A 144179-nucleotide genomic window follows, 5' to 3' on the forward strand; every position below is an offset into this window, starting at 1 on the left:
ATATCACAAGCGTTGGTCACACCATTGGTTGGATGGTGCTGTGTCAGATAAGGTCGTCCAGGCTTAACACCTCCCAGTCCCCATGCTGACGATATCAGTCTAAAAACTAAAGTATGCCCACCTAATGCTGAACGCTTTTTTTGCATCTGGGCCTTGGGGTTGAGTTGAGCTTGAAATGATGGGAGGAAACCCTCGTCCATCTGTCCTTTCCTAAAATAATTCTAGTGGTTGCCCCAGTGTCACCCATCGAAAAACAAACAAAGAACTTAACCACAAAACCAAAGGGAATTTAATAAATCAAATAATAACGTTATCGCCATTATCCACCATGCACTCCAATCCCTGCGGAGGCCACCGGTCACAAAAGGGACTCGTCTTTCTGATTGCTTTGAGTGTCAAAAGAAATGATCCTGGAACAATTTCCAGTCAATCCAGTGGCAAGTGTTGCTGGTCCAGACCTGGCCTGAATTTAGTAACTAATTGATACCAAATTGGCAATCTGCCTTCGATGGCTTATCAACAGTTTTTTTTTCTTTTAGGCCCCCTTTTATAAGAAGCGGGGGAGGGTCAGGGTGTAACTTCATTTTTAGAAAACAAATCAGAACCAAATAAACAAAGTCAGATAATAATTTCATTTTCCTGATCCAGGATGCTCTCCAGTCCCTGCGTGGCCCACCGGTCGCGGAAAGCCTCGAGCGGACTGGCAGACACCACGCGCTCCTTCTCCAGGGCCACCCCCGGTGAGGAGAATGCCGCGGGCAGTCAGGCCACGGGCCACAGGTGGGGGGATAGTCTGCCCTATCAAACCCGTTCATTGTCTTAAAGGCCTCTATCGGGTCACCCCTCAGCTTTCTCTTTTCTCGAGAAAAGAGCCTCCGCCTGCTCAGCCTTTCCTGATAATTATATCCTCTCAGTTCTGGTATCATCCTCGTGAATCTTTTTTTTTGCACCCTCACCAATGCCTCTATATCCTTTCTATAATATGGAGACCAGAACTGTGCGCAGTACTCCAAGTGTAATCTAACCAAGGTACGAGATAACTTCTCTGCTTTTCAATTCCATCCCTCTGGAAACTTGATTTGCCTTTTTTTACGGTCTTATTGACCTGTGTCGCTACTTTTAGTGTTCGGACTTGTCCAAATCCAGTTTTTTGACTATTTTGATAGCACAGGCCTCTCAAGCACAACGGTTCAGCAAATTCAAGGTATCTTGGTCTACAAGTTGCCACGGACAACCTGTTGCATCTTGGGTAACCTACCATCATTACCAGGCCGTTCTGGGACTACTTTGAAGAGAAGAGGATGAGAAAGATCCAGGTAAGTTGGCTCTCCTAATTCCCCAATGAATCAACACCTCTCGGGGCTATTGATTATATGGTTTTGCGATTTTGTTTTCATCTGAGTGCTCCATAAGCTGGTGTTAGGAATGTGCTTTTGATTCCGTATATAGACAGAGGCTGCAGTCCTGTGCCTGTATTAATAATGAGTTCAATGTCAGAAACGCTTGCAGGTTTATTAAAGATTAGATGTCACAAATGCTCACAGCCAAGACCGAGGTTGTGGATAGGATGGCGCCGTAGAGGAATAGCCCGTTACAGACAGCTGAGCTCAGCTTAGACATTCTGATTTCCTCCCCCAACTCCCGTGGTCACGATCTCACTTCAGTTATACTGTTTCCGAGCTGTGCTAATCGAAAGCCTTTGCATCCATAGTACAAAGAGCTAGTTGGTTAGCTCTTTCAAAGAGCTGGCACGGGCACGATGGGCCGAACGGCCTCCTTCTGCGCTGCAAGATTCTGTGATTCTATGATTCCAGCCCTTCACCCACTTTCGGTACTAGCCCTGTATCAAGACCTCCTCGGCCTGCGAGGTATTATGTTCCAAAAGTTGCACAAAAAGCATTGATGTTTGGGTTAACAAGACCTAAAAAGAACTGAGTCCCCAGTTGGGGGGGGGGGGTGATAAAGTGAATCTAAATGTAAACATATGTCAGCTGTAGTCAACCTTTGTACAGCTACACTGTCAGCCTTTCAGCAGGCTTTGTTTTAACTACAGAAAGAATCTAAAAATGGAATATAATAAGAATATAAATAACTATTTAGTGTAAAATAGTTTCCCTTACTATTTCTCAGTCTTAATCTCCGACATGAGGATTTGAAGCCCAAATAAGTTATGCACAAGTTCTGTCTTATCATGTATCAGTACTTACTAGTGGATCTCCCATGGCATTGCCCATGGATAGTCAAGGCAAAGTGACATTCCCTCCGTGCATTAGTGATGCTGTGGGTATCGATATGGGGATCTGCAGCTTTGGGAGTCTATGGCAGAAGGATGCAGTCACAGGCATGACAATGCGTCACACAGTGATGATGACCAAATAAGCAGTGAGTGGCATAAAGGAACAGGAGGAGGCCATTCAGCCCCTTGAGCCTGTTCCGCCATTCAATTAGATCATGGCTGATCTGTATCTTAACTCCATCTACCTGCCTTGGTTCTGTAACCCTTAATACCCTTACCTAACAAAAATTTATCAATCTCAGTTTTGAAATTTTCAATTGACCCCCAGCCTCAACAGCATTTTGAGGGAGAGAGTTCCAGATTTCCACTCCCCTTTGTGTGAAGAAGTGCTTCCTGACATCACCCCTGAACAGCCTGGCTCTAATTTTAAGGTTATGCCCCCTTGTTCTGGACTCTCCCCACCAGAGGAAATAGTTTCTCTCCAATCCACCCTATCAAAACCTTCAATCATCTTAAACACCTCAATTAGATCACTCCTCAATCTTCTATACTTGAGGGAACACAAACCCAGTCTACGCAATCAGTCCTCATAATTTAATCCTTTTAGCCCTGATGACAAATTTAATATATTATCGATTTATCTATCAACATTGCGATAGGCCGGGCCTGCAATATTCAAACAGCGATCATCTGGTTGCTAGGTGATGTGTTGACAACAGGGCCTGCGCTGTACACACACAACAGCACATAACTCGGGGCTGGGTATCGGATACACCGCAGACTGGCATGACTGGGAGCAACTCCTGATTCTGCGTCCTGGGCACTTGTATCCAGGCAACAGCAGCAACAACAACTTGCATTTATATAGCACCTTTAACGTAGATAACCACGCCAAGGCGCTTCACAGAAAATGGATGCTGAGCCAAAGATGGAGATATTCGGATGGGTGACCAAATGCTTGGGCAAAGAGGTGGATTTTAAGCAGGGTCGTGAAGAAGAAGAGAGAGGTGGAGAGGCGGAGAGGCTGAGGGAGGGAATTCCCAGAGCCTGGGGCCTAGGTGGCTGAAGGCACGGCCGCCAATGGTGGAGAGAAGGGAGGAGGAATGCACAAGGAGCCAGGATCGGAATCATGAGCGTTTGGGGGGCGCTGGAGGAGGTTACAGAAATGGGGAAGGGGAGAAGCCATGAAAAGATTAAATTTGAGGAGATGGCAGACTGGGAGCGATGATGGGAATCAGGAATTCAGTGCAAGTGCACAGAAAGGAATAAGTGTCATTATCGAGACCAAATCCAAAACGGCGACATTCCTACAGTATGAACGCCATGGTGCCCCTGTTCAAACTGGGTTACTGACCAGGTGCATGAATGTTATGGGCTTTGCCTATCACAATATCGACATGTACAAGTTCATGACAAGAGCAAACCTTCATTTAATTTTTTTTGCAGTGCAGTACAAATGCTGTATGCAGTGTGCTAAGGATAGTACACAGAATAAATCAAACCCCAAAGCCCTGTAAATCGTGAGAGACATCAGGAATCTGGAAGAAATCGCTATATTCCAGACCATGAGTGGGGTTTTATTGTTATTTGCCTAATGGGGAGAGAGGAGTCGACTCCATGATTTAAAGGGGCAGTGTCTCTGAAAAAGGACAAATCCTGAGGGGGGGAATAGAGCTACATGTGATCTTTGTAACGATGCTGGCACGTACAAGTCATTTCATTGCGTGCTTGCTGATGAATTCCCTCTTGTTGACGGTTGCACTCTTTCACCATGATTGGAAGAACCTAAAACAGGGAACAAAACGATGTCTCGGCATTTCATGGAATGGATCCCATTGGCCACACTGGCAATCCTGCTGTTCTCCTGAGGAGGGCAGCATAAGCCTCTTTTCTCAGAATTGCTCCCAGTTATAAAGCTGGTGCCTTTGGACATCTTGCTTGTGGGACGCATTGTGAACCTTCCGTAGTTGCAGGACGAGCTTTCACTCGCTGACGGAAAGTTAATCTCACTATCTCACGACATGTTTACTCAAATGGCCACCTTATTAACAGTTTGAAGGCATTTGCACGTACTGTCTGGCCTATTGAGTGAATGAGCTTTGCTCCAAAATCCTTTTGCCATCAATCAGGAATTTACTGACAAGAAATCACTCTAAATATCAGGGATTCTTCTTGGTCAACAATTTAATTTTCTCTGTACTTTATTGTGCAATGTTTAAAGCAAGCCTCGAGAAAAATTGTAAGAGCCCTTTTCATTTTCTTTCAATGCTTCTGTTTATTAGTTATAAAAAATATTCAAGATGGTGGGGGGCGCGGAGGGGGAAGGCTGTTTGACTGACAGTCAAGAAGCATCCAATCGGGTAATGGAGAGTCCCTGTTTGCTTTCCAATTGGCCGTGGGAAGGCATTGTGCTGTGATTGTGGACGTGACGGGCGACCAATGGCAGGAGAGTTGGGCGGGGTGGTAGGAGGATCATGTGACGATACCTCCAGGAATCCATCCAAACAGAGTTGGCCATCCGACTCGCCATTGATGTTGGATGCTTGACATGAACTACAAGCTTGCAAGCCTCAATTCAGGTAGGATAGCCTCTTTAACAGACAGTCGTTTAATCCATACCCACATGAAAGTGTCACCAATTCGGGATTGGGCTTTCTCTTGATATTGGTAAGACACTAAGAAAAGGGGCTTGGTACAAAGCCTTGCTCCTGCAGATAGATAACAGTCACACTTTGAGATAATTTGGCCGCACTGCCCTGCAGGGAGCTATCACTCGAAGCAGCATTGAATGTTTAAGGGAAGGATCAAGGGCATGAATGACTAAGCCCTTTCTTCTGTTCTTTTAAGTCATCCAAATCAAGTATTTTTCCATTCGTCCTGCTCTTTAAATGATTGTGTCTGTTGGGTTGCGTTGCGTTGTGTGATGATTTGTGCCATTGGCCCTCTTCACCCAGCTTCTAGTTGTTAGAAAGACTTGCATTTCTACAGCTTCTCATCACATCTCCAGGACACCCCACCCCACTCTCCCTAAAGTACCTCACCGCCAGTGCATTACACTTGAAGTCTGGTGACTGTTACAATGTGGGCTAATTTGTGCACAGCAAGACCTCACAAACACCGACTGAGATGAATAACCAAATAATCTGTTTGTGCTGGTGTTGGTTGGTTCAGGGATGAATTTTGACCAGGACAACTCCTCACTCCCCTTTAATTCGTGCCATGAGACCTTTCACGTTCACCTAGTTTAACACCGCATCCAAAATACAGCCCCTTTCGACAGTGCGGCACTCCCTCAGTACCGCACTGAAGTTGATTTATCTCGGAGTGGGGCTTGAACCCATGATTTTCTGAACCAGAAGCTAGAGTGGTGCCAACTGAGCCAAACTGACACATGTCCGAGATTGCCCATCCATGATAGAAACTTCCCGATTTTCCTTCAGGATTACTGCCCATATGGTGAAGACGTAAATTTACTCCAAAGTACACCTAACTCCAATGAGGAGTTCATATTAGACGCTTTAAATTTTCACCTCAGTTGAGTAAATGCACCATGGGATATGGTCCTGAGTCTTGCAGAGCAGAAGATGCTAAGTTACATATAGTCTGCAGCACAGAAACAGGCCATTCGGCCCAACTGGTCTATGCCGGTGTTTATGCTTCACATGCGCCTCCCCTCTTCATCTAACCCTATCAGCATATATGCTTACTTGTGTTCCATAGAATTACATGAGGCCCCTCCCACCCTATTTCATCAAACTCTTTCAGCATATCCTTCTATTCCTTTCTCCCTCATGTGCTTATCTAACGTCCCCTTAAATGCATCTATGCTATTCACCTCAACTACTCCTTATGGTAGCAAGTTCCACATTCTAACAACTCTCTGGGCAAAGACGTTCCTCCTGAATTCCCTATTGGATTTATTAGTGACTATCTTATATTGATGGCCCTAGTTTTGGTCGCCCCGTAAGTGGAAACATTTTCTCTATGTCTACCCTATCAAACCCTTTCATAATCTCAAGGACCTCTATCAGGTCACCCCTCAGCCTTCTCTTTTCTAGAGGAAAGAACCCCAGCCTGTTCAGCCTTTCCTGATAAGTAGGGTTCAGTCCCTCGTCTGTTTTGAGTTAGGCGGATCGCAACTGGGCTATCAGTGGAGCCTGTACAATTGGCCGGAGTGTTCCCACACTAAGGGGATGGTCCATTTGCTCTCCTGGACTGGTTTCGGTCGCCTCCTGGGGGGCCGGAGAGTTGCTGTAAGTGCGTTTGTGTGGAAGATGGGTGAGAACAGGATTGTGCCCAGCTGTGTTCCCTCGACATAGAATCATAGAGAGCACAGCACAGAAGGAGGCCATTCGGTCCATCGAGTCTGCACCGGCTCATGCAAGAGCAATCCAGCTAGTCCCACTCCCCATCCCCATTGCCCTGCAAATTTTTTCCTTTCAAGTACTTATCCAGTTCCCTTTTGAAGGCCATGATTGAATCTGCCTCCACTATCCCCTCGGGCAGTGCATTCCAGATCCTAGCCGCTCGCTGTGTAAAGAAGTTTTTCCTTACGTCACCTTTGGTTCTTTTGCCAATCACCTTAAATCTGTGTCCTCTGGTTCTTGACCCTTCCGCCAATGGGAACAGTTTCTCTCTATCTACTCTGTCTAGACCCTTCATGATTTTGAATACCTCTATCAAATCTCCTCGCAATCAATTGGCTGCCAACATTCACTGTCTCAGCTCTTGCATGAAGAATGACTGAGGTACTTTTTCTGTTAGGCGACGGTATTAAGGATTACGGAACCAAGACGGGTAGATGGAGTCGAGATACAGATCAGCCATGATCTAGTTGAATGGCGGGACAGGTTTGAGGGGCTGAATGGCCTACCCCTGTTCCTGTGTTCCCATGGTTCTATACTGGGTGGTAGTCACCTGTGGAGCACTGGTCAGGAGAGAAGGGAAGAAAATCGGGAATAGAATCAATGTTGGCCCTCAGCTCAAAATGGCGGACTCTGCATATTCTTTCCTGTTTGCACAGACTCCACCAGTAACCAATAATCCCACAGGAACCCTATTATTGTGTGACTCCAAATAGAAGACTTTCTGTTTGACTATTTTCTTTGGGCTTGAGGAAGTTGTTGCGATGACAAAGCAGTAACTGTTGACAGCTTTGGCCTGCTGATGCCAGTGGTGTAACGGCCCTTGGCGTTGGACCCTCCCTCCAGGTGGCTCGGGCTCCTAGGGAACCGGCCTTTGTCAGTTTAACATTCAGTGCACTCTGCACAACGTTTAACCGCTTCAGCTGCCTGCCGGCCTGGAGAGTTGGGGCCTACGGGGAACTCGCTCCAGAAAGGCACAGGTTCCTAGAGCCCCTTTTGGAATGAAAGCTGGAGCGAGATGTGGTCTGAAAACCATTCCTGGCGATTGATGGTCCGTGGACTGGTTTTGATCGCCCCCCTGGGGGCCGAAGAGGAATTTTCCAGAGTATTCTTTCCCTTATCGCCCCTGGGTTTTCTCCTCCGGTTTTGTGCCTCTCCCAGGAGATTACATGACTGCAGGAGTGGGTGGGCGGGAGGTGAGGGGGAGGGAAGAGCTGTTTTAGTCATGATGTTCCGCCCATCGTGGTATGGTGGGGGGCAGGCTTGATGGACCAACTGGTCTTTTCCTGCCCCTCAATTTTGTACGATTGTAAAATCGCAAGAGTAACGAGGAGGAACAAGTCCTGTAGCTGCGTCTCCTTTAAGACGCTCCTTAAAACCTACCTCTTTGACCAAGCTTTTGGTCACCTGTCCTAATATCTCCTTATGGGGCTCGGTGTCAAATTTTGTCTGATAACCGCTCCTGTGAAGCGCCTTGGGACGTTTTACTACGTATGTGAATGCAGATTATTGTTGGAATGGGTAGTGACAGTGTAAGCATGCTCCTGCTACTGTCTCCTGCTCTGTGTTTCCAATGAAATCATAAGCATGAGAAATATGGGAAAAAAAGTAACGAGTTATGAACACATTATTGATGTCGCTACACAAAGGACTCTCACTCCATTATGGTTTATTCTGGGAGGTTTCGGCCGCCCTGCAAGGTGAAGGATCGAGGAGCGAGGGTTTACTTCCAAGATCTACGTTGGATGCACAAACATGAGATTTTTAAAAGACAGGTCCATTTTCTCCACTTGCTACTGTGTTTAGCACTAATTATCGATCTTTATCGTTCATTTTCATTGACAAAGACAATATTAAAACTCACTCCCGCCCCCCCGCCCCATCCATTGTTCAATTTTGAAGTTAAAAGATAAAGGGGAGGGGTCGTTTACCGATGGGGGGGAGGGGAGAGCTTGGGGTGGGGATCGGGGGAAGGGGGGATGGTGAACGATGGCCAGGGCCGATCGATAGCCTGGGGGGAGGGGGCCAGAGGCCAGCAGGATCAGGATCAGAGTCTAGGTCAAGGGTCGGGAGATCGGGGTGGTGGGAGGGTGTATGGAGGTTAGCTGGGGGCAGCCAGGAGCAGCGGTGAATGGGACGGTGGTTAATTGTAGAGCTGGGAGCTCCCAGCGCTGCATTCAGGTAAGTAACTTGCCTTCATTGTCATAGGAATATAGGAACAGCCCCTCGTGCCTGCTCCGCCATTTGATAAGATCATGGCTGATCTGTGATCTAACTCCATATACCCACCTTTGGCCCATATCCCTTAATACCTTTGGTTGCCAAAAAGCTATCTATCTCAGATTTAAATTTAGCAAGTATCAATTGCCGTTTGCGGAAGAGAGTTCCAAACTTCTACCACCCTTTGTGTGTAGAAATGGTTTCCCCGAGTGCAGCCTCCGATGACCTCAAGCAGGCATTCGGCCCCTCATTTGCATTTGCAAAAAAAAAAACCACCGGACCTTGAATTCTGCTCCTCCTGGCTCCGTAGGATGGGTTTTCTTAACAAAAAAGTAATGTTTTCAACTTGCCTGGAGTTGGAGGCCGCGGTGGGGGCGAGGCCGTTGAAGAAGCCTAACGGAGCAGGCCCGACAGCTACCCCCGGCTCAAGGCCGGCTAATTTCTCGATCGGGTCCTTCAACAGGCATTGGGGGAACTATTGCATGACGTGGAGAAACGAACCCCTTCGAATTTAGCAGCGGGACTAACGACTGTGCAAATTGGTCTGGTTTAACGTCCGGAAAATGGGTGCAGTGCGAACCAATTATGAAGCTGAAAACCCTGTCTGATTTTCTCAGCCAGGCGAAGAAACGAGTGACAACTAAGTCCAGCTGACCGACAAACATGTTTGGTAATAATTCATCAACCATTATCAATAAGGTGAGTGATAAATTAAAACAATTTTCTGAATAATTTACAAGGATGATACCAGGACTGAGAGATTATACCTAAAAGGACAGGCTGGGGCTTTGAAGGCTGAGGGGCGACCTGACAGACGCCTTTAAAATTATGAAGGGGTTTGATAGGGCAGCCGGAGAAAACATGTTTCCACTTGTGGGGGAATCGAAAACCGGGGTCCATAAATATAATCGCTAATAAATCCAATAAGGAATTCAGGAGAAACTTCTTTACTCAGAATGTGGAACTCGCTACCACATGGAGTGGTTGAGGCGAATAACATAGATGCATTTAAGGGGAAGCTGGACAAGCACGAGGGAGAAAGGAATAGAAGGTTATGCTGATTAGGGTTGAGACGAAGAAGGGAGAAGGCTCCTGTGGAGCATAAACGCCGGCATAGACCGGATGGGCCAAATGGCCTGTTTCTGTGCTGTAAAATTCGATGTAATTCTGCGTCACGGATATTATCCATGCCTCGCACAAGCACTGATGGGTAACCTTCTGTGAATGGACACCCGACTTCTGCATTCTGATATCCTCTGTCATTTCACTACATCTAAGTAAGACGAGGGGGTGGGGGGAAGCAAGGGAGCATTAAACAGAGTCCTTTTATTTTTATTTTTCTTGAGAAAAAGGAAGTGCTCAGCAGAATCGACGGCAACTGGGCAAGATATAAAACCCGGAGCTTGCACCGGGGCTGTGGATTGTCACCGAATCGCTTCATTTTGTTTTTTTGTGCAGTCTGGGCATTTCAAATAAACTTCTTATTTTCCCCCCACACACTCTCAATCCAATTTTCTCCCCCTCTCCTCTCCCTCTAGCTGGGGTCAGCAGCCCTCCAGCACCTCCTCCCCACCCCGGTTGCAATCCTTTTCCCGCATGAGTCTAGGCGGCGAAGGTTGGCGGGCTGTTCGACTATGGGAGGAATCGCGAGGAAGCCCGATCCTTTCTCTCCCCGCCCAAACGAGCGTTCTCCAGCAGAGGTCACTGGACTGCGACCGGGAGTGGGAACCCTGCCTAGAGTTTGTTTGTTTGTTTATTTTTTTGCTTCCCCTTCCTGAACTAGGAGCATTGAGGCAAATTCCACCATCCCCTGCAGCTGTCCGAGTCAGCACAGAGCAGGGAGTCAGGAGTGGAACCTACCTGGTCTGCAGGGCTCCATATTACACCTGGCACTGGAGGAACTAATGTACCAGGATCTAGAAATCACTGTTGTTTGTAACAGTGCAAGAACATTCAAAGGGTTTGTGTGACGTATCTTGCTGTGCATTTGGGAAACAATCCAACATAATAAGACTCGAGTGTTTAAACCCTACTATCGCACACAGTAATTCCAGCACTGTATGTTGTTTAAATGTTGTTGGTTAAAAAGAAAGACTTGCATTTATATAGCACCTTTCACAACCTCAGGATGTCTCAAAGCATTTTACAGCCAATGAAGTACTTTTGGAGTGTAGTCACTGTTGTAATGTAGGAAACGTGGCAGCCAATTTATGATCCCACAAACAGCAATGTGACAATGACCAGATCATCTGTTTATTTTACCTGAGTCAGAAGCCCCAGTCTCCGGAGACTTGAGCACATAATCCAGGCTGACACTCCCAGCGCAGTACTGAGGGAGTGCTGCGCTGTCAGAGGAGCAGTCCTGCGGATGAGACATTAAACCGAGGCCCCGTCTGCCCTTTCAGTTGGACCTAAAAGATCCTAAGGTACTATTTTGAAGATGAGCAGGGGAGTTCTCCCCGGTGTCCTGGCCAATATTTATCCCTCAACCAACGTCACTAAAACAGATGATCTGGTCATTATCACATTGCTGTTTGTGGGATCTTGTTGTGCATAAATTGGCTGCCATGTTTCCTACATTACAACAGTGACTACACTCCAAAAGTACTTAATTGGGTGTAAAACGCTTTGGGACGTCCTGAGGTTGTGAAAGGCACTATATAAATTCAAATTTCTTCTTTGCCCAGAACCAATTTGGAATTTTTATAGAGGCTGAAATGATATTTGTTCCCACGGACAGCCACTTTTTTTTTTGAGATAGGCACAACTCTTCAAATTGGACAGTTAGCCAGATTCTCCACATGCCCCATTAGGCTAATTTCTGGCACGAGGCCAGAACTCTGCTGGGAATTTATGCTAATTACTGAAATTACGTGACCCTGCAATATTGGGCAGTCAGCTCAGTGTGTCGTCGGCTAAAGAAAGAACTTGCATTTGTGTACGATTTTTCACATCCTCCGGACATTCTAAACCACTTCACAGCCAATGAATTCATTTTGAATTGTCGTCCCTGTTGATTTTAGACAAGTGAAGCAGCCAATCTGTGGTCCAGTAAAGAGCAAATAGGAACAGGAGTAGGCCATTCAGGCCCTCGAGCCTGTTCTGCCAATCAATTAGATCATGGCCGATCTGTTATCCTATCTCCATTTACTTGCTTTGGTCCCATATCCCTAACAAAATCTATCGATCTCAGTTTTTGAAATTTTCAATTGATCCCCCTCCTTAACAACTTTTTGGGGCACAGGGTACCAGATTCCATTACTGATCAGATAAATAACCAGTTAGCCTGTTTTTGGGGGGCGTTAGTTTCGGGATAAATGTTGTCCAGGACTCCAAGAGGACTCTTCTTCAAATAATGCAAGGGGATATTTTACATCCATCTGAGATCGCAGAAACGCCCTCTGTTTAACTTCTCATCCGAAAGTTGGCACCTGTGACAGTGCAGCACTCCCCCGTTACTGCACATGATTGTCTTATGTGCTCAAATCCTGGAGGGCGGCTTGAACCCATGACTTTCTGACTCCAAGAAGGCTACCACTGGGTCAAGGTTGACACTCTCGCTTGGCCCTTTGGCAAGCGGCCATTACCAAGAGTGCAGAATTGGGACTTTAGCTTATTGCTATTGTTCTCCCCTTCCTTTGTTCTGGTCAGTTCTATAAAGGTTCTCTTCTCCTGTCCATTCCGGTTCTGACGAATGTCCCATTGAAATGTTAACTGCAGTCTCGGGAGTGGCTGGTTCACACAGTGACTTGTCCAGCGGTAGGCTCAGTACAACTATTCAGAAGGAAGCTACTCACTCAAGTATTAAAACAACAATTTGTAATCTATTCTTTTTGTTCTACTTTTTCCTGTTTAAGAATTTATTAAATCCAAAGTAAGAATTAGTGACTGGCCTGCTAGCCAATCAGCTACAATTAAGAATGAATGCTCTGGTTCCGTCTCTCAACGCCTCGATTTTAAATTCTCATCCTCATCTTCAAATCCCTCCATGGCCTCGCCCCTCCTTATCTCTGTAGCCTCCTCCAGCCCTACAACCCTCCGAGATGTCTGCGTAACTCCAGCTCTGGCCTCTTGTGCATCGCCTACTCCATTCGTCCCACCATTGGCAGCTGTGCCTTCAGCTATCTAGGCCTTAAGCTCTGGAATTCCCTCCCTAAACCCTCTCCTTCTCTCCTTCTTTAAGATGTTCCTAAAAACCTACCTAGCTTTTAGTCACTCCTCCCAATATCTCTTTCTTTGGCGCTGTGTCATTTTTTGTCCTGTGAAGTGCCTTGGGTCGTTTTACGACATTAAAGGTGCTGTATAAGTGCAAGTTGTTGTTTAATTGCAGAGGAACTTGGTGGCAGTTTTGAAACATCTGTATTTATTTTACAGTGTTTCTAACTCTTTATCGCAGCTCCTACAGCCAAAATTTTATGAACAATGTGATTACTTTGAAGTACAATGACTGTTGTTCTGAAAGCAAACATGGCAGCCATTTGGTGCACAGCAAGATCACACTAACAGTAATGAGATGAAATGACCAGTTGATCTGTTTTTTGCTGGTGTTCCCTGACAGAGGAATGTTGACCAGGACACGGGGAGAACTCCCTGCTCTTTTTCACATGCTGCCACAGCAATATCCACCTGAACCACCAGAACAGACAGACAAGACGTTAAATTTAACATCTCATCTAAGAACACTTACTGCAGTTATACAGGGCCTTCGTGAGACCACATCTGGAGTATTGTGTGCAGTTTTGGTCTCCTTACCTAAGAAAGGATATACTTGCCATTGAGGGAGTGCAGCGAAGGTTCACCAGACTGATTCCTGGGATGGCAGGACTGTCGTATGACTGTCGACTCGGCCTGTATTCACTCGAGTTTAGAAGAATGAGAGGGGATCTCATTGAAACATATAAAATTCTGACAGGGCTAGACAGACTGGATGCAGGGAGGATGTTTCCCCTGGCTGGGGGGGGCCCTAGAATGAGGGGTCACAGTCTCAGGATACGGGGTAGAACATTTAGGACTGAGATGAGGAGAAATTTCTTCACTCAGAGGGTGGTGAACCTGTGGAATTCTCTACCACAGGAGGCTGTGGAGACCAAGTCACTGAATATATTTAAGAAAGAGATAAATAGATTTCTAGACACAAAAGGCATCAAGGGGTATGGGGAGAGAGCGGGAATATGGTATTGAGATAGAGGATCAGCAATGATCATATTGAATGGCGGAACAGGCTCGAAGGGCCGAATGGCCCACTCCGGCTCCTATTTTCTATGTAACAGCACCTGCAACAATGCAGCACCCCTTTGGTGTGACACTAGATTATGTGCTCAAGCCCTCGATTTGGGTTTGAAGCCTCGGCCTTCGGGTCGGAGTGGAGAAAGCTGACCTCTGAACTTGCTTCGTGCTATAGTTGAGGCCGACATGTCCTGATTGGCCGGCTGGGTATCAACAAGTGGGCAAATGGCTCCACCCCCTCAGCACTTCCAGGCTCAATCTATGGCTGAGACCTTGGGAGGAAAGTGATAGTGGCAAAAATAAACACAAGAAAGGTTGCAATGGTGAAAGAGGTTGGAGGCTGGAGGTGACAGAAGGATTACCAGATGACCAGCATTTCCTTGTATCTTGTAAAGGAGTGAGTGAATCATAAAGTTGTTCTTTAGAAATGTGATATGCAACTTATTCAGCAACTTTATATGAAGATTTTATCTACACGTTTTTAAATAGCGTGAGGTTTTCTTTTGTTATCGTGGAGAATCCTAGATAAAGAACTGAGGACGTCATGTAAGAGTAAGAGAAAAGATGAGGTGAATCAAGACTTTGTGACATCAAAGTAGGGTTTAAAAGCCTTTGGGGGATGGGAAGAGTGAGGGAAATAAGGAAAAAAACGAGGTAAACAGGAGACACTCTGATTTAGTCTTCACCTCAACCCAGTGAGGATGCTGAGAGGAGAAAGAGCAAACTACTTAGGAAAAACCACTCCAGAGACCTGAGTGCAAAACCTAGGCTAGGCTGACGCTCCAGTGCAGTACTGAGGGAGTGCTGCCCTGTCGGAGGTGCCATCTTTCAGATGAGACTTTAAACTGAGGCCCTGTCTGCCATCTCAGGTGGATGTAAAAGATCCCATGGCACTATTCGAAGAAGAGCAGGGGAGTTCTCCCCGGTGTCCTGGCCAATATTTATCCCTCAACCAACATCACTAAAAAACAGATTATCTGGTCATTATCACATTGCTGTTTGTGGGATCTTGCTGTGCGCAAATTGACTGCCACGTTTCCTACATTACAGCAGTGACTGCAATTCAAAAGTACGTCATTGGCTCTAAAGTGCTTTGGGACGTCCTGAGGTCATGAAAAATGTTCTATAAAGGCAAGTCTTTTTGTCTTTTACTTCTCATCCTCCACTCATCTATTCTCTGGATAACTGTTGGGAGGTGCAGCAGAGAGCAGACCTGCCACTGTGTAATTCTTTCCCCATTCCTTTTTCTTTTGCTCCCTGCCTCCTTGAGGGGGAAGTAAGTTCTTGATCTCCAGCTGGTGTCTCCCTACAAGACTAGGGCTGTGGTTAGTCGCTCATTGTGCATGGGGAGCCATGGAAAAGGCTGGAGCTCTCATTGCAAGGCCACCTCTCAAAATTACATATAGAATTTTTAACTATTATTCTGATATTTTGGTACGGAGAATAAGGCAGCCACATACTGCTTGGATAATAGTCTAAATGAGGTAGAGGAGCAGAGGGATCTGGGGTTCAGATACACAAATCACTAGAAGTTGTGACGCAGGTTAATAAGGCCTTTTTAAAAAAAAGGCAAGCCAAGCACTGGGGTTCATTTCTAGAGGGATAGAATTGAAAAGCAGAGAAGTTATGTTAAACTTGTATTGAACTTTGGTTAGACCACACTTGAAGTACTGTGCACAATTTTGGTCTCCATATTATAAAAAGGATTATAGAGGCATTGGAGAAGGTGCAAAAAAGATTCACAAGGATGATGCCAGAATTGAGAGGATATAATTATCAGGAAAGGCTGAACAGGCTGGGGCTCTTTTCTCTAGAAAAGAGAAGGCTGAAGGGTGACCTGATGGAGGTCTTTAAAATTATGAAGGGGTTTGATAGGGTAGACATAGAGAAGATGTTTCCACTTGTGGGGGAGACCAAAACTAGGGGCCATCAATATAAGATACTCACCATTAAATCGAATAGGTAATTCAGGAGAAACTTCCTTACCCAAAGAGTGGTAATAATGTGGAACTCGCTACCGCAATGAATAGTTAAGGCAAATAGCAAAGATGCAATTAAGGGGAAGCTAGATAAACACATGAGGGAGGAAGGAATCGAAGGATATGCTGATAGGGTGAGATGCAAAGGGGTGGGAGGAGGCTCGTGTGGACCATAAACGCTGGCATAGACCAGTTGGGCCGAATGGCCTGTTTCTGTGCTGTAGATTCTATGTAATGATATTGTAACACTTTGACTCATAATTTAGAAAACAAGTGAGAACCACCAGCATTTCGAATAGCTTGTTTTTATTTTTAAAACACTTCACACATATAATAAATAGAACAGGAGGTGATGACAAGTGTGATATTGATTACAATATATATTATGTACATCCGCGGAGAGAGGAAGGTTCTAGAATTCGTTCGTAGCTTGGCAGATACAAGACTGTAGACCGTGGGATACACAATATGTGATGCCATTTTTATGAATAATTCTTTCTATTTCATGGAAATTAAATCAAATTGGGACTTCTTTTTTCCTTAGAAAATGTTGTTTGATGAGAATGTTTGCCAACCCATACCTCAGATGAAGAATCAACACTGCAGCTACGCTATGACCAAACTATGATGGAATGCAGCATTCCAATAAACCCAGCTGTTGCTTGCCTCTTTCCTCTGTTTGTTTTTACCTGCTACTCTTGTCAACATTTGTAAACAATTTTACAACACCAAGTTATAGTCCAGCAATTTTATTTTAAATTCACAAGCTTTCGGAGGCTTCCTCCTTCCTCAGGTAAATGAGGAAGGAGGAAGCCTCCGAAAGCTTGTGAATTTAAAATAAAATTGCTGGACTATAACTTGGTGTTGTAAAATTGTTTACAATTGTCAACCCCAGTCCATCACCGGCATCTCCACATCTTGTCAACATTGGTAGTGTCTTTTACCTTGGTGAATCTTTATTAGGTCATTTTTTAGCAAGTGCTAGAAACGGAATACATCCCAAAGAACCTTGAGGTATGGTTTGTGGCCCATTTATGGTCATGTCCATAACTCATGAGTTGTCCTCTCGAAGACGTCTTCCTTCCTCACAAACGAGGAAGGCCTTGTAACAGATAATTCACTAGAGCAACAACAACAATAAAACTGAGGAAGGGGGAAGCCTCCGAAAGCTTGTGAATTTAAAATAAAATTGCTGGACTATAACTTGGTGTTGTAAAATTGTTAACAATAAAACTTGCATTTATATAGTGCCTTTAACGTAGTAAAATATCCCAAGGTGCTTCACAGGAGCGATTTTCAAACAAAATTTGACACCGAGACACATAAAGAGATATTAGGACAGGTAGATTTTGAGGAGCGTCTTAAAGGAGGAGAGAGAGGTAGAGAGGCAGGGAGGGAATTTCAATGGTGGAGCGAATCGGGGATGCATAAGAGGCCAGAATTGGAGGAGCGCAGAGATCTCGGAGGGTTGTAGGGCTGGAGGAGGTTACAGAGATAGAGAGAGGGCGAGGCCATGGAGGGATTTGAAAACAAGGATGAGAATTTTAAAATCTAGGCATTGCTGGACTGGGTGCCAATGTCGGTCAGCGAGCACAGGGGCGACGGGTGAACGGAACTTGGTGCGAGTTAGGATACGAGCAGCAGAGTTTTGGATGAGCTTAAGTTTATGGAAGGTGGGAGGCCGGCCAGGAGAGCATTGGAATAGTTGAGTCTGGAGGTAACAAAGGCATGGATGAGGATTTCAGCAGCAGTGCAATGATGAGGCCTTACACATAAATGAAATACAGTGAATCTTTTTTGTTATTGTGGCAATGAGGGATGGGCTAGGGTTCATAGTTCAAAGTTGAGGGCACCATCAAACTAAAACGAGCAAAAGAAAAGGAGGTGACACTGCAGTCTTAAAAAGTGTAGAAAGAGTGAGGGAAAATAGAGTTTTGAAGCCTAGATAAGATTGTGTTGGAATAAGGAAACACCGTGAATTAGTCTTCATTTCATTCCAGCAAGGATGTAGAGAGGAGAGAGAGCAATTAGGATGGTATATTTGAATCTTGGAAGGGAAATGACAGTAATGGTAAAAATAAAGCCAAGAAAGATTGTGATGCAGAAAGAGGTTGAAGGCTAGAAGTGAGAGAAGGACGACAAGCTTTCCCTCGTATCTTTAAAGGAGTGAGTGAGTTGTAAAAGATGTTCTTTCTCAACTTGCTCAACAACTTCATCCCCAAATTTTAGTTACACACGTGCTACTTTTGGATGGTATAGTTAAACTTAAAAAAAAATAATTGCGGTCATCAAGGTGAGGGATGTTTTTGTTGGAAAATGGAACACTTTTCCATTTCAGGTACCCGGTGTTTGTATCAATCACTCCCAGGTGAGGTATAGGACAGATAGGTGAAGAGTAACGCTCCCTCTGGGCAACAATGGTCCTAACCGTAGATAAACACTAAATACTGCACAGTGCGGCATTTCTGCTTCTACTCCTGTGGTCTTTCAGAGCTGATGGCCAATTTAGTCGTGTGGGCCCATGCCCAGTAGGAATTGGGTTGAGACTGCCCAGACAGATTTTATGTAGGACCCTTATCGCCAACAGACGAAGGCGAATCATCTCATCGTTCTGGGCAGAATTTCAACCCACAGTTCAGAGGTAAAAGGTCAGAGTGAACGACCAGTGTGCCAGCCCACTTATCTCCTGAAATCCCCAATAGAAAAGAAAATGAGCAAAGTGAAGTTACATTCTGGGGGAGGTGGGGAGGGGGTTCCCTTTCGCATGTTATGAACCAGCAACTCTCAAGTTGACAAGGTGCTGTCATTCCCAAATCTTGTCACATGGTCAGTTGCAGTTGGCCGAAGAGGATAGACTCTGTGTACGGGCAACAGTGTGTAAGATGTGACTTTAGTGAACAGGGCCTCTTTGGTTCAGGCGATGCATATCTGAATCTTTTATGGGGCAGCTGTAAGGTGCTAATGTGTCACGTTTACACTGTAGATGCTCCTGAATGGAAGAAACCTCAGTGCCGGCTTGTGAGATGGACGCCAATTCGTTAAATTCCTTCAAGCGAGGGCTGGACCTGTTTCTATCTGGGGCGGAGCTCACCTCTTACAATAGGTAGGTACTGCATAGCATTATCAGGGCCAGAGTGATCTCCTGATCGCCCGGGGGGGGGGTCGGAGAGGAATTTCCCAGATTTTTCTCCCCCCAAATTGGCCTGGGTTTTTAAATGTTTCTTTTTTGTCTCTCCCAGGAGATCACACGGCTTTTGGGTGAGGTGGAGAGTGTATATATTGTGATGTATTAGGCATCCCGTGTGTGGGACAGGCGAGATGGACCAAGAGGGTCTTTTCCTGTCTGTCAATGTGCTTATATGTCACGCTCAGAATAAGCAACCAATGGTTTAATTACCGTGATGGCTTAAGGGGAGAGTGTCTCCATTCACTGGATGTGAGGCACATAAGGCAAGTTGTACAAAACGTGTGTCCCAATTAATTTTCTAGCACCTGTATCACAAGTAAAAGCCTCTTACGTTTTTTTAAAGAGTAGGTTTTAAAATTGACTTTTTTATTTGAATCGAAACACTGTCTCGCTGCTTCAGAATACTCGTGGAGATCTGCGTCTAATGGATTTTCAGCCTTGGCTCAAAAGTAGAAATAAATGCTGTACCCTATTGGTTCCTGCGATGCTCTGTTTATAATATTTGAGGTTTTTGAGACGATTACTGTTGACCTTTGTATCCCTGGATTAGGGAGGGGGAAATCAGCCTGGGTTCTCAATCCATTTGGACAGTTACATGGGTAAGATGGGTATAGAGGGATATGGGCCAAGTGCAGGAAATTGGGACTAGCTTAGTGGTATAAACTGGGCGACATGGACATGTTGGGCCGAAGGGCCTGTTTCCATGTTGTAACTTCTATGATTCTATGATGGTAAGCAAACCCTGTTGGAAATTATGTATGTATGGACAGTGATGACCCACATGGACAGCCAGCCCGCTGACACCCACTCGCCAGGCTCTAACATGAAGATTAGGCAGTTGCACGAGGTATCAGTAGGTGACTGGTGGCTATGGAACCATCTTCTGATCCTGGGGCAGGGTATTCTCGGAATGAAATCCTAAACCCATTTATGAAGAACGAGTGTATGATTTTGTTTTTTGAGGTGTGCAGAGGAATTCTTCCCACCTAACGACTTCAGGGGGGAGGGGGAGACAAAATTCGGCCAAAACCAATCTGCAAGTTTGCCAACAGCAAACCTTCAAGTAAGCAGGACTCCTCACACAATCGCACATTTGTGGTCTGTAATACGATATCACACTTGCGTTGACCTGTTATCCTCTGAAGGTTACTAATAACAGGGCTGTTCATATAACACCAAATGCCTCTCTGTTCAGATGAACTGGAACATCATATTATTTGGTCAAGCTATCGTTAGAATGGTTTCACCTTCACAGAAGAGACCTACAGTTGACAAAACGCACAGCATATTCTAGATTGTTCACCTTCAAATATCCCCCTTTTCCCACCCCCGCCCTCTCGGTCTGTGTAATGCGTGGGTAAGACCTGTACTAGTTCACTTTACCCGCTCTATAAAAGAACGAGGCCTGGATTTACAAGGATAGGCTCTGTACACACTGATGCGCCACCTGTTTCATAAGGGCAGGAATAAACGCTATCCTTGAGTTAGCTAGATTGAGTTTAATCGTTCAATTTTTGAATCCAACACAAGTAGAGTAGACCAATGGCGGGAGAATCTCTTAAGTTTATATTCACTTTCGTTCTCATTGTTCTCCGGCTCACCCTGACTGTTCATCATCGGTGATCTGCAGTCACCGTAGAAACTAAGGTCACTTCCCGTGTTTCTGGCTCTGTTTTTATTAAGTGCTCCTGTTCCTCCTCTTCAGTGTTTGGACTTCCTCCGTCACCGTAGCAACTGGACGATGGCGATGTTGTTGTGGTCACGGAAGACAGTTGCCTTCTCATGGCCACTGCCTGCATTTCCATTAAACCCAGCTTTTGCGGAATGGTTAAAGGTTCTGGAGTTGGCGCTGCCTCGATCCCCGTGCCCCGTGACGGTGCTTCCGCTGGCGTTTCCGCAGCGACAGAGCTGCACAGCCCGTTTCTCTTGATGGCCGCGCACAGTTTCTCATCCGGTTCCTGCTGCACAGACTGGTCGTTGAGCAGCTTCACTAAAAAGTTGATGTATTTCATGGCCAGGCGCAGGATCTCGTTCTTGCTGAGCTTCTTGTCGGGGGGGTGGGTCGGGATGAGTTTGCGAAGGTCCGAGAAGGCCCCGTTAACGTTCTGCTGCCTCCAGCGCTCCCGGCTGTTGGTGAACATCCGCCGTACGATCTTCTGAGGAGGGCCTGGAGAAACACAGACAACCCCTTCAGTCAGAAGACAAAAAAAAACCCCACGCCTCTCCAGACTGATCTCCTCCGCACCCGCTGACGCATCGCCCAAAGACCCAGCCAGAAGGCTTCGGATCTAAGTCGCTGGAGTACACGTATGTGCTTCCGGTGGGCAAAGCTCCATTCAGGGAGTGCAAATTCACAACAATTCCCCTGTATATCGCTGGCAATCGGCACTGGCTGGAGGTGAAATTGGACACTGCTGGTGCGAACTGGGCCTGAACAGGTAGGCCTGAGGCGCACTGGATATTGAGCCTCGGGCCTCATTTAAATTGAGCTGCACGTCCTCAGGCGGGTGGAAAGCGGAGAGAGGCGATTGGACGGGGAACCCCGCAATGGCCTTCTGGACCGCGGTGGAGTCGGGAGGAGCTCTCCTGGAACTCCACGTTCAGATATTTTTCAGGGCAGCCCAATTTTGGGAAGGGGTCCTAAAGCAGGCATTAGGCCCCTTATTTGCATGTGTCAAGGACCGAATGCCTGTTTCGGTGGCGGGGCCTGGACGCTTATACCAATGTGGCGGGAGGCGTACCTCCAGCATGGAATGTGTGCACACCGCCCGCCATATTGGACGCTTAGGTGCCCGTCTTCCGCCTGTAAAACGGGCACGGTGTCAACAAATTTCTAGGCCACTGGCTTTTATTCAGAACCTGAGAGTCAAAGCACCTTGGTGGAATTGCTGCACGATATTGGTCTCGCGAATACATTATAAACTCAACGTATGACCATATCTGTGGTTACATGTAGATATACAATCTTCACCTACCCTCATGCACCTCCATTTCGTAATGGCTTGAAGGCCTTCTCTTGATCCTGTTATTTGGGAACATGCTGAATGTACTTGTTGCTCCAATATATGCACTAGAATAGGAACAGAATACATTATGAATCTTTGGTAACCATGGATCTTCAAACTGGCCAAGTTAACGTGACTTCTTTGAGAGGCATTTATTTGAACGGGCTTCCCATGTCCAAAAGGGAAAAAAAGAACTTGCATTTATATAGCGCCTTTCATGTCCTCAAGACATCCTAAAATGCTTCACAGCCATTAAATTACTTTTGAAGTGCAGTCACTACTGTTATGCAGGCAAACACAATTTATACAGAGAGGTCCCATGAAAAGCAAAATGATCAGGTAATCTATTTATATTGAGATCGGTCGGGGGAACCAAAACAGTAGGAGAACTTCCTACTCTTCTTCGACTGGCATCATCAGATCTTTAATGTTGGGGCCTTGACTCAACGTCTCATCCAACAGACGGCACTTCCCATAATGAAGCACTCCCTCGGTCCTGCATTGAAATTCCAGCCAAGGTTATGCCCTCAAGACCTGGAATGGGCCTTGAACTCTCAACCTTCTGACTTGGGGGTGTCTCCCAAGTCATTGGGTCACCCTCCTGACCCTGAAGACACGACATCTGACCTTGTGTGACCTCTGGTCAAGAGGATCATGTGACATTTTATACAAAACTACTTGAAGAATGTTTGAAATCTAGAAAGGACATAAAGAAACATCGAACCATGACAAAGAACCACGGAAACACAGATGTTTCCAAACTTTTCTCCATTGGTGACCTCCTGGCGGACTCCAGAGTCTAAGTCCTATCTTCTGAGAGATAGTGCCAGCAATCCAAAGGAAAACAGTGCAATCATTGCATAAAATGTTTATTCGTAAACAGCAACGGAAGTATTGGCCTGGACTTCAGAGCCCACCCGTTTCTTCACCTGATTGGTGAGTTGGGTTGCCAACCCTCCAGGATTGTCCTGGAGTTTCCAGGAATTAAAGATTATTCTCCAAACACCGGGAGAAAAATCACAGGGGCATTAAAATAAATTGTGCTTTTATTCATTTTCTTTGTACTTTTGTTTAATTTAGTCATAAAAATATTGGAGATTGGGGATAAGAGGCTGTTTAACTGACAGCCAAGAATCATCCAATTGGGTAACAAAGCGTCTGTTTGCTCTCCGATTTGCTGTAGGGAGATGGTGCACTGTGAGGATGGGTGTGTCGGGTGACCAAAGGTGGGAGTGTGGGGGTGTAACATACCTCACGGTGACAAGGGCTCATCAATTTAAAATTGTCACTAAGAGGGTTTAGGGGAAATCTCTTGACACAGAGGGTTGCTGGAGCATGAAACTCTTTGCCACAGGGAAGGATGAGGCAGAGACCACTGCACCTTTTTAAGGTAAAAGTGGATAAATATTTGAAGCAGAGGAAGATACAGGGCTAGGGGGAGAGTGCGGGGCAGTGGGATTAGTATTTTGGGATCGTTCTAGGAAAGAGCCAGCATAGACACGGTGGGCTGAATGGCCTCCCTCTGTGCTGCGAACTCCCATGATTTTTGTGGAATGAACAGAATCTCGGGCTCCAGCAGGTTAACCGATAGTTGAATAAATCCAACAAGCCTTCATGGTGTTACTTTAGCAACTAAAGGGAAATACAGACTGTTTTCTTCTTCTTAAATTGGGGTTATTTTCAGAGAGATGTCATTTAAGAAATCTCTAGATTTTCCCCACACTACACTCCATGCGTTAAACAGACTCTGCCCAGGCTCCTACCAATGCCACACCTGGGGACAGAACTCCAACTCTTGATGTCCGCACTCTGGTTGTGGTTCAGTACCACAACAACAGTTTGCATTTATATAGCGCCTTTAATGTAGTAATGGAGTGTAATCAGACAAAAATTGACACTGAGCCAAAGAAGGAGACATTAGGACAGGTGACCAAAAGCTTGGTCAAAGAAGTAGGTTTGAAGGAGCATCTTAAAGGAGGAGAGAGAGAGATGGTGAGGTTTAGGGAGGGAATTCCAGAGCTTAGGGTCCAGATGGTTATGATGGTATCTCCTCCCAATCATACTGCACAGGGAGTCCAAGCAGTGCAAAAATCACTGCCGAGCACCCATCTCCTTGCATTTCTCACTATGCAGAAAACAACCCTCATCGTGCCATCTCCTCTCCTACCCCTTCTTTCCCAGGAAACTGGAGCCCTTTCTCTGCCTCCGTCTCTCCTTCCTCCTACAATTGATGGGTTTTTGTTTTAAAAAAAAAACAATCTTGAACACTCATCGATCTCGAGTGCCCTTGTCTTTGCTTTATCTCTTGTCACCCTTGATCTACGGGCATTTTCTCAATCAAACAAGGTCCCCGTACATCGTACCCCTTGAAATGGCCGCAGCGCGGATTAGCTGGGATGGCTTTGGACGTTACTGTACCAAAATCCCCCCTCCCCCTCTCTTTTCCACCCCCCCCCCCCCCCGCAATCAGAGACCAGGGACAGAGTGTACAGATGTTAATACATTTTTCAATTATATTTCACTTTAAGTTCAATGAATAAGATACAGATTCAAAGTAATTACCATTCTAAATTATATTAGTGCCTTTTTTATTACAGTGTTCTATTTGAGCTCCCTGACAAACATGGGATTACATGTCAGTAACGATTGTAATTTACATCCTAATTCATATCACTTAAGATTACAGCGCTGAGATTGGGAAGATGCTCAAAATTAACATCTTAAGGGGGCAATTCTGAGGTCCTGCTCTCCCTGTGGAAAGACGGGGAGCAGGTCGAAGGATGCAAGATCCCGACCTCCGACTGGTGCTCCCTGTGGGTGTGACTCCCCACTGGGAGTGCAAGATCACGGAAATACCCCTTCAATAAGTGAAATGATTACGAGTCATTTTGATTTTCTTTTTTGTTGAAATTTCTTCGATCATGACCTGCTTTCAGTTTGATAAATCCACCGGAGGTCATTGCATCGCAGAGCGTGTATGTGAAATTTACAGCAAAGCAAATTCTGCGGCCGCCTAATTGGAATTGGAATTTAATCCTCTCACTCGCCTTTCTTGAAGGGACAATCCCATTTTTTTTTTTAGAAGAGTATTGTCACTCTTTTATTTTTCCTCCTCCACTCTCAATTTTTCCTCATCTCCCTGAAATACACTTCAATTCTGGCCAAAATGGTCAGTGGGCCCCCTGCTGCTCCCAGGCACTGCTTTTCCTGGGGGCCCCCCTGCTTTTCCTGGCCCCCCCCCCACCGCTGCTCCCGGGGCCCCCTGCTACTCCCGGGGGGCTTCCCGCTACTCCCGGGGCCCTGCCAGTGTGGCTCTGAGTCGGCCACTGCAAGCTTCCGATTTTTCCTCTCCCACCCTTCCCACCCCTCCATCTCCACTATAAGAGCACGCCCTCTGCTCGGGGCTTTCCCAAGGCTACACGGCTAAGCTGAGGAAACCAGCAGTGTGCGGCAACCGGGCACAAACCCGCACCTCATCAGCATGCCGTGCCACCTGAACGCCCTCCCAAATTCCCATTCTCAACCTCCTTCCGTAAATCAATTTTGCACCTGCAATTTATTGATGAGCGAGAAAAAGATTCTTGAAGATTGAAGACAGAGTCCATGAAAGGAAAATATCTGTGGAGGGAGGAGGTTTGATGGGCCAACTGGCCTTTTCTCCTTTCACATTACTTTACATTCCCACTCTTCCTATAGTTGCTGCTGTGGTCTTGTAGGATGAACATTTATAGAGTTTGCTGACATCTATGTTATGCGTCAAGTTGTGTAAGTAATTTAGAGATCTCCCTTTCATGATAAGCCTCTGATAATGCAAAATAAAAAGAACATCTATAGATATGTAGACCTTTCATGACCTTAGGACATCTCAAACACTTCACAGGCAATGAAGTACACTTGAAGTGCAGTCACTGTTGCAATGTAGGGAAAGTTTTGCAGAGCAAGTTCCCACAAACAGCAATGAGATAAATGACCACATAATTTTGTCTTAGTGATGCTGAATGAGGGATAAATATTGGCCCAGGACACCAAGAGAACTTTCCTGCTCTTCTTTGAATGGTGCCTTGGTATCTTTTTTTGAGAGGGCAGACGGGGCCTCAGTTTAACATCTCATCTGAAAGGCGGCAACTCCGACAGTGCAGCACTCCCGCAGTACTGCACTGTAGCGTTAGCCGAGATTATATGCTCAAGTCTCTGGGGCTTGAACCCATAATCTTATGACCTAGAGGCAAGAGTGCTACCTCTGAGCAAAGGCTGACACCTTAATCTATCAACCAGGCAATTGGTTTGAGGCGGACTAAATGCCTGAAGACGGAGTTTTGTCAGCAGAGACTGAAAGAGTCCTATAATGTTTTAAAGTTTAATAAAGATAATCATTATTCATTCAATCTTCGATTGTAAGGAACCTAAACCAAGTTTAAATGAAGAACATTACTGCGATTTTCAACCCTGGAGTAAGTTTATCGTGGGGGCGGGGAATGGGGTGGCAGGACGGGGGGGGGGAAGATACAAATTCAAAGAGCCATTTTCCGTGCGATTCCATGGATCAGATAGTGTGATCTCTCAATACATTTGAGGGGTGGATGAGAATGTATTTTTCATAGAACGGGATTAATATTTTATAGGCTTGGGAGGTTCACTTGCATACGAGCAAATGTTTTTATTTTCATTTCAAAACCATTAAATTGGAATATTTCTTGAATTATTTGCATCAAATAAACTGTCTGGTGCCTTGGTGGGTAAAGGTGTCCCAAGTGTGAGTTGAATTGATTTTGGCAGGTCCCAATATTCTATCTCAGTTCTTCAATTGGAGGGTTACCATTGGCCTCAACCTTAGCTAAGAAGGGGAGACAACTTCAGCTGGGGTTTCTGCTCCTGTGGCCCAAACCGGAAAGTACGGACGCTGACGTTATACAGCACAGAAGGAGGCCATTCGGCCCATCGTGCCTGTGCCGGCTCTCTGAAAGAGCTATCCATTTAGTAACGCACCCCTGCTCTCCTCCCCCCATCGTCCTCCAAATTTTTTCCTTTTCAAGTATTTATCCAATTCGCTTTTGAAAGTTACTATTGAATCTGCTTCCACCACCCTTTCAGGCAGCGCATTCCAGATCATCACAACTCGCTGCGTAAAAACAAATTCTCCTCATCTCCCCCCTCTGGTTCTTTTGCTGGGTGTTGGGTGAGAACAGGGTAGGTCTCGGCTTCGAAGGTCTCCCACTGTCGACACTCGCTGTTTAGGCTCGCCTGTGAGCAATGGCCACTTGGCCAAGGTACCTGAGGGATACAATTTCCCAGAAGCCGTTCCCCAGCATGAGTCAGTGCCTTCAGCAGAGGAGCGGAGAAAACTAGCAGAACAAAGTAGACGTCTTGAGTATAATTTTTTCTCTGAGGTCCGCATGCAGCCTGTCAGTGAAAATAAGATGCTGATTTTCACCCAAGTCTAGATTGATGCTAAATTCAATTTGACTTGCTTCCTGCTGTTAATATAATAAACCATGCCATACCATGTGTTTGAAACAATTAATAGCATCAAAAAATATCTACTCAGTCCTCTCAATACCACGTTTAATTCAAATCCAAATTACACCCATTACTCCATCAGAAAAAGGCATTGTATGATTCTCCTGAATTTACGTTAGGGCTCAATTTAAAACAGCAACCGTTTTTATTTTAGATTAAATATTCCTTCCTTTATCTTACCAGTTTACATCCTTTTTCTCTCTTCTCCATTTATCTGTTCTTTACTCCTTCTGTTTCTAATTCTTTATCTTTAACCCTTCATTCTTTCATCTCCCTCCCTCTTTTCTTTTTCTCTTCAACTCCCGATCTTATCTGTCTTTCTCCCTCACCTGTCTGCCCCTCAGTCTATCTTTATTTCTTTCTCATTCCTTCATTTCTCTTATCTGCATGTTCTTTCTCAACTATGTGTCTCTATCCCTCATTCTTTCCTCTCCTATATTTTTCTCTCTTGCTTCCTTGTATTTATTTCCTCTTTGTTGCTCTCTTCTCTCACCCTTTTCTATCTCTCTCCTTCATCTCTTTCCTTCCCTCTAACTTATATAAACATATCTCTGTCTCTGCCCTCTCTCACTCCTCTATCTCCCTTCCCTCTGTCAAACTGCCTCTTTTTCCTTATCGATATTCCTGCCAGTTTTCTCCTCAGTCTCTCTGCAGTCTGTTGCCATCATTGCTTCTCCCTTTTGCTTCCTCTCTTCCCCTCCAGCCTGCTTCTATTCTGTGTTCTGGCTCGTGTCTCCTCATCTATCATTCCCCTCTTCTCAGCTGTCCATCGCTCTCGCCAACCGACAGCTGAAAAACAAAATTAAAAAAACACAAAAAAAAACAGGAGTTGTGTTCAGCAGATGCGCTCTGTGTATTGATTCCAGCCTGGCATCTTGCGATCCCGTGCCTAACAGATGTCCTCAGATAGCTGTGGTACCATCAGCACCTCTCTGCCATCTTCTGATGAGAGAGGAAACAACAAGGACTGTTCCTCGCAGGTCTTGACTGCTGGTGAAGCAGCTTGTTTACTCAGTAGTAGGAGAGCAGTAGGTTGCTCGAGTCCATTGAGGTCTTCCAGTAAACAGCATTCTATCTCGGAATGTAAATTCAGAACGAGTAACTCCATTCCTACTTTTATTAATCATTTCAAACCAGATAAATGTTGGCCAAAGATATATTTTCAAATTTAAAACCTCCTCTGGAGCTGTAACCATATTTTCCCACATCCTTCTCTGTTGTAGTTTCTACGTTACTGATTACCATCTGCACACCTCTATATGGTAGCTGAGGTGCCCCTGTAATTGCCTGAAAAATATGATTTCTATATTTATGTTGAAAATATAATGCGCTGTCCACACCATGAAGGATATTACAATCAATCCAAGAAAGAACACTACTTAAAGCAGGTGATTAAATTGTGGTTGAGAAAAATACCTCAGTGAGGATCTTTGTAAGTGATAATTTATGTTGCCATGGTGACTGCGCATCTCCATTAGTTCAGGGCACAGAAGAGACTTTCTAATACATAACCCTCATTAAATCCCTTCATGAACGCAAACTTTTTATAGAGAGCTGAGCAAAATACTAAGGTAGAATCATAGAATCCTGCGGCACAGAAGGGGGCCATTCGGCCCGTCTTGCCTGTGCCGGCTCTTTGAAAGAGCTGTCCAATTTAGTCCCACTCCCCAGCTTTTTCCCCATAACCCTGTAAGTTAGTCCTCTTCAAGTACATGTCCAATTGCTTTTTGAAAGTTCCTATGGAATCTGATTCCACCACCCTTTCAGATAGTGCGTTCCAGATCTTAACAACCCTCTGTGAGAAAATATCTCCTCATTTCCCCTCTAGTTCTTTTGCCAATTATTTTAAACCTATGAACCTCTGGTTACCGACCCACTTGCCAGAGGAAACCGTTTCTCCCGACTTGCTCTATCAAAACGCCTCAGAATTTTGAATACCTCTATCAGGTCTCCCCTTAACCTTTTCTGCTGAAGGAAGAACAACCCCAGCTTCTCCGATCTCTCCACATAACTGAAGTCCCTCATCCCTGGTATCATCCTGCTAAACCACCTCTGTACCCTCTCCAAAGCTTTGACATCCTTCCTAAAGAGTGGTGCCCAGAATTATACACAATACTCTAGCTGAGACCGAACCAGTGATTTGTAAAGGTTTAGCATGGCTTCCTTGTTTTTGTATTCAATGCCCCGATTTACAAAACCAAGTATCCCATATGCTTTCTTAACCACCTTATCAACTTGCCCTGCCACCTTTGAAGATTTGTGAATGTGTACCCCCAGGGTCCCTCTGCTCTTGATAATTCTCGATATTGCTATATATTTATGATTTTATTTGAGAGAGGCCTCATTGCAGCTTTAGATAAATTCAGCACTCCCAGTGGGACTTGTGCTCATAAAGGGGTGAGTTAGAGGTGGGGCTCTAGTGTTGTACCCTGTGGCGTACCCCACCTCCCCATCCTCATTTTCGACCCATGCTTCCTTCAAGCGTGGCTTCCCTTCGGGGAGGGTGGGATTGAGGAACATGCCCTCATATTCCATCCCTGTCTGAGACGGCAGGCCACGTCTTCCAACTCGCCCTCACTTTGGAACAGTCATCTACATTATTATTTATTATATATAATATGGCTGTCCAGAGTGACACCACAAGTCCTGGCCAGAATTGGGTAATTCCCCTGGCAATCACCCCTGGAGACCGCACTACTGTAAGTGACTGGGATTGAGTTTATGCACATCACTTGTATTATGTAACTATCCTCCACTCACTGCATTTTGCTGGAGAAATAATCCTGCTTTTATCGGGAGACTTTGCTGTAGTTTCAGTCTTGACTTCTATTTGCTGTAGTTCGTAGAAACTCTTTTAAAATAGATTGTTTGCTGTCGTGCGAGTTTAAATAGACTGTGTTTGTTGAGTAAATAGACTTTGCTGCAAAATAGACTGTTTGCTGTGAGTCCTGCAGTAAGTCCAGCCCCGCCTCCACTCATTGGCTGACACAGTGGTGTCAATACTCACATACATACATACATACATACATACATACATACATATACACACACACATACACACACACACACATACATACATATATACACACACATACATTTACCTCGTTGCTTAGTTTACTGGTATGTTTTCTATCTAACAGAATAAATGAAGGGTTTGTGACAATTCAAAAGATTCTGGGGGCCTGAAGCAGTCCCTGAATCACTGGTTACAAAACAGTCCTGAGCTTCATGGACCAGTTTCCACCCTCAGAAAATGTTTCTTGGGTTAGAACACAGTTGGCCTCTTTTATCGCTCCTGTGATTTTTGCTGGGTTAGGGTATCAAGGGATATGGAGTTGAGGTGAGGATCAGCCATGATCTCATTGAATGGCGGAGCAAGCTCGAGGGGCTGAATGGCCTACTCCTGTTCCCCAATGTTCCTATGTCTTATCTTCTTTCCTATTCTTTCCAACTTTGATGGTTTCCTACACTATGAGCCTTTATCTCTGTTTCAGTAAAGAAAAGAAAAGACACCTTAATACTGTCACAGCTCAGATTAGTTAAGTTTCCCTTCGCTGTTGCTATGGATACGAGTAAATCTCCTCCACTGGGAGCCAAGAATAAAGAGATGAAGACATTTTCAATTATGTTTTAAGTTCTCTGAACATAAAAGCATTTTATGAGTTAGCTACAGCCCTAGATTAGATTACAATCTTCTACCACTCCCTGTTCTAATTTGTCTTATAAACTGTATGTGTGCCAATGTGTTGGATGGGCTTGTACCAATGGTGTAAGTTAGCTTTGATACCAACTGGCTCTATGCTGTCAATACGTCCACCTTGAAGGATCGATGATTTTGGCGTCATTGCAATAAATTTCTTGAGAAACAATCTGTGGTAATTAAGGAAATTCTAGATCTGGTATTGCAATCAGATTACTGTGAAAAAATATACCCCTGTATAATATATACTGACTGTACTACTTCCCAAGAGAGCTGACGTCCATACTGTCAGCACAAAACTCAAAACTGAACACCTCCTCATAATACTGACAGTATATATAATATAGATACAGATACACAGCATTGATTTCAAGGTAACAACACGTAAATGACCTCAGGGTTCACATGGTGGTTGTAAATCCATTGAGTAAGCTCCCCTGTTGGCTCCCTGGGTATATACACTGCCCACTGATCCATACAGACAGGCTGCAGAAAGATACCTGGGCTAAAAGGGTTAAATTACGAGGACAGGTTGCATTGACTAGGCTCGTATTCCCTTGAGTATAGAAGATTATGGGGGTGATCTAATTGAGGTGTTTAAGATGATTAAAGGATTTGATAGGGTAGATAGAGAGAAACTATTTCCACTGGTGAGGGAGTCCAGAACAAGGGGGCATAACCTTAAAATTAGAGCTAGGCCGTTCAGGGGTGATGTCAGGAAGCACTTCTTCACATAAAGGGGAGTGGAAATCTGGAACTTACCCCCCCAAAAAGCTGTTGAGGCTGGGGGTCAATTGAAAATTTCAAAACTGAAATTGATACATTTTTGTTAGGCAAGGTTATTGAGGGCTATGGAACCAAGGCGGGTCGATGGATTTAAGATACAGATCAGCCATTATCTAATTGAATGGCAGAACAGGCTCGAGGGGCTGAAGGGCCCCAGCTCGTTCCCTATTCTCTGTCATTAGTCAGTTGATGGCTGGTTAGGTAAAACTGGCCTCTTGGTGCCTCTGGTCAAGGCTTCGGAAAAATTAGCCAGGTCCCGATCCCTTTCTAGTGCCTCTACTGGAAAACGAGCATGAGTAAACGATGGAGGTCAGGATTGGTTTTGACCGAGAAGCCCCTTCTCTCCAGGATAGATAGTTTGCTGATACATGTCACTTGGTCAATTTGGTGTGGTAGTGCAGTGATTGTGGTACTGGACTAGTAACCCAGTAGTAGAGAGTTCAAATCCTAAATGGCTAAAGCTGAAAGTGAATTCAGTAAATTTTGTACCGGGGGGAAAATGACCATGTTGTAAAAACCAAACTGATAACCTGCCACCCTACCTGGTCAGTCCTGTATGTAACCACACCTCCACGCTACATGGCAGACTTTTAATGCCCTCCAGAGAGCCAGTTGTAAAAACAATTGGCCACAACCACCTTCTCAGGGAAATTGAGGATGGGCAGCATTTTCAGAGACACAACAAATCGTCTTTTTTTTAAATGGATAAAGTTTCAGAGCTTCAGGAGAGAAAACTCAGAGTGGGGAGGTGAAGAAATTCCTGCAACTTTGATCTCATCTGGCTGCCCAGGTTCCTGCACTGAAATCACTCCCAGGTAGCCAATACCACTGATGCATCAATTAACAATTACATTCGCCTACAGGAGACTTAAAACACCTAGCATGCCGACTGATAAGGATAGAGAATTACACTGATTGCGACCAAAAGGGCAGCCAGCACTAGAAGGGTTAAACAAACGATTGTTCCCCCCCCCCCAAACAAATAGAAGCATAAGACAAACCACTGACCTGTTGATGAGGGGGTGAGGGTGGTACTGGGAGGCTAGGAGCGGGCTCTGAATTGGCAGCAATGTAACAGGGTGGTTGGAGAGCTGCACCATCCTGCTGTCTGAGCACTGGATGAGAGACGGGATGGGGTGCAGGGCTGTCAGCTCGGTCGTCTGAATGGTTCTGCCCCCTCCGTTGATCTGATGGCTGTCAGTCACTGCGTGGAGCTTGCTGTGTCCCAGGCTTATCAACTGCACGTCCAAAGGCAGCTTCTCCGAAGAACTCAAAGGGGTTTCTATGGAAACCGGTTCAGATGTGTCTTGTTTGCTTGACTGAGTGGCATCCCTGGGGGTAGAGTCGGGAGTTCGGGTCGTGATTTCCGCACTGTCTCCCTCGTTAGTGGGGGACTCACTAATTTGCGCTGGCTCAGTCTTCACAGGGCTGAGAGTCTCTCCAGTGCTGGGGGAGGAATGGGAATCGACTTTCTCCATCATTTTTCATTGACGAGATGTGCACCGTCCGGGCAGTCTAATGCTCTGACAATCCACTGTGGTTTAGCTGCAGTGAAGAGAGACAGGTATGAAATTCGACTGTAAAAAGAGGGGAAAATAACACAGAAGAAAATACTTTAACTGTTTGAAGACCGTGCTTGTTTTATTGCTCGAGACTGGATCACAGAACATGGGAACAGGAGTAGGCCATTCAGCCCCTTGAGCCTGCTCCGCCATTCAATGAGATCATGGCTGATCTGCACCTCAACCCCATTTACCCACCTTAGCTCCATATCCCTTGATACCCTTACCCAACAAAAATCTATTGATCTCAGTCTTGAAAGCCCCAATTGACCCCCAGCATCCAAAGCCTTTAGGGGCAGAAAATTCCAGATTTCTACTACCCTTTGTGTGGAAAAAATGTTTCCTGATTTCCCTCCTAAATGGCCTAGCTCTTAATTTTGATTGTTTTCTTTTGAACTTGCATTTATATAGCAACTTTCACGACCACAGGACGTTCCAAAGCACTTTACAGTCAATGAGGTTATTTTTGAAGTCAAGTCGCTGTTGTAAAGTAGGAAACACGGCAGCCAATTTGCACACAGCAAGGTCTCACAAATAGCAAAGTGATAATGACCAGATATTCTGTTTTTTTTTTAGTGATGTTGGTTGAGGGATAAACATTGGCCCTGGACACCAGCAGAACTCCCATGCTCTTCTTCAAGTAGTGTCGTGGGATCTTTTGCGTCCACCTGAAAGGGCTGACGGGTTTTAACGTCTCAGCTGAAAGGTGGCACCTCTGACAGTGCAGCACTCCCTCAGTACTGCACTAAGCTTCCCACATTACAACAGTGACTATGCTTCAAAAGTACTTAATTGGCCATAAAGTGCTGAGGTCATGAAAAGAGCTATATTCATGCAAGTTCTTTCTTTCGTGATTGGTACAGCAATAGAAACAATAAAAGAGCAGGCCAAAGGCTTGTCCATGAGGCAAATGGAACCACCCTGGCTGAGTTAGGAATATGAGGGATATTTTCCGATCGGGAACCCCCAATTTTTGCTTTCAAGTGGAGGGGAGACGTGCCTGCCTCAGACAGACAGGAACTTTTATTTAAATTTAAATTCACCCCTCTATTCTCTCGCATGGCTGATCCTGTCAGGAGCTGAGAAAACTCGCAGCCAGGAGATTGGGAGATCTCCACCTTACAAGTCGAGTCAGCCTAACTCGAATTGTCTCTTTGCCCCCTCGAGCTGTTAGTCAGGTACTTTATTCATCTAACAGAAGAATCTCTGATACGTTTTGCTGTGAACTCATCATCAACTTCCAACCTTGAGGCAGGACTTGCTGGGAGCACGCACCAGAATTCCCAATTCGGGCTGTGATGCGGGAGGCACCTCGATGGAAGCACCACTTTGTAAAATAATCCTGCTCACAGGAATTTACATCCTTGATGTAAAATAATTCTTGCCGATTTTGCTGGAAATACTCAACAGAGGCAATCTTCACCAACACAAGATCGATGTCTCTGCAAACAGTGACCAGAGGAATTCTTACCCCCATCCCTTGTTGCTATAGTTACCATGGGATATATTTTCCGCCATTCCCCAAATTTCAGTGGAAGAAAAAAATTGGAGCCCGGACTCAACTTGGGCTGACACTTTTTCACTAACATTAGTGAGCTGAGGAAAATAAGCCCAGTATAGATATTGTTTCCACTGGCAGGAGGGTCAGTAACCAGAGGACACAGATTTAAGGTAATTGGCAAAAGAACCAGAGGGGAGACGAGGAGAATTGTTTTTTTATGCAGCGAGTTGTTATGATCTGGAATGCACTGCCTGAAAGGGCGGTGGATGCAGATTCAATAGTAACTTTCAAAAGGGAACTGGATAAATACTTGAAGGGGAAAAATTTTCAGGGCTATGGGGAAAGAGCAGGGGAGTGGGAATAATCTTTCAAAGAGCTGGCGCAGTCTTGATGGGCCAAATGGCCTCCTTCTGTACTGTATCATTCTATGATTAGTCTCATTGTTATTCGTGTGATTGTGTTCATAAAACAATCGTTTTTATTTTTATTTTGACGAGGTGCCATTCCCTGGTTTTCACGAGTCTCGTTATTTTCTGAGAACATTTGCTTGAAAAAGTTAACTGCTGACTTGCCCTTGAAAGTAAGAATGCGTAACGAGACGTGCGAGAGGAGTACGGTAGGGATATCTGTGTGTGTGTGTGTGTGTGTGTGTGTGTGTGTGTGTGAGGCATTGTCTATCGAGCCCCACAGTGCAGCTGACACCTTGGTGGCTTTTCACCACAACAGTGTGAAAAGCCACCATTCCTCACCAAAGGTTTCTCTCTGATACTGGGGCAGATATCTTAACCCTGATGACACGATAATACTGTACAAATAACACTGAGGTACTTGACAGTCTATATTCCAGAATGTGGAGATGCCGGTGATGGACTGGGGTTGACAATTGTAAACAATTTTACAACACCAAGTTATAGTCCAGCAATTTTATTTTAAATTCACAAGCTTTCGGAGGCTTCCTCCTTCCTCAGGTGAAGGAGGTAGCCTCCATTTCCACATCGTTCACCTGAGGAAGGAGGTAGCCTCCGAAAGCTTGTGAATTTAAAATAAAATTGCTGGACTATAACTTGGTGTTGTAAAATTGTTTACAACTATATTCCAGAAGGCCTTGAACCACATGAATGAAGACTGGGTAACTTAAAGATGTCTTAGGCACATTGCAATTAAAGTGCTGCTTTAGGTAGCAGCACAGGCCAGAAGGTTTGAGGTTGGATTCCTGACCTGAGTTGGGGTTGCCAACCCTCCAGGATTGTCCTGGAGTCTCCAGGAATTAAAGATTAATCTCCTGGAGACAAGCTGGAAGAAAAAAATCATAGGGGGCATTAAAAATGAAATGTTTTTTTTTCTTTGAAAACTTTCATTTATTAGTTTTTAAAAAAAAGTATTGGAGATGGGAAAAGTAGCTGTTTGACTGGGCGGGGCAGTTGGAGGCAGGCGGTCACGTGGTGAAACCTCCAGGAATATGTCCAAGCAGAGTTGGCAACCCTGAAGCTGAGGCAGTTCAGGAAGGAAAAGGGAATTAACTTGGTACGTAATTAAACTTAACCGTATTAGATTATAATTAATTGACTGTCGTCTTGTCCATTAGGACAATTGCGGCCAAATTTTTCTTTTGAATTCATTCTTGGGATATGGGCGTCCTTAGCAAGGCCAGCATTTATTGCCCATCCTTGGCTGCCCTTGAGAAGGTGGTGGTGGGCCTTCTTCTTGAACCGCTGCAGTCCATGTGGTGAAGGTGCTCCCACAGTGGTGTTAGGTAGGGCGATGAATATATGGCCATTATATGTCCAAATCCAATTCCCAGATTCATTTTTGAAGTTCGAAAATAATACCAGATGGCGTGTGAGGGCACGATCCTCGAGTTCTGTATTCCTGAGTTCAGCAAGGAGGCTGACTAAAAAAGAATTGATATTTTCACAATCCTGTCTGGCCTCTCCATCGGACTGAACCTGTATGGATGTGTGCAACCTTGGTGTCCTCCTGACTTGACCTTCGAACTCCACATCAGATCCATTGCCCCCCTTCTATGCATCCACCTCGCCTCCACCACTGTTGAAAGCTTTAGTCATTGGCGTCTTCATTTCAAGCCTTCATTTCTCTAATGGTTTCCTCACCTGCCTCCCCACTTCCACCGTCACAAATTCCCAAAATCATCCAGGGCTCTGTGGCTCAGGATGCATCTACTCATCATCACTGACCGACAATGGTTCCCTCTCCCCAGCATATCAAAATCGAATTCCTTGTTCTCGCCTTGATATCCCTCTGTGGCCTTGCTCCACCCTCTCCCTTCAATCTGCTCCTGCGCTTTTATGTCCCACCGCACACCTTCGAACTCTGACCTCCGCTGCACCTTCCCTCCACTCCAGCACTCGTGGCACAGTCTTCAGGCACTACACCCCCCGCACAATGGAAATAAAAATCGGGAGAGACTCGCTCTCATCTGTTTCGCACAAAGTCAAGATCTAATCCCATTGTGTATGATGCCATGGAATTGTATATTAAAGTATGTACCAATAATATTACAATGGAGACCCATTCAGCATCTTCAAAACTTCGTTTCTGTGTCGTACAATATCTTACTCTCATTTCCGACTCTCTCCGATACTATACCGTAGGGCTGATTTTTTGAATTGCTTGTAATTTGTTTAGTATGATCATGTGTTCAGACTAAACAAAATCCCAGTTGATTTTGAGTTACACTAGCCCAGATGTTTAATTCTGGATTCTAGCTATCGGCTGTACCTTTTGGGAGATGGCCTGCGCTTTGCCATCCTTGATGGCAGTGTGCCTGCGATTTCCCAATTCCCGGCAGTAGGCAGGGCTCATTGTTGGTGCATGTTGGTCCAATTGGCCCTTATGTGTGTGTGGTTCTACTATAGCTGACCACCTGAGACCCCTGTCTGATGGACTGGAGGTTTACTCTAAAGTAACTCCGAGATCTTTGCGCTCCTCCAATTCCGGCCTCTTGCAAAGTGACAAAGCAAGTGCCTGCACGTCTCGAACATTAAAAATCAGCTGCATCCATGCAGACAGCTCCATTGTTGCTGCATCTCAGCAGGGGGGGGTCAAACAACAACAACTTGCATTTATATAGCGCCTTTAATGTAGTAAAACAATCGCAGGAGCGTAATCAGACAAAATTTGACACTGAGCCACATGAGATATTAGGACAAGTGACCAAAAGCTTGGCCAAAGAGGTAGGTTTTAAGGAGTGTCTTAAAGGAGGAGAGAGAGAGGCAGAGAGATTTAGGGAGGGAATTCCGGAGCTTAGGGCCTAGGCAGCTGAAGGCACGGCCGCCAATGGTGGAGCAATGAAAATTGGGGGATGCACAAGAGGCCAGAATTGGTGGAGCAGAGCGATCTCGGAGGGTTGTAGGGCTGGAGGAGGTTACGGAGATAGGGAGGGACAAGGCCATGGAGGGATTTGAAAAGATATATGCTGTTCAGAAAATATTAAGAAAAATGACTACTGTAACTGATTTGGTTTTGCTCTCTGTACTTTGAGTTCTCCCTTCATCACATCCCCACAGCTGGAAGCATCTGTTTGCATTTCACACTACCAACATTTCATTATTACTGATCTAATCTCAAAACAATTTATTGGAGTATTCATTTCAGAAAGCCTTGGCTATTATAAGTACTAATAATAATAATTACTAATGAGTAAAGATATTTTAATGTCAGCTTTTATTGATTATTTAAATCCCAGAGTTTTTGGGGTATTTTTCAGTTTTTTATTTTTAGCATCAAAAACATCAGGGGGGAAAAATGAGGCCAAAAAAAACCAGGGTAAATTCACAGAAAATGAGTTTTTATTTTGAACGTCACTAAAACCAGAACAAAATAAGGGAGGGACTAACAAGGCAGAGTAAAGCTAACTGAGAACCTACAATAATTTACACAGTTTACAGTTGCCTCTTTTTCCAGGCCTCAATAGCAGTTCCAAAAGTAATAGAAGTTTCCATGAACTCAAAATACTGTCGGCCTATTTTCGCAGTAAAACGCCTTTGTAGTATTTGTAAATGGATTGTGCACAGCCAAATGTCACCCAGTAAAATTAATGTTTAAAGTAGCAGATCATCACCACTGTATTGTGAAACACCAATATTTTTTAAAGTCTGACAGAAATATGAAATAGTTGACGCTAAAGTTTAATGTTGCAGTGTCTGCTATGAATGGTCAATGTGATTGTTGAATGCACATTAACCATTCATAGCAGACTCTTTACCAATTACACAACGGTAGTCAGTATCTAGACTTTTCAATGTGTACCTGACATTGCGGGTGTCATGCCCGTGATCTCTAGACCAGATATTTGGTAAGAAAATAACAGGGCATTTCAGGGCTTTTTCTCCACATCAGGAGGAAATCAACTTCTCCTGAAACAAATCCAGGAATTGATTGGTGGAAATCAGATACAAAAACTGACTTTACGGGTCCCTACTGATAAGACATGCCTCAAATGTGACCTGATGATAGAGTTGTATTTATGATGGGATTGCTGGTGTATTTGGCCAGTTTTCTGCAGTAAACTGAGGATTACTGGGCAGATCATTGGGTGTGGTCGCTGGGTGTGTTTTGGGTGCGGTCGCTGGGTGTGTTTGTGGGTGCGGTCGCTGGGTGTGTTTTGGGTGCGGTCGCTGGGTGTGTTTGTGGGTGCGGTCGCTGGGTGTGTTTTGGGTGCGGTCGCTGGGTGTGTTTTGGGTGCGGTCGCTGGGTGTGTTTTGGGTGCGGTCGCTGGGTGTGTTTGTGGGTGCGGTCGCTGGGTGTGTTTTGGGTGCGGTCGCTGGGTGTGTTTTGGGTGCGGTCGCTGGGTGTGTTTGTGGGTGCGGTCGCTGGGTGTGTTTGTGGGTGCGGTCGCTGGGTGTGTTTGTGGGTGCGGTCGCTGGGTGTGTTTGTGGGTGCGGTCGCTGGGTGTGTTTTGGGTGCGGTCGCTGGGTGTGTTTGTGGGTGCGGTCGCTGGGTGTGTTTGTGGGTGCGGTCGCTGGGTGTGTTTGTGGGTGAGGTCGCTGGGTGTGTTTGTGGGTGCGGTCGCTGGGTGTGTTTTGAGTGCGGTCGCTGGGTGTGTTTTGGGTGCGGTCGCTGGGTGTGTTTGTGGGTGCGGTCGCTGGGTGTGTTTTGGGTGCGGTCGCTGGGTGTGTTTGTGGGTGCGGTCGCTGGGTGTGTTTTGGGTGCGGTCGCTGGGTGTGTTTTGGGTGCGGTCGCTGGGTGTGTTTTGGGTGCGGTCGCTGGGTGTGTTTTGGGTGCGGTCGCTGGGTGTGTTTTGGGTGCGGTCGCTGGGTGTGTTTGTGGGTTTGCCAAATAAGTATTATAGATTTAAAATATACTGAATAAGGAAGATATTATCTATCGCTTATTAGCTTATGTACACAATGCCTTGTGTGAAATAATATTCTGGTTAATTTTAGTACGGCCATTCATCCATTCATTTTAATAATTTCTGACCTAAACACCACCTCTATAACGAGGGAACTGATTGGATTTCACACTCACAAATTACTTCTTTATCGAAAGTGCTTTTCTTAATGCCTGTTGGGTAAGATACAATTTTAAAATATCACATTAGCACTCTGGGGCCCCCCCGCCCAAACTTGCGACTGAACTCGTCTACTCTAAATAAAACACGAGTTTAAAGCAGGACAACTCGGTACTAAAACGAGACAACCGCAGAGTTTGTTTTATCCCTGGGATTTCAGATCGGCTCGTTTGGAAACATATTCGTTTGAGTTCTTTTGTAAAATGCAATGTGTTAAAGTTGCAACATGCTGCAGAAAGCATGTTACAATCACCGTCGTGTTTGTGCAAAAACTCCCAATTCCTCTTTTGAAACAGCCACTCTGTGTATCACTTTACCGGGGTATTATTTAAAAAAACAAACCAATTAAAGTGACAAATTTTCTCTCCCTCAGTCTTAGGAACAGAGTAACGGTGAATTCCATCTTCGGATTCCCCTCCTGGCTTTAAAATAAACTCTATTTGAAGGCTGTAATCCTCTATCCGCCCCCCTAAAATAATTCTACTTTAAAAAAAAAATTAACAAAAGCAAGTCATCTTTAAAAAAAAATCTAAAAAGAAATTGATCACCAAATCTACACACAATTTATTCAACTATTCGCTGCAATGTCGTTCTAAATATTATTCTAAGGAATATATAAACAATTAGCTGCAGAATTACCATCACAAATTCTTCAGACAAACCTGAGAACTTGATCCAATTTGGTTTAGACATATTTAACAGGATTTCGTTTCAAATAATGCAGTCTCCAATCCGCGAAAGTGACCACTGAGATTCTGATTTCGACGGAAGCACATTATATATAATTAGACCCGTGATATATTTTATCTTTCTTAAAATAACAGGTCGTTATGCACCGTTAGATTCTGTTTGTCACTAATATAAAATCGTCCCATTAAAACAATCGCCTCGGGTTTTCAAAACAAAAATGCAGAACAATATGTAATTAACAAAATGATAAATATGTATTTATTAATGTAATTTATTAGTCTGCAATTAATGAACATGTCTATGTAACAAATTGGCACGTGTAAAAAGAGTTTCCGAACTAACACACATCTCGAATTTACTATTTACAAAATTATAAATATTTTGTGCTGCAAATATATTGCAATATTATTTCTTTAAATTGTGTGGTTTATTACCATATTCTGTGGTTTACTACAAACTGTTTAGTCGTAGACTATGTTTCTCATAACATTTAATTCAAAATTATTTGCAAACAAGGTTTCAGGAGAGAGGATATTAGTTTTAAACAGTCCTGCATACATTTAACGTTAGTCTGTCATATAAAAAAATACAACTCTATATTTTGTTTTTTTAATAAAGTGTAATTCTCTTTTATTTATTTTAATCTGAGTTGGTAGATTTTAGTTGTACGACTCTAGTCAATACCAACCCTTGCCTGCAGCCCAAAGGGGACTCTTTAAATTGTGTTTTTTAAAAAAACCTCACTGGGTATGAAAGGTAAAATCGAGCTTACCCTCTCTGTGTTGAGGGGATCTGGACGGAGCCATTTTCTTCAACCTCCATTTGTGGCTGTTGTGCTTTTAAGTTTTTTTTTTGTTGGAGAGCCTGGTCTGTGCAGATTTCCTATTTAAGACGAGGAGAGGATGTACTCCCGCAAGGTGCAGCTCCGGATAAGAACTTGGAGCGGCCTGTGGAGCCCAGATAAGGAAGCCACACGTTCAGCCCCAGCCAACCCTGCCTATTTGGCCATTCTATTGAACATAAGAGGAAACGATTACATAGGAATAGCTTTGCAGCCCAAAGCTATTTTTTTTGCGCTCTCTCTCTTTAAAAATCCATTTGAGGCATGGGATCTGCACATTCTGTGGCCCAAGTTTCCATTTTCTAACATTTATAGACTGTTATTGTTTAATAATGGGAGCTTAATCGACATTGAAACTGGGAAAGTGAAAACCCTTTTGTTAAAATGAATTTAGATAAATGTCTAATTTTAATCTCCATCAATTGCAAAATGTTTATTTCTATAACAATAGTTACACGTTTTGATAACTTCACATTGTTTATTGAATCGTTTCAAATATTTGTTATGTATTTTTTTGTGCTCAATTTGCAAAATGACACAGCTAGCATTCTACATTTTATCTTAATTATTGTTCCATTTCCCGCGGTGTTGCTCACGGTGAGTCAGACCCTATACTCCGAGAAGCAAGAGGTGGCCAACGAAGTCGCTGAAAGAATTTTAGAGCGTAGTTTGAAAGAGATTTGTATCGAAGTATGTGTTAAAAGTATTTGCCTCAAATTTGAGTTGTGACATTTTGTGACGGGACACACATCAGATGCAACAATAATTAAGAAAACATTCCTAATGCTGGCTGTGTCATTTGCAAATTGAGCACAGAAATAAAACAGAACAATTATTTGAAATTGTTCAATAAATACACAATGTGAAGTTATCAAAATGTATATGTGGTAGCAGGTCTCTTTTGTGATTTTGCTCACGGGGAGTCAGAGGTTCCTCTGTTGCAAAAGGGAAGATTCTGAAGAGTGGATGTGAAGGAGGGTCACACATCTCCAGTAAAAGAATCTGGAGAGAAATTTGTAAGAAAGAACCGACTTGCATTTATATAGCGCCTTTCACGACCTCAGGACATTCCAAAGCGCTTTACAACGAATGAACTTTTGAAGTGTAGTCACTGTTGTAATGTAGGAAACATGACAGCCAATGGTCCCACAAACAGCAATGAGATAATGACCTGTTTCAGTGGTGTTGGTTGAGGGATAAATATTGGCCAGAACACTGGGGAGAGCTCCCTTACTCTTCTTCGAAATAGTGCCGTGGAATCTTTTACGTCCACCTGAGAGGGCAGACGGGGCCTCGGTTTAGCGTCTCATCCAAAAAGCAGCACCTCTGACAGTGCAGGACTCCCTCAGTACTGCATTGAAGTGTCAGCCTGGATTATGTGCTCAAGTCTCTGGAGTGGGACTTGAACCCACAAACCTTCTGACAACAGAGCTACACACTGAGCCATCAATGACACTGAAGTCAGTGTTTTTTAATTAGCTGGTAGAAAACATATAAACACTAGTTCCTCACGCACAGCCGTTCGATAAATGCATATGTTTAGTCCCTCACATAACAAACTTGCAAAAATAATTCTCTATGTAATATGGGGCAGCATCTCTTTACCACTGTGTTCATTGGTTTAGAGTGTGATTTTATTTTTCTGTACACACCAATACATGTATAAAACTTAGGAAAAGTTTTACCAAATATCTCTGAGACAGTACATGGAGTTCCCAAAAGAATTCAGGACTTTTATTCAGAACCTCTCTCCAAACTTGAACAGTATTTCCATAAGTTGCCACTGTTTAAATAAACCATGGTTGTTATTGAGCCCCGATTATAAATAATATAACTAGCATAACTAGAATACATATTTCATAATTTAAGACCTGCTTCAAGTCATTGTGACCTCAGCCTTTCCCTAATTCCTAGAGTTCTCTTAAGCTGTACATGTGTTTGGCTTTCTTACAATACTTAGCAAATGCAGTGATCAGCAAGTATACAGTACAAATCATTTCACTTTCAAAGTTACTGCAGAAAAAAAATCATACTTTACATTGGATGTGTTGGACAACAAAACAAATTCTAGTAAATTCTGATTGTTTTCATCCTCAGTAATTTTTCCAGTGGAGGGAGTGGGGCTTGCAAACAGCAAGTCCTGCCATACTCTGTGAAGAGCCAGTTTTGCTGTTAATCATAAACATCCATAGAAGTTGTAGGCACCAGTGCATGCTGGAAGCTGTATCCTGCTACTTTGTTCCATCTCTTCAACTGATTGCAATGTGTCTTGGAATTTGTTTGCGCTCAAGGATAAGACTTCACATATTGGTGCAGGTCTTTAAGTGTAGCGGAATGTTTAATAACTTTCTTGTAAATTTTGCATTTTATTATTTCTTTATTATGTTACAAACTTCACTTCCAGTAAATAAGTGTTCAACGTATTGGAGAAGTGAGGATAGTGGCTGAAAGCATTTGGAGTGATTTGATTAGTTTTCCTTTTATGGGTAGATTTAGTTGATTGCTCGTGCTTGCTTTGTTGTTTTCGATGCCATGTACAGTATAGATCGTTCATGGTCACTCAGGTGTTGAGCTATTTTACAACATTATGCCATTAAACGACAATGTATTAATCTGTTGTCTAATTCCAATGTTGGCCCTTTGAGGCCGTAGAGTCTAATTACTGTTAAGTGAACTCTAGTTGAGCTTAGAATTTAATTGCTTTTCATGTTGCTGTTCAACATTCAGGATTTCGCTTTTTTTCAAGTGTGATTGCTAAGATTAATCAGGTGTTTCAGATATTCTGGCTCCTGTGTCAATTAAAGTCATTTCAATTGCTGTCGAACTTTGTACATGAGAATTCTGAGACTAATTGCAGGTTGATTGCTGTTGATGATGGGAGTTTGTGGATTGGCGGAGGCTTATAAAATTTCTAGTTCCAGATCAGGATAAACCAGCGCGATACGACAACCTCGCTCTCTTTTCCTTCTGATACTTTTGATGTTTTGAGGTGTGATGCTTGAAGTGCAACAGATGGTCTCAAAACGTTCTGCACCTGTAATATCATAAAAATAGTTTGTGTGCGTGAATTTCATGCCACCATTGCCATCTTAGACATCTCTGTTGCACTTAATTATAGGCAAATTTATTCCACTTCTCTGTCATATTTAATTATAAGCAAATTTATTCTAAGCAAAGCTCTTTCAGTTGATTAGGTCATATGAAATTTCGTCCGACAATCTTGAGAAAGAAAGCCAGTCATTTCATCCTTGAATCTAACCTAAAGCTTGAAGATTAATTAAACTCTTCCTTACTGACATTGGCTCCCGGTCCAGCAATGCCTCAATTTTAAAGTTCTCATCCTTGTTTTCAAATCCCTCCATGGCCTCGCCCCCTCCCTATCTCTGTGACCTCTTCCAGCCCTACAACCCCCCGGAGATCTCTGCGCTCCTCCAAATCTGGCCTCTTGCACACCCCTGATATTCATCGCTCCACCATTGGCGGCCGTGCCTTCAGCTGTCTAGGCCCTAAGCTCTGGAATTCCCTCCCTAAACCTCTCCGCCTCTGTCTCCTCCTTTTTAAGATGCTCCTTAAAACCTATCTCTTGGACCAAGATTTTTGGATCACCTGCGCTAATATCTCCTTATGTGGCTCGGTGTCAATTTTTGTCTGATTACGCTCCTGTAAAGAGCCTTGGGAGGTTTCACTACTTTAAAGGTGTTGTATAAAAGCAAGTTGTTGTTGTTATAGGACTCAATATCTCCTCAGTAATTACACACAAAAAGGACTGATAAACCCTGTGCATTTGCCCTGGATTGAATGGAAATTAATTTTGCTTGTTGGTAGTCGATTAGGCTACCTACTCTTTAGAGTCGTTAGCTGACTGACAATGTTAGGAGTCCAAGACCTATACTCCTGAGCAAAGAATTGCAAGCCTTTATTTTATCCTTCAATCAAAACAAAACCTAGCCTGTTAATATTTGTTTTTAATTATGCGGAAACTCGTGTAGCATTAGACGTCTTTGCTGGTCCCCGCATGGAGCTATTGCATCAAAGGCTTCCTCATGTCAAAAAAAATAACAAGAGGAAGACAAAGAGGCTTCTGATCTCCTAAATTCAGTAGCCTGACTGATAGCTTTGTAGCCCTTGGTCTTCTATCTCTGACTCAGAATAGGTGTCAATTCTGTTTCTTGGACACAGAAAGCTAGAGCTCCTCGTAGTCTGGTGGATCAAGGCATTTCCCCACCGTGACGCTAAGGCATCCAGACCAGAGTGTCCCTAGATCAGTCTCTAGTTTCAGTTGCATCTGGACTATGGGGAGGTCATTAGACCCCTGGTAATTAGCCAGGGATCTCTTTGCTGGAAAGCGGATGTGTTGGATGAAGCCAGTATTGGGTATGGATGTGATGGTTGGACACTCACAGTATAGGTTCACACTTGAAGAACAGTCACTTCAGTGAAGCATTGGGGGATCAACTGAGACATAACTCAGCGAATGTTACCACCTTCAAGAAAGAAGAAAAAAAAGAAACTTACATTTATATAGTGCCTTTCACGACCTCAGGATGTCCCAAAGCACTTTACAGCCAATGAAGTACTTTTTAAGTGTTGCATTGTAGGAAACGTGGCAGTCAATTTGAGCACAGCAAGGTCCCACAAACAGCAAAGTGATAATGACCAGATAATCTCTTTCAGTGATGTTGGCTGAGGGATAAATTAAGGGCCAGCACAGTGGGAAGAACTCCCCTGCTCTTCGAATAGTGTCCTGGGATATTTTACGTCCACCTGAGAGGGCAGACCGGGCCTCGGTTTAACGTCTCATCCAAAAGACGGAAGAAGCGGGAACATTGGGGGAGGGGGAAACTATAAGAAAGTGGAAGACAGAGAAGGTCGCTGAACCCATCTTTAGTTCCATGTGAGGACTCATCGTCCTGGTTACAGCTCTTTGTAACTTCCTGCTTTCTGTTGCAGCTTTTATGTCATTCACAAATTTAGATGTTCCCTTGTGTTGTAGTCAGTTGATGAAGTAATATTTCTAAGGATAATTTATCTTCTTCAGAGAATTACATAAGTTCAAAGCCTTGTGTAATATTTTCTATATATATATATATATCACAGCTGCAGCATGAAAATTAGAATGTTCTTAAGCAACTCACTAATTATACAACCCCATCCCACTCTAAAAGTTATTTTCCTGCCTTTAAGTTCCTCCCCCCCACTCCCCACACAGTCCAAGCGCCATTTTCCAGTGGCGAGAATGCTACCTGCTCCCTTGTCTGTTGATGCAACTCTATAACTGGGCTCTGTAAGATGCTTGAGGGGCATGACTTCCCGTCCATGCTGATTCTCTCTCGCTTGCGGGGAAACACCTCCTGGTTGACTGGCCAAGAATGGGAACTTGCAATTTGGAGAACTGTTGGCATTTTCTACTCACCCAATACTTCTATTTTTGTTACTTTCTTCCTCTGCCAGCTGCCCGTCACTGCAAATCCTGCCTTCTCCTCCCAAGACAGCTGGAATCCCCATGCAGGATTATTCTACTGAAGGGAGGGGGATTGGGGGGCAGGGGATGGGGGCAGAGGATTTCTAGTCTCACTTGAGATTTGTTTATTTTAAACCTTTGACTGGATGTGTGGGAAGAGGACAATCAGTTTGCCTACATCTAAATCATTCACTTTTCTCAGCCATCATAGAGTAGAATCGTAGAATTTTTACAGCACAGAAGGGGGCCATTCAGCCCATTGCACCTGTGCTGGCTTTCTGAAGGAGCTGTTCACTCAGTCCTAATTCCCTGCCCTATCCCCTTACCTTATTTAAAATTGTTCTTTTTCAAATATTTGTCCACTTTCTTTCATTTTTATTGTGGATTCTGCTTCCACCATTGTTTTAGGTCAGGCTTCCCATGACCTAACAGCCCGCTGTCATTATATATTAAAAAAACCTTCTAACCTCTCCCTTCGTTATTTTGGCCATTATCTTAAATTTATGACCTCTTTTATCCACTCACCAACCAGTAGAAATGGTTTATCTTTGAATGACTCTATCACATCTCCTTGTAGCTTTGCTGCTGTATTTTCATGTAGTCCACTGTCTTGGTGCTGGGTTCTCAATCAGAGTCACTGTCTCGAATTCCCTTACTACTACAAGTTCCTATACAAGTTATCCCCTTAATCAAGAGACTCCCCTTAAGTGACATCCAGTCCACCCAACTGCTAATTGGGTAACATCGTCGCTGGGAGGTCAACAGGAGTCCTGACCAAAGAGACTGGCCCCTTCTATAAGAATTGTACACGGGTGATCCTGGGAATTGGGCAATGAAGGGGAGATGTGTCATCACTCCCTCCTGCCTTTGATTAAGGCTTAGCTGCACATAACTTTGCATACAAGTACATTTTTTGTGAAGCCATTGCTCATTATAATTGGGGGTGTCTTGTGTTAGAAATATTATCTGTGCTTATGTATTTCCAACGGGAGATTAAATGAATTGAATCAATGCAAATTGGCCCATTGGAAGGATGGGTTTGATACAACCAGCTCTTTGATTCCATACTTTCTCATGTTTATGGGGTATCCATCTCAGTAGGACAGCAGAGACTGAAAGACTGAGGTTGCTAATACTGTACATGTAGAAATCCCAGCTGAGGACAGGACTTGGATCTGGGACCACAGGGGTATGAAGCTAGACTCATATCCACAGGCTGCCTTTAATTTGGATTCGAAAAGGATTGAACCTTATTCTAATAATTTGTCCCTCCTTATCTTTTTCACACATGCAATTTCCTATCAAGAAAAGCACTTCAGAATTGCTCGTCCAGATAACAAAAGTACCTGAATGGGTCTGAGCCACCACAAATATTGGCAGTAGAGAATGGACGTCATTACAAGCAGGAGTTCAAGGGGTCAAACAAATACAGAATGATAGATTTATGGAAGAAAGGTATAAGGCTGTAATGGAAGGCTTAGGCAACATCATAAACCCAGTACCGGAGGGAAGGTTTTAAAAGTACTTCTTACGTGTTGAGCAGAATTAAAAGCATGTTTATTTTCCCTGACAGTAACGGTCAACTGGTTAGTCTGGTAAAGGGGGGGGCGTGACGACTCTCCATCCGATCCTGGGAGTGACAGAGTTCAGTGTGTTTCCGATGTCCCTGGCACTACAATGCAGGAACATGCTTGTGTTTCCAGGCTATTTATGGAGATTTGCTGGCCATAGCAATGGCCTCTTCCAATTCAGCGTTACAGATTTCCAAATTTTGAATCTCAAAGTCAAACCCTTGAAGGGATCATTTTCTCCTGATGGAGAAAGTCCTGCAAACTGCAGCACACAAGTGAGAGCCCGGATTGAAATTGTATTCAATTTTTTTTAGTTTTGTGCTGCTAATTTTCTCCCCTCTCCAGTTGTCTCTTGTCTCCTTGCTGGGTTCCATGGCATCAGTACCCCCTCAGACCTGTTATACTTCCATCAGAAGCATCACAGCTGACCTCGCCCGACATCCACATGCTTTCAGTTCCAGCAGGGGTTATTGGATATTAATTGGGAGTGGGAACCATGGGCAATTTGTCCTCCTCCCCAAATCAGGGATGCTGAGGCCAATTGCTTTGCCTTTCCATCGCACCAAGTCTCGTCCACCCCTCACTCCTGTGCTCGCTGACCTACATTGGCTCCCAGTCCAGCAACGCATCGAATTTAAGATGCTCACCCTTGTGTTCAAATCCTTCCATGGCTTCGCCCCCCCCCCCCACCCTCCCCCAATACATGTAACCTCCTCCAGCCCTCCAACTCTCAGAGATCTCTGCGTTCCTCCAATTCTGGCCTCTTGCTTTTCCCGATTTCCATCGCCCCACCATTGGCAGTCGTGCCTTCAGCTGCCCAGGTCCTAAGCTCTGGAATTCCCTCCCGAAATCTCTTCTTCTCCTCTCTACCTCTCTCTCCACCTTTCAGATGCTCCTTAAAAACCTACCTCTTTGACCAAGCTTTTGGTCACCTGTCCTAATATCTCCTTACATGGCTCGGTGTCAAATTTTGTCTGATGATGTGTCTGTGAAGCACCTTGAGATGTTTTAAACGTTAAAGACGCTATATAAATGCAAGTTGTTGTTGATGCTGATAATCCAGATAATGTAGCACAGACTGGGGTTCATACCTGACACCTTCCCAGTCTACATTACTCAGCTACTCACTGGACAAACTTGCTGAACCATTGAGAGAGATCAATTTATTTGTTTAAAATACTTTTTCAAGAGAACCTAAGGATAAGTTTCAGAGGATGTATCAGGAATGCCACAAACAGGTCCTGCAGTGTTGTGCTCCTTTCCACAACTATTTTCCTCCATATTGTACCTTTAACGGAGAAGATGTCCCAAGATACTATGCAGAAGGGAAAAAAGTAAAAAAGGAACAGATGTCAACCCATGATGAGAGAGTGGGGTTGAAAAGTGGGATTGTAAGAAGACGGTTGGAAAAAGTAGAGAGGCAGAGGGCTTTAAGTTGTACAGACAGTAGGGTCAAGGCAGCTGAAGGCTCTGCCATCAATTGTGGGGCAATGGGAGGGGGGATGTACAGAAGGCTGGAGTAAGAGGATTGAAGGCATGCAAGGCTAAAGGGAGTTGCAGATTTGGTGGAGGGATTTGGAAATGATCATAGGTCTGATTACACTCCTGTGAAGCGCCTTGGGACATTTTACTACATTAAAGGCACTATATAAGTGCAAGTTGTTGTAGGTTCCATATAACATTTTAATATTATATCACCAATGCAGGATCAATGAGACAGACAAGCTATGTAATAAAAGAACATCGCAATATGACTTTTTTCATTCATTCATGGGATGTGGGCGTCGCTGGCAAGGCCAGCATTTATTGCCCAACCCTAATTGCCCTTGAGAAGATGGTGGTGAGCCGCCTTCTTGATCCGCTGCAGTCCGTGTGGTAATGAGATGGAGAAGGCCATCATGAGGAGATCTCGGGGATAGAGCAGGATACTGGGAGATGGCAAGGATAGAGCCAGGAATTGGAGCAGGGATCTAACTAACGGGAGTGCAAGAAGTTCGAAAGGGAGACCCAGTGGGGAGATAGAGGAGGAGAGTATTGTGAGTTTGCTGGGATTGTTCTGAGGAAGTTTGCAGGCAAATGGTGGGCCATCAGAGATGTTTCTTGTACTGTGTTTGACGCTGGCCCCATTTGGTCTTCTTTAAAATTGAAAGTTGGAGCTGAGCCAAGTTTTTGTCTCGAATAAGCAAATCGAAACTTTACCAGTTTAAGTTTGACGAGGAGTTGCTTTGGTTTTGATAGTGAGTCAATTGTCCTGTTCTGCATTTAAATACTTTATGTAAATTCTGACTTATAAAGGGAGGGGAGAACTCATGCATGACACTGACTCTCGCACAGTGAGTCAACTGAGAGGACTGTCCATTAACGTACATCCTCAAGGATAGATGACTTTGAGCAGGAGGAAGACTGCAATCACTGTTAACCAACAACCTCAGCCTCTCTTCGCCACTCCTGGACATACTCCAAAATCCGAAGACACTTTCAGCTCGATTCTCAAGACATTTTCCTTTCGAAGTTTTTTTTCAGTGGAGAATATCTGTGTCTTGGTGCTGTCTGTTTTCAAACGAATGTGTTTTTTTTAAAATCAATTTTCTCCGCTCTTGTGAAGGTGTTGACTCATGCAAGGGTTGGCTCTGAAGGCGGTAGCAATGTAATTGTAGATCTTATTCTTCCAAACTTTGGTTATGTCGGTGGAGAGCATTTTGAGCTGAATAACACCATGGTAAAATAGTAGTGGTTCTGTGCCTGGTAGTTGTGGGGCCAGTTTGAGGTGATGAATTTAAGAGTATTACACAAGAAGTGAATCTGCACAACATTAAATTGTATTGGCTTTATTGGTACTTATGTATTAAATATTCCCGGTGACAACATTGATGAGTATGTACGATTAATAAGAGTTAGTAGGTATTCAATAATCCAGTTAGGATATATCACACAACAACAGTCTACATTTATCACACAGTAACGTGATATACATAACATAGTATATATTACACAGTCAGTACATATAAATATTGTATACTCGTTGGATACCAACAGTCAGTGCAGACGTTATATATTAGTCCATCTCCCATGGCTTTAAGCACAGGGAGTCGAGACCAATGTAGTCTTGGCGAATTGGGGTTAGAAGGTGGGGGGGAGTTGGACCAGCGCACAGATGTATTTCAGTTGCCATTTTAAAGTCATGCATTCTGCCCTTTTTTTATGTATATTTCTATTATAAATTCCTATATCAACGTTTAAAATGGGAACTGCCCAGTAAACTTGTCAGACTGTAATTACAACCTCCCACCAGTGATGGCACTGCAGCACCTCCACTGGCAGGAAGTTGTAATTGCAACGTGACAAGTTTACATGGGTAATTTCCATTATAAATGTGGACATAGGAATTTTTAATGGAAACAAATTGACAGGAAGTGCCAGCAGATGTAATATAGATAGATAATAGCAGTTGGTATATTAGATAACAAGTCAGAATTTGTATGTATTATTTAATAATATGGGGGGAAGATTCCCTCTGTGCACTTTGTATAATGAAATTGTTAACCTATTTGTAAAAAGTACATGTTTATTTACTTAGAGCAGAGAAGAGAGCTCCCCCAGAGTTGATATATAACTCGGTGAGCATATATCATATAATATATTCAGTATATATTTTATAAATCAATCCCTGGCACCTCTCTCGGATGTCCATTTCCTTAGTGTCTGGCAGAAAGTGAACAATCAGACAGGAAACTATAAAGTAGCAGTGCTGAGGCTGGTTCTGATAGAGGGATATAGTTAATGTGCTCCAATACAACAAGGCACCATTTCCTTTAGAAAACTCCCAAGTATTCCTCTTCTCTCCCATCGGATCCTTTGTCTCCTTTGATCTGTTCTTGGGCTCGAACCTGAATCAACAACATGAAAATGTTAATGACCTTGATCAGTCCCCTCGCTGATTAACTTAACACCCAACTGCCGGGTTTAAAGTTGTGACATTCCTGCTCTGAGGCCAAAGTTTAAAAGGATATCACCTCTTCTGGCAACAAGGAGTGAATATGGGGATATAAATTGTCTCGATCCTGAATGACTTTGCAGGTATTTATGATGTTTAAATAGTTATTGACATTGGCTGAGCATTTTAAGAACATTCATAATTATGTGATTGATGTTAATGTCGCACTTTATGTCAGTGTGGCTCACTGGTAGGATTTTGGGGTCGAGCCCTATTTGAGGACTTTTGCATCTATTCTGGACTGACTCTTCAGTGCAGTACTGAGAGAGTACTGCATTGCCCAAGCTACCATAGAATCATACAGCAGAAAAGGAGGCCACTCGGCCCATTGTGCCTGTGCCAGCTCTCTGAAAGAGCTATCCAATCAGTCCCGCTCCCCTGTTCTTTCCCCACAGCCCTGCAAATTTTTCCTTTTTAAGTCAAGATACAATTCCCTTTTGAAAGTTATTATTGAATCTCCTTCCATCACCGTTTCAGGAAGTGCATTCCAGATCATAACAACTCACTGAGTGCAAAAAAATTCTCCTCCTCTCCCCCTGGCTTTTTTGCCAATTATTTTAAATCCGTGTCCTTTGGTTACCAACCCTCCTGCCAGTGGAAACGGTTTCTCCTTATTTACTCTATCAAAACCCCATATAATTTTGAACATCTCTATTAAATCTCTCCTTCACCTTATCTGCTCTAAGGAGAACAATCCCAGCTTCTCCAGTCTCTCCAGATACCTGAAACACCCCCATTCCTTAGGATCAGATGTTCTAGTGGTTCGAGGGTTGTTAAGGATCCCTCGGCATTATTTGAAGGTAGAACAGGGCGAGCGTATCTCCCTCAACCAAAAAACAGATTGACTGGCCATTGAACGTAATTCAGTTTGTGGGATCTTGCTATGTGCAAATGTGGCTGCTACATTTACCCACATAACTGCACAATGTAATTCAGTCCGTGGGTCGCACTTTGAGACATGTGAGAGATGGCGAGGTGCTATACAAAGGCTAGTTCTTCACTGACTCTGTTTACTGAGCCTCCTTTTGTTCCTCTTGCCTGCGTTTCTCCTATCCTGGAACATGGTTTCCCCCAGCTCCATTTTTCAGTGGACGTTGGCAGGGTACTGAAGCCCCCTCCTGTTCCCCCATAGAAACCCCCCCCCCCACATACGCAGAATCAGGAGAGGGCGTCCAAGCAACCACCCCTCCCACCGCCCCAAGACTGATATAATCTGTATGGCTCAGTTTCACACTGGGCTATAAATGTATGAATTCTGTTCATGCCACTGTCTGAATCCCTTGATTTGATTCCACCATAATAATCATACTCTGGTTAAAATTATTTTAATCATGCTGTATTAATGGGGTTCCCAACTATTGCCTAGTGCAGAACTGGACTGCTTAATTAGTGCTGGGGAAGTGGATGGTGTAATGGCTTGGAGGCAGAGTGCAGGATAACTGCTTGAAATGTGGTCAGGGGCAGAGAGTGGAATTATCTCTTGGGATCGGGCCAGGATTAGTGAGTGAGCTAACAACTTGAGGTAGGGCCAGGAGCTCGGAGTGGGATAATGGCACGGGATGGACTGGGAGATGAGTGTGGGGTAACGGCATGGGATAGGGTTACAGCCAGGGAAGAGGTGGGCTACCGGCTTGAGATGGGGCCGAAAGTTGGAGGTGGGATAATGGCTTGGGATCGACTGGGGTGGGAGCGTGAGATAGGGCTATGGCAAGGGGCAAGAGGTGGGCTAACAGTTTGGGATTAGGCCAGGAGCTGGGGGTGGAATAAGTCAGCAGTTGGACTAACTGCTTGGGATAGGGCCTGGTCAGGGGTTAGAGTAACAACTTTGACATCAGATGCTTGCTTTGCTGTTGCTGAAAATGCTTCATAAACGTTCATTATAAATACTTCATGATGAGGCACAGAATTAAGGGTCAAATGAATTTCTGACGAGTAGATTATATTTAAGAAATTTCTGTTCTGTACATCCCACGAGAGACCAGGCACCTAGTAACTCAATGATAACTCTGATATGAAGGCATTTGATTGGCTAAATGCCTGTTTGGAAATGACCAATGGGATTAACATACTCTTTATATTATATAGCTCAATATTTATATCCCAAACTAAACACACTGCCCGTGATTACATAAAATTACATAGAAGGTACAGCACAGAAACAGGCCATTCGGCCCAACTGGTCTATACCGGTGTTTATGCTCCACACGAGCCTCCTCCCACCCCTCTTCATCCAACCCGATCAGCATATCCTTCTATTCCTTTCTCCCTCATGTGTTTATCTGGCTTCCCCTTAAATGCATCTTTGCTATTTGCCTCAACTACTCCTTGTGGTAGCGAGTTCCACATTCTCACCACTCTCTGGGTAAAGAAGTTTCTCCTGAATTCTCTATTGGATTTATTAGTGACTCTCTCATATTTATGGCCCCTGGTTTTGGACTTCCCCACAAGTGGAAATATCTTCTCTATGTCTATCCTATCAAACTCCTTTCATAATTTTAAAGACCTCTGATAGGTCACCCCTCAGTCCATCTCTTTTCCAGAGAAAAGAGCTCCAGGCAATTCAGACTTTCCTGATAAGTATAACCTCTCAGACTGCCTGAAGAACCCCCATTACTTGTTCAGTCGAGTCATTCTGCTGCAGACAGGGGGCTTTGGTTTACAGTGAACGATCTCCATGGACAACTCACACAAGTCGTTGCCACCTGGTGTTACTGGGTGCAGGTGGCCTGCCTAAAATGGGCAAAACTGCTTCCTGTTTTTAAGTTAAGTTTAGCTCAAGGGTGAAATAAAACAAATGCTGACTATAATTTATAAACTGCAGACCTTTAGGTCGACCTTTGAGAATAGAAGTTAGTGCACTGAGCCCTCAGCTTCAGCCATTTTGTTTCCTTGCTTTTATTTCCTAGAGTAGGGTTGCCAACTGTCCAGGAATTAAAGATCAATCTCCCGGGCGAGCAAAACCCCGGAGAAAAATCATCGGGGCATTTTTAAAAATAGTGCACTTTTTAAAAAATTTTCTTTCAACACTTTCATTCATTAGGTTATAAAAATATTGGAGACTGGGGTAAAAAATGCTGTTCGACCGGGTGGGGCGGGAGGTCATGTGATGAAACCTCCAGGAATACATCCAACCAGAGTTGGCAACCCTATCCTCGAGTCGCTAACTGTTGCTGGGATGCAAAGGTGAATTCACCGGAGAATCTTGCATTTATATAGCGCCTTTCACGACCTCAGGACATCCCAAAGCGCTTTACAGCCAGTGAAGTACTTTTGAAGTGTAGTCACTGTTGTAATGTAGGAAATGCAGCAGCCAATTTGCGCACAGCAAGATCCCACAATCAGCAATGTGCTTATGACCAGATAATCTGCTCTTAGTGATGTTGGTTGATAGATAGATATTAGCCAGGACACCACAGAGATCTCCCCTGCTCTTTGAAATAGTACCACGGAGTCTTATACGTCCACCTGAGAGGGCAGACGGGGCCTCAGTTTAATGTCTCATCTGAAAGACGGCGCCTCTGACTGTGCAGCACTCCCCCAGTACTGGTACTGGGAATGTCAGCCTAGATTTTCGTGCCTTTGGAGTGGGTCTCGAACTCCAAAGCTGGAGTGCTACCCACTGAGCCACGGCTGACAGGAGAGGATGGGGCTGTGCTGTCCTCTCGAATCTTACTGACACCCGCTGTTTGAGTTCACACATGAAGAACAGCCGGTATGTGTGAGGTAGCATGTGCCCGTGGAACTGTTCGAGAAAGGATAGTGCCTTCAGGAGAGGAAAGAACTGAGTGAAAATTATTCAAAGAGTTGGCCCTTGACCCTTAACTAGTAAATGATTCACTATTCTGAGGTTAATAAATCCAATTAGCAGGCCTTCCTTGCTTTTTCAAATTAAATGCTAAATGTCAATTTGATTCAATTTTCACCACTTCAGCTGTAATCAAGATGAGCAAACAGAGATGAAAGTCATGGCTACCATAATACCCGGTGTAGAAGTTCCCCCAACCATTCTACAGTTGAAACTTTAGAAAAAACATATCTTTCTTTCCCCTTTGTTAAAAAATGATACAAATGGATTAATGCCTCTGTAAATTAGTGGAAGGATGAATCTAATATGAACCTACCCAGTACCTGTACCATAACATCACTGGCAGTAATTGTATACCGGGAAATGCATGTGTGTGGACACCAGGTGAGGACAGAATTAGGCCCATCTGCGATGCCCCATACAGTTGAATAGCCTTCCGATGCTCACTGTCTGGGCTGCATTGGCGAGGTAGCAGGGGGCTGATGAACTTGTGGATCTGCTGCCTCAGCATGAATTTGCACATTTAGGAGAGGAGGGAAGAGAATTGGAAGGGTCTGGGGGGGTTGGGCAGTGCTGAAATTAAAGAGTAGCCTCTGGCTGAGACCTCTGGTGTAAAAGTGAGAGTCTCTTTCTGACTTCCTCCAATTTGAAAGCTGTAAACAGGAGCTGATGCATTCATCTATTGTCATTAGGCAATATCCTGGAAAAGAAACGGCTACGGTTTGAAATGTAACTGCGTATTCTGTTTGATATCAAGGGATTCATTTACACTCTGCCCAGTGAACTTGAGAGCGAGTCACTCTCCTCCTGTGTATAATATCTAAGGAATTAATTTAATTTACGCACTGTGACCTGAAAGCAACTCTCACTCCTCTTGTGTATATATCCAGGGGTTCTTTTACACTGTACAGTGAACTGAGACGTAGTCACTCTCTTGCGTATTTTTATAAATTCATCCTCAGGATGTGGGCGTCTCTGGCAAGGCCAGCATTTACTGCCCATCCGTCATTGCCCTGAGGTGGTGATGGTGGGTCTTCTTCCTGAGCCACTGGTAGAAAGAAAGAAAAGAAAGACTTGCATTTATATAGCGTCTTTCACAACACTTTATAGCCCATATAGTACATTTTGAAGTGTAGTCACTGTTGTAATGTAGGAAACGCAGCAGCCAATTTGCGCACAGCAAGATCCCAACAGCAATGAGTTAATGACCAGATAATCTGTTGTTTGGTTGAGGGATAAATATTGGGAGAACTCCCCCGCTCTTCTTCAAAATAATGCCATGGGATCTTTTATGTCCACCTGAGAGGGTAGATGGGGCCTCATCTGAAAGACGACAGCTCCTTCAGTACTGCATTGGAGTGTTGGCCGACATTTTGTGTTCAAGTTTCTGGAGTGTGGACTTGAACCTACAACCCTCTGACTTAGAGGCAAGAGTGCTATGGCTTGGTACAACCGGGTTGGCTTGACATACAGGCCAGACTGGGTAAGGAAGGCAGGTTTCCTTCCCTAAAGAGCATTAGTGAACCAGTTGAGTTTTTACGACAATCTGATAGCTTCACTTGGTCACTTTTTATTTCCATATTTTTGAAAACTGAATTCAAAATTCTCAAACTGCTACAATGGGGATTTGAACTCCTGGATTACTAGTCCAGTAACATAACCACTCTACTACAGTGAACTGGGAGGGAGTGGGGCTCACCTTAATTGCAGCTTTGGGGATTAATAGTCCGGGTTTTGGAATCTCCAGCTGCCGGGAGTTTCTCTTTCAAGTTGCCAGTGTGATGGGGAGGTTTTGTATTTCAGCCCAAACTTTAGCATTGCTGTGAAGCGGAGAAGCAAAGCTTGATTGTGCAAAAACGCAGCCCGCTGTGTCACAGATGGGTGCTCGTCGTGAGGGTGCGAGGAGCCGACAAGAGGAAATGCTGATCTGCCTTTTCGGGCATGACCAGCGTACCATGGAAAGCCTGAGCTGGAGATCGGAAATCACGCCAGCTGATGAGAAACGTCACCCATGGGCAACACTCATGTCCCATCGAGCAAACTATATTCACGATTCCAATAGTTTTGTGCTGTGATCTGTGCTCTTTTATTACATGCTGAATGTGAAATCAATGTTCAATTCCCCCCCATTATAGACGTGGAGCAGTGGTTGACTCATTGTTTTCAATGCCTGGATAATATGGTGATACAATTACAAAAACCAGTAGAATGGAGGGATATGGAGCCAGAAGAAACAATGTAAGTCACACATTGTTTGCTAAGACTTTGTGGTGCATTATATTTAAAGTAGTGTGTAACCGACTGGTACTGGTCTAGCAAGTGAGTGGTCATGAGTTCAAATCCCACCATGAATTGAATTCAGTCGGTCTGATTATTTATAAAATGACTATGGAAGCAGTTGGAAAAACCCAACTGTTTCACTAATAGCCTTTTGGCATAAATATAAGATAGTCACTAATAAATCCAATAAGGAATTCAGGAGAAACGTCTTTACTCAGAGAGTGGTGAGAATGTGGAACTTGCTACCACGTGGAGTGGTTGAGGCGAATAGTACAGATGCATTTAAGGAGAAACTAGATAAGTACATGAGGGAGAAAGGAATAGAAGGATGTGCTGATAGGATGAGATGAAGTATATAGAGTGGGAGGAGGCTCGTGTGGAGCATGAACACCGAATGGCCTGTTTCTGTGCTGTAAATTCTATGTAATGTACTGGGGAGGAGCACTAAGACTAAGCTACGAGGGAAGATTAGAGAACTTTAATCTCTAAAGTCTAGAAAATGGGGACAACTGCGGTTTGCACAATATTACTTCAAAATGAAATAGGAATAAATTTAAATTAATGAGAAGTAGTTACAAAATAGATAACAGGAAGAATACTAGAGTATATTTTCCGATTTGGTGCGCATAATCTATGTTCCTCTGTGCACTATTTTTAGGTAGCTATTGACCAATTTATTTTGGAGTAGTAATGCCTGCTTTAAAATTAGCATGTGGGTGAATGTCGTACAAGTGTTCATCCCTGAACTTTGCTAATTGGGAAATATACCCCAAAGGGCAATAAATGTGTGGAATAGTCTGCCAGGGTGGCAGAGGAAATACGATTAGGGATGTTCAAACTGCGGTTGGTTGCTATGATGGACGAGTTAGAGTACTCGAGGGATGGGCTGAACGGTCAGTGCCCACCTTTGACTTTCCTTGCAAAGAAAATGATTGAACATGCTTTGAAGGTTTGCCAACACTCACCGTCCATGCTCACACGTGAAACTTGGACGATGCACAGGATGGCTACTGATTCCCATGGAGATGCATCTCGGCATAAGTCACCACCTTCCAAGAGACAAAAGGAAAGAACAGCCTGCTAACTCCTCGGCATTCTGGCTGCCATTTTGGAATCAGGTCTCCAAGCAACTTGGATATCCCATCATGCATTGGGAACAGGACGTCCATTTTGGAATCGAGCCTCTGAGCGACTGGGACATCTCGTCAAACATTTGATGCAGTAACCTATCCATTTTTTTCTTCAAGAAAAAGAAAACTATGACTTGTAAAGTTGCTGAAATAAATGGATCTTCTGTTGGCAACTGCTAAAGGTAAAAATACCGATCGATACTTTCAGACATAAAAGTCATGCGTTGCATTTAGCAGTCTTTAAATAGCAAGTATTTAAAGTAACAGCATGGCCCAAATTTACATTGCATTTCTAGCTGGATAGTTCGAAGTGACGCAATTGTGAATTCAAACAGGACTGTTGAACAATGCCCACGGTTATCAGCACAGAACACATTCAGAGTCCACTTTTCAGGAGTTTACTCCTCCATAGTGTTGGATATAAAAAAAAAGTAATTTAAAAAAAAAAATCAGCATAAATAGATTTAAAGGTCAAGTGGCATTCTTTTGTACACCAGTAGGTAATCAGTGAGTGTCCCCACCTCTTCTGGTTGAAGGGTCATTGTTGCCATACCGCTCCAGGTTTGGGCACGTCTAATCCTTCACTTGCCAGCAGCCAAAGACCAAACACATTGGGGCTAATTTTGACTTTGTGCGATGGCGTAAAACGAGTGAGAGCGAGTCGGCAGCCCGTTTTTCACCTCTCCCCGTTTTTTTTAAAATTTCCTTTTGACTTCAAAAATCAGGTGCCGATTTGCTACCACCCATTTTGCACAAAGTCAAAATTACCCCCTTTGCTTCTCCCAGCTTCTTCCCATATTCTCTCTCTCATCCCTCTTATTATTTTAACTGATTTCATCTTGTTCCCAAGTCAGATTGGCAACTTACATTTTTATGGCACCTTTAAATAGTGAGCTGTCCCAAGGCAATTTGCACAGTGGTCCCAGTCATTGTGGCCGGAGTTTACTGGACGGCTAAGGGAGCTGATCGAAACCATGTTCGAAGAGATGGATTTGGAGGAGGCTTTTTAAAGCGAGGAGAGATCGGGCTACTGTAAGGGAAGTTGTACATTGCAAAGGGGTGTGATAACTGAAGGTTCGGTGAGAGGGAACACATCGAGGCCAAGAAGTGAAATGGGGAGGGTGTGAGCTGGGACCTCGAGCTAGGGGAAGTTGTAGGGATCAGAGGGCAAAGGTCATGGAGAGCTACATAGACAGGGACGAAGGTTTTGCAATGAATGAGCTGTGGGATGGGTAGCTAGTCGGAGGTTGGTGATTGCAGTGAGTAAGAATTAGTATGGGATAGGATGTGGGGAGTGGAGTTCAGCATGAGTTGGATCTTGCGTAAAGAATACACTGTAACTTAAAATCAAAAAGCACAGGAGGAGGCCATTCGGCCCATTGTGCCTATGCTGGATCTTTGAAAGAGCTATCCAATTAGTCCCACTCCCTTGCCCATTAGCCCTGCAAATTTTTCCCCTTCAAATATTTATCTAATTCCCTTTTGAAAGTTACTATTGAATCTGCTTTTCAGGCAGTGCATTCCGGATCATAACAACTCGCCGCGTAAAAACAAATTCTCCTCATCTTCCCTCTGGTTCTCTTGCCAATTACCTTAAATCTGTGTCCTCTGGTTACCGACCCACCTGCCAGTGGAAACAGTTTCTCCTTATTTACTCTATCAAAGCCCCTCATGATTTTGAATACCTCGATCAAATCTCCCTGTAACCTTCTCTGCTCCAAGGAGAACAATCCCAGCTTCTCCAGTCTGTCCACATAACTGAAGTCCCTCATCCCCACTACCATTCTAGTAAATCTCTTCTAGTAAAACGACTCTTTAATCTGCCTCACTACATCCTTTTCTGTTCTTTCCTTAGCTTCCTTCTTTCAGTCTCCAGTGTTTGACCATCCTTGTTGGAGGTGGGACCTACATTGTTCAAAATTGAACTCTAATAGGCTAAAAATCTGATTCAGAGGCTGTTTTATCAGCCAAATAAAGCTCAGGACTTACCATAGTGGTCCCAAGAGTTGGGTTGGGCTCTGATGAGACAACTCATTGTTGGCACGCCAAGACCAGGAACAGGCTGCCTTGAACAAATACGAACATACGAATGAAGAGCAGGAGTAGGCCATTCGGCCCCTCGAGCCTGCTCTGCCATTTGATAAGATCATGGCTGATCTGATTGTGACCTCAACCCTACTTTGACTTTCTTGTTAATCAGGAATCTATCTAACTCAGCCTTAAAAATATTCAAAGGCCCTGCCTCCACCACTCTCTGGGAAAGGGAGTTCCATGACTCATGACCCTCTGAGAGAAAAAATGTCTCCTCATCTCTGTCTTAAATGAGAGACCCCTTATTTTTAAACTGTGTTCCCTAGTTCTAATCTCTCCCACAAGGGGAAACATCCTCTCAGTGGTCCACCAAGACGAGGCTTGGAGAAAGCTCGTGATACAGCAGATTCTAAAGCTTTGTCTGTTCCAAATTCAAGCTGTTTCTAGCTGTGCTAGGCTTACAGATGTTCATTTATGTAATCAAATACATTGCTTCATGTAAAATATCAGCTCATCTAGCAGCTTTGTAATGGTTCATCAACAAGACCTCTTGCATCAGTAACACTGGCTTCTCCATCGTGAAGTACGGTGTCCCCTTTGGCCTCTGGACCTTCTGGCTCTCAAACAATCCGTCTTCCATCAATTCAGTGCCCCCGTCTCTTAGACACTGGCTTCCCCCATCACAAGCACTATGGGGCAGAACTCACTCGGGTCGGGACGATGTTCCTCAGTTGCATCCTCTCTCTCCACCGGCGAGTCACTGAAGCAAGTTCACGAATGCGCACTAAAACCCGGAAGATGTGAACTACTCCCATTGGTCCGCCAGCGGTTTGACAGCTGTGAATTAAAGGGGCATGCTAGGCTACAATTATGAAAATCACTGAAAAATCGTAAACTTACCCATCTGCCCAGCTGGAACGAAAATACTTGACGCCACCAAAAGGTACGCTGAAAAAATGCCAGGTTTACACAACTTTTTTAAAACGCGATGACTAATAATGACTGCGAAACAACTACAAATTAAATTTTGAAAATGTAGACTGTCATATTACTTATTGTAATATTTTTTGATCATTTCATGAAAAAAAAATTTAAATTAAAAAGTTAAAATTTTTTTTTAACTTATTGGAAATAGGAGCAGGAGTAGGCCACATGGCCCCTCGAGCCTGCTCCACCATTCAATCAGATCATGGCTGATCTTCGACCTCAACTCCACTTTCCTGCCCGATCCCCATATCCCTTGATTCCCCCAGAGTCCAGAAATCGATCGATCTCAGCCTTGAATATATTCAATGACTGAGCATCCACAGCCCTCTGGGGTAGAGAATTCCAAAGATTCACAACCCTCTGAGTGAAGAAATTCCTCCTCATCTCCGTCTTAAATGGCTGACCCCTTATCCTGAGACTATGCCCCCCTAGTTCTAGTCTCTCCAGCCAAGGGAAACAAACTCTCAGCATCTGCCCTGTCAAGCCCCCTCATTATCTCACATGTTTCAATGAGATCACCTCTCATTCTTCTAAACTCCGGAGAGTATAGGCCTATTCTACTCAACCTCTTCTCATAGGACAACCCTCTCATCCCAGGAATTAATCTAGTGAAGCTTTGCTGCACCGCCTCTAAGGCAAGTATATCCTTCCTTAGATAAGGAGGCCAAAACTGTACAAAGTACTCCAGGTGAGGTCTCACCAAAGCCCTGTACAATTGTAGTAAGACTTCCTTACTTTTGTACTCCAACCCCCTTGCAATAAAGGCCAACATTCCATTTGCTTTCCTAATTGCTTGCTGTATCTGCATGCTAACTTTTTGTGTTTCTTGTACGAGGACACCCAAGTCTCTGAACACCATTTAAGAAATATATTTTTTTCTATTCTTCCTACCAAAGCGAATAACCTCACATTTCCCCACATTATACTCCATCTGCCACCTTCTTGCCCACTTACTTAACCTGCCTATATCCCTTTGCAGACTCTTTGTGTCTACCTCACAGCTTAGTTTCCCACCTAGCTTTGTATTGTCAGCAAACTTGGATACATTACACTCGGTCCCTTCATCCAAGTCATTAATGTAGATTGTAAATAGCTGAGGCCCAAGCACCGATCCTTGCGGCACCCCACTAGTTACAGCCTGCCAACCTGAATATGACCCGTTTATCTCTACTCTCTGTTTTCTGTCCGTTAACCAATCCTCTATCTATGCTAATATATTACCCCCAACCCCATGAGCCCTTATCTTGAGTAACAACCTTTTATGTGGCACCTTATCGAATGCCTTTTGAAAATCCAAATATACTACATCCACTGGTTCCCCTTTATCTACCCTGCTAGTTACATCCTCAAAAAACTCTAGTAGGTTTGTCAAACACGATTTCCCTTTCTTAAAACCATGTTGACTCTGCCTAATCATATTATGATTTTCTAAGTGCCCTGTTACCACTTCCTTAATAATGGATTCCAGCATTTTCCTGATCACTGATGTCAGGCTAACTGGCCTGTAGTTCCCTGTTTTCTCTCTCCCTCCTTTCTTGAATAGCGGGGTTACATTTGCTACCTTCCAATCAGCTGGGACCATTCTGGAATCTAGAGAATTCTGGAAGATCATAACCAATGCATTCACTATCTCTGCAGCCATCTCTTTTAGAACCCTCGGATGTAGGCCATCAGGTCCAGGGGATTTATCGGCTTTTAGTCCCATTAGTTTCTCAAGTACATTTTCTCTACTGATATTAATTACTTTAAGTTCCTCACTCTCATTAGACCCTTTGTTCTTCACTATTTCTGGTATGTTTTTTGTCTTCCACTGTGAAGACAGATACAAAATATTTGTTCAATGCTTCTGCCATTTCCTGATTCCCCATTATAATTTCTCCTGTCTCAGTATCTAAGGGACCAATGTTTACTTTTGCTGCTCTCTTCCTTTTTACATACTTGTAGAAGCTTCTGTCTCGGTAATTAAATTCAATTATTGGTTTGGCTTTTTATTAAAAAAAAATGTTAAATTTTTATTTGCACTGACATACAGAAGTTTACTTTCAATGAATGATTTCGACTTGCCTACTTGTGGGCGGGACTTCTCTTCCTGACAGATTCTGTGGGCGTGCCTTCCATCCCCACAGTCTGTCCCGTACTTTTGACAACAAATTTGACAACACACAGCTTGAGAAAACTTCAAGATGGAGATAGTTTATGTTGCGGACCCCGCAGTAAGTACATTCGTTCCTTTTTATCGCAGGACGTGCGGAGAGCCTCGCCAGGCCTCTGTGCACAATTTCTGGCCCAATATCCTTGGCGCTCGTCACTGGTTCCTCCTTCGCCAAACGGGTTTTCTGGCTCGCAACTAAAAGCAAATCCATCACCGACACCACTTCTCTGGATCTAAAAACACTGGCTCCTCCATCACCAATAAATTCTCTGATTCTCCATCCCGGCTTCTCTCTTTCACAAATTTCTCCCAGTTGTCAAACAGGAACAGGAGGAGGCCGTTCAGCCCCGTGAGCCTGTTCCATTCAATTGGATCATGGCTGATCTGTACCTCAACTCCATTTACCTGCCTTTGTTCCATATCCCTTGATACCCTCACCCAACAAAGATCTATCGATCTCAGTCTTGAAAATTGCTGACTGTGCCAACACCAAGGCAACGTCTCTGATACTCAAATCAGATCACTTCCGTCACTAGCATAATATTTCTGGCTCCCAAACGCTGGTTGCTCCAGCGATAATCATGGAGTTTCTAGCTTCTTCAACAGCAAATATAACTCGTCCCATCATCAAACACTGACTCCTCCACCTACAACAACTGTGTTGTATGCCTCTGAAACACTAATAGACCTTTCTGTCTCAAACAGTAGCTCCTCAACTTTGCACGTGTATATAGATTAAAACAAAACAAAAGAAGTATTTACTTAGCATCTTATTACATCTCTCGGGACATCTCAAACACCTCATGTGCTCGGATTTACTTTGAAGTACAGTCACTGTTGCTATGTAGGTAAATGTGGCAGCCATTTTTTTTTCACCATAATAGTTAATCTGTTTCTGGTGGTCAAGGGAAGAATGTTGGCCAGGGGAGAACTCCCTGCTCTTATTTGAATGGTGCTACATAATCCTGGTGGCTCCAGAACAGGCTTTCTGAGCCTTGGTTTAAAAAAAAATCTCATCAGAAGGATTCCCAGAACTTAGAGTACAGATCTGGTCTCCACGTTACACCAAAATGGATATAGAGGCACTGGAGAAGTTGCAAAAAAGATTTACAAGGATGATACCAGAACGGAGAGATTATACCTATCAAGAAAGACTGAACAGGCTTGGGGCTCTTTTCTCCAGAAAAGAGAAGACTGAGGGAGGACCTAATAGAGGGCTTTAAAACGATGAAGGGGTTTGACAGGGTAGACGTAGAGAAGATGTTTCCACTTGTGGGGGAGTCAAAAATAGGGGTCCAAAATATAAAATAGTCACTAATAAATCCAATAAGGAATTCAGGAGAAACTTCTTTACCCAGAGAGTGGTGAGAATGTGGAACTTACTACCACATGGAGTAGTTGAGGCGAATCGCATAGATGCATTTAAGAGGCCGCTAGATAAACACATGAGGGAGAAAGGAACAGAAGGATATGCTGAAAGGGTTTGATGAAATAGGGTGGGAGGGGCCTCATGTAGTTCTATGGAACACAAGGTAAGCATCCCGTAGTTGCAAAAGTTTATATTGAGACTTTGCTTAGTCATAAACTGTACCAGACAGCTATGAGCTGTAATCAGTATCCTCTGACATGCGATATCTGTCGTTCCACCTGAAGCTCAGTGCAGTCCACAGCGGGTAAGGCGGGGGGCAGGGGGGTGGAGTGCTGGGAAGGGGTAACATTGATCTAAGAATATTGAAAGTAATGTCTTGTGGATGTGATGCGATGCCCTCCTCGACCTAGAAGGTTAAGCTGAATCACAAACAATCCTGTATTGATTTTATATCTTAGCACGGATGCTGCATGTGAGGATTCTGTTTTCCGTATGTAAAAAAAAAAATAATAATAATGGAAGGAAACCCCAAACTTCCGCTTGTGAATCTGGTGCTGAAGACCAAGTTCAGGAAGATATTAGTCAGCTGATTCACACACTTCACACAAAGAAACGGAGCATTATTTTCTCATTGCTTCCTCTCTCAAATACTGGAATTGACTGGCAGAGGTTACTGCAAACATGAAACTAACACATACACACTTCTTGATCCACTGGATGCCTGACGGAACCTTACTTGATGAGAAGTCAAGGCGTAGTGGTATTTACTTGCTTGCAAGGAAGAAAATGGACAGTGGCTAGCCACACAGAGCCTCAGGCTTTAATCTTTTGAATGGGCACGGCCAGTATTGTGGGACATCACCAAAGTTGAAGAGACTAGCAAGGGAGGTGAGGGTGAATTAAGAAGTAGGGATTATGTTGGGTTGGGTTTTCAAAGCCTGAAGATTGTAACAGGGAGGGAACACCAAGTGAGGTGAGGAGTTTTTAAGTCCTGGGAAGATGCGACTTAGCTGAGGAGCAGGTGCGATGAGTCTTAACTTCATCGCAGTCAGGGTGCAGGGAGGAGGAAGAGCATTGTGAATAGTGCATTTTGAAGCTTAGGAGGGTTAAGAGAGGAAAGTTGAGCAGATGGGTAGTCTTCATGAGACGACAGTAGTACTTGGATGAGTATCTTGTTATAGATTATGGTGAGTTTCACTAGATGGGAGTGTGTGTCAGAGATGGGGCTATAATGCTGTAGAATTAATTCTAGGATCTGCAATCCTGTCTCACAGGGTTTTTCTCTGGAAGTGGGTGCTTACAAAGTTACCCCTATAAAGTATGTTCTTTTGCTAGTTTGAGTCATGGTCAGTAACACCTGTGAACGTATCACTCACTGCATGTATCGAGTTTCATAAAATGGTCATCACTCACACACACCCACAGTTTACAGTGAATAAAGGACTTTTGAGAAATTGCTTAGATTGACTGTGCATGAGGCTTGTTGTAATTTTCTTCTTCAGCTACATGCTCCTCGCTGACTCTCTCTGAAGAATTTCAGTATCAAAAGCTCACTCACACCCACACACACACAACCCCACACACACACACACACCCACACACACACCCACACACACACCCACACAACCCCACACACACAACCCCACACACACACCCACACAACCCCACACACACAACCCCACACACACACACACACACAACCCCACACACACACACACACACACACACAACCACACACACACACACACACACACACAAACAACCCCACACACACACCCACACACACACCCACACACACACAACCCCACACACAACCCCACACACACACCCACACACACAACCACACACACACACACACACACACACACAAACAACCCCACACACACATACACACACACAACCCCACACACAACCACACACACACACACACACAACCCCCCCCCACACACACACCCACAACCCCCCCACACACATACACACACCCACACAACCCCACACACAAACACCCACACACACACCCACACAACCAACCCCACCCCCACCCACACAACCCCACACACACCCACAACCCCACCCACAACCCCACACACACACACACACACACACACACACCCAAACACACCCACAACCCCACACAACCGCAACCCCACACATACGCCCACACAACCCCTCCCACACACACACACCCCCACGCACATAGATGCACACAAACAACCCCACCCCTCTCTCTCTCTCACTCACTCACACACACACACACACACTGAAAATTATGTTTGACTAACTTGATTGAGTTCTTTGATGAAGTAAAGGGAAGGGTTGAGGAGGGTAGTGCGATTGATGTGTATATGGACTTTCAAAAGGAATTTGATAAAGTGCCACATAATAGACTTGTTAGCATTATTGGAGCTCATGGGATTAAAGGGACAGCGGCAGCATGGATATAAAATTGGCTCGGGAACAGAAAGCAGAGAGGAGTGGGGAACGGTTGTTTCTCAAACTGGAAGGTAGTATATAGTGTGGTGATCCCCAGGGAATCGGGGATGTGCAAGAGGCCAGAATTGGAGGAGCGCAGAGATCTCTGAGGGTTGTAGGGCTGGAGCAGGTTCCAGAGATAGAGAGGGGCGAGGGCCTCAAAATCTCTTCACCGTCGGGTTTCTGTATGACAGAAGGGCCTCGTCAATAAATGGTGGAGAATAACACCTCAATAAAGGCGAGTGAGTGGCCCCTGAGGACTGGGTGGTGACGATAGACTCACCAACATTCTCAGAGGGACTGCTTGAGTACTCGACATTTACAATGTCTTCGAAAACAACGTCTTCCTGTTGGGTCTGAAACAATGTTGTCTCGCTTTCTACGATAGAGATCTTTCGAACAAATGTTGCAGCAATTTGGACAAGTACTGTTTGCCTGAACAAGACTTGATTCAGTGGCATTTAGAAAATAAAGTTAACTGTTTGTGTACGTCACCCTTTGCAAAGACTAACCAAGCATACGGGGTGCGTATGAATTCATTGCTGACCTTGAAAAGGGAACTTGACGATTGTAAGTTGCTAGTTGGGATAATGGGCCATCGTAGGCTTTTTTTCTTTTCATTTCCTTATTCGCCTATCTTTCCATTTAATATAGTAAAAAAAAATCTGTCTGTGTGTAGCTCCTGTCAAGATTTTCCATTTATAAATTCCTTTGTCCACATTTAGAATGTGTCATGGATTCACACATGGTCCATGTGATCTCCTGGGCTGGTTTCGATCGCCCGAGGTGTGGGGGTGGAGTTGGAGAGGAATTTCCAGAGTATTTTTCTTTCCCCCCTTATTGACCCCGGGCTTTTCTCTGGTTCTTCGCCTCTCCCAGGAGATTACATGGCTGCGGGAAGGGGGTTGGGGGCAAGTATCTAGACGTGATGCTCCAGCCATCATGAGTGTGGGGCCCAGGCTTGATGGACCAGTTGGTCTTTTCCTGCCCATGAGGTTTGCTGTAATTACACCCTCCCACCAGTGGCGACACTGTAGTGCCTCCATTTTGCGTCTCCCAGCTTCTCAGCTGGGACTGTATAGAAATTCCTGGGCTCCAAACAATTCTTCTTTTCTGCTTCCCAATTTTTCCTATTTACCTACAAAATATTTTTAAAAAAAGGATAGTATTTGTGGTTTTAAGTGGGGCTTGAACTAAGTCTGTGCTCCTTGGACGAATTATTCCTCGCCCTCTGACCCCTGCTTCGACTGACTCCCTGTGTGACACTTCACGGGACATCGACTCGTCTGCGTAAAAGATGGACGCGGAGAGACGTCGCACCCCGTGGAGCTCGCAGACGTTCACGTGAGGTGATGTTGGAGGAGAGCTCAGCTAATTGGCAAACAGGGACTTCATCTCTGAGCGTAGGGTTACACCAACACTCCACAATTGCCCTGGAGTCTCCAGGAACTGAAGATTAATCCCCGGGACCAAACACCGAGAGAAAAATCACAGGGGCATTTTAAAAAAACAACTTTTTTTTCATTGAATACTTTCGTTTATTAGTTATAAAAATATTGAAGTGGGGGGGGGGTGGGAGAAAAAGATTATTTTGACTGACAATCGTCCAATTGGCTTCTAATTGGCCGTGGGAAGGCGGAGCGCTGTGAGGATGGACATGTTGGGCGACCAATGGCGGGAGTGTGGGGGCGGGGCAGTTGGAGGCAGGTGGTCATGTGATGAAATCTCCAGGAATACGTCCAACCAGAGGTGGCAACCCCTCACTGAGTAGCAGTGAATCTTGAGGTGGTCGTCCATCTTCAAACTGCATAGCCATAACCTTTAAAGGGCAACACCCCATTGGGGGAGAAAGGCCTTTTGTTCTCCCCCAGGAGAAGTATTTTATTGTTTAAATCAACGTTTGTAAGGCGGAGTTGCACGATCGCCCATTACAGACAACTCGTTATAACTGGATTATCGAACTTCCTAATCCAGCCTGACCTCGACAGGGCCCAATCTGCTATGAAAGTAACTCTCTGTGTGACAGTCTCGATGTTTTGCTGTTGCATCCCTCTGCCCTCCCCACCCCCTGGGCCCGTTAGTCAGGAAATAACTAAACCTGCATCAGAATGCTTTCACTACAGCATGGGGAGTGTTGTGAAAATAAGTTGGGAGGTCAGATTTCACAATCACAATCTCATTCCTGACGCCCTGCTTGCAGAGATTTTCTTTAAAGAACCCTAGAAGCTTGTAATAATCTCCTATTTAAAGGTGTAGATATTATAAGTTCTCAGCTAACCAACATGTCCTCTTGCTTGTTATAAGTTATTTTTCCCCTCTCTTCTATTGTCACCAACTCTTTCTGGCAGTCCTTCTGTACCTCACCCAAGTTGGTAATCCAGACTAATGCTTCTGAGGGAGCGCTGCACTGTCGGAGAGGCAGTGCTGAGGGAGTGCTGCACTGTCAGCGGGTCAGTACTGAGGGAGTGCTGCACTGTCGGAGGGGCAGTACTAAGGGAGCGCTGCACTGTCGGGGCCGTACTGAGGGAGTGCTGCACTGTCGGAGGGGCAGTACTAAGGGAGTGCTGCACTGTCGTAGGGTCAGTACTGAGGGAGCGCTGCACTGACGGGGCCGTACTGAGGGAGTGCTGCACTGTCGGAGGGGCAGCACTGAGGGAGTGCTGCACTGTCGGGGGGCAGTACTGAGGGAGCGCTGCACTGTCGGAGGGGCAGTACTGAGGGAGCACTGCACTGCCGGACGGGCAGTACTGAGGGAGTGCTGCACTGTCGGAGGGGCAGCACTGAGGGAGTGCTGCACTGTCGGGGGGCAGTACTGAGGGAGCGCTGCACTGTCGGAGGGGCAGCACTAAGGGAGCACTGCACTGTCTGAGGTGCCGGCTTTCAGATGAGACGATAAACCGAGGCCCCACCTGCCCTCTCAGGTGGACATAAAAGATCCCATGGCATTATTTCCAAGAAGGGAAGCCGAGTTTCTCCCGGTGTCCTGGCCCATATTTATTCCTCAACCAACACCTAAGACAGATGATTTGGTCATTACCTCGTTGCTGTTTGTGGGATCTTGCTGTGCGCAAAATTGGCAGCCGCATTCCCTACAGTGACCACGCTTCAAAAAGTACTTCATTGGGTGTAAAGCTCTTCCTTTATAACTGAGGGTGACAGGTAGCGCGTGCGACCGCATTCCCAAAGAGGAGGGGAAGAAAACAGGAAAACCGTACAGTGCAAGAAAATTACCCACGCTCTCCCGAGCTGATTCAGCACTGAAACGGTTAAAGGAACGACAGCAGCCACTAAAAGGGAAGGCCCACAAAACCAGTTCAGTCGCTTCAAAATAGACTTATTAAAAGTTGGCCAACAATTAAAGAACAATTATCACCAGGAAAGGATTTACAGTTGTTTATTAGCGACCGTTCCAATAAAATTCAGTTGTTTCAAAACAGGCCGTGGCGAGTCCCAGGATGCACCTGGATGGACACGGCAGACATGCTGGGCAGCTGTTTCCTGCAGGGGTTCCTGTTGAGTGGTACGAATGGAGTTTGCTCTGCTCTCTCTTTGCACATCTCTTTCCAAACAGGATATTACAGTGCCGCAGGTGTACAGCGACAGAGATGGACGGAGCATCTCCCAAACACCGACTGACCCGTCCAAATGTCACAAAGGCCAAAGGCAGTCACGCAGCCCGCGCGGGATGGCGATTAACCTCTGACCCTCGTCCCCCAAACCCGACCCAACTTCCAGGTCTCTGGGCGGGAAAATAAAGCACTTCTGAGAAATGAACTGCTTTGCTGCTTCGCATTTTAACCCTTTCAGTGCTGAACTCTCTTTCTGCGGCTTTTTTTTGCTTCAAAGACAAGAGTAGATCTCCAGTGCATTGTGGGTATTTATGAAGTTTCAGGAGACTGGGAACTTTATGATGGGAAAAGCCATATTAGGAAAGTGAGGCCCAAATAAGGAGTCTGACACACTCCCGGGGACCCCCTGTAAATACTGACACATTCCCGGGGACCCCCTGTAAATACTGACACACTCCCGGGAACCCCCTGTAAATACTGACACACTCCCGGGGACCCCCTGTAAATACTGACACACTCCCGGGGACCCCCTGTAAATACTGACACACTCCCGGGGACCCCCTGTAAATACTGACACACTCCCGGGGACCCCCTGTAAATACTGACACACTACCGGGGACCCCCTGTAAATACTGACACACTACCGGGGACCCCCTGTAAATACTGACACACTCCCGGGGACCCCCTGTAAATACTGACACACTACCGGGGACCCCCTGTAAATACTGACACACTACCGGGGACCCCCTGTAAATACTGACACACTACCGGGGACCCCCTGTAAATACTGACACACTCCTGGGGAACCTGAAGAATCATTGAAACATAGAAAATAGGAGCAGGAGTAGGCCATTCGGCCCTTCGAGCCTGCTCCGCCATTCATTATGATCATGGCTGATCCTCTATCTCAATACCATATTCCCGCTCTCTCCCCGTCCCCCTTCATGCCTTTTGTGTCTAGAAATCTATCTAGCTTCATCTTAAATATATTCAGTGACTTGGCCTCCGCACCCTTCTGTGCTAGAGAATTCCACAGGTTCACCACCCTCTGAGTGAAGACATTTCTCCTCATCCCAGTCCTAAATGTTCTACCCCGTATCCTGAGAGTGTGACCCCTCATTCTACACCCCCCAGCCAGGGGAAACATCCTCCCTGCACCCAGTCTGTCTAGACCTGTCAGAATTTTCTATGTTTCAATGAGATCCCCTCTCATTATTCTAAACTCGAGTGAATACAGGCCAAGTTGACCCAATCTCTCCTCATATGACGGTCCTGCCATCCCAGGAATCAGTCTGGTGAACCTTCACTGCACTCCCTCTATGGCAAGTATATCCTTTCTTTGGTAAGGAGACCAAAACTGCACACAATACTCCAGGTGTGGTCTCACCAAGGCCCTGTATAACTGCAGTAAGACATCCTTGCTCCTATACTCAAATCCTCTTGCAATGACGGCCAACATACCATTTGCCTTCCTAACTGCTTGCTGCACCGGCATATTTGCTTTCAGTGTCTGGTGTACAAGGACACCCAGGTCCCTTTGTACATCAACATTTCCCAATCTATCACCATTTAAATAATACTTTGCCTTTCTGTTTTTCCTTCCGAAGTGGATAACTTCACATTTGTCCACATTATACTGCATCTGCCATGTATTTGCCCACTCACTCAACTTGTCTAAATCGCCTTGAAGCCTTTTTGCATCCTCCTCACAACTCACAATCCCAACAAACTTGGAAATATTACATTTGGTTCCCTCATCCAAATCATTGATATACATTGTGAATAGCTGGGGCCCAAGCACTGATCCCTGCCGTACCCCACTAGTCACCGACTGCCACCCCAAAAAAGACCCATTTATTCCTACTCTCTGTTTCCTGTCTGTTAACCAATTCTCAATCCATACCAGTATATTACCCCCAATCCCATGTGCTTTAATTTTGCACACTAACCTCTTAAGTGCAACTTTATCAAAGGCCTTCTGAAAATCCAAATAAACCACATCCACTGGTTCTCCCTTATCTATAGAATGATACAGCACAGAAGGAGGCCATTTGGCCCATCATGCCTGTGCTGGCTCTTTAAAAGAGCTATCCAATTAGTCCCATTCCCCTGCTCTTTCCCCATAGCCCTCCAAATTTTCCCTCCAAATATTTATCCAATTCCCTTTTATAACTTATTACTGAATCTACTTCAGATTCCAGATCACAACAACTCGCTCTGTAAATTTTTTTTCCTCAAGTCGCCTCTGGTTCTTTTGCCACTGACAAACCTGTGTCCTCTGGTTACCGACCCTTCTGCCACTGGAAACAGTTTCTCCTTATTTACTCTATGAGAACCCTTCATGATTTTGAACACCTCTATTAAATCTCCCGTTAACCTTCTCTGTTCTAAGGAGAACAATCCCAGCTTCTCCAGTCTCTCCATCTAACTTAAGCCTTTCATCCCTGGTACCATTCTGGCAAATCTCCTCTGCCCTGTAAATACCAACACACTGCTGAGGAACCCATCGTAAGTTCGGAAAGACAGCGTCAGCTGTCCAAAGGAAAGCAGCGCCCTGGTCGCAGAAAATATTTTTCTTAGTGCACAGCAACTGAAGTAATATGTTGGTAAGTCAAGCAGTAGAGAAATGAACACAGGATTCCCAAGGGAAGTTAGGCAGAGACCTGCTGATTTCATGGACTCCTCGCGACCCCACAGGTTTGAAGTTCCCAGTTTGAAAACCAATGCTTCAACTTGTAAGATTGGGAAATACGATTAAAGGGGAAGGACAGACTTAGGGCAAAGACTCCACACCCACCCTCCATTGCCTGTAGGTGAAAAAAGCAAGAGATTGTCACTGAGTGGTCCAGTTATCGCTGGGCTTTTTCGTAAGAAAGAACTTGCATTTATATAGTGCCTTTCACAACCTCAGGACGTCCCAAAGCGCTTTACAGCCAATTTGCTCACAGCAAGCTCCCACAAACAGCGATGTGATAATGATCAGATCATCTGTTTTTAAGTGTTGGGTGAGGGATAAATGTTGACCAGGACACTGGGGAGAACTCCCCTGCTTTCCCTCGAACAGTGCCATGGGATCTTTTACGTCCACCTGAGAGGATAGACGGGGCCTCAGTTTAACGTTGCATCCAAAAGACGGCACCTCCGACAACGCAGCACTCTCTCGGTGCGACATTGGAGTGTCGGCCTAAATTACACACTGAAGTCTCTGGACTTGAACCCACAACTTTCTAACTCCAAGGTAAGAGTACTGTCCACTGAGCCACAGCTGTACCTCAGAGCAAATTGTCAGAGGCTCCTTGCTGCTGTCGAGCCGCGCAGGCACGTGGATGGTGGGGTCGTGAAATTGGGCCTGTGGCTACAGACCCCTGATTTCCCAATAGCCGATTTCTGAGGCAAAAAGGAGGCCTGTGTGTGTTTCGTTGAATCGGGATAATTCGGTCCCTTGTCCGAACTTCGGAGTTCTGCAGTTGCACGCCTCCACCACTAGATGGAGCTTACGGCGCTCCATCTAGTGGTTGAAGTGTGAAGGCGCAGGCATGTGACGGGTCATGAGAAACGGGAGGGGGACCAAGGATCGATCCTTGGGGGACCCCAGAGGTAACGGAGCAGGAAGAGAAGCCATTGCAGGAGATTCTCTGGCCACGACTCGATAGGTAAGATTGGAGCCTGGCGAGGACAGTCCCACCCAGCTGGACGACGGAGGAGAGGCGATGGAGGAGGATGGAGTGGTCAACCGGCTGCAGACAGGTCGAGGAGGATGAGGAGGGAGAGTTCACCACGGTCACAGTCACCTGACCGGAGAGGTTCAGACATGGAGTTGCGGGAAAGATGGGCACGGATTTGGGAGGCGACAACACTTTCAAGGACTTTGGAGAGGAAAGGGGTTTGGAGATGGGGCGATAGTTTGCAAGGACAGAGGGGTCAAGGATGGGTTTTTTGAGGAGGGGGGTGATGGCGGCAGATTTGAAAGAGGGGGACAGTCCCTGAGGAGAGGGAACCGTTTACAATATCAGCCAACGTGGGGGCCAGGAAGGGAAGTTGGGTGGTCAGCAGTTTGGTGGGAATAGGGTCAAGGGAGCAGGAGATGGGTCTCATGGTCAAGATGAGCTCGGAGGAGGGGGCATGAGGGGAGATAGGAGAGAAAGATGTGAATTCAGGGCTAGGGGGAACCTTAGGGGAAGATTGGTTTGGTGGGCTAGGGGAAGGTAGTGGCAGAGGCAGCTGAACAGATGGTCTCAATCTTAGTGACAAAAAAGTCCATGAGCTCTTCACACTTGTTGTTGGAGGTGAGGGTGGAGGGCATAGGGGAGAGGGGTTTAAGAAGATGGTTTGAGGTGGAGAAGAGAAGCAGGGGGTTATTTTTGCATTCCAGGCTGATCCTGGAATAGTGAGCAGTTTCGGCAGAGTACTGGGTCCAATAGTGCTTAATGTGACCTTGCCAGATCAGCCAATGAATGGTTAAACCAGTTGTGCACTATAAACGTTCAAATCTGCGTCCGTTGGACTTAAGGGAGCGGAAATGGGGGCTGTACCAGGGGGAATGACCAGGGTGGGAGAGAGAAAGAGTTTTACTGGGGACAAGGGCAACAGACGTGAAGGTGATGGAGTGATTGAGCAGATCAGAAGCTGCAGAAGTCCCTTGGTGTACGGAAGGCTAAAGGCTGGACATTTGGGAGTTTGAAATGTCGTTGTAAGTGACTTGAGGGAGAGTTTTTTCCCAAGGGCGGACGCAGAAGGAAGCGGGGTAGGAAGGGGGGGGAAGGGGTTGTAAGTGGTGAGGAACATTAGGAAGTGATCAGAGATGGCCTTGTCTGTGATTTAGATGAAGAGGATGGAGAGGCCACGTGAGGTGGCAAGATCGAGGCCTCTTAAAGGGCCATCTCACCTTTCCTGAAGAGTTCTGAGCTGCACAGTAACAGCTGCTGACAGGTCCACTTTATTAAGTTATATAATGCTGCCCTCTAGTGTCGGAGCAAACAACTGCAAGTTGAAGCCCCCCAATTTCTCTCTGGAAGTGCATCGCTGTAATGTGCCAGTTGTACTTTAGTCAGTGTATTGTTCCCTCTCAGCCCCACAGTGTTATTGCAGGACTCAGGGGCTAACGAAGCTGCCTCGTTAGAGATGCTTCTCTCCAGCAGCCTCACTTACAGAAAATACACAACTTTCCCCAATACTTTTGTTAACGGTTTATTGATTTACCCAATATTTAAAACACATGATTCACGGGGATCGTAAGAAGAGACAAAAAGTGTCTGCGTGTCCCTCTCTTTCTTTCTCTCTCCTTCCCTCCCCCTCTCTTTTCTTTCTCTCTCTTCCTTTTTCCTACTCTCTCCTTCTCCCTTTCTCTATATCTCTCCCTCTCAACCCCTCCCCTCACTCTCTTTCTGTCTATCTCTCTGTCTCCTCCCTCCCTCTCTCCTTCTCCCACCCCCTCCCCCTCTCTCTCCCTCCCTCCCCCTCTCTCTCCCTCCCTCCCCCTCTCTCTCCCTCCTCTCCCCCCTCTCTTTCCCTCCTCTCCCTCTCCCTCCCTCTCTCTCTCTCTTTCCCTCCTCTCCCTTTCTTTCCCTCCTCGCCCTCCCTCTCTTTCCCTCTCCATCCCTTGTCTATTGTTGCACTTTGAACTCGTTCTCCATCCCTCGCTGACCTCCCCGTCTAAACGATGCGTTAGGTGACAACACTGCATCATTGTACAGATCATCCCATCAGCTCTATTTGTGCTTTTATTCCTCTCTCACTGCTTTGTTCTGTTTGAAATGAGTGAGTTTGGAGGTTTGGAAAGAGGCTGCTGAATTCTTGCAGGGGAAAGAGTTCCACGATTCGTGGTAGAGTCATAGAGTTATACAGCACGGATAGAGGCCCTTCGGCCCATCGTGTCCGCGCCGGCCATCAGATACGTCAGTCAGGTGTCAGTCTTCATGTGTGGATCCAGACAGTGAGCATACATAGATTATCCAACCATGGTGGGCATCTCTGTTGAGTCCACTCTTGTCTTTATTCACTCTTGTCTTTACTCTCACACAAATGCACTTTCCAGCAGGTTCCCGATCAGGAACAGGGTTTGTAGAATTGTAACATCCTCTGCGCAGCCATGAGTGAGATCTGTTCTCTGAGATATCTATCCTGTGTCCAGCGACCAGATAATCTGTTTCAGGTGGTGTTGGCTGAGGAAGAAATTTTAACCAGGGCACCGGGAGAACTGCCTTCTCTCCTTCAAATAGTGCCGTGAGATCTTTTCTTTGCACCTCAATTGGCAGACGGGGCTCGGCTGGACGTCTCATCTGAAAGACGGCGTCGGCCTTGGCTCAGTGGGTAGCACTCTTGCCTCTGAGTCAGAAGGTCGTGGGTTCAAAGTCCCACTCGAGAGACTTGAACGCAAAATCTAGGCTGATTCTCCCAGTGCAGTGCTGAGGGAGTGCTGCACTGTCGGTCGGTGCTGTCTTTCGGATGAGATGTTAAACTGAGGCCCTGTCTGTCCCCTCAGGTGGATGTAAAAGATCCCATGGCATTACTTTGATGGAAGTTCTTCAATATTTATCCCTCAACCAACATCACTAAAACAGATTACCTAGTTATTAACTTTCTCTGTCAATGAAGCACTCCCTCTGTGTTGGCCTAGATTATGACCCATTAAGGTGATCTTGAATCTTATTTGATAGAACAGCTTGACAACCTGTAAGTAATTCTGGCCTTAAGAAGGGAAGGGAGCTACGGACACCTGCTTCTATCGTGTGATTGTAATTTCTCTCCTTCGCCCCTTGAATTTTACAACTATTTTTCTCACCGTCTTTAGCTGCGGCCTCATGCCCTGCACCAATCTCTAATTGGCTGACTTTCCCTCCCCCCCCCCCCTCCTCCCCGCGGGTGACCCTCCCAGCACTCTCGATGGGCGGGGAGTAGCCCACACAAACCCTCCGCTCTGGGCAGAAAAACACCATGCTGTGTTTTCTCTTCCACCCGCTAGGTGGCAGTGCGATACCAGGCAGAGGCCCACGTTCAGTTGGTTACGATCAATCGTTCAGAAGGCGGAGGAAGCAGTGCACCGTGGTTAACCCTTTCGGTGCCGAATGCCTTGTGCGCCTCCAATCCGAACAGGGAGATGGCGATGTCGGGAAATATGGCGACGCCAGATCTGTTTCAGAAGAAGGGAGGGAGGCTTCACAATCCAAGAGTTAGAAAGGGTGACTTTCCAGCCGTTCCCATCTTGCTTAACCTCAGTATCACACGCAGGGGCTGTAAAATCAATGGTTCACTTGTAGTAGGTTTGATTTCTGAAAGTTTAAAAATCAACATGATGAAAATGTCCTTTTCATCTTCTCTTATCCCTCCATTACAACAGTGACCGCACTTCAAAAAGTACTTCATTGGCTGTAAAACGCTCTGGGTCGTCCTGAGGTTGTGAAAGGCGCTATATAAATGCAGGTCTTTCTTTCTTCTAAGCCCTAAAACCCTAAATACTTCTGTCCTGCACACGTTTCCTCTTCCCTCAATCATTACGGCCTTGCAGTCCTGGCTTAACGCACGAGAACCCACTCTACCTCTTCAAAATAGACCACATTGTCCTTCCCTACAACAATCTACAGGCCTTTAAAACCCAAACTCGGTGTCATCCATCCACTGTTCTTGACTTGTCTTCTCTCTGGCTTTTTTGCTTTCGTCGTTGGTGTGGGTCACCTGCACTTGGCCCAATACCTGGCTTTATCGATCGACAAAATATACCCAGCACAACCAGTTGGCTTTCAATGTGTGGCGCCAATGTGATTCGAAGGTTGCCCCTCCTGCCTCATCAGCCGTTCCACCACCCGGGGATTAACGTGAGACCAGCACATCGCCACGAGTTAGTGATAATTTGAAGGATGAAAATGGATTAGGATTTCTCAAAGGCTCTTTACAGATTTTTGGAGTGAGTGGGGGGGGGTGACTGGATCTCTGAGTGACCTGTTCAAGCTGCCTCTGCTACAAAAGGCCTCTTCCCCCGCACAGTGATGGATCCAGCATGTCAATGTAAATATGTGTCGGGAGCCCGTTCTAAACAGTATTAAATTCACTAGTGGCTTGTCCTAATGCAGACTCATTCTCAATCAGTGTTGTTCAGATTGTCATCATAGAGTAGCAAAATCATTGGATCGTGACCTCTAACTCCCAAACCATCCTGATTTGGACATTGTACCTCTCGACTTCTCTCTCTTCCTTTAAGATGCTCCTTAAAATCTATCTCTTTGACCAAGCTTTTGGCCACCCTTCCTAATGTCTCCTTCTTTGGCTCAGTGTCCATTTTTGTCTGATTACACTCCTTGGGGATGTTTTACTATGTTAAAGGCACTATATAAATGCACGTTGTTCTTTTATCACTGCTAATTCGGCATCCTGGCGTTCCCTACTTAATATCATCATCACCACAAGGACTGCAGTGGTCCAAGGAGAAGGCCCACCACCTCTTCCTAAGGACATTGTCAGGGTCGCCCACACCCTGAGAACAACCAAACTGGCACCAATACACATTCAGAGAAGAATAGACCCCAACCACTTCTGGTCTTTCATGTCTAGACGTCAACCGTGGATCAGTGGGTAGCACTCTCGCCACTGAGGTCATGAAGGGTTGTGGGTTTGAGTCCCACTCCAGAGATTTGAGCACACAATCTAAGCTGACACTCCCAGTGCTGTGCTGAGGGTGTGCTGCACTGTCCAAGGTGCCGTCTTTCTGATGAGATGTTGAAGCAAGGCCTTCTCATGGTGGACATAAAAGATCCTATGGCACTATTTCAAAGAAGAGCAGGGGGAGTTCTCCCCCAGAGTCCTGGTCACTATTCATCCCTCAACCAACATCATTGAAACAGATGATCTGCTCACTTTAACGTGGCTGTTTGTGGGATCTTCCTGTGCACAACTCAGTTGCAGTGTTTCCAACATTCCAACAGTGACTACACCTCCAAAGGTACTTCATTGGCTGTAAAGTGCTATGGGACGTCCTGAGATCATGGAAGGCACTATATAAATGCAAATCTTTTTTTAAGACCAGTGTTCAAATCCAACCAAGACTGCTGGGATAAAATTCTCCTCTGGCTGCTGGCTGTGAGGCCCTGTGAGTTCGGGCCAACCTTGCGTGTCGGTGCACAGCACTAAACCTCTCCCTATTTGATGCTAATTGACAATAAATTTTCTCAGGGAGGCCAGGTGATGTTCGATGAGCAGTAGGGGGCACGCTTGGCAGGTCAGGTGGGCTGAGCCACATTGAAGTGGCAGTGCAGAGGGAGCTTCACATTGCATCTCACAGCACCATACCTACCCTGAAAGTGCTTGACGCTGTATTCCTGAAGCAGGGCGCACCTGGCCGTACAGAAAAGGACAAGGAAAATCGTTGCAACTTCCTGCAGCAACTATTTTCGCTGTGTAAATTTCTAACTGAATACTACAGGGAAGAATTAACAGAAGTGTACAGAACTGCAGAGTGCCTGGGGTACTTAATTTGTGCCAATCTTGAATCAATTAAATTAAATCTCAGCGTAATTGACGTCCCAGTGTTAGAATCTGAGCACTGAGAGGCTCTACAATATTAAAATTATAAAAAGATGTCCCAGAGGGAAGTGTGTGCATGTGAATGCCACATGAAACTAAATGTTCTAACGGGGAGAAAGCTACACACACATACCAGTCTATCTCAGCTATCGCCTTATGCTTCGTCCTTATGTGTTAAAGGGTCCCTGTCGACCTCATTTTACAGCACAGAAGGCGGCCACTCGGCCCATCATGTCTGTGCCCATCATGTCATTTATGACCCATCCCTAGTTGCCCCTTGAGAAGGTGGTGGTGAGCCGCCTTCTTGAACCACTGCAGTCCGTGTGGTGAAGGTTCTCCCACAGTGCTGCTGGGAGGGAGTTCCAGGATTTTGACCCAGCGACAATGAAGGAACGGCCGATATATTTCCAAGTCGGGATGGTGTGTGACTCGGAGGTGATGGTGTTCCCATACACCTGCTGCCCTTGTCCTTCTAGACGGTGGGGATCGCGGGCTTGGGAGCTGTGGTTGAAGAAGTTAATAGATTCTGTTTCCATCGCTGTTTTTGGTCGGGAATTCTACATCCGAACAACCCTCTGCGTTATTTTTTTTTTTAAATCCTCCTAACTCTCTAGTTAACGAGATGCCGAAGATATTGAAGAATAAAAGCACCGCAGCGGAATGGGCTGATCGCAGAGCCAATTGTCCATTCGAGGTGACAGGTGGAACTGGTAGATGGATTCCGAGAGAGGAGCTAAGCATCACAACAGTCGAAAACATTGCCCTAAAAACAGTACCGTAAAACACAAGTGGAGACCTTGACTGGACAGTTGAGAAAGGAGATGACTTTGTGGTAAAATGGTGTGCTTTTGTCAATGGCCCAATGACAAGGTTGGCGGTCTGATGTCATTACTGCATCAGGGGTTGTGTTGAAAACCCATGATTGAAAAATGGGTTGGGAAATGAAATATCTTATTAAAACTATCTCCAGAAATGGATTCGGTGAATAAATCTATGGCTCGGTTTGGTGCTGGACAATGCAGACCAAGAAAGGCCCAGGTTCAGTTGTACGGTTTGATTTAGTTGATCTCAGTAGCGATGGCAGTAGAGGTAGGAAAATTAACATCAGTGTCCTTGGGTCAGGGAGTGGGGAGAAATAAATCAATCAGCATTGCTCTCCTGATTGCCCTATAGTGACTGCTACTGGTGTCTCGGTGCTTCACATATAGAATATCCTGGACACCCAGGAGTGAGGTACAGGCTCTGATCGAGGGGTTCAGATTGTTTATATACAGAATAATGGATAACTGGGAGTGAGATACAGGCTGGAGGCTTAGAAGATGCCCTGAGCTACACAACTAGATTGGCAGCTGCTTAACAATATGCAGCATAAACAATGAATCAGCAACAATTTGGATTTTAGAGCACTCCTCCTATAAGGGAAATGTCTAAAGGGGAGTAGGGGAAGAGACCAGAATCACGGTTAAAGAGAACAACAGAGAACAATTTAAGGAATATTTTGAAAGGATGCAAAATATTCCTTAAATATTCCTTAAATCTTGAATATTGTGGAGGCAGGAACCCTCACAACATTCAAGAAGCATTTGGATGAGCACTTGAAATGCCATAGCATACAAGGCTACGGACCAAATGCTGGAATATGGGATTAGAGTAGACAGGGCTGATGGCCGGCGCGGACACGATGGGCCGAAGGGCCTCTATCCGTGCTGTATAACTCTATGACTCTAAAATGGCTTTGGGAGAGAACTTCAGAAGGCAGGCGTATGGTGACTGAAAGGTGGAGCACGCAGGAAGGCCGAATTGGAGGATAAGAGGGAGTCGATGGAGAACCAAGTCTCCTTCTCAGCTGTCCCAGGTGGAGGAGGTACCCCTTCGACCATAAGGCCGTCAGACAGTGGTCGACACGAAACGTTCTCAGAGCCCTTCAGGGAACAGAGAGGGTGGACTCGATTGGTTTCTTCCCCGACCAGACGGTCGATGCCATTTGGCTGAACATCTCGTTGCCCTAACTGACCAACAGGCACCAGGCTGTAGCCTGGATGGCGGTGAGAAAGACCCTCCCAGTGCGGTCCTTCCAACACGCACGGAACCTCAGCGCCACCACGAGCTGCCCTCGAGGCTGCGGCGGGGAGGAGACCGTCTTCCACCTCCTGGTGGGCTGCCCCTTCACGCAGAGGGTGTGGAGAGAGATGCGTTGGTATCTGTCCCCGTTCATCCCAAACATTTCGGTAACGCAGGACGCTGTGCTCTACGGGCTGTTCCCCGGGACGCACACCGAGACATACCACCTGCGGCTGGAAGACCATCAACTCGGTGAAGGAGGCCCTTTGGTCCGCCCGAGACCTGCTGGTCTTCCAGCTGAAGGAGCTGTCCATGACCGAGTGTTGCCGACTGGCGCACTCCATGGTCCAGGAGTACGTGTTGCGGGACGCACTGAGGTGAGGTGCGGCCTAAGAAAAGGCTGTATGGGGAAAGGCCACCGTGTGAGGCCACCCCACCCAGTATTGTACACCATGAATCATAAGGAATATACTGTGTTTGAATTGTAATATTGAGATTGCATTGTGTACAATCTGAAATGTACTGGTTTGAAATTGTGATATTTACATTGAACTGTATGTATCTTAAAATTCTATGAAATAAAGTATATTTTGAAATAAAAAAAGTTTCCATAAAGTTTGAGAGTTGAAATAGAATTGCAATTTAAAAAACAAGTTTCTAGCATCATAGAAGACGTATGCTGAGCTCACATTAAATCCCAAGAGTAGCGTTTAACACGGCAACAAATCTCTATTAATTTGGGCAGTGGTTGGGGTGACAGGCATTTGGGTTAACGGTGAGAACTTATGAGACCACCCCTTAGAGTTGATTCTAAAAAGAATAGAAAACTTGCATTTATATAGCGTCTTTCACAACCTCAGGACGTCCCAAAGCGCTTTACAGCCAATGAGGTACTTTTGAAGTGTAGTCACTGTTGTAATGTAGGAAACGCAGCAGCCAGTTTGCGCACAGCAAGATCCCACAAACAGCAATGTGATAATGACCAGATAATCTGTGTTTTGGTGATGTTGATTGAGGGATAAATACTGTCCAGGACACCGGGGAGAACTCCCCTGCTCTTCTTCGAATAGTGCCCGTGGGATCTTTTACGTCCACCTGAGAGGGCAGACGGGGCCTCGGTTTAACGTCTCATTCGAAAGACGGCGCCTCCGGCAGTGCAGTGCTGGCACTAGCGTGCTAGCCTAGATTATGAACATGTTGAAACCTGCACCGATATTGCAAACAGTTCATTTCTAGTCTTGACCTCTTGAGACTAGACACAAAATTTTAAAATGATCCCCAGGACCTGCTTTCCTATTTCTGAACTGCAGCCCAGACGAGCAGAGGATACACTTTTTGGTCCATTTGTGTTGATCCACAAACTGATTCCCCTTTTTGTTTGCTTCCCTCATTGCCCTGCACACAAGTTTCCTCTGCCCGTGGGCAATCCACTTCAGCTGAGAAGGCGGAACAGTCTGGACCACAGGGCTTGTGTGTGGTGGTGGTGAGATTGATAATGTCGGTTTTCCCTTTCCTCACAGATGGGAGCCACTTGCTTCCCCCTCAATCTCCTTTTCGCCCGAAGGCAGGACAAGTCTGGACCACAGAATGTGCTCGATTAGATGGAAATGTCAGAATTGCCTCCAAACTCCCAGCCAGTTTCCACCCCCTCCTCTCTCTCTCTCCCTCTCCTAATTGGCTGGTGTGAAGCAGTCTTGCTCGGATGGCCTGTGCTGCTATCTCCTGTGTTACTGGGCTTGTCTCATTTAAATTTTACTTGATGTACAAAGAGACTGTGCAGATGTGGTGAAAGGATGTGCGGGCGAGCTGCACAGACCTGCTAGGCTGTGTCACAGGAGGGGAGATGAATGAGGATGTCCAAGAAGGACCTGGAGAGATTGAGTTAGTTGGGCCTTAAAATCCATGTCCCAAAAGTCTAAGCTGCCGATCTTGCAGGTGTCATCTGTGACTCAGTGGGTGACACTCCCGCCTCTGAGTCAGGAGGTCATGGGTTTAAGACCCACTCCAGAGACGTGAGCACAAAATCCAGGCTGACACTCCCAATTCACTACTGAGGGAGTGCTGCACTGTCGGAGGTGCCGTCTTTCGGATGAGACGTTAAACCAAGGCCCCGGCTGCCCTCTGAGGTGGACGTAAAAGATCCCATGGCACTATTCGAAGAAGAGCAGCGGATCCCCGGGTGTCCTGGGCCAATATTTATCCCTCAACCAACATCACTAAAAACAGATTATCTGGTCATTATCACATTGCTGTTTGTGGGATCTTGCTGTGCGCAAATTGGCTGCCATGTTTCCAACATTGCAACAGTGACTGCACTTCAAAAGTAATTGGCTGTAAAGCGCTTTGGGACGTCCTGAGGTCGTGAAAGGCACTATATAAATGCAAGCCTTTCTTTCTAGTGGGTCTTATAGAGTTGATATACTCCTGAATGGACAGAGCTGCTGTTTCCTCATTGATTTTTTTCCAGAGCAGTGTTCATCAATGTGACAATGTTGGTAGTCAGTGCTACAGTTCTTAAGACATATTCTTTAATACAAATTACAATCAGAATATCAGCCTGGACTTTATGCTCAGGTTTCTGGAGTGGGACTTGAACCCACAACCTTTCAGCTCTAGTTAGAGCCACGGCTGACACTAGTGGCTGCTTTGTTGTGAATTGGTGCTTCCTGCAGTGTTTGCCTCTGGCAGTTACACGGAGAGGTTAACAGTAACTACTTTCACGTTCTTTGAGCATGAAATGATTAACAGTCATCATGGCTGATACGCCCTTTTATTTGGACTTTTTTTCCGATGGACTCCGTACATTCGTGCCCAGATGTGGCATCTTTATTTTGCGCCAAGAATATCCACCAACCCATTACCTTCGTTAAGCAGGAGAATGAGTCTGCATCGCTTATTCCAGCCAACACACTCAATTCGCAAGTAACATAGGAACATAGGAACAGGAGTAGGCCATTCAGCCCCTCGTGCCTGCTCCGCCATTTGATAAGATCATGGCTGATCTGTGATCTAGCTCCATATACCTGCCTTTGGCCCATATCCCTTAATACCTTTGGTTGCCAAAAAGCAAAATTTAGCAATTGAGCTAGTATCAATTGCCTTTTGCGGAAGAGAGTTCCAAACTTCTACCACCCTTTGTGTGTAGAAATGTTTTCTAATCTCACTCCTGAAAGGTCTGGCTCTAATTTTTAGACTGTGCCCCCTACTCCTAGAATCCCCAACCAGCGGAAATAGTTTCTCTCTATCCACCCTATCCGTTCCCCTTAATATCTTATAAACTTCGATCAGATCACCCCTTAACCTTCTAAACTCTAGAGAATACAACCCCAATTTGTGTCATCTCTTCTCGTAACTTAACCCTTGAAGTCCGGGTATCATTCTAGTAAACCTATGCTGCACTCCCTCCAAGGCTAATATGTCCTTCTGAAGGTGCGGTGCCCAGAACTGCTCTCAGTACTCCAGGTGCGGTCTAACCAGGGATTTGTATAGCTGCAGCATAACTTCTGCCCCCTTGTACTCCAGCCCTCTAGATATAAAGGCCAGCATTCCATTAGCCTTATTGATTATTTTCTGCACCTGTTCATGACACTTCAGTGATCTATGTACCTGAACCCCTAAGTCCCTTTGGACATCCACTGTTTTTAACTTTTTACCATTTAGATAGTATCCTGTTCTATCCTTTTTTGATCCAAAATGGATGACCTCACATTTGTCTACATTGAATTCCATTTGCCACAGTTTTGCCCATTCACCTAATCTATCAATATCGCTTTGTAATTTTATGAATTCATCTACACTGCTTACAATGCCACCAGTGTGGCATGAAATCATGGGCAGATACAATTGGTATTTTCAGGATCATCTAGTTATTTCCTCCTGTAATAATTCTCAGTTGCTAATCTCAAATCGGGAGCTGGGGAGGGTTTAGAACCATCGAATTACAGCAATGGACAACAAAGTATTTTATTGACTCTGGTCTAGTCAGTGCTCCTCTGAGCGTTCCTTTCTTGTTCCTCCTGAGCTTCAGATACACTGTCTTATAGGCTATTCTTCCTCCCCCTGCATTCGTACTGTTAGAACTGGAACATAGGAAGGTACAGGACTGGAAAAGACTTCATAGTCCATCTGGCTGGTCCCAAAGGTACCCCTCAATTACCCACTCATTCAAATATTCCTTAAATTTCTCCACATTGTCCGCCTCCTGTGGAGGCCCCATTCCAATATTCACCCCCCTCGTCTGCCTCTCTCAGTGCCCCATTCCAACATTCACCCCCCTCCTCTGCCTCTCTCGGTGCCCCATTCCAATATTCACCCCCCTCGTCTGCCTCTCTCGGTGCCCCATTCCAATATTCACCCCCCTCCTCTGCCTCTCTCAGTGCCCCATTCCAATATTCACCACCGTTGTCTGCCTCTCTCGGTGCCCCATTCCAATATTCACCCCCCTCGTCTGCCCCTCTCTGTGCCCCATTCCAATATTCACCCCCCTCCTCTGCCTCTCTCAGTGCCCCATTCCAATATTCACCCCCCTCCTCTGCCCCTCTCAGTGCCCCATTCCAATATTCACCCCCCTCCTCTGCCTCTCTCAGTGCCCCATTCCAATATTCACCCCCCTCCTCTGCCCCTCTCAGTGCCCCATTCCAACATTCACCCCCCTCGTCTGCCTCTCTCAGTGCCCCATTCCAATATTCACCCCCCTCCTCTGCCTCTCTCAGTGCCCCATTCCAATATTCACCCCCCTCCTCTGCCCCTCTCGGTGCCCCATTCCAATATTCACCCCCCTCCTCTGCCTCTCTCAGTGCCCCATTCCAATATTCACCCCCCTCCTCTGCCCCTCTCGGTGCCCCATTCCAACGTTCACCACCATGTCTCCCTGGGTAGTCCATTCCAATCACCTCAGGCACTGTGGAACTGTACCCGAGCAAGACTCAGCACCTTCAGCAAAGGAGGGAGAGAAACTGAACTTTATATTATAGTAAAAATCTCATGTCTACGTGCAAGTATTATCAACCGTTAATATTATAAATACCTATGTCCACATTTATAATAGGAACTGCCTATGTAAACTTGTCACACTGTAATTACACCTTCCCACCAATGGAGGCACAGTAGAACCACCACTGGTGGGATTCTGTCGAGTTTACATGGGTAATTTCTATTATAAATGTGGACATTGGAATTTATAAAGGAACTATAAAAATAAAAGACAGTGTAAGACTTTAAAATGGAGATGACGACCAAGGTAAGTGCACTCTGGTGATATCACATGACCTTTAACCCTGCTTCACCTAAATACTACAGTTGGTCTTGACTCCTCATAATTCCATGGGCGATCAACTAATGTATAGTCTTGAAAATATAGCATGCTGAAGGCCATACACTTATACCCTGTGACACTGACTTCCTGTCACACCTCAGACGTCACACTTCAGTCCATCCTCCGACCCACCAGGAGTAAGGCCACAGGAGAACATTGGTAAGGAATTAAAAAGCAAATAAATAAAGCCACATCCACCTACAAATAAGCGGTACGTAGAAGGCAGTGATTGAATTGAGGGGCTCTGAAATGCACTGCCTCTCTTTCCACTGTCAGCTCTCCATTATCCCATCACTCGGGCAATATATTTCAATTAAAGCTTCCTGAGGCTGGCCAGCCCTCGTTAACCACTCTCTCCATTACCCCCCTCCATGAAAAGAAAAAAGAAAATCACCTCCCCTCACATTCAAAAAGTGACCAGGTCTCCCTAAGAGGCAGCTGCCAGCTGAATTTTTAATGTGTAAATTGTCAGAAAAAATAACCCATCACTCTGCTGTTTTTTCTCCCACTTCAAAAAGGGACCAGGAACGGCGCATGGAATCTGGTCACACACTAATAGCAGGAAGGCTTTTCCGGTTCATGATGGTCCAAAGGAGTGTTGTGGGAAAATTGATTTAAGCTTGAAGAAACCCTGCTAGATTGTACGGCATGTGGCAAACATGTGTCAAGGAGAAATGGGGGGGATGGGGGGGGGGGGGGAGTAGAGTGAATGCTATCAGCATATTGATTGAGTTGGCAGTGAGTTTCAGAAATACTCTCTTAGCTTGAGTCCCTGGGAAATCTCTATTGCTCTGTGTCTCAGCTAAACAAATGGCCTGTAAATTATTTTTATAATTAGAACAGGGACACAGACAATTCTTTCACTATCGACCGTATTTGACAAATGATATCATTTTTAAAAATAACAAAATTAATGAAATGTGGGCTAACGTATTATGCGTGTGTGTGCACGTGTGTCTGTGTGTACATGTGTGTCTGTGTGTGTCTATGTGTGTGCATGTATGTCTGTGTGTGTCTATGTGTGTGCACATATGTCTGTGTATGTCTATGTGTGTGCATGTGTGTCTGTGTGTCTCTATGTGTGTGCACATGCGTCTGTGTGTGTCTATGTGTGTGCACATATGTCTGTGTATGTCTATGTGTGTGCACGTGTGTCTGTGTGTGCACATGTGTCTGTGAGCATGTATGTCTGTGTATGTCTCTGTGTGTGCACGTATGTCTGTGTATGTCTATGTGTGCACGTATGTCTGCGTATGTCTATGTGTGTGCACGTATGTCTGCGCATGTCTATGTGTGTGCATGTATGTCTGTGTATGTCTATGTGTGCTCGTATGTCTGTGTATGTCTATGTGTGTGCACGTATGTCTGCGTATGTCTATGTGTGTGCACATATGTCTGTATGTCTGTGTGTGCACATGTGTCTGTGAGCATGTATGTCTATGTGTGTGCACGTATGTCTGTGTATGTCTATGTGTGTGCACATATGTCTGTGTGTGTCTATGTGTGTGCACGTATATCTATGTTTGTGCACGTATGTCTGTGTATGTCTATGTGTGTGCACGTGTGTCTGTGTATATCTGTGTACGTCTATGTGTGTCTGTGTGTGCGTGTTATTGTGCGAGTGTGTGTGCGTGTGTCCATGTGTGCGCGTGTGTCTGTGTTTTCTCACACATAAATATTACAGCACATCCCTCAGGATTATATGGCTATAATAGGCTAAAAATATTGGTTGCTTCGATGGGCCGTGCGGCACACTCTGCACTTAGACCCATTTAACTTTTATTTGCTGAATAGTAAATGATTTTCAGCACTGGGGGAAAAAAGGCACTCTCCTGTTGTGTAAGTGCTGGGTGTATGACCAGTGAGTCAGGTCATCATTGTTGGTGGTCAGTAGCAGTGCAAAATCCAGATATCACCACACTCACTGTGCCCAATGTGAACATTTGGAGCCTATTTTTAAAAGTGCCTTGCAGCTATTAAAATTTCTTTCTTTTACACTTTTTATTTTCTCCTCTCCTTTTTCCGACGGCGTTGACTGTTGCCGGGGCAACGGTTCCACAGGGGTCAACCGTCACCCAATCCTAGCCTCACCTGACGCCCTCACGCACTTTCCAGCTGAGGTCGCTGGGCAGCCATGAGGTTTGGCAAACCTGACTGATTTTCTCCCTCGCTAACCTAGGGGTGCTGAGGCCAACTACATCGGCCGCCGCAGCCGTGAGGAACTTACGTTGGAGAAAATACTTAACCGCGCGTGAATGGTGGGAGGTTCATGCAGGGTCGGGGGGGAGGGACGCACAACATCACCATGGTAACATGGTAGGCCTGTGTTTTTTTTCCCTTCTTGACACTAAGTAAATGTTTTAAATCTCACCAGGTAAAAGTGCACCACTGGCAAGCAGAACTAGATGAACACACTGGGTTAATCCCTGGTCTTGACCTCTGGGTTCAGATCTAGACCAGTCTGGTGCGATGGAGGTCTCGGCCCTCACTGCTGACTCTAGGGATCCTGTGTGAATTGAGTTTGGGCAATCTCAGTTCAGTTTCTCTTGAATTATAACTCTTCGGGATGTGGGCGCCGCTGGCAAGGCCGACATTTATTGCCCCTCCCGACTTGCCCTTGAGAAGTTGGTGGTGGGCCTCCTTCTGGAACTCCTGCCAGTCCGTGCGGTGAAGGTGCTCCCACAGGGTTGCCAAATCTGGACGTATTCCTGGAGGGTTCTTCACATGACCTCCAACCGCCCCGCCCAGTCAAACAGCCTCTTTCCCCGCCCCCATCTCCAATATTTTAATAACCAATAAATGAAAGCGGTCAAACAAAATGAAGAAAACACAATTGTTTTTTGACGCCCCTATGATTTTTCTCCCGTTTTTGCTCGCAGCAGTATCCAGGAGATTAATCTTTAATTGCTGGCGACTCCAGGACAATCCTGGAGGGTTGGCAGCCCTATGCTCCCACAATGCTGTTAGGTAGGGAGTTCCAGGATTCTGACCCAGTTCCTAATTGGCCTGTCTCTCATTTGCCAACCTCACTCAGAGAGGAGGCAGGTAGGTTGGTGTGGCAAATGGAAAGGTTACCACACTGAACGCAGTAGTGGGGAGTTGCTCTTCTGAGAGTGGGGCTGAGTAGTGGGAGCTTTACTCTGTATTTGGATGTGCTATAACTCACCTGGGGTGGGGAAGGGGGGGAAGGGGTGATTGATGCTGGCACTAACGCCCCTCATGTTGATGAGCACAAAGGAATGCAAAGAAAGAAAAAAATCCATTGGCATCGGGAGTTTCTGCCGTGAAGACCATTCCCATAAACGGACTGAAGGCCAAAATGTCCGTAGCAGTGGAGTTACTGTGGCCATCATTCCATCATTATGAGTAGCATCTTGCATTGGCTCAGTATTTACATGAAGGAAATCCCCCCGCCCCCACATCAAAAATCCCCTTTAATGCATCTTAAACCGATAAATTTTTAGTCCTCAAGGCCCAACAAGCCCAGCTCTACATAGGAAACATAGGAACAGGAGTAGGCCATTCAGCCCCTCCAGCCTGTTCCGCCATTCAATTAGATCATGGCTGCTCTATATCTAAACTCCATCTACCTGCCTTGGTTCCGCAACCCTGAATACCTTTGCCTAATAAAAATCGATCAATCCCAGTTTTGAAATTTTCAATTGACCCCCAGCCTCGACAGCTTTTCGGGGGAGGGAGTTACAGATTTCCACTCCCCTCCACCAGCTCTGTGTCTTCTTCCCCTCCCTCAATCCCTTCTCTCTACAGAACAATAGCTGAGTACAATAGCTTGAATCTACACAGCACCTCTAACATTGAAAACATCCCAAAACACTTCACAGGTGGACAATCCAGTGGAAATATGAAGTCATTAACATGTAGAGCCCCAATTCCCTCTGGCAGCACACTTGTTAACGCAGTTCCATGAAATCTCCTTGTGTGCTGTTTTAAGATAGTTGTTGAAAGGGTTAATGCTTCGAAATAGAGCGCAGAGGAATTATTCATGAAGGTGTCAAATAGTGTATCACCAGGAGAAAGTAAACCTTCCAAGTGTAATCGTTTAACTGTGTGGAAGAGTTTCACTTCACTGTTAATCTTGTTAGATCGCCACGTCTAATATAAGCCAAATCAAACCCGATATGACGACCACTTGAATATTTCAATTTGGATCTCTTACTAATAGAGAAATATTTAGCAGACACTGTCAGAAACTTGCTCCTGCCTGTATCAAACCTTTAATGATTCCTAAATAGTGTTCTATAGAAGGTGTATATTCTGACATTTGTAAGGAATCTTACAACACCAGGTTATAGTCCAACAGTTTTATTTGAAAATCACAAGCTTTCGGAGCTTACCTCCTTCGTCAGGTGAGTGAAGGGTTCTAAAAACGCATCGCATGTATTAGGCCGGGAGACGATCACAGCAATCAAAGGTGTCGTTGGTGTTCAGACAGGTTAGCCACGGAAAACATTACATCCCAGTATACTGAATACACAATGGGTCAGATTACAAAGACAGAGAGAGAAAGAGACCCGAAAGGCAGAGAGAGAGAATGTCCAGTTTTATTAAAAACAGTTAACTTTTTTTTTCCGCTGGCGGGGTTACGTGTAGCGTGACATGAACCCAAGATCCCGGTTGAGGCCGTCCTCATGGGTGCGGAACTTGGCTATCAATTTCTGCTCGACATGACAGTGAATTCATTTGTAATTTCGAACCGGATCATAGGAAGCTACAAGGACTGTATAAACAATGTATTAAAGTTCTGTGAACAACATCAGCCCTGGGTCTACGATCCAATTTTCTGCATTGAGAAATTTTCCCGCCTGCGTGCCTCTTACACATCATCTTTTCGCTCATTATTACCAACAAGAATTGGGCGCCACGATGGTTTGCTCCGAGAAAAAGGGGGCGTTTATTTATTCAACAGCATCCCCAGCAGAAGAGGAGGCCGCAGTTCAGCAGGCTACAGGTTCGGGCTGTCAGCAGGCAAGAACAAACTCCTACCCAGGTACTGTCTATTTATCATCCAAAGTTACCTGGACAGAACTCTTAATGAAAATCACTTTATATAATGTACTACACCTTGATCGATCTGTGTACAGACTAAGCAGTGTGACTATATCCTGTATCAACCGGCTTCATATTAGGGTTGTCAAGGGATTTAAAAAATGATCGCGATTATTCATGCAATTAAAAATTTCGACCTCAGTTAATCTTGGTTTGAATTGCATAATTAATTGAAACAATTGCTGCATTGATCTCTTTCCAGCTTGTTTTACACACACTTATAAAAATCAGAACTGAACCTCTTTAAATTCATGCGGTATTATTACAAACTGTCAGTAAGTGAAGAAGTGACTGGAAAAAAGATTGCTTTTTAATAAAGAAAACTGCAAACTAAACCCCGTTAAACTGTAGCAGGGCCTCAGCCTGTCACACTCAACTCAGCCACGGAGTGAAAAGGGCATCGAAACCCTCGCTGCTTGTTATTAGTTACTCCGCAAATCAGCGAGTTTATTATTTAAAAGGTTTCATTTAAACCTTGATCATCGCATTCAGAAGCTGCGTAACCCGCACACCGTGGGGCCCGATACTTAAAAGAGGAAACGTTGGCAGGGCTATGGGGGAAAGAGCAGGGGAGTGGGACTGATTGGGTAGCTCTTTCAGTGAGCTGGCACAGGCGCGATGGGCCGAATGGCCTCCTTCCGTGCTGCATGATTCTACGATTCGAACCGGAACATAGGAAGCTACAAACAACGTATTAAAGTTCTGTAAGAGATATCAGTCCTGGGTCTACGTTCCAATTTTCTGCATCAAGCATTACGCATCATTTCTTCGCTCGTTATCACCAACAAGAATTGGGCGCTACAGCGCCATGATGGTTCGCTCCGAGAAAAAGGAGGGCTTGTTATTCAACAGTGCCCCTAGCAGACGAGGAGGCCACAGTTCAGCTGGCGGGCAAAAACTTACCCCAACCCAGGTACCATCTACAAAACTTCCCCGACTGTCGTGCGTTCAAAAAATTAATCTCCAAAAGAAAAATTACAACAACATGCATTTATGTAGTGCCTTGAACGTATTAAAACGTCCTAAGGCGCTTCACAGGAGCGATTATCAAACAAAATTTGACACCGAGCCTCATAAGGAGATGTTAGGACAGGCGACCAAAAGCTTGGTCAAAGAGGTAGGTTTTAAGGAGAGTCTTAAAGGAGGAGGAGAGAGGTGGAGAGACGGAGAGGTTTAGGGCGGGAATTCCAGAGATTAGGGCCTAGGCAGCTGTAGGCACGGCCGCCAATGGTGGAGCGATGAAAGTCGGGGATGCGCAAGAGGCCAGAATTATTAACGTGTTAATTGCAGAGGTTAACTGCAATTAATTGACAGCCCTAATAAATATATATATTTACATATTTTATACACAGATGCACAAAGTCGAGGTGTTACAAATAAAACGTGACTGGGAACGTGTTACAGGAGGTAAGTGTGACACTTACAGGAAGTGCGTGCCGTGCACAACACTTTTTAAATATATTATTAGCAGATCTCCCATGGTGACGCTCATGGTGAGTCGGAGGACAGGCCAAAGTGTGACACTGGCGGTGTGACAGGAACGTTGAACAATGGTGTTAGGCCTTTGACCACTGTTATCTGCAATGGTAATTTCTTGACCACATTACTTTTTTTAACCTGTCAGAAAAAGGTTTATTTTCCTCATAGCGAACATAAAAATCTGTTGTGGGGTGGCGGGCGGGGGCAGGGTTTGAGCTGCCTTGACCATTCTAAGTGCACGCTATCACTTTCCAACAGAAATTCCTCGGGGACCTGCGTGGTTTCCGACATGTCTCCTGCACTCTGCAGTATTTTAGGACAAATTAAGACTAATAAGGAGCACTTCCTCACCAGTGGACTCGGGGAAGTAAGGAGTAGCACATGTGGCAGAATGCAAATCACCCACCTTTGAACTGTTGCAGTCAGTTACCATCAACTAAAAGCAGACCTTGCAGGGGTAATGTTCACTTGTGAACCATCAGAGTGAGATCGTGACACCAACGTCAATAAGGTCAAAAAATATGTTTGGATACTTTTGCTGTTGGATTTTCAGATGTTTTGCCTCATCTGTTAAGTTTATTTAGAATCCTAGAATTCTACAACACAGAATGAGGCCATTCGGCCTATCGAACCCGTGCTAGCTCCCTGAAAGAGCTCGCCGCTTAGGCCCATTCCCCCTATCCTAGCCTCGGCCTTTTCAAATTCTTCTTTTTATAATATTTATCCGTTTCCCTTTCAAAAGCTGCGACTTATTTCAAGCTTAGTGGTGACTCAGTGGGTAAATGAGTTGCTTGGTGTATTGATGAGTTATACAGATGTGGAGAGTCTCAGGTTCAGTCCACATCTGAGTCAGCAGATCATACCTGAGGCAGCTGTGGAGGATGCAAAACATTAAATTCAGGAGCAAAGCGCCAGATAATATTTTAGCAAGCACACTGAAATATAAAGATCATTCAAGATCATTACTGTTGGGAATTCTCTTTACTGTTATGTTGAAACTTTCCTTGCTTTCAGTATCAGCTGTGCTCAGTGGGTAACACTCTTGTCTGTTAAGTCAGAAGGTTGTGGATTCAAATCCAGAGACTTGAGAACATCATCTCGGCTGACATTGCCAGGGCAGTACTGAGGGAGTGCTGCACTGTTGGAGGTGTCGTCTTTTGGAGGAGATGTTAAACCGAGGTCCTGTCTGGTGGACGTAAAAGATCCCACGGTGCTATCTTGAAGGTGGCCAATATTTATCCCTCAATCAACACCTAAAAGAACAGATGATCTGGTCATTTATCTCATTGCTGTTTGTGGGAGCTTGCTGTGCGCAAATTGGCTGCCGCCTTTCCTACATTAAAACAGTGGCCACACCTCAAAAGGTACTTCATTGGTTGTAAAGTGCTTTGGGACGTCCTGAGGTCACGAAAGGTGCTACGTAAATGCAAGTTCTTTCATTTTATTTTGCAGTAACTGCAGGAAGAAGAATAGAAATCATATTTTCGTAATGAAACTGATGTTCTTGAGATCATTCCGTCAGAGAAACCTTGAGAGATTTTTTTAAAAATTTACTACAGAACCCGTGGAGCGAGGCAGCAGAGTTTCTAGTTAATCCCTTATGACCCTCATTTTCTATTTATAGGCCTCAAATAAAATGAAGTGCAAGTTGGTTAAAATCCAACACATCTTCATACCACCCACCGACAACCCATTAACGTGAAGCAGAACTGGAGGAGCGCAGTGATCTCGGAGGGTCGTAGGGCTGGAGGAGGTCACAGAGATAGGGAGGGGCGGGGGGGGGGGGTGCGAGGCCATGGAGGGATTTGAAAACGAGGAGGAGAATTTTAAAATCGAGTCGCTCCCGGAGCGAGAGCCGATGTAGGTCAGCGAGCACACGGGGTGATGGGTGAACGGGACCTGGTGCGAGTTAGGATACAGGCAGCAGAGTTCTGGATGAGTTCAAGTTTGCGGGGGGTGGGAGGCCGGCCAGAAGAGCATTGGAATAGTCGAATGTAGAGGTAACAAAGGGATGGATGAGGGTTTCAGCAGCAGACGAGTATGTCCAAGGGGCCCTTACAGGTCATAACGTGAAATCTGGATATTTGCCTGCACACCTGCAATCCTGACAGATTGGAATTCCAAACCCAATATTTCAGTTGGCAGTAGTAATGAGAGATGTTTCCCGCAGCAATGCCACTGTCTATGTTTGGGGAGCTGGATACTTTCCTTTGGAACTGTTAGGACAAAGAGTCCGTGGCACCGTATCAATCTCCACAGGGATCCCCTCTGTACGGGAACATTTCAAAACCATCGCTGTAGTTCAGCCATCAAGAGTCTAATATAAATAACCTACTGACAAATACATGGAGAGATTTACGATTCAGCTGGAAGTCAGGGGATATGGGATTTGAGCCAAGGTTAAGTCAAAGAGAGAAAAAATAAGGCCTGAGAGAAAAGAAAGAAAGACTTGCATTTATATAGCGCCTTTCACGACCTCAGGGAGTCCCAAAGCGCTTTACAGCCAATGAAGTACTTTTCAAGTATAGTCACTGTTGTAATGTAGGGAAACTCAGCGACCAATTTGTGCACAGCAAGATCCCACAAACAGCAATGTGATAGACCAGATAATCTGTTTTGCATGGCGTTGGTTGAGGGATAAATATTGGCCAGGGCAGCAGTGTGAACTCCCCTGCTCTTCTTTGAAATAGTGCCATGGGAACTTTTACATCCAGCTGATTTAATGTCTTATCCGAAAGACAACATCTCTGGCAATGCAGCACTCCCTCAGTACTGCACTGGAAGAGTTAGCCAAGATCTTAAGCTCAAGTCTCTGGAGTGGGACTTAAACCCACAACCTTCTGACTCAGAGGCAAGAGTGCTGCCCACTGAGTCACAGTTGACACCTGAGAGGCTCCTGGAGTAGGGCCTCATTTTTTTTTTAATTAGGAAACTCAATTCAAATACAAACATCCTAGGACAGTGGAAACTGCCACATGCCACAGCAGCGCACTGAAATGTTGGCCTAGATCAGTGTTGAGCAATGGAAATCGCTGACAAGCCACAGGTTTGGCTATGGCGACACCATGTTAGCCACATACCCTAATTGTAGTAGACAACGCCTTGCACACAATACAAGTAAATGTACTTCACTTGTTATTTAACAAGCATCTACCACCATTCAGTAACCTAGGAAGTAAAGAGAGATGGCACCGTGGACCTGGGATTAATCCTGGGAGTTTGACCAAATGAACCATCAAGGGAGCTTTAAAAAAACCTCTTAAATAAAACTAACTGACTCTACCGGTTGGCAGATTAATTAATATTAATATGTCATTGAAATGCGTATTAATTACACAATACAAAGCAGCATCTAAACCTGACGAGGCAGAGAATTGTGAACTGTTATCCTGTTTTATCACATGTGTGCTCCAAATAGGAGCTTTGTCAAGCAAACCACCCACAGCTTCTGAATGGAAACATTGATTTCGGGGACCTGTCCCTTATCTGTGTCAAACTGTGGTGCGTTTGCACAATGCAACATGTGTGGAATCTGTTTCAGGAGGGGGGCATTAAATACTCTCCTCTGTGTGGGAATAGATGGGCCGTTCATGTGTGTGTGGTCTGCTGCTTCTCCAAAGATGCATTCAGGGGAAAACAGGATTTGCAGAGACCAAAATGGCCGACTCACCCATCATACAGTATTTTTAGGATTTCCTGTCTTGTGGTGTAGGTTGCGGGTTTTAAACTGCCTCCCACCTCCACCATAACATTCTGATAGACACTACCACAAGCCCTGATAAATAATGCAGTGTTTATGACTGGAAGAGACAAACCACATCAAGCAGTCTCTCCAGAACAAGCCTCCAGCTCTAACACTTAGAGATGCACAAGGTAAGATTACATCAGATAGAGCTCTGACAGAAATAGCAACAGAGAGAGAAAAGACAGGTTAATGCTGAAATCTTAACTGATGGACTTGCTGAGTAATTCCGGCATTTTTATATTTGATATATAAGCCAGCTTATTATCCCTCTCTAATTTACTTCCTTCTGCCCTCTTCTCCTGAACGTGGCGATTCGTTCTGGGATACAATTCTACAGGAACTTCAAGTGGGCTACAAATGGACAGTGAGTGTGGGCCGGCTTTTCAACTGGGGCAGGGGTGAGGGGGCATCATGGCTGTGCCTGATGCTGTCCTCAGCACACACCTTCCAAGCAAGGGGAGGACATCAGGGAACAGGGGCAAGAACCTGGGTAGGATTCCCACCCCTTCCCCCACCTTCAGACTGGGGACTCAGAAGCCAATTGTAGCACCCCAGATGAGATCAACAAACTCAGCACAGATCAAGGCTTGAACCTGGTGTGTAGGCCTCAGGCTTGAGGCTTGGCCTTTATCAATTATTTCTCTTCACGAAGACAGACTGTATAAAACATCTTCCCTGTAACATGCCCCTTGCAATGAATCTCTACCCTCTGGTATAACACAGATTCTATTGATAAAACACCTTCTCAGTACAACCCTTCCCTGGCACGCCATATATTAGAGGACCATGTTTAGACTGAAGGCGTTTTTATAAAACCTGTTCACGATGTTTTCACTTTTTAAAGCAACACTACGATTTCTTACACAGGATGGATGGAAGCTCGGAGTCAGAGCTCTAACTACTGGCTGTAGGTGCTTTGGTAATAACAGGAGCACACCCACCAGGAGATTTACGTAGAATAAGGCTCTCCTCATTCTCAGGGTAGGACAAAGGTCAGACTATCCCCTCAACTAAAAATCAAAAATTTAGCTGGCGTTTGGACAATGGGGAATTCAACATAAATTTAACATAAGTGCCAATTCCTGAATTCCAAATCCAATTCTGCATCATGCAAATTTCCGAACTTTTTAGCTCGTTGTTAAGACTCTTTTTGCCACCAAAAGGTTTGGACGACATAATATTCAGGTTTCCCACTGGGGGACCCAAGAGGTTTGAAGGAACTCCATTGTCTCACCAGTCTCCTTGGGATTCCAGGTTCAGAGCCCTGTCCAAGCATTTCGCAGTCCTACCAGGAGGTGGAAATGTTGTATCCTCCCAGGATCAGGAACTTATCCTGCAGAACGGCCAACTCCCAAGAGCTTTGCCTCAGGAAGACGTAGCGAGCTGCCGTGCCCAACAACATGTCTGCTGGAGCGTGAAGGTTCGCAGCTCTCTGTTCATCGTGATCAGGGACGAGCAGCCGAAGGTTGGATCACACATGAACGTCCAAAAATGACGGGCAGGAACATAGGAACAGGAGTAGGCCATTCAGCCCCTTGAGCTTGGTCCGCCATTCGATTAGAAAAGATCATCTGGTCCACCGAGCTTGCTCCCCTACAGCTGTGATGTCTGAAGCATCGTGATTAGACCTGCTTTTGGAAGAAGAAGAAAAGGGGAGAAAATTAGCGTGGGAATTTGGTTCCATTAACCCTCCGCCTATGTTGAATTAGCTGACTTCAGTCAGGATGGAGCTAGGTTTACTGCAAGTAGCTCAGAGCCCTTGGGCCTAGAGGGAGAATTCAGCCTGACCGCTATCCAGTGACCCCTGCCTGACAGTGCAGGTGTCAGACTTGACTGTGATGCCTCCCATGGTTCAACGCCTTCCCAACAATTACTGTCTAGGCTCGTACGGGGAGAATTGACACTTGGAAGGGGGGGTGCAAGCAGACACAAGAGTAACTTTCAAACAGGAATTGGATATGTGTAAATTTGCAGGGCTATGGGGAAAGAGTGGGACTAATCGGATAGCTCTTTCAAAGAGCCAGCACAGGCACGATGGGCCGAGTGGCCTCATCCTGTGCTGTACGATTCTACCCGGTGCCCTGGTAGGAGAAAACGCGGAGAAAAGCTTAATCTAATCGCACGTATTCCCCTTGGCGATGCAGAGAAAGAAATCGTCTGTCAGAACGTGGATGGATTAACAGTGTTGAATCCCCCTACTCCGGAAAATGCGACTGTGTCTGTGTATCTCAAGCAAATCATTCCTTGGGGAAGTCTACGGACATAGACTGGATGGCTAAGGAATCCGTTAGGAGATTAGCGTTTTTCTTTTTTATTAGTTTCACATGCTGACAGGAATTCCAAAAGTGGAGAGAGGGAGAAATATAAGAAAATAAATCGATAAAACAAATGGCCCGTCACATATATTAGTATCGATTAAGACCTCAAGTTACCTTTTTGCCCAAGGGAAAATCGCTGTTAACTTAGAAATTCTAAGTGTCAAATTCTATCTTTCGTTCTTCACCTTAAAGTCCTCTTGTTCCCATAGGATTAAGACCTGAAAGAACAATAATTTATAGCCACCCACTGAAAATTTTGATTTCGCGTCTCTATCCTGCAACTTCACCCAGATACCAATCTCTCCGAGACACACAATGCAGGTCCAAGGATGGGGGATACACAATGGGAGAGAGTGGGATATGTACAGGGTGCATAATGTGGGACAGCGGGGTATGTACGACAACAACATCAACTTGCATTTATATAGTGCCTATAACGTAGTAAAACATCCCAAGGCGCTTCACAGGAGCGATTATCAAACAAAATTTGACACCGAGCCACGTGAGGAGATATTAGGACAGGTGACCAAAAGCTTGGTCAAAGAGGTAGGTTTTAAGGAGTGTCTTAAAGGAGGAGAGAGAGAGGTGGAGAGGTTTAGGAAGGGAATTCCAGAACTTAGGGAGTGCGCAGCTGAAGGCATGGCCGCCAATGGTGCAGCGATTAAAATCGGGGACCCGCAAGAGGCCAGAATTGGAGGAGCGCAGAGATCTCGGAGGGTTGTAGGGCTGGAGGAGGTCACGGAGATAGGGAAGGGCGAGAAGATGGAGGGATTTGAAAACGAGGATGAGAGTTTTAAAATAGAGGCGGCCCCGGATATATATTGGGGGACAGTGGGGTATGTACAGGCTACTCCCTGTGCAAGCTATGCATATCCTACTGATCCCTATCGCCTAATGCCTACATACCCCTCCATCACCCGGTTTGCGGTGCCGCGCTGAGTCTGGAACTGAAGACGGCCCATTAAGGGGTAAAAATTCTCTCGCTCCCTGAGCAGGTATCACAAAATTGCGCCCTTGCAGCCCATCATTTCCCATCCGTCGACTTTAATGGCGGTCCGCGGGTATGTGAATTCCGCCATACGCGGCACGGCGGACTGTTTCGCCCGTTAATGCTAAAGCGGCGTAAGAGAAATGGAACGGGCGTGAAGCGTCTCCCAGACCCGTGCGCAAACCCTTCGTGACTATCGATGGCGCGTCAAACCCAGGAACCTCGTACGAGTAAACATCTAAATTAACAGTCAGAAGGGAGCATCGCACCAGCTGTGATCATTTAAGTGGCCTTTCAGAAACCCTTCTCACTTCTCCCACGAGTGACCGCACTCTCTCCCCCCACACGCCCCCCCTCCACGTTCTGATAAAAATACCGGCCTTTTATTTTAGTGCTTTAAGATAAGGCCGTGGAAAGATTGACCATCGAGGCAGCCACGGTTCCTGCCAGAGCGGCTCTGTTTGGGGTTATTCGCGAAACATCTCCTTTATTATTTTTGCGGCTGAGCAAATGTTGCTGAATTTATGGGACCAAGGAGGCAGATAAATTACACGATTCAGGACATGATTCATAATCTGTTAGAAAAGTCATTTTAGTTCTGGGACGCCCAGATGGCTTTACAGACAGCAGTGTTGTTTTTCTGCAGAAGGAGGTCGACTCAATTTATGAATTGCACATGTGGGTGAGCTCTCCCTCGACACTGTGTTAAAAAAAAATGCACGTTGTTTTCTTTATTGCTTTCACAGGGACCTAATAGAAGGCTCCTCAAAACTTGGTCATGAGAGAGGGAAGTGACTACTTGCAGCCTTCAGATTACAAAAGCCTGGAGCTTCCACAAACCCCTGCTCAGGGAGGTGGGAGCAAGGCTTCCTGCCGGCCACTTTCGGTCTTGCCAGGGCCCCCTGTCGCAGGGATGGGGCACGGGGGCCTTAGAAAGATTGGAGGGGGGGCTGACCCACAACTTCCGAGGCGGGACAGAGGCGCCAGTCCCAGGCTGGAGAGGAAACATTCAAATGATTCTTGTAGCGAACAGGCTCGATGGGCCGAATGGCCTCCTCCTGTGCCGTAAGATTCCATGCAGGGGCTGGAAGGGCAGCATATTGAAGGTGACCAGTCCCTCGGGGTCCCCCTGGGATTTGTCGAATCGCATTTTTGGGCCTTCTGCAGGCCGAGTTGTCATGGTGACCCAGGAATGCCCCACAGGCCTGCCACCTAAAAATGCTTCCGGGGAGTAGAAGGGGCGGGCAGAAGATGACTCCCTCTCCCCGGGTCAGTCATTTTCAGGGTAAGTTAAACGGGGCAGAAACCTGGTGGATCGAGGGTCCTGCCACAAATTCCATTACCTCTTCACGACTCCGTCTGAATTCTGCAGGAATATCTAGGCATCGGTCTCCAATACAGCCAAAAGAAACTGCACCTTGTTTTGGGGGGGGGGGGCGGGGGGAGATGGGAAGGAGTGGAGATGGGCGCCATCTTTTTAAAATAGCATCATGTTTTGAACCTTTTCTTTGAAGTGGTATCTGTACAAATTGTAGACAATCTAATCCCCTTCCCCTTCCCAGTGCAAGATGCCTCTCTCTTCCCTACTTCCCCTCTCAGTTCACACTCGCGCACTTCTCATTCCCACCCTCCCCCTCCCCTCGGTGCTGCTCGTAGCTTTCCCCACCCCTTCCCTGAGCCCGTGCTCCTGGTTCCTACCTTCCATTGTTCCTGCCACTCCAATGGATTGAACGCCACCGCGTGCTGTGGGTGTGAGTTCCTGATCCCATGGGAATCCCCACCCACAACACGCAGCGGTGAGGGAAAGCTTGGGCTCTATAGGCCTGTGAGTTCTAAGGGGAAGGAGAGACTGAGAGAGGTAATGAGTTTCACAGCTCCAAAGTACTGAGAGAGAATGAGTTAGAGCAGGAGGCAATATGATGAGTCTTGAAGATTGCCTGTGCCTGTGCGTGTGTGCATGCGTGTGCGTGTGGTTGTCATGCACTTTTGTGTTAATAGTTCTGCCGCCACTGGCACCATTGCTGCCGCCAAAGGGTTTCCCAATGGGAATTCCCCTATCCGGGCTTTTTGCAGGAAGAAGAGGAGGGCTGACGGAAGGATTCCAGGCAGGACAGGCCGCAGGAGAGATGCTGTGTACTCACTCACTATAACCCAGCACATCTGGAACTAAAGACAGAGGTGCTATGGTAGATGATTAGCACATGTGGAGACTCCTATTCCCAAAGGCAGTCGGGACAGCAGATTGAGGAGCACAAATAAGATACGCGAATGACTGACTAATTGTAATGCTGGATGCTCCCTTAAAAGCCCTCCAATCGCAGTATGTCATGCTTTCAGTGACACTGTATGAAAGAAGGAATGCCAGAGTGATTGACAGCTAGCATAGTCTGATAGCCGAAGATGTCACCAACCGTATCTGCAGACATTGTCACACCCACGTGACCATAGCTGTGACGAACTGCCTTCCCAGGTCTGGGCCAGCAGACAGGCCGGTGCAGAGTCGTCCCATCTGCTGCAAGGACACCTGCTGCCAAACCCACAGCATAGGATTGGCACAGCTGGCGACAGCCCGATAGCTGCCTCCACCTAACTTCCAGGCATGGTGCAATGCTGATCAATGGGCATGGTGCTGTGGAGTGGCATCCTCGCAACCACCCCGTGTAGCATCCCCTCCACTTTAGCAGCCATCAAACAAGGAGTCAGATGATGGCTTGCTCTGTCACTTGCCGACAAACTAATGCCTGCACCTTAAGCTTCCTTTCCCCTCATTTTCATCTGTCATTTCTTGACCCTCTGCCCCCAATAGGCTTGGCAAAGGCTGCTAATGGGTTGAAATGCCTTTTGACCCTTCCAAAGGTAACAGGAATTTCAGTCCCCCTATTCTGATCATTTCCTTTAATTGTGGACATCCCTTTAAGTTTCACCCGCACCAGAATTTTCTGCTGCCATCACCAGTGTACTCATTGTGCATATTCAAACCAGCACCTGCAGTTTTGCTAATCGGCTGAATATTGCTAAAACAGCACAATCCTCTTCAGGTGAAGACCCATGTCTAAATATCTGGGGGTAAACTGCAGTCATATCTGAACATCTGGACTCCTGTACCTGTTCCATGGTATACAACGTAAGGTAAATTTAGCACTATCAGTTTGCACAACGGGAAGGCATATGTGGGATTTGATCCTGGAGGTCAGTCCACCTGATTAACAGCCCAACAGCATTTTGCATCCGTTAAAATTACAGGATGGAAAAAAGAAAGAACTTGCATTTATATAGCGCCTGTGACAACCTCAGGACGTCCCAAAGCACTTTGCAGCCAACAAAGTACTTTTAAAGCACAGTCACTGTTGTAATATAGGAAGCACAAGTCAGGCAGGCAGGCTGGCCTCCAAATCCAAAATCCCGACATGTGCTCTGGTCATGCAGAGCTCTGTGATGGGTGTGCTCCATTTTAAAACTTCCCCCCTTATGTACTGCTGTTACTTTACGCTTTACTGATTAGATCATGGAACTATGATCAATGCAGTAACGTCCACAGAGATTAAGCCCTGTGATGTATTCCATTGATGGATTAACTCAGAAGATAATTACACATATCAACAGGCTTTGTTTGCCAGACATGCCGACTGACAGTACAAGTGTTGGAAGAGCATATGTCAATATTTATTCACATGGAAAGAATTTGCTAGTGAACCAGTGTTCAGATTAAACCTGTCAGCAGCCATCCAGGTTTTTAAAAAAAAAGTAAATGTGAAAGTGAATGAAAAATGATTTGGCTTTGTGCAGCAAGCACATGGGAAACTTAAAGTGATGTATAGACAGCCAAAATGGTTTTAATTATTTCTACTCAGTCTACTCTTTAAATATTCTATCACTGCCGAACACAGTCTGTAATGGCGACACAGATCGATGGATTGTCAATCAACTCAACTCAATTCAAGTCCGTGTGGATACACAGACTGCAGCGGTTTAAGACGACAGCTCACCACCACCTTCTCAAGGGCAATTAGGGATGGGCAATAAATGCTGGCCTGGCCAGCGACGCCCACATCTCATGAATGAATAAAAAAAACAACTTAACTCAACTCAACTCAACAACTCAACTCAACAACGAAACTCAACAACTTAACTCAACTCAACAACTAAACTCAGCTCAACAACTAAACTCAACTCAACTCAACAACTTAACTGAACTCAACAACTTAACTCAACTCAACAACTCAACTCAACAACTTAATTCAACTCAACAACTCAACAACAGTGATTGGTGGTGATGCAGTGAACACTCAGGATACACCAGTTTAAGTGTACTGTTCAAATAGTTGAAAGTAACCCATCATGAGGGGCTGGAAACATGGGCAAAGGTGGAGTTTTACATCCAAAAAGATTGGTTGTCATTGCACCACAATAACACAAAAAAGCTATAAAGATCGGGCTCAAGTCTCAAATGATTCGCTGGGAGAGCGTAGAAGGGAAGAATCAGAGCATCAAAAATGTTTCACATTAAATGCAGGCTGGCTTTGGGCTGCTATAGAGGGACATTTCTTGCCTGTATCACACGGTGCAAGTTGGGTTAATCTGCTGACCGCACCAGTCTGCCACCTGCCGCCCTCCTCCATGCAACTGTGGAATGTTGCTCGCCTGATTTCCATGAAGTCTGCTGATGACTAATTGGGTGGGACCGTTGGACAGGATCATTGAGAGGGATCATTGGGGGTATCATTGGGGGTATCATTGGAGGTATCATTGGAGGGGTCATGGGGTGGATCGTTGGGGAGGATCGCTGGGGGGATCGTTGGGGGGATCATGGGGAGGATCATTGGGGGGGATCATTGGGAGGATCATTGGGGGGATCATTGGGTTTGTTTGTGGGGGGATCTTTGGGGGGGATCGTTGGGCTTGTTTGTGGAGTGGGATCATGGGGCGGATCATTGGGGGGGATTGTTGGGGGGATCATAGAGCAGGAATGTTGGACGGGATCATTGGGGGGAATCATTGGGGGGATCATTGTGGGGGATCGTTGGGGGGATCATAGAGCAGGAATGTTGGACGGGATCATTGGGGGGAATCATTGGGGGGATCATTGGGGGGGATTGTTGGGGGGATCATAGGGCAGGAATGTTGGACGGGATCATTGGGGGGAATCATTGGGGGGATCATTGTGGGGGATCGTTGGGGGGATCATAGGGCAGGAATGTTGGACAGGATCATTGGGGGGAATCATTGGGGGGATCATTTAGGGGGGGATCATTGGAGGGGATCATTGGGGGATTGTAGGGCAGGAATGTTGGACGGGATCATTGAGGGGGAATCATTGGGGGGATCATTGGGGGGGATTGTTGGGGGGATCATAGGGCAGGAATGTTGGACGGGATCATTGGGGAGAATCATTGGGGGGATCATTGTGGGGGATCGTTGTTGGGGATCATTGTGGGGGATCGTTGGGGGGGGATCGTTGGGTTCGTTTGTGGGGTGGGATCATTGGCGGATTGTTGGATGGGCCTCAGGTGCCACTGTGGTTTATGTCTCATTCTTCTCTGAGCTGGACCGATGGAGTAAATGTTTATCAGAAGTTCACAGTACTATTCTATGGGATGTGACAATTTATTACATTGCAATCTGAGTGCATGCTTTTCACTCTAACCAATTGTAACTACACAGTCTTAGTTCAATACCTGCCCTTCACAACTCGCATTCTAGTTTGACATGGTATGAATTCATTCCAAAGTTCCTTTAATGGCTCAATTGGTAAATACACTTCCCATTGTGGAACTCAGCTAAAAGGTCTTAGGTTTGTGCTGAGTTAGCTGAGTTCAGATGGTGGGGAGAGGACATATCAGTTAGACTTGCTGTTCCTTATTATTATCCAGTGCGTGTGTATGTGGAGAGATTGGGTTTGGCTGTGATGCCACCATAGCAGAATAACTTGCTGACATCACTGTCTAAGCTCAGATACAAGAACGATCATTTGGACAAGCTATTGAAGGACAGCTCACACCTGGGCAACCGTAACTCACCGAGAATCGGTACCTTGGGAGGAGAAAAAAAAAACTCTTTCATTCCAATCCAGGAACTCTTCTTAGAAATTATCGTAAAGCCCATGCCCGTTCTTCATGCAATAGTTTTAGCACTGGCAGCATTGGCTGGGCAAGATGGCATGGGGCAGATTTTCACCATGACCACCTGGGTGGTGATGTGCCAAAGTGGATCACCCGCCCTTTATAGAACCCGCCTGATGTTCGTTGCATTGATCGAAACGAACGGGCAGTTTGGCCCATCAGATTGCCACCCAGGCGGAGGAGGCTAAAACTACTTAATCGTTTCTCGATTTGTATTTCCAAAAGTGGAGTGCGTGCTCAAAGGGAATAGGAAGCTACTCAAAGAAACCCTCAACAAGGAGACGGTTTCATCGTTTAGATGAGATTAATGGTGATGCAAACAGGCTTCACATTTAAAATAGCCTGTTTATTGCCAATGGTAAAATAGCAGACGGAGGAGAGTAATGCAAGGGGTTGATCGTCGAATGCTGTAGCATCATCCGACAGTAATCTCTAGTCTGTCACAACACAGGAATAAAAAAAGACTGAGAATTATCCATTGTAATTAAATGAGTGTTTGTGAAATGGAATGAAAGGATTAATTAGGGTTTCATTGCCATTTACATATGATAAATATGTATGATTCTCCCCAAACTGCATATATTTTACTCTTTTGGTCTCTAACTTTCATATTTCTTTCCCCTCTTTCATAAATCATCTTTTATGAAGGGCGTCTGGACAGTTGGGATCTCCAAGGATGCCACAATTGTTGACGGCAGGGGCGATTTTAACTCTGCCTGCTCGGTGGAAACCGGGCGGGCGGGCAGTTAAAATCGGCCAAGGGTCTTGCCCGCCGAGGCCCTGCTGGCTACCTGCGGGTTGCGATTTTAACCTGCTCCTCTGAGCAGATGAGCAGGGCACCCACCAGAAACCTGTGGGGGTCCCTCTTTAAATATGCAGATCAGGCTCTGATGATGTCATTGGGGCCCGACGCCTATTTTAACCAGAGGCCTGGACAGAGCAGCGGTTGTGGCTTTCCCGCCAGGCCAACCTAGCGGGAAAAGGGGTCGGGGGTCAGAGGAGGCCCAAGGAGGTAAGTGGTTTTCCGTTTTCTGGCATCCCTTGTGGAGCCAGGAAGAGCTGGAGGGCTCCTCTGGGCCTCACCTGCCCTGGGCTTCCCCCTCATCCCCCTTCCCCCTTCCCAACCATGAGGCCCTCCCGAACCCCCTCCCAGCCACTTACCTGAGGGCCGGGGACCGTTCTTTCGGCCCCTGCGCCCGGTATTTCGCTCCTGCCCGCCTGCCAGCTGGTTTTGGGCGGGAGTCCAACTGGACCTCAGCCCCCTCCCTCCCCGCCTCTTGCCGCCCCGAGTTAAAATAGGGGCTCGGCTGACAGGAGGAGTTATATTTCTACGCAATGGAATTGGTCCCGGCCACTTTTTCCTTCCTCTTCCTCTCACCTCCTTTCGCCACCATCTCGTGACATGACGGGAAAATCGAAACCATGGTAGTCTCAAGTACTGGACCAGGCTGGAGTCAAATGCTGGATAAATTAGCAAGGCTTTCAAAACGTGTTATTAAAATAAAACAATGAACTCGGCTCTTATTAATACTGCCAGTCAGCTGAAAGGCCACACATTGCCTGTGTTGAATTGTATCCAGTAATGTTTACTTTTCACAGTTGCTGCTTCAGACCACCCAGACTTGCAGTATCTCGAGTGTATCATCTATTTTCTTAAGCTCTTTTAGACTGTGTCATTTTTGGAGGGAAATAAAGTCTTGTATTTGAAAGACTATGACTATTGTAATACAGGCAAGAGTGGCAGCCATTTTGCACCCAGCAACAAGATGGCTGACCGACACACCTGTTGTTTCTTTCGTGGTGCTGTGTATAAGAACTTGGACAGTGACAACAACAACAATTTGCATTTATATAGCGCCTTTATTGGGGTGAAACGTCCCAAGGCGCTTCACAGGAGCGTTAGCAAACAAAATTTGACACCGAGTCACATAAGGAGGTATTAGGACAGGTGAAAGAGGTGGGTTTTAAGGAGCATCTTAAAGGAGGAAAGGGAGGCGGAGAGGTTTAGGGAGGGAATTCCACAGTTTGGGGCCCAGGTAGCTGAAGGAGCGGCCGCCAATGGTGGAACGATAGAAATCGGGTATGTGCTTGGAGGAGCATAATGTGGTATAATGGATTTTATTCACACAGATTAATAAGCATTACAACATTATACAGTTCTTGAAATAAGCAGTAATATTACGGAGAGCGGAACACCCTTTTTCCTCGGGCCAGGGTGTGTAGTCTGGCAAACGATTGTGGTCATCTGCTCTCCTCCTCTCTCTGTGCTACTTGATGGTTCTGACTCTCCTTTTATAGGCTCTTGGTCACGTACACTTGTGGTTATCAGGACTTGTTGTTTTCGAAACTTCACTTATCGCGGGACGTTGGACTCCAGTCTGGGAGTTTGCACTTTCCACGCAACAGTGTAATATGTACGCTCCATCATACCACTGGGACTTGCCCAATCCAGTATCAGCACATTTTCCCCACGTCCATTTTAACGAACGCAGCATCTGCCCAGTGACACTTGTTCTTGGTCAAGCAATTTAAACTTTTACCCTTACACCATTGCACACGCGTGAGGGAGGAATGTTGGCCAGGACACCAGGAGAACTCCCTGCTCGTCTTTAAAGAGAGCCACGGGGGCCTTTAACATCCACCTGTACCACCAGAACTTTGATTTTATATCTCGTTAGAAGGTCAGAGCTTGTGTGTTGGAAAACGTATCTGCGCTCGAGTTGCCAACTCTCCAGGATTGTCCTGGAGCCTCCAGGAACTGAAGCTTAATTTCCAGGACACTGCTGCAAGGAACAGGGAGAAAAACCGTTCGGTGCATTAAAAACATTGAGTGTCTTATTTCATTTTCTTTGAACACTTTTGTTTATTAGTTATAAAAATATTATAACTAATAATATTAGCTATAATATTATTATATAACTATAATAGTTATATAATTGATGGGGGGAAATGTCTGCTTGACAGGAGCGGTTGGAAGCAGGGGGTCATGTGACGAAACCTCCAGGAATACGTCCAACCAGAGTTGGCAACCCCTAATCACAGTTATTCTCAGTGGAAAAAACCCTCTTGGTTTAAGTGATCTCTTTAAGACTAATCGCTCAGGATGGATGGGGGTCTGACTTTAATCCCCCCGTAATTCCTCTCTGCTCCTCTTCTGAAGACACTGACTTACGTCAGGCTACAGGTACCGGAGGAGACCCTCTGGTATTTTGCCCAAGTGATTGTCCATCGTGTGTAAGAGATGGTTTAAGCGTCACCTGACAGTTTGACGGTGGTGGAGAGGCCTCAGGGTGCAGCACATCCTGTCGTCACATGACACCCGTATTCATGCTTGGGGTCACTGGGCACCAATCAGGAAACCATGGCTGATCTTTCTTACATCGAATGTTACAGCGCAGAAACAGGCCATTCGGCCCAACTGGTCTGTGCTGGTGTTTCTGCTCCTCAAGAGCCTCCTCCCACTCTACTTCATCTCACCCCATCAGCATATCCTTTTATTCCTTTCTCCCTCATTTGCTCATCTATCTTCCCCTTAAATGTATCTACACTATTCGCCTCAACTACTTCCTAAAGTAGCAAATTCTACATTCTAACCACTCTCTGAGTAAAGAATTCTCCTGAATTCTTTATTGGATTTGTTCGCGACTGTCTTATATTTATGACCCCTAATTATGATTTAGGAATTAGGGGTTACGGGGAGCGGGCAGGAAATTGGACATGAATTTAGATTTGAGGTTAGGATCAGATCAGCCATGATCTTATTGAATGGCGGAGCAGGCTCGAGGGGCCGATTGGCCTACTCCTGCTCCTATTTCTTATGTTCTTATGTTATGTTCTTATCTGTTAGAAAGAGTCTCTTTCTGTCACTTGCACCCCCCCAACCCATCTATCCTTTTCAAGCTGCATTGGCTCCCTGTGCCCATGGGGGCTTGAGTTCAAGATTTTAGTCCTTACTTTCAAATTCTTCTCTGGCCCTCCGCGCCCTACCTAAATGATCTCCTCCAACCGTACAGGCCCACATGTCCTCGCCACCTCATTCCCCTGCTCCAATCATTCTTCTGAGCCATTGTACTTGTGCCTTCCAGAACTCCCTCTCTAAACTATCTTTGTCTTCGCACTTCATTAGGTTGAAAACCTAGCTCTCCGAAAGTGACCTTAACCCCTCAACAACAACTTGCATTTATATAGCGCCTTTAATGTAGTAAAACGTCCCGAGGCGCTTCACAGGAGCTTTTTTTTTATCAAACAAGCTTTGACACCGAGCCGCATAAGGAGATATTAGGACAGGTGACCAAAAGCTTGGTCAAAGGGGTAGGTTTTAAGGAGCGTCTTAAAGGAGGAGAGAGAGGTAGCGAGGCGGAGAGGTTTAGAGAGGGAATTCCAGAGCTTAGGGCCCGGGCAGCTGAAGGCACGGCCGCCAATGGTGGAGTGATAAAAATCGGGGATGCGCAAGAGGCCAGAATTGGAGGAGCGCAGAGATCTCGGAGGGTTCCCACTTTCTTTGCTTTCCCCGTGCGTTGCTTCTCATCCTCAGCGTAAAGTGTGTCGAGATATATCCTCCTCAATGTGAGGAGCAGAACGGAAAAGTAAGTTGTTGTATTTTGCAACACGGCCTTCTGGATAATGTGTCCCACCTGGGATCATTTTGACAGGAAAACACGGCCACAATGAAACAATCAGACAACAGGAAGAAGGCAAGATTTCACCACCCATGTGGAGAGGAGTTGTCATGTTTTGAGCTGGAGTTCAGCCCCCACACAGGACCAGTCGGTTCACAGCTCTTGGCAGAACACTGAGCTGTTGTGAGGAAACTATTGGAATTCGTTGTTTTTTTTTAAATAGGGTCGAGATCCCCTCTAAAGCTTTTGTTATCCATTTTCTAAGTGTGCTTTTATCCCTTAGTTTACTTCTCTCCATTATTGAAGTGACTGGCTCGTGTTAGGGTACGGACTGGCTCGTGTTAGAATGCAGATTGGCTCGTGTTAGAAGGCAGATTGGCTCGTGTTAGCGTGCAGACTTGCCCGTGTTGGCATGCGGATTGGCTTGTGTTAGGATGGGGACTGGCTCGTGTTAGGGTGGGGACTGGCTCGTGTTAGGATGGGGACTGGCTCGTGTTAGGGTGGGGACTGGCTCGTGTTAGGATGGGGACTGGCTCGTGTTAGCGTGGGGACTGGCTCGTGTTAGGGTGGGGACTGGCTCGTGTTAGGGTGGGGACTGGCTCATGTTAGGGTGGGGACTGGCTCGTGTTAGGGTGGGGACTGGCTCGTGTTAGGGGGGGACTGGCTCGTGTTAGGGGGGGACTGGCTCGTGTTAGGGGGGGACTGGCTCGTGTTAGGGGGGGACTGGCTCGTGTTAGGGGGGGACTGGCTCGTTTTAGGGTGGGGACTGGCTTGTGTTAGGGTGGGGACTGGCTCGTGTTAGGATGGGGACTGGCTTGTGTTAGGGTGGGGACTGGCTCGTGTTAGGGGGGGACTGGCTCGTGTTAGGATGGGGACTGGCTTGTGTTAGGGTGGGGACTGGCTCGTGTTAGGGGGGGACTGGCTCGTGTTAGGGTGGGGACTGGCTCGTGTTAGGGGGGGACTGGCTCGTGTTAGGATGGGGACTGGCTCGTGTTAGGGGGGGACTGGCTCGTGTTAGGGTGGGGACTGGCTCGTGTTAGGATGGGGACTGGCTTGTGTTAGGGTGGGGACTGGCTCGTGTTAGGGTGGGGACTGGCTTGTGTAGGGGGGGACTGGCTCGTGTTAGGATGGGGACTGGCTTGTGTTAGGGTGGGGACTGGCTCGTGTTAGGGTGGGGACTGGCTTGTGTTAGGATGGGGACTGGCTTGTGTTAGGATGGGGACTGGCTCGTGTTAGGATGGGGACTGGCTCGTGTTAGGGGGGGACTGGCTCGTGTTAGGGTGGGGACTGGCTCGTGTTAGGATGGGGACTGGCTTGTGTTAGGGGGGGACTGGCTCGTGTTAGGGTGGGGACTGGCTCGTGTTAGGATGGGGACTGGCTCGTGTTAGGGGGGGACTGGCTCGTGTTAGGGTGGGGACTGGCTCGTGTTAGGATGGGGACTGGCTTGTGTTAGGGTGGGGACTGGCTCGTGTTAGGGTGGGGACTGGCTTGTGTAGGGGGGGACTGGCTCATGTTAGGGTGGGGACTGGCTTGTGTTAGGATGGGGACTGGCTTGTGTTAGGGTGGGGACTGGCTCGTGTTAGGGTGGGGACTGGCTCGTGTTAGGATGGGGACTGGCTCGTGTTAGGGTGGGGACTGGCTCGTGTTAGGATGCGGACTATCTCATGCTACGATATGGTGCAACAGCCCAGCTGCCCTCTAGTAAATCAACCAAAGTGGCCATTCTTCAGGTGCGAGCCCAGCCAGCTAGTATTGGCTGGCTGTTTGACTGTGGAGGGCATCATAGTTGAGTCTACTCCTGCCCTTACCCACACTGTGCACTTTCCAGCAGAGATTACTGGATGGCAATCAGAAGTGGGAACCCTGGCTGTTTCTTCCTTCGTGACTCTCAGGCTGATTATAACGCCAACTGCTGATCCTGCGAAGATAAAACTAACTCAGCACACACTGGTGCTCGAACCTTGAACCTTCTGCTTCTAGGTGTCTTGCTGCCTCACCATGCGTTCTTACCCACCAATGAATCAGGGCAACCTCATTATCCATTCTGATTTTTTTTTTATTAATTCATGGGATGTGGGCGTCGCTGGCAAGGCCGGCATTTATTGCCCATCCCTAATTGCCCTTGAGAAGGTGGTGGTGAGCCGCCTTCTTGAACCGCTGCAGTCTGTGTGGTGAAGGTTCTCCCACAGTGCTGTTAGGAAGGGAGTGCCAGGATTTTGACCCTGCGACAATGAAGGAACGGCGATATATTTCCAAGTCGGGATGGTGTGTGACTTGGAGGGAAACGTGCAGGTGGTCTTGTTCCCATGTGTCTGCTGCCCTTGTCCTTCTAGATGGTAGAGGTCGCGGGTTTGGGAGGTTGGGAGGTGCTGTCGAAGAAGCCTTAGCAAGTTACTGCAGTGCATCCTGTGGATGGTACACACTGCAGCCACAGTGCGCCGGTGGTGAAGGGAGTGAATGTTTAGGGTGGTGGATGGGGTGCCAATCAAGCGGGCTGCTTTGTCCTGGATGGTGTCGAGCTTCTTGAGTGTTGTTGGAGCTGCACTCATCCAGGCAAGTGGAGAGTATTCCATCACACTCCTGACATGTGCCTTGTAGATGGTAGAAAGGCTTTGGGGAGTCAGGAGGTGAGTCACTCGCCTCAGAATACCCAGCCTCTGACCTGCTCTTGTAGCCACAGTATTTATATGGCTGGTCCAGTTAAGTTTCTGGTCAATGGTGACCCCCAGGATGTTGATGGTGGGGGACTCGGCGATGGTAATGCCGTTGAATGTCAAGGGGAGGTGGTTAGACCCTCTCTTGTTGGAGATGGTCATTGCCTGGCACTTGTCTGGATGCACAGGCATTGAGCTTACGAAAGTCACTCAAGTACTTCCAGGTCCCAACAGGTGAAATCACTCCATAACGTATATAGAGTAGTTTCATTCACCCTTAGCAGTGTGGGTAGGAACTACCACCATTTGGACTTGTTCATCACTCCCTCGTGTCCATAAATTTGCCTGATGCCTGGGTAAGGGGGGACAACTTACAGTTCCTGCCCCAGCTGGAAAGTGTACGTGTGAGATGGACCAAGAGGAGAATGGGCTATTCTCATGCCCCTCCACGGTCAAAGAGTCTACTGACAGCTGGACACGAAGAACGGCCAACTGGACGAGGTACCAGAGGTTCTGGCAGCACCATAGCGCCTCAACGCAGCAAGGGTCCGCATCTGCAGGAGAAAATTGGTGGTGGGGGGCAGGGAAACTGCTGAACTCTGTCAGTTCCCAGCACATCCTTAGTGCGCCTGTCCCTCTGAGGACGGCTTATTCAGGGTCAACGTCCGGACAGCTTGAAGGGAACAGGAGGACCCCGCACTGAAGACTGGCTTGCTGTTCATCCCACCCACCCCAGCAACTGCAGGAAGGCTGGGACAGATGTGGCAGACACTCTCATATAAATTAGCAGCAACACCCACATTGGGAATGACAAATGGGACCTGTGCGGTTTTTCAGTGGGAGGGTTGGGCAGGCACTAAAAAAATCCCTCGGATTTATCCTTTCTAATTGGAACCATCAAGTTGCTGCACCTGACCAAATTCCATTGCTGACACTGTAGGAGGCCTCCCATTGAGACCAGAGGCAATTCAATGTGGCCTTTGTTTTAAGATGGATAAGCTCACATACCAGTGATCTAGTTCGCAGATGTTCTTCGTGGATTTGTGTGGGGTTTTATTTTAGGTCATTTTGTTTAACCCCTCCCACTAGCCCCTCACCTCACCACCCACCCCCCTTCGCTTTGCACAGTGTGCATGGGGCACCGTAAGTGTAGGAGCAAATAGCCCCCTCCCTCTGGTGCTGTGCTTTCTCCCTGCTGTACCACCCGACAGGGTGTGAGAGAAGTGCACTGCATGGCGGGTAAAAGCTGACAATTCGCTCACACATCTGGAGCTGGATTGCTTGCCTATCAATAGCTGTGTCTGTGCGCTGTAAATTGGGTGTGGTTATGCCCACCCGAGCAGACAAGATGACATCTGGGAGCAGGACAAGCTGTGCTGGTGATGGAGGGTCTGGTATTAATTTGTCTAACATCTCTGATGGGTACAGCAGCCAAACAACTGGTGGACATTTTCCCTGAGTGTAACTGGTGCACAGCTCCCTTCTGATAGTCATGTGTGCTGTCAGTTTTCACAGGGTATGCACTGTCCGTTATTAAACATCAGCAAGCTAAGAGATTTGGATTTGATGTGTCCTGTTAAAAAACATTTCTTGTCAGCACGTCTATTTTTATGATACTGGAGAGTATTCTTTTCATGTAATTACCTCTATTGTATATGACAGATATTTTCCATGTGTTTGCATGAGCATGTGTGTCTATGTATGCGTATGCATGTGCATGTGTGCGCGTGTGTGTGTGCATGTGTGCGTGTGCGCGTATGTGTGCGTGTGTATATTTGTGTGTGTACATATGTGCGTGTGTGTGTGCGTATATGTGCGTGTGTATGTATGTGTGCACGTACGTATGTGTGTGTATGCGCGTGTGTGTATGTGTGCGTGTATGTGTGTGTGTACGTATGTGCATGTGCGTGTGTATGTGTGCGTGTGTACGTATGTGTGTGTGCATGCGCGTGTGCATTTGTGTGCCTGTGTACATATGTCTGTGTGTGTACGTATGTATGTGTGTGTATGTATGTGTGTGTGTACGTATGTATGTGTGTGTGTATGTATGTGCGTGTGTATTTATGTGTGTGTGTATGTATGTATGTGTGTGTATGTGTGTGTGTATGTATGTATGTGTGTATTTATGTGTGTGTGTACGTATGTATGTGTGTGTATGTGTGTGTGTATGTATGTATGTGTGTGTGCGTGATGTGTGCTTCCGTCCAACTTCTCTCCTCACCTGAAATTTCTATCTGAGGCTGTGGTGTTCAACAGAGCTCACAGCCCTCCTGTTTCCCCCTCAGGTGGCCACTCTGCATGTCGGAGCCTTAGACAGTGAGGGGGTAATGTTCATCTTCACTTCCTGGGCGGTGTCAGCCGTGGGTAGCACTCTCGCCTCTTAGTCAGAAGATTGTGGGTTCACGTTCCACTCCAATGGCTTGAGCGCATAATCTAGGTTGACACTCTCGTGCAGTACTGAGGGAGTGCTGCACTGTCAGAGGTGCCGTCTTTCAGATGAGACGTTAAACCAAGAATCTGCCCTGTTAGGTGGATGTAAAACATCCCATGGCACTATTTTGAAGAAAAGCGGGAGAGTTCTCCCTGGTGTCCTGGCCAACATTTATCCCTCAACCTGGTCATTATCTCATTGCTGTTTGTGGGATCTTGCTGTGCGCAAATTGGCGTTTCCTACATTACAACAGTGACTACACTTCACTAGCTGGAAAGAGCTTTGGGACATCCTGGGATAGTGAAAGGCGAGATATAGATACGAGTCTTTCTTTCTAACCTGGCGGAGTGGATCTCCCGCCCGATTTTCATCCACCAGATTGCAGCACAGGCTTGAAGGTGAAAATTACAATCAGGCGAAATCATGATCTAAAGTTTCGTTTAGTTTTGAGTGGTCGTAAGTATAATCTTTGACCCTTCTCTAAGACAAATGGAGTTTGGTAAAAAGTTACTATTTGACAACCCCTTTCAGGAGATTCTCTTTGCTTGTTTAGTATTGCAACTGCACGAGCCATAATGGTACTTTTTCTTATCTCTCTTTTAACTTCCCTCCAATTTTCTATTAACCTCTCCTGAAGGCACTGATTCATACTCAAAAATGGTATTACAGCTTGGGCATTTCTTACCAAGATTTTTGTTGTGTTTGTGGCAAAAAGGTGGTTTTCATAATTAGACTGAGTTTATGTCTTTATTTAAGTTATATAAAAGCTCGCGCACTCTGCTTTAATTAACTCTTAATTCCAGTAGATAATTCACTGGAGATTGCATGGGATGCTCACCATGATCTCCAGTCTTTCTCAAAAAGCAGAAATGCCCCACCGTTGAGCCAATGTGTACAGGCTAAAACTACCAGTCAGATTTATTTGCAGTTTAATTTATACACAAATTATCCAGACTACGACATCAGGGTCCCAAAATTCCTTGGGTTGCAATCCCAGTGCCAAGATTGAACCTGATGTGCCCTCCAGTTGGAGGTGGTGGGGGGTCAGTGGTAGGGCACCTCGTTAGCATCAGCGAGGCTTTTGCAAGTGTTACTTCGGACCCTCCTCTGGCCACGTCAGCTGGAAACTCCAGCATCTGTCCATCTGTAGGGGAGGGGTTTACTCTGACATTGGTGCTATCAACCCCCTGAGAAAGGGGCCCAATTGTGTGTCCAGGCCCCATCAATAAGTCCCACATGCACCCTTGTGTAGGGCGGTAGGCCTCCACCCACTCACCATGACCGGCGTCACTACCACACTGAATCCCCTTCTAGCCCAAAGAGTGGGAACTCCTGGTTTGGGGAGTCCCGACCCCTGGCTCCACCTTCTAGGAGGCTATTTGCCTTGTAAGGGGCAGACGGAAGTTCCATCCCTCACAATCTCCCAGAAATGGAAGGGACTAGGCCCCGACTGAGTCTCCGTCATTTTCTTGGGAGTTCTGACGGCCTTCCGCCAGAATAAACCAATAAGCATGGCTGTTTACACCAATTCTCCAGGGTTTGCACTGAACATCCTTTAAAGTTATTGAGGGAGATCGGGAGAACTCTCTTTCCCCAGACGGAATTACTCCCGTAAGGATTAAAATTCCCTTTTTATGACATTTTTTCTTTTGAGTCTGATAAGGGGCAAGAGTTTTGGATGAAACAGTCAGTTGTGTCAGCTTGGCTCAGTGGTCTTTTGCCTCTGAGTCAAGCCCCACTCCAGGATTTAAGCACATAATCTGGGCTGACCCTTCAATGCAGTACTGAGGGAGTGCTGTAGTGTCAGAGGTGCCATCCTTTGGATGAAACATTAAACCGAGGCCCAGTCTATCTGTTCAGGTGGATGTTAAAGATCCCATAGCACTTGATCAATTGACCAACACCATCAAAACAGATTATCTGGTCATTCATCACACAGATGTTTGTGGGACATACTGTGCATAACTTGGCTGCCATGTTTGCCTACGTCTCACCCAAAAGACAGCGCCTCTGACAGTGCAGCACTCCCTCAGTACTGCACTGGGAGTGTCAGCCTGGATTACGTGCTCAAGTCTCTGGAGTGAGGACTTGACCCCATGACCTTCTGATTCAGAGGCGGGAGTGCTACCAACTGAGCTACGGCTGACGCCTAAATGGGCTATTTGATCACGAGGCCCATCACAGTAAGCTCAAACATTGTTAAACATCCATTTATAAAGAAGATGACCTGAGAGAGGTCTTTAAAATTATGATCGGGTTAGATCGGGTAGGCATGGAGAAGATGTTTCCACCTGTGGGGGACACCAAAACTAGGGGCCACAAATATAAGATAGTCACTAAAAATCCAATAAGGAATTCAGGAGAAACTTCTTTACCCAAAGAGTGGTAAGAATGTGGAACTCGCTACCACGTGGAATGGTTGAGGCGAATAGCATAGACGCATTTAAGGGGAAGCTAGATAAGCACATGATGGAGAAAGGAATATGTTGATAGGGTGAGATGAATTAGGGTGGGAGGAGCATAAACACTGGCATTGACCAGTTGGGCCGAATGGCCTGTTTCTGTGCTGTAAATTCTATGTAACTTGTCGCTGTGTTGGTGTATTGATACTATCACTAACAACCTGACAGTGATGAACATGGCTGCTTAGCAATGTTCAGCTTTACAGCCCGTCGTTAATGAACAGATGTCTCAACTTCCATAATGTAATTTGACAGTCACACAGGCACAGCGATCAACCTGAAACCCTCCCCTCCAAACTGTGTACCTCTTATAGGTTACTTTCAATTTTCAGCTCCAAGAAAGATTATGCTAATACAGCACTGCATGCCCCTTGCCTGCTGAACTTTTCAACTACACATTCGATGCATAAATCCTATTGTCTTCCTGCATAAATGTTTTCTTATACGGGCTGCAAAATCAGTCCTTTTTTTTGGTTTAATAGTAGCAGGCCAGATCTATTTTGCTGTAGCATACCCCAGTGAGTTTCTGCCCAGACCTGCAGCCCATGCTGTTCAGCATAATCCATAGACCAGAAGGAACTGCTCCTTCGCAAATAAATCATCCTGGAAAGAAAAAAAAGCTCGCACCAGAAAAAAGACCTCGTACCTTCCAGCCCTCTGCTGCTGCTGTTGTTAGAGACAGCGAATGCCAAGGTGATATAGGAAGCCTTCTTGCTGCAGCAACCTGGCCTGTGGCCAAGAATGAAATTTAATAAAACGTGACCTGAGGGACACATTTGTGTATGTTAGTCAGTGAGCTGAGAGTTCGATGTGTGTAAATGTTGTAGCGCTGTATGTGTTTTGGCAGGTGAGGCTTCGTCTGAGATGACAGATAGCCCTCAGTGCCCAGAGCAACTGGAAGACTCGGGTCAAAGGAGGTTAAGAAAAGAAATAGGAAAAAAAAACTACAATGAACCTTCCCCTGACACAGTGAAATAGTTCTGTCTACCGCAAGTACATTGATTGCAGATGTTTGAGAACCAAACAGTGACCGGAGTAAGTTCCCCACATGTATCGATGCTCAAGACATTGTTTTACTTTCTTCCCATCTCAAGGAATATTTAAGATGGGATTTCTTGCCCCATCTTTGTGCTGTTGAAGAAAGGAAGGGAAAGGGTGTGTGCAAGCCAAGACCTGGTGACCATCTCCAATGGCTCACTGCCCTGTGATACTGAGCTACACAGTGTAGCAAGGTCCCGAATCCAATCACTGGTCTACACTGAGTTTGCTGATCTTAACTTTAGAGCCAAAAGGGCCTTTACAATTGACATTGGTGCACCTGGGTTTGCACCCTCACTCGCTATTCAGTGGCCCCTGCGTGTGTGTACGTTTGTGTGCGTTTGTGTGCATGTGGGTGTGCGCGTGTGTGGGTGGGGGAGGGGTTTGTGTGCATGCGCGCGCGGGGGGGTTGGGGCATGTGTGTGGGAGGGCGAGGGGGTTTTATTGGGAGGGTATCTGCATGTGGGCGGGGGGAGGGAAGGGGCTCGTGTGCACGCTGACGTTGGGTGAGCATCAGCATTGGGTTCAGAAGTGGGTGCCCACCCAGGGTCACAGGTCACACGTGAAGAATGGCTATCCGACTTGGCTGAGGTGTTGGAGGGCTGCCTCCGCCCATGGAGCCATACCCCAGCGTGACCCCAAACCTTAAGTAGAGATGAAGAAGGGAGAACAATGACTAGAGCCTAACGGTTTGTGAATATTTGGGCTGTACTGTGCACCATTTCCCACTATTCTGGGATGTTAGTAATGCCTTTGTGACGATGCTGTATTTGGTTTATTTAAGACACTGGCCTAATCTTGATGTTAATTAAATTTAAAGTCTAGGCAGATATTTGAAAGTCACAGAGCCACTAAAAAAACAAGAACCAAATAACTTCAACCTATTAAATTATAACCACTATAACTCCTTTCTCAAGATGAGCACAAAAGCCTGATAAGGATATAACATAATCTGTTAACTACGACAAGGCTCTGCTTGCTGGCCATAGTAAAATGTTTGAACCCTTCTTTGTCCAAAGTGACCTGTTGCCAAGAGCTGGTTAATGCCAATCTTGAGCTAGTTGTTTGCAACTATACAGAACATGTACCGGGGCAAATCGCCCACTGGATTTCCTTCACTTCCTTCCTTTCTGTGGAATTCTTTTAAAAATTTCATTCTGGGGACATAAGTGTCGTTGGCAAGGCCGGCATTTATTGCTCATCCCTAGTTGCCCCTTGAGAAGGTGGTGATGGGCCTTCTTCTTGAACCGCTGCAGTCCGTGTGGTGAAGGTTCTCCCACAGTGCTGTTAGGAAGGGAGTTCCAGGATTTTGACCCAAGGCCAATGAAGGAACGGCCGATGTATGTCCAAGTCGCGGTGTTGTGTGACTTGGAGGGGAACTTGGAGGTGGTGTTGTTCCCATGCACCTGCTGCCCTTGTCCTTTAGGTGGTAGAGGTCGCGGGTTTGGGAGGTACTGTCGAAGAAGCCTTGGCGAGTTGCTGCGGTGCATCCTGTAGATGGTACACACTGCAGCCATGGTGCGCTGGTGGTGGAGGGAGTGGATGTTTAGGGTGGTGGATGGGCTGCCAATCAAGCAAACCGTTTTGTCCTCAATAGTGTCGAGCTTCTTGATTATTGTTGCAGCTGCTCCCATCCAGGCAAGTGGAGAGTATTCCAGCACACTCCTGACTTGTGCCTTGTCGCTGGTGGAGAGGCTTTGGGGAGTCAGGTGGTGAGTCGCTCGCTGCAGAATACCTCTGACCTGCTCTTGTAGCCACGGCATTTATGTGGCTGGTCCAGTTGAGTTTCTGGTCAATGGCGACCCACAGGATGTGGACGATTACTCATGTAAAAGAACCTTAAGGCATCAAGCACACATCCCCGGAGCGCTGATTATGCCACATCGTAGAATGTTTCTTCCAATGACAGTTATCACGCACAGGCTCATAGTTTGTACAACCTCTGTTGTGGTCGTCTATGGGAAGACTGCACCAGGCACCACATGATTCTGCTACTCGGGCCTATACCCTGGTTAATGATTTCGAATTTTACTAAATCGCTCGGCCGCTGCAGAAAAGTTATTTCAGCTGCTGCAATGCCCTTCTTCCGCCAGTCTTTGTATTTCCTCTTTTGCTAAACATTGAGGATTTGTTTTTAGCTTTTGATCCAATTATCTTGGTTTTTTTATGTTGTTCTCCACCTCTCCTGAAGGCAGTGAGTCATTGCTGGGGTATGGTTTGCTGGCAGATGTCCAGTACCTTCCTCAGTCATATTGTGTGAGCTTAGACAGCAATGGTGAGCTATTCCACCTTGGGATTCGTTGCCTTTCCGGCAGGAGCCACAGATAGCAGTCGGGAGCAGGAACCTTGGAGAATTATTTTTACGCAGCGAGTTGTTATGACCTGGAATGCGCTGCCTGAAAGGGCGGTGGAAGCAGATTCAATAGTAACTTTCAAAAGGGGAATTGGATAAATACTTGAAGGGGAAAAATTGCAGGGCTATGGGGAAAGAGCAGGGGAATGGGACTAATTGGACAGATCTTTCAACGAGCCAGCACAGGCATGATGGGCCGAATGGCCTCCTTCTGTGCTGTTTGATTCTATGATTCTTTTTCTCCTTCCCAAGCTCATGGTCACTGAGGCCAAATGAAATTAGTTGACTTACCACAACTCAACAAAGTGTAATGCTTGCAACCTTTGTCAGCCTTGGCTCAGTTGGTAACACTCTCGCCTCCAAGTCAGAAAGTTGTGGGTTCAAGCCCTGCTCCAGTGACTTGAGCACAAAATCCAGGCTGACCCTTCGGTGCAGTACTGAGGGAGTGCTGCGCTGTCAGAGGTGCCGTCTTTTGGATGAGACGTTAAAACAAGGCCCCGCCTGCCCTCTCAGGTGGACATAAAAGATCCATTTGAGATATTCGAAGAAGGGCAGGGGGGGTTTGCTGGTATTGTGACCAATATTTATCCCTCAATCAACAATATCATCAAAGACAGGTTATCTGGTTATTATCTCATCGCTGTTTATGGGACCTTGCTATGCACTAATTGGCTGTCGCATTTCCTGACATTACAACAATGACTACATTTCAAAAGTACGTCATTGGTTGTGAAACACTTTGAGACATTCTGAGGAATGCAAGCTCTTTCTTTCTACTTGACACGTCTATGGAATTCTGTTGTCCGCCATATTAACGGAGGCATAACTGAGGTGGTTTTCTGCGCTGCAGTCTGCTACTCGTGGGCCAACCTACCCGACCAAAAATATAACTGTACTTTTCTCTATCGCGCTGTTCACAAGCACATGCAAGGCCTGGCCATCAGCCTGACTTTACTCTGCTGGTCACTGAGCCATTGTTGAAATGATTCACGCACCCCCAGAGCCACGAAGCTAAACCGTCAGGTGTTTACACCACCAAAATGGCTCGTCGGGCGATTGGGAAATATTGGAGGGTTCTTCTCGTAAAGTGCGTTGTGGTTGGCTGCTGGTTTTCCGTTACCGCCAATAAAATCACTTTCTCACAAACCGAGCTTTCAAAACTGCGCGCTCCCGCCATCTTGTTAGCCAGTTCGGAAATTGCAATGAGAAAAGAAAATGGACAGTTGACCCTGGTTCATCTTTACGGTCTTTAAAGTTCATCCTGAACGACGAGGGATTTGAAATTCGTTATCGAAGCCGCTGGTATCCCTCGGGATTGGATGTAAATTGTGTGGAATTACTGAAGTTATCAGATTAGTTTTAAGTGCAATGCATTTTGAATGCTGCTTGGAATGAGTTTTTGCTTTGAGTTATTTAGCACATGGCTGATTAATGAGACCCAATTATTGAGCCGTTCTCCAGGGGGTTTGGCCAATGTGCTCACCAGCTCCACAAACTCAAACTGGCATCCATTGAGTATAGAAGATTAAGGGGTGATCTAATTGAGGTGTTTAAGATGATTAAAGGATTTGATAGGAGAGATATTTCCTCTAGTGGGGGGAGTCCAGAACAAGGGGGCATAACCTTAAAAATTAGACCTAGGCCGTTCAGAGGTGATGTCAGGAAGCACTTCTTCACACAAAGGGGAGTGGAAATCTGGAACTCTCTTCCCAAAAAGCTGTTGAGGCTGGAGGTCAATTGAAAAATTAAAAACTGAGATTGATGGATTTTTGTTAGGTAAGGGTATTAAGAGTTACGGAACCAAGGCGGGTAAATGGAGTTAAGATACAGATCAGCCATGATCTAATTGAATGACGGAACAGGCTTGAGGGGCTGAATGGCCTCCTCCTGTTCCTATGTTCCGGTCTTTCTTGTCAAATTTTCGCGCCCTCCTGCCGTGAAGGCACCAGCACCAGCAGCTCACCATTCCCTCGTTCAAATGACCAATTATGAGCAGGCTATGCCCATCAGGAGAATAGCACAGCCGAGCCCTTTCTGTCCTCACCCGACGGGCAGCAGCAGACGTTTTTTTTCTGTTCCCTTCCCCCCGCTCACTGACTGAGGCATCTTGATGACTGCCCCAGCTGAGATCAACTAACTCGGCCCAAACCAGGAATCAAGCCTGGGGCCTGCAGGCCTAAAGGGCTCGGTGCCAAACCACGCAATCTTTTCAAGTGATCTTAGCTTTCCAGAGAACTGGCCTTCAGCCCTGCCGTGCAGAAAATATCTTTTCATTAGCGGTCAACAGGCAGCTCTGATTAGTACATTACACCCTGGGCTGAACCTTTGTAATTTCTCTTTTGTTTTTGTTTTGCCTTCCTTTCTTCTCTAATTTTCTCTCCTCTCCTGGAGGTACTGACTCCTTCCTGGGCTATGGACACCTCAAGTGGCCATTCTTCACATGTGAGCCTGGACAGTGAGTACTGGCAAGCTATTTGAGCTCGGGCGTCCTCACCCACAGTCTGCAGGTGTACTCCCAACAAGGGATACTGGAATGTTAATCAGGAGTGGAATCCCGGTCGGTCTCTCCCCAAGGGAGCTGAGGCTAATTGTAACTGCTGCAATCAGCTAACTCAGGCTGGTGTCCATATCGCTCATTTATCTCCCCTCAAGCCTCAATCGTTGTCATGCAGTCCCCATTAGTCAGGGTTGCCAACCCTCCAGGATTGTCCTGGAGTCTCCAGGAATGAAAGATTAATCTCCAGGACACTGCTGTGAGCAACACCCGGGAGAAAATGTTTTTTTATCCCCCCCCCCATTGTCTTTGAACACTTTCGTTTTTATTAGTTATAAAAATATCAAAAAATGGGAATACAGGCTGGTTTGGCCGGGCGAGGCGGTTGGAGGTGGGATGTCATGTGATGAAACCTCCAGGTATACGTCCAGCCAGAGTTGGCAACCCCTAGCCATTAGTGGGGGAGAGGGACAGTCACAGTGCTGTTGCTGTCTCATCTATACTGCTTCGTGCTGGCAAGTATATACAACAGGGAGTCAATTTGTGATGGTCTTCTCTCTCTGAGTAACTTCGCTGACAACTGACAGTCCCCCTATGTCACTGAGGGGAGGGGAGCCCGTGTAATGGGTAGCGCAGGGACTCAAAACACACAAACTTTTGCCTGGGATTCAATCGAGCAACTGGGCCACCCAGTCTGCATATCTCTTTACGAAGAGATCATTCAGGAGTACAGGACTCAGTTGTGTGCAGAGTATGTGCAAAAGGTCCCAGTGCATTGCTGGAAACAGTATCAGTGGGCCGTTAGTTCTTGCTATGGTACATACCTATTCCCATTATACACATTGCAGATTAGGCAGGCTCAGTTATTGAAGGAAATGGGCCTAATTACACTCAGTCCAGTAACGGCCTGTCACAGTTGCCTTAGCCTGTCTGCGTACAGTAAATGTATTAATACTATGGGTTCCCTTGGGATCATTTCCCCTCCATCTGACTGCCCCGGCTCTGCCAAGATAAACATCTTAATCAGAAGTTCAGAGGTGAGAAAAGGCTACTTTCTTCCGTGGATCGGAAAGAATTTGTGCCTCGAGACTCGGCAGGGGCAGGTAGGCCTCGAGCCAGGGAACAGATTTGGCCGCCCAACCGGCTCTCCTGGTGGTCAGAAGCCACCTGTGTATACAGAGCTGGTGCCTCCCACACAAGGGCTGCAGATTTCTCGCTGAAAATAATTAGAGTGTCGACAAGCAGGGGCCCCTGACCCTGATCTGTAAAAGCAATTAGGAGAATGGGAGGCTGCAGGGAATGATGGAGAATCACATCACCTGGCTCCAGTCTACGATGGAGAGGACAATGCATTATCTGCATTAGCCATTATAAACTACATCCCACATAAAACAGATGCCAAATCCACAGAGCAATTGTGTTGCCTTTGTAAATTAAAAGAAGTATAAATAATATTCCCTTTGAGTCCGATCTACTGGTTTTGTTACACAAAGACATTTTATGATTGGTTGATGCCTTCCTTAATTTCTCATTGGCTAGACTACCCCTGGAACCCAGAGGCTGCTGTCAATAGTCACCAACTCCCTCTTATCCTGTACTTAATGGGTCATCACCCCATTGCAAGAAGTTTAATCTACTTAAGTTATATAGTTATGTGCAACACCTTGTATCTGAGTTTCCTCCAAATGTTACTTCTGGTCACATTTTCCACATCGCACGTTCCCAGTCTCACTTGTTCTGCCAGACTTTTTTTTTTGCTACCGCCTCTCTTGTTAAAAAAAATAGCATATTCTCGCTTTATGCGATGCAACAGGAGATCTGCTAACGGGGTTACAGGACTGCTGCACCTGGTGCTCACTTGCTGTCCGTCACACTTCAGATGTCACGCGCAGTCCAGTGCAAAATTCTATATCGCACTTTGATGTGTGGCTGAGCAAGTGAGACTGGGAACACGTGACATGGAAAATGTGACAGGAAGTAAGCGTGACTTTCCAATAAAAGTACAAAGAAACAAAAAGGCAGTCATTTGTAGTGTATAGGAAACCTTTCCAAAGACCAGAAAATACCAGAGCCATTATATCTGCAGTCTCTTATGTGACCTTATAACAAACAGAGCAGCATTAACCATTGCATGAATTCACCCAGTGTTTACTTAACATCTATTGGACTTTGTAGCCTCAAAGGGACATTGGCCAGGAATTTCCTCAGAGCTGCTCCCGCTCCGATGCTGTAACATCAGCGTGAGGTTTCCGTCGAAGTTACGGTGGTGGAGAGCGAGCAGCACCGAGGAAATTTCCCGTCCACAGCTTCACCCCAACAGTGGAATATCACATTGTGCATTACAGGCTACGATGTCCCTCTCCTTCTAAAATGACGTGTCGAATGGATTATGGAAAAAAAATGAAGAATCATCAACGACAGTTAATGTCTAATTGATCTCAGGATGTGCCTTAACTGGAATTAGCCTCCAATAAATCTCAAGATGTGTCACATCGATGTTGCGGTTGGTCTTGAGAGCGTTGATGGCGTTGCGTTGTGCTCGGGTGACATTGGCCTCTAATTGACCTCAAGATGTGCCTAACAAGAGTTTGTTTCTAATTAACCTCCAGATGTGTGTTCCCATTGTTATTTCTAATTGATTCTTTACAGCAAATAAACTTTGCTGCCTTAAAAGGGCAGGTTAGTTTAGGCATAGCCGCAGCTTAGCGGCGGAATAGTGCACTGTGCGTGGCATGGGTGTGACTATGCACCCTAATACGTACCATGAGCAATGCCACGGGAGGTCTGCTAACCTTCTAAGAAAACCTTGCCGTTAAAGTCTGGATTATTTAACGGAATGGTACACGTCGCATTCAATGTTTAGCTAATTCTGTTGCGGCGTGGAATTAAGAAGGTAACACTGACATCCTTTTACAGCCATTGCAGTCCACATGCCTTAGTTAACACATTAAGACTCAATGACATCTTTCATTTTGGCCACAGATGTATGTGAGTACCAATGGTTGAGATGTATCTTTGCCAATAAGCTCAAGGTGAGCAATGTCTGGAGTTTAACGAGTCAGGTAAAGACAAGAACAGGAGTAAACGATAAGAACACAAGGATAATAAATCTTTCTGAGTACTGAACCCCAGACAATCCCAAAGGAGGCCCATCACATTAAACTTGACGTTTTTTAATTTTTTTAATTAGACTTTACCCCCCCTGTTCTAAATCACTTGGAGCGGATGCACATATCTTGTTGGACTTTTAGCAAAGACCCTGAATCATTCTACGACTTGAGCCTATGATCTAGGCTGACACTTAAATGAAGAGTGCTGCACTGTGAGAGGTGCTGTCCTTCAGATGAGAGGTTAAAGTGAGGTCTTGTCTCCTTGTTCAGGTGGATATTAAAGATCCCATGTAGTTGAAGAAGAGCAGGGAGTTCTCCCTGGTGTCCTGGTCAATATTCCTCCCTCAATCAACACCACCAAAAACAGATTAACTGCTCAATCATCTCATTGCTGTTTGAGGTCCTTGCTGTACGCAGAATCGGCTGCCGCGTTTGCCTACATTCCAAAAGTAATTCATTGGCTGTGAAGTGCTTTGGGACATCCTGTGGACGTGAAAGGCATTATATGAATGCAAATTTGTTCTTTCCCTCTTTACAGATGCCAGAGAGAGAGGAAGAGAGGAGATGATCACCTCATCCATCTGGGCTCGTCTGGATTCAAAACCAGGTCTCAGGGGTACAAGAACAGATCAATTTACACAATCCGGCTTGCTACCATGAACAGATGAGCCCCTCTTCCCAATTCATGATGTGATTCCAAAAGACTGCTAACAGTCTCTCTCAATCAGGTAAACATTGCACTCAGTAAAGAGAAGAACATTGGAAGAATCTACCCAATGCCCATTCCATTGAAATCTACAGGATGAAAACTAGGCAGGTTCTACACTGGGCGGGCGATCCGCTCCATCAGACTACCACCTAGTGAAGGTGAAAATTATTTCAAAACTTGTCAGGAAGGGCTGGACTCATTTTTAAAATAACCAGATGCTGTCGTAGGAGGATGGTGAGGTCGATATTCTGGAAGGACGGGATCAAACGGGCTGTAGGGCCTTTTTCATCCAACCTATCTTGTGATCTGAACTTCTGTTGAGAACCAAATGTCAGAGGAGTGTCCCGCGGATAAAAACAGCAAAGTTTGCTCAGCACCTGAAAGATAGGATTTACGGGGAGATCTCTCCTCGGAGCTGGCACAAGTTGGAGAAGGCTGAAAATGGAACTAGTAAGAGGATGCTGTTCTGAGGCTGGGGCAGGGACATGGCTGGGCCAGAGTAGAGGGAGCTTTACGCTGCACCTATCCGCAGTCTATCCGATCTGTGTATACTTAATGGTGACACTGGGTGCCTGAAACAGAAAGTGTTCCTTATCCCAGCATCAACGTCCCTCACCTTGGTGTGTACAGCCAAAAAAACTGAAGGTGAAGATATAATTGCAGAGGAGAGCAGCTTAACTTTAGATCAAGTCACTGAATGGATGATTAAAAACATTGGCACTGACATAACGCACAGCAGTCATTATATTGCTCATTTTTTCTTAATATGGTCTATAGAAGTTCTGAGCTGAGCCCAATACTTCCTGGCAACCCAGGGAGGATATGGAGGTATGTGAAATGTGAGCCATAAAGTGTGTCATGTGAAGGGGAAGGAAGGTTAACCGTCTCGGCCAAATTAAACAAATCAACCGGCTCCCCCGTTTTTAACTCCTACCTTTGCCCAGAGAGTCCATGTTGAAACATTTTTTAGACTCCTTTCCCATCTGAGAGATTGGAATTGGAAACAAAATATTTTTCCATGAAAAGAATAATAAGCATGGTTTATTTTTACATTGGCAAAGATGAGAGTCCTGATGATTCATGTGGTGCTGTCAATGGATGGAATGTGGCCACAGCACACACTTGTACGGAACAAACCTTTCCTAGAGCTGTCCACACACTTCCAGCTGGTGAGAACCTACTTAGAGGCTGGCAGCATTGTGAGGCCTGAGGTACAGGCCTTTGCTCCCCATTGCCGCGAAAGAGATTGTGGTCAGGGTGGGACACCATAGCTGTCAATTGCCCACTTTTCACACAGCCTCTCAGTGTTTCTAGCCCCCATTTGCTCCTCCAGCCGTGATCTCTGCGCTCCTCCAATTCTGGCCTCTTGCGCATCCTCGATTTTCATCGCTCCACCATTGGCGGCCTAGGCCCTAAACCTCTCTACCTCTCTCTTCCTTTAGGTTCCTCCTTAAAACCTACCTCTGACCAAGCTTTTGGTCACCTGCCCTAATGTCTCCTTAGTGTCAATTTTTGCCTGATTACGCTCCTGTATAGCGTCTTGGGACATTTTATTACATAAAAGGCACTGTATAAATCCAAATTGTTGTTTCTGGTCAGTTGTGCCGGTGGTGGGGAGCGCTACACAATTGGCCTCTGCATTCCCAAGCTAGGGAGCAGCGAAACAATCCAGAAATCCCAATCCTGACCTCTGTCCAGCGGCCGCTCCTGGAAATTCCGTGTGCGGGGACAGGATCAAATGCAGTTGCGATGCTCCCACAGCTGAGTAGCCTGCCACTGTCCAGGCTCACCTTGGGGAGGGTGACAGCTGCCCATGATACAGAGCTCCAGTATGAGTCAACACCACCCAGGTGACGAGGGATGAAAATCGGTGGGAAAAAAAAATTACAAAAGAAAACCAATATAATCCTTTTTAAACGTGCTAACAGCAATGAGAAATCCCATTACATAACGCTGGTAAGCACTTGTTAAAGGCTGCAAAGGACTGTTTATATATATATACTTTTTAGAATTAAGTTCTATCAAAATCGTCTCTGTGTCCTCGGAAAGGAGTTTGAAACCAAAATATGGTTTGTGTCAACCTGTAGTCACCCTTTAATGAAAAAAAAAACAGCAATCACAGAGTCTCTTAATTTTGTTGGGTTGTGTGCATAAAAGACTGACATGTGATAATATTATTACAGCTGAAGGCAAGGGGCTGAAGTTAGCCCGTTCAGCTGGTGTGTAACCTCGGTCTCCTGGCTGCTGAAAGCTTATTGATATCTTCTGTCTGCATCCCTAACACAAGCCACATGGTTGTCTATTGGTTTTGCTCTTAAAGGCGCACTCCCCTCTCTTTTTGCCTTGAGGGAATACAACAGGTACACGCTGTGAAAGAAAGCAAGGTCGGTGGACGATACCAAGGTGGGAAGCTGGACAAATAATAAGCTTTACGGTAGCCAGTCGACTGCAGGGCCTCGTGCACAAATTGGCAGCCATGTTCCCCACATGACAACTTCAAAAATACTTCATTGGCTGTAAAGCGCTTTGGGAAAGGTGCTATATAAATGCAAGTTCTTTCTCCTTTCTTTATTTAACTGGACCAATGGGTGGCAGATGTAGTTTAATGTGGATAATTGTCAAATAATTAATTTGGGAGCAAGGAACTGGAAGAGGGTTTGTGCGCAAAATATAAGTGGTGCAGTGCGCTGATCGAGAAATAGATCTGAGGGCTTTGTTGATAAATTTATAAAGATGTCACCAATTAAGAAAAAACAAAATGGGATACTGGATTGCATTAGCAGAGGAGTAGGGTACAATTAAATTGGGTTGTACTACAGTTGTATAAATTGAGACCATCTGAAGTACTGTGTGTAGCTTTGGTCACCTCATCGCAGGAAGGATATTGTTGCCCTTGAACAGCGACAGAAGTGAGCACCCAGAGTGATCCCCAATATCCGGAATCTCAGGAAAGGTTCAGGAAGTTGGGCCTGTTCTCTTGGTAAAAGGGGCAACACATTTATGTGACTTCAAGTTTCTAGGGACCCAAGTCAAAAATGAGGACGTTTGGGCTAAGAAACGAAGACAGATGGATTTTTTTTTTAAACCAAAAGGATAGTAGGCCTTTGGATTGAGGTAACAGGGAAGGCCATCGAAGCAGACAAAAATGTGTTCAAGAGATGTGGTTCGGGAGAGAGAAGGGATTGAAGGGTATGATGAGAAGGCGATGTTGAGACCTGTCTAAAAAGGGACTGGCCTGTTGGGTTCAAATTGTCCTTTCCAGGTCCTGAAGGTTGTTTAATGTTACAACTGTTTTCTTTTTCAATGGTCTTAGTCCCCCATGATCTGGAAACTGTATTTCCATTGATAATCTGCCCTGCACAGAGTTGTATGACCCCCTAGGATTAGCAATGACAAGATTTTGCACTAAACATAGTCTCACATTTCAATTGGCGGAATGTCACATGCAAACAGGAGCTTGTACAGGTTAAGGCAAAAGTGTCTAAATTATAAACCGTAGGCCACATGTAGACCAGGATCTGGCCGTCAATCTACGCAACTGAATTGTATTTGAACTTATATTCCTTATAATTTTGTGGGCCTGGAGGTCAATAATGCCTTAATATCAATGCTCTTTCCCTGCCCTCCCCGCCCCAACTCTGGGATCAAATGAAGGCTTTATAAGGCCTGTGCACCTGCTGCTAGTCTTCTTAAATTTAAATACACTATGGGTGGAAATATTTTCAACATTCATTACAGCTAAATTATAAACATAAATATATTTCCTACATTACAACAGTGACTACAATTCAAAAGTACTTCATTGGCTGTAAAGTGCTTTTGAATGTCCTGAGGTCGTGAAAGGTGCTATATAAATGCAAGTTTTTTCTTTCTTTCCATCTTTCCTTCTTTCTTTATCCTTTTCTTTCTTTCATTTTTTTCCCTCTTTATTTCGTTCTTTTTCTTTCTTTCATTTTTTTCCCTCTTGATTTCCTTTTTCTTTCTTTCCTTTCCATCTTTCTCGCTCTCCTTTTTCCTTCTTTTCTTCTCTTCATTTCTTACGGCTTCCTTGCGGATGAGGAGGAGCAGTTGCTGTAGGAAACCTCGGCCCTGCCCTGGGCCGAATGGCCTCCTTCTGTGCTGTATCACTCTGTGATTTTGTGTCGCCAGATGGAGAATGCACTCTCTTGTAATGTGATGACTTAGTTTGTCCACTAGGGAGGTATTACTCTGCTTTCCCAGAGAGAGCAACTCCAGCAGCCATTTTAAGTCATGGCAGAAACTGGTTCGGTGAATCCAAAGCTATTTGAGGCCTTGTGGCAAAAAATGACACCAGCCCAGAAGATAATGTCTGTTCCCTACCTTCCTTGAACTGAACCTGTTCTGGAGGTTATTAGATTGAATTCGAGCTAAGAATATTATGGAGCCTTTCTCAGGTAAGACTAGGCTATCCAGCAGGCCTATTGTTCCTTTGAAGTGTCTGACATTTGAATACAGAAGGTTATTCTACTGTTTCCAACATGTTGGTTCTTAAAACGCTGATTGTAGTGTACCAGACTCTGATTAAGATTCATGTGCTGATGATACGTTTGTAATGGGTGACAGGACACTACCATCACTTACCCTATTCATTCAACCATAGGCTGCATGTAACACAAAAATTGGTATTGGATGTAAATCTATATACAAGCGATTAATTAATAGCTCCCAGGATGGCAGGAGGGAAGGGCTCAAATTTGAGGAGCAACCTATAAGGAGAGACAGCTTATATACCAGTAAATATGGTATGGCTCTTCTTTTTTAACATTAAACCAGGATGTTTTGAGTCTAAGCACCTGTGTAGAATCTTATTGTTGTAAAAGCTGGTGCATTTAAATAGGTTTGTGCTTTTTTTATTCACTCAGTTCACCTCGCCTTTCTTTGCTTCTCTTTCACTATCCTGCTGCCTTTTCACTGGGAACCAAAACAGATTTGGGATAGAATCCGAGCTATGTTCAGCCAGCTGTGTAGTGACCTGATTGTAGTATCAAGAGTTTGGGCTGCTTGGCTTATTGGCAACAGCAATCAGAGGAAACAAGTCCAAAACACAACGCTTCACCAGTCAACCAACAGCAGTATTCTGTTTACCACTGGTTTCCAGCTCCATAGTTTTCAGGGCACTTGGAATATATTTGAAGCATGGTAATATTATTCTGGCATTGAAATCCCCTTTGGCTTGGTTTCTCCACATTGCAACGCTGGCTACACTTCTAAAGTACTTCATTGGCTGCGAAGTGCTTTGGGATGTCCTGAGATCATGGAAGGTGTCTTGTAAGTGAAAGCTCCTTCTTTCTCGAAGTTTTCACCGTTCACCTGCATCTGCCCAATTCCCTGAGATCTCTGGGTCGCTCATTCGTTGAGATTCTTTTGGTTTTGGTGAGTAACGTAAGTGAAAGGCCAAGGCGTTATGGCGCAGGACACCACCAAGATCAGAAAGTAAGTATCAGAGAAGACAAAGGCTGCAATACAGATAACAGAGAAGACCCAGAGACCCCACTCTTAATTGTGGCTCATGTTGGGATCTGCATGTGTGTGGACTTCAGGTAAGTTCAGGATTAGACCAAATGTGATCCCACCCATTCTCCACAGTCACATCATCCACTGGTTTCCAGGTGCAACGAGTATCTCTTTTTTTTAAAAGTCTGGCTCGAGTCTACAAGAAGAAATGTTTCTGTCTCTCTGGAAGATTAATATGTGATTCTGGCAGGATGCGGGTCTCCTACACACCGAGGATGAATCAAACGCTGCGTAGTTATGTAGTAACAGCCTGTGACAAGATTGACTGACGTTGTGTTACAGGTGTGCAAACAAAGCTGAAGTCTGTCCCTGGGCGTTTGAATAGAATGGAACAGAGTGTGAACTCACGTCTTCTCTGTCTGACCTGCTCATGACTCGAGAAAGAAGAATTTGCAGCATAAGGGGGAGAAAATTGCACGGAGAGCAGCTCTTGAAGACATTTCATGGGGACTGAGTGCTGCAGTAGGTTATACGAACCTTCACCTCCGGACCCTGTGTCCGAATCAGCCGTAGACCCGAGAGGAAAGTTCCTAATCTTCGGTTTTGTTAAGGCTCTCGAGTGAATTAAACTTGGGTGGCGTCAGTCCATTTTCAAGTTAACATTTAATTCACAGCAGGCCCAAGCCCCATTCTGTGCTGAGTTGGTTGATCTCGGCCAGGGTGCTGGTGCGGGCACTTGGTCTGAATGGCACTTGGCAAAAGAAGGAAGGGAAGAATCATAAGTTAGAGGTCCCCACTCCCGATTGCTGTGTGGAAAGCGCATGTGTGTGGGTGGGTGACAGATGAGCACAAGATCAATATTGGTTGTCGCTCCCCCTCTCCCCCCAGTCAAATAGTCTGATGACGCTCGGTGTACGCTGGCAAATGAAGAAAGGATAAAAGAAAGGAAGGTTATGCTAAACCTTTATAAAACACTGGTTACGCCTCAGCTGGGCTATTGTGTCCAATTCTGGGCACCACACTTTTGGAAGGACATCCAGGCCCTAGGGAGGGTGCAGAAGAGATTTACTAGAATGGTATCTGGGATGAGGGACTTCAGTTATGTGGAAAGACTGGAGAAGCTGGGGTTGTTCTCCTTAGAGCAGAGAAGGTTCAGAGGAGATTTGATAGAGGTGGTCAAAATCATGAGCGGTTTTGATAAGAGTAAATAAAGAGAAACTGTTTCCAGTGGCAGGAGGGTCAGTAACCAGAGGACACAGATTTAAGGTGATTGGCAAAAGAGCCACAGGCGACATGAGGAAACATTTTTTTACACAGCGAGTTGTTATGATCTGGAATTCACTGCCTGAAAGGACGGTGGGAGCAGATTCAATAATAACTTTCAAAAGGGAATTGGATAAATACTTGAAGGGGAAAAATTTACAGGACTATGGGGAAAGAGCAGGGGAGTGGGACTAACTGGATAGCTCTTTCAAAGAGCCAGCAAGAGAACAAGAATGTAATTAAGAAAAAAAGGGAGGATGGAGTCATGAAAGCAGGAACATCAGCGACCTCCAGGATACCTGCTCGATGGTATCTGGTAAGGCCATTAAGTTGAGACTCCCATCTACTACAATGGCAAAGACCCCAACAGCAGGAAGGCCCTTTATTCAATGCTCTAAACAAACATTTGCGTTGAAAGGCTTGTCCTACACAGCTTGATAGCACTTGATTTGGAGAATGCTGAGCCTTTCAGGGTTATTAATTTTCACTCCCTGGGGAATCATCACTCAGACACCAGACTCCGTCCTCGGTCAGAGGCTGGGATCCAGAGACAGAACACGGGGAGGCTAGCTCCTGGAAATTCAAAAAAAAAAGATGTCTAAACTATTACATGTGCCAGAATACATATAGGATACTAGATAGCGTGAAGGGATTACGAGGATGTAATTCAATCAAGATTCTCAGATAATGACTATGAACGTGCAATCTTAAAATGGAATTCCATCCTTTAACTCCTTCCGCGGTGTCTGTGTTTTTTTACGTTCTATTTAGCCTCCTCCCACCAATTTTTTCCCTCAGCTATCTCCTTCATCTCCTGCTAACAGTGCAAGTCCTGCTTCTTAGCTAGCATCAGGAGGTGCTCAGATTTTGTTTCTCATTGGCAAACTTTAAACGAAGATCAAGGTCCATAAAGCAGGCCATCACCAAAGATGGAAAGAATGGGAAAATCAAGTTAGGACTCCCGTCGCACAACACTCCTTCGTTGAGGCAGAAGACAGCGTGACTATATTTGTGAAATTGTGGTGAAAGGTAGAACTGAGGTCTGTAGGGCACCGAAAGGTTTTAAAAGATTAAGAGAGAAGATGAATTCTAGCAAGAGATTAGGTGAAGCTAAGCTTGGGTTTTAAAGGTGTCTAGGTTATAAGGGGAAGGGAAGACTATGCTCCACGGTTTAGAGGTTCTGGGAAGGAATGAGTTAGAGTCAGAGATGACATGGCAAGTCTAGGTTTCTACATGTGAGGATGCAGGGAGGAGGAAGAGTTAACTAATTTTTGTTGGGTAAGGATATCAAGGGATATGGAGCTAAGGCGGGTAAATGGAGTTGAGGTACAGATGAGCCGTGATCTCATTGAATGGCGGAGAGGCTGAATGGCCTACTCCTGTTCCTATGTTCTCTTACCTAACCACAAGCACAGCGCCCACTGTCTGGTGTGGGATTTGGTTCTTCATTTAATTTGCTAAAATGGCACCAGAAAAATAGCTTCAAACAGCACATCTCCATTTTCCTCCACTTCTGTCCGTGTCTGATGATGTGAGGCGTTAACAGTTATTTGAGGTTGTCAATGAATTGTCAGGAGTCAAGCCATGACCTCACCCTGACCTGTCCAGACTGTGACTTGGCCAAAGGTGACCTTCTCAGCCACTGCACCTTCCCCGATGATGGACAGGGATCGGGAACTTGCTTTGGACGAAATGTAGGGTCTGTTAAGCTTTGTAACACTTCCTGTACAGTCAAAAATCTGTTTTCCACAGCATTTTATTCACTTTAAAGAACCATAGAAGTTTACAGCACTGCAGTTATACAGGGCCTTGGTGAGACCACACCTGGAGTATTGTGAGCAGTTTTGGTCTCCTTATCTAAGAAAGGATATACTTGCCATAGAGGGAGTGCAGCGAAGGTTCACCAGACTGATTCCTGGGATGGCAGGACTGTCGTATGAGGAGAGATTGGGTCGACTCGGCCTGTATTCACTAGAGTTTAGAAGAATGAGAGGGGATCTCATTGAAACGTATAAAATTCTGACAGGGCTAGACAGACTGGATGCAGGGAGGGTGTTTCCCCTGGCTGGGGGGTCCAGAATGAGGGGACACAGTCTCAGGACATGGGTAGGACATTTAGGACTGAGATAAGGAGAAATTTCTTCACTCAGAGGGTGGTGAACCTGTGGAATTCTCTGCCACAGAAGGCTATGGCGGTCAAGTCACTGAATATATTTAAGAAGGAGATCGATAGATTTCCAGACACAAAAGGCATCAAGGGGTATGGGGAGAGAGCAGGAATGTGGTATTGAGATAGAGGATTAGCCATGATCATATTGAAAGGCGGAGCAGGCTCGAAGGGCCGAATGGCCTACTCCTGCTCCTATTTTCTATGTTTCTATGTTTTCTCTGGAAGGAGGCCATTCAGGCCAATATGTTTGTGCCGGCTCTTTGTTACGTCAATCCAAAACTAATCCTACGCCCCCAGCTCTCTCCCCAATACTCCTGTATCTTCCACTGCTTCAAATATTCAGCCATTTTCCCCTTAAAAGATGCAATGGTCCCTGCCTCAACCAATCCCTGTGGCAAAGCATCCCATAATCCAACAACCCTCCACCTAAAGAAATTTCTTCAAGCCCCTCTACTCACTCTTTTAATGGCCGTTTTAAATTGATGACCCCTCGTCACTGACCCCCCAACCAGGCAAAATAGTCTTTCCCAATTCACCCCATCAGAGCAAAATATTAATTCTGTGCAGCACCATTTAGTGGAAATGGGATGTTGCCAGCAACATGGGTTTTCAGAGGCTTACGACTGATAACTTGCTAATACTTGGTATTGTATAAACAGCAGGACTGCCTGGGATCTTTTGAAACCTGTCTTTGCACTGGTTGTAGTTATACTGCAGCAGGTGCGAAACCCAAGTATTTTGATACTACTCCCTGAGTGGGTGGAAATCCCCTTTTGAGTGGCTTGGTGCTCAAGATATTCCCACACAGTAGAAGCAAAGCTGAAACTTCTACGAACGATGCAAACCGCACAGCGTAACCAGCCGATAAGACCCTAACATCTACCCCGCATGGCTGTGGGTGGTCAGTGGTTGAGTATATTCAAGACTGAGATCGACAGATTTTTGGACACTAAAGGAATCAAGGGATATGTGGATAGGGCGGGAAAGTGGAGTCGAGGTAGAAGATCAGCCATGATCTCATTGAATGGCGGACCAGGCTCGAGGGGCCGTATGGCCGACTCCTGCTCCTATTTCTTATGTTCTAACATAATTGTTCTATTTCCCGCACCAGCCATCCAGTGATTGCTAACTTTCTGCCAATTTGTGCTAAATCACGGGCAGTTAAAATTCCTTTCCCACATTACATTACTGTGCGAAGGAAAGAAAGAACTTGCATTTATGCGGCACCTTTCGTGACCTCAGGGAGCCCAATTCTATTCCCAAGCAATTGTCCCGTTTCCAGGAGTCACTGAACAGGGGCGAGGAGCTGGAACCCTTGACCGACTTTTACTCTGTCTCCCTGGCCTGGGGACGTGGAAGCCAATTCTGGTGACCCCACGACTGCCCCAGCTGAACTCAATTCAGCAATGGCCAGGGATTGAACCTGCGACCTTCCTGCTCTGTATGTTCACTGAGTCGCCAGACTTGATCGAAATATTTTTGAAAGCTCTGGAAAATTGCTCATCGCGGTTTTTGAAGGTTGCAGCGCCGCCTATGGAGAGAACAAGAATAGCAGGTATTGATTTCAGCGTTGCCAATTCAAGGTTTTTGACTTGGCCAATGCAGCACTTCCGCAATACTGCGCTGGAGTGCCGGCCGAGATTATTTTCTCAGGGACTTGAATACATAACCTACGCTGATGCTCCCAGTGTAGTACTGAGGGAGCGCTGTACTGTCGGAGGTGCCGTCTTTCAGATGAGGCGTTAAACCAAAGTCCCGTCTGCCCTCTCGGTTGGGAATAAAAGATCCCGTAGCACTATTTTGAAGAAGAGCAGGGGAGTCCTGGCCAATATTTATCAATCAGCCAACATCACTAAAAAACTGATGATCTGGTCATTATCACATTACTGTTTGTGGGATCTTGCTGTGCGCAAATTGGCTGCCATGTTTCCTATATTACAATAATGACTACACTTCTAAAGTAATTCATTGGCTGTTAAAACGCTTTGGGACGTCCTGAGTTTGTGAAAGCTGCTAAATAAATGCACAGTCTTTTTTTCCTTTTTCTTTTTATAGTTATAAACATATTTTTGAGGTCTGAGTAGCTGTACAACGGTAATATATTGGTATTATTTTCCATATCCCAGTGCCTGAGCTGAACATGCTGGCCCTGGGGGACAGGAATTTCTCTGGACCTGCCAGCAATCTAATGGTTAACTGTCAAATTTCCTTTAGGTTTTCCGAGTTCACTCATGCGCCAGATGTTGGGAAATGCCAAAAATAATTCTTATTTCAAGATTTCTTGATAAATCGTCAACACAAAACTGCACGAGAAAATATCAGGTCCACGTGGGTGGGACACAATAATCAGTTATCCTATCTTGTCAACTAGACTCGCAGCAGTTGACCAAGGAATCATTGACTTCATAGGTTTTGATAGCAGGAACTACGTATCAAAGGAATACAGTTTGATTCTGTGCTGCCATCAAATGATGAAATGATGGATGTTGTCCCTAGAATGGTCCCTCAATCTTCCCTTCCTCCAACAATCTACCAGCTATTATTGAAAAAGAAGTGGCATTTATAGAGTGTTTCAAGGTGCTTCACATACAATGGATTGGTTGGAAACACACTCAATGTTTGTAAGTGAGTCCACAGCAGAGTCTCACAAACAGCAGTAGGATAAAGGTTCAGTTAATCTATTTTTTTTTACTGATGTTAGTTAAGGAGCAAATGTTGACCAGGACACCAGGAGAACTCGCTGCTCCCCTTCCAATAGTTCCAGGGGACCTTTAATGTGTACCTGAACCACCAGAGCTGACAGAGAGAAAAGAGAGAATGATCATGGTGTGTGCCATGGCCCATTGAGTAGCACTCTCACTTCTGAATCGGAAAGTCTATGGGTTCAAGCCCCACTCCAGAGACTTAAGCACTTGACACTCCCAGAGCTGCGCTGTCGGAGGTGCCGTCTTTTGAATGAGATGTTAAACCGAGGCCCCGTCTGCCCTCTCAGGTGGACGTAAAAGATCCCATGGCACTATTTCGAAGAAGAGCTGGGCAATTCTCCCCAGTGTGCTGGCCAATATTTATCCCTCAACCAACATCACTAAAACAGATTATCTGCTCATTATCACATTGCTGTTTGTGGGACCTTGCTGTGCCCAAATTGGCGGCCGCATTTCCTACGTTACAACAGTGACTACACTTCAAAAAGTAGTTCATTGGCTATAAAACGTTTTGGGACATCCTGAGGTTGCGAAAGGCACGACATAAATGCAACTCTTTCTTACTTTCCCCTTTCAATGGTGCTACCTGAACCACCAAACCAGGCATGGAGGGGCCTCACTTAAACATCTCGCACAATTGGATGGAAAAATCGTTCCTTCTCTCTTATTCTTTTCAATCTCAGTTTCTCAATTTAATTAAATTAAAATGGATGATTCGCAATAAGAGTTTTACACAGTATGAACAAACAGTAAAGTACTGCAGATGCTGAAAATCTGAAACGAAAACGCTGGAAGCATTCGCCAGGTCATGCAACATCTGTCGAGAGAGCACAAGGCAATGTTTTGGCGATTCAACCCCTCCTCTGAGCATCTTCTGTTTTTCATTCTAGAGTTTTATACAAGTCCAGGTGGTCTTCCTTCTGG

At 45.6% G+C, this 144179-nt stretch overlaps 1 protein-coding gene and 1 long non-coding RNA gene across 3 annotated transcripts; one reads left to right on the top strand and one right to left on the bottom strand.

Annotated features, from left to right (window-relative positions):
• The first annotated feature begins 9321 nt into the window (after positions 1-9321).
• On the top strand, positions 9322-85283 carry LOC137304463 (uncharacterized). Its single transcript, XR_010958581.1, has 3 exons — positions 9322-9519; positions 19009-19128; positions 83296-85283. It is a non-coding gene; the product is annotated as an uncharacterized lncRNA (long non-coding RNA).
• LOC137304462 (protein lyl-1-like) lies at positions 20697-42424 on the bottom strand. 2 transcript variants are annotated; one of them, XM_067973068.1, is made up of 5 exons: positions 42279-42424; positions 41479-41571; positions 33229-33765; positions 22188-22282; positions 20697-21379 (listed from the first exon to the last, which is right to left on the bottom strand). In XM_067973068.1, the coding sequence occupies exons 3-5, from the start codon at positions 33699-33701 to the stop codon at positions 20826-20828; spliced, it is 1122 nt and encodes a 373-aa protein (XP_067829169.1). In that variant the 5' UTR covers positions 33702-33765; positions 41479-41571; positions 42279-42424; the 3' UTR covers positions 20697-20825. The 2 variants fall into 2 exon arrangements, with proteins under 2 accessions (XP_067829169.1, XP_067829168.1); XM_067973067.1 differs by lacking the exon at positions 41479-41571.
• Positions 85284-144179: the final 58896 nt, after the last annotated feature.

The sequence above is a fragment of the Heptranchias perlo genome, chromosome 37 (assembly GCF_035084215.1).
Source record: "Heptranchias perlo isolate sHepPer1 chromosome 37, sHepPer1.hap1, whole genome shotgun sequence".
Classification (NCBI taxonomy): domain Eukaryota; kingdom Metazoa; phylum Chordata; class Chondrichthyes; order Hexanchiformes; family Hexanchidae; genus Heptranchias; species Heptranchias perlo.

Excerpts from the sequence above, each read along its gene's own strand:
- LOC137304462 (XM_067973067.1), bottom strand. The coding sequence starts at position 33,701 with ATGATGGAGAAAGTCGATTCCCATTCCTCCCCCAGCACTGGAGAGACT. Across the intron at positions 22,283-33,228 it reads CCTCACCCCCTCATCAACAG|TGCATATATTGGAGCAACAA; the intron begins GTCAGTGGTTTG and ends TTCCTATTCTAG. Across the intron at positions 21,380-22,187 it reads CGAAATGGAGGTGCATGAGG|GCCCTCCTCAGAAGATCGTA; the intron begins GTAGGTGAAGAT and ends GTGTTTCTCCAG.